The 143,304-nt window shown below is 47.9% G+C and overlaps 2 protein-coding genes and 1 long non-coding RNA gene across 6 annotated transcripts; 2 read left to right on the forward strand and 1 right to left on the reverse strand.

Moving 5' to 3' along the window:
* Window positions 1-2,842: 2,842 nt before the first annotated feature.
* On the forward strand, window positions 2,843-8,525 carry LOC105467795 (LITAF domain containing). Its single transcript, XM_071084107.1, has 5 exons — window positions 2,843-2,969; window positions 3,468-3,563; window positions 6,356-6,436; window positions 7,446-7,590; window positions 8,371-8,525. Exons 1-5 carry the CDS (start codon window positions 2,855-2,857, stop codon window positions 8,477-8,479), a joined length of 546 nt encoding a protein of 181 aa, XP_070940208.1. The 5' UTR covers window positions 2,843-2,854; the 3' UTR covers window positions 8,480-8,525.
* Window positions 8,526-16,674: 8,149 nt separating this feature from the next.
* Window positions 16,675-89,692, reverse strand: LOC105467794 (ubiquitin specific peptidase 7). 4 transcript variants are annotated; one of them, XM_011717508.3, is made up of 31 exons: window positions 88,989-89,692; window positions 54,151-54,255; window positions 46,757-46,955; window positions 44,627-44,765; window positions 43,824-43,912; window positions 42,567-42,675; window positions 40,875-41,005; window positions 40,349-40,403; window positions 39,290-39,370; window positions 39,098-39,188; window positions 34,117-34,199; window positions 31,699-31,808; window positions 29,494-29,650; window positions 28,254-28,398; window positions 27,547-27,677; window positions 26,460-26,594; window positions 25,542-25,643; window positions 25,243-25,348; window positions 24,307-24,399; window positions 24,155-24,222; window positions 23,680-23,780; window positions 22,795-22,948; window positions 22,308-22,375; window positions 21,724-21,832; window positions 21,553-21,630; window positions 20,190-20,290; window positions 18,841-18,940; window positions 18,231-18,350; window positions 17,984-18,055; window positions 17,734-17,824; window positions 16,675-17,287 (listed from the first exon to the last, which is right to left on the reverse strand). In XM_011717508.3, the coding sequence occupies exons 1-31, from the start codon at window positions 89,065-89,067 to the stop codon at window positions 17,181-17,183; spliced, it is 3,309 nt and encodes a 1,102-aa protein (XP_011715810.1). In that variant the 5' UTR covers window positions 89,068-89,692; the 3' UTR covers window positions 16,675-17,180. The 4 variants fall into 4 exon arrangements, with proteins under 4 accessions (XP_011715810.1, XP_011715812.1, XP_011715811.1 ...); XM_011717510.3 differs by lacking the exon at window positions 88,989-89,692 and adding an exon at window positions 74,589-74,609; XM_011717509.3 differs by lacking the exon at window positions 88,989-89,692 and adding an exon at window positions 61,440-61,537.
* On the forward strand, window positions 88,493-93,872 carry LOC139359824 (uncharacterized). The gene is made up of 3 exons (XR_011616298.1): window positions 88,493-88,674; window positions 92,886-92,919; window positions 93,669-93,872. It is a non-coding gene; the product is annotated as an uncharacterized lncRNA (long non-coding RNA).
* The last annotated feature ends 49,432 nt before the right edge of the window (window positions 93,873-143,304 follow it).

Raw genomic sequence — 143,304 nt, forward strand, 5'->3', positions numbered from 1 at the left:
GAGACAGTCTTGCTCTGTCACCCAGGCTGGAGTGGAGTGGTGCAGTCTCGGCTTACTGCAGCCTCTGCCTCCTGGGTTTAAGCAATTCTTCTGCCTCAGCCTCCCAAGTAGCTGAGATTACAGGTGCACACCACCACACCCGGCTAATTTTTGCACTTTTAGTAGAAATGGGGTTTCACCATGGTGATCACGCTGGTCTCGAACTCCTGACCTCAAGTGATCCTCTTGCCTGGGCCTCCCAAAGTGTTGGATTACAAGGCTGAGCCACTGTGCCCAACCCATGGATTTCTTTCATTCTTCAGTCATTCGAGCATTTTCTTTTTTTTTGAGACTGAGTCCTGCTCTGTTGTCCAGGCTGGAGTGCAATCTCAGCTCACTGCAACCTCCTCCCAAGTTCAAGCCATTCTCCTGCCTCCACCTCCCAAGTAGCTAGGATTACAGGTGCGCAGCACCACGCCCAGGTGATTTTTGTATTTTTATAGAGACAGGGTTTCGCCATGTTGGCCAGGCTGGTCTTGAACTCCTGACCTCAGGTGATCCGCCTGGCACAACCTCCCAAAGTGCTGGGATTGCAGGCATGAGCCACCGCCCAGCTCATAACACTCTCAGCAGAAGGTATTATTTTTGCAGGGGAGGAAACTGAGGCTCAGCGAGAAGACACCTGTCCAGAGTCACACAGCTCAGAGAGAGCCCACAGCTGGACCAACTTCATCCTGCTCTGTGCCAGGCCTTACCTGAGGGATGAAGAGGTTTAAAAAAACCAACCCAGTCTTCCAGAAGCCCTGAGCCGTGTGGCTTCCTGGTGGGGCACTGTGTCCTGGGTGCTGAGGGCCTGGAGTCTAATTCAGCTCCCCCGCGGCCGTGCTGTGTGACCTCGGCTGGCTTTGCCACCTTTTCCGGCCAGGCCTGTGGGTGATGGGGTGGGAGAGAGGAGTCCTCGCCCCATGGCAGGGTTTGGGGCACAGAATCTGCAGAGGGAGAAATTGAGGCGGACTCACGGCAGCCCGGTGCTGACCCCTGGTGGCGATGGCCGGGAAGGGCAGAGCCGGAGAGCATCCCTCCATCAGCTCCCTCACCCATTCACCTCAAGGCTTCCCCACTTCAGACATCACGCCTGGGGTTCCCACCTGTGTTAGGGGGACCATCGCTTCAAAATCCCCAGGGAAGGAGGCAGTCCCCAACCCTTCCCAAAATATGTAACCTCAAGTCTCTACAAGAAGCCCAGGCCTGGAGCAGTGGCTCACGCCTGTAATCCCAGCACTTTGGGAGGCCGAGGCGGGTGGATCACATGAGGCCAGGAGTTCGAGGCCAGCCTGGCCAACAAGGTAAAGCCATGTCTCTACAAACACTACAAAAATTAGCTGGGCGTGGTGGTGCATGCATATAGTCGCAGCTACTCAGGTGGCTGAGGCATAAGAATTGCTTGAATCCAGGGAGGTTGAGGCTTCAGTGAGCTGTGATTGTGCCACCATACTCCAGCCTGGGCAACAGAGCAAGACTCTGTCTCAAAAAAAAAAAAAAAAAAGAAGCCCTGGGCTGTGACGTCCAGTCCAGGCATTTCAGGCCCAGTGGGTGGGCCATGATAACTGGCAGATGCATCTCATTCATTTGTTCCTTCATACATACGATCTGGGGACACAGCAGGAAGCCACGCAGGCAAGGTCCTGGCCCCCACGGCTCCACAGGGAGATAATCGTCAAACCTCAGACTCCAGCACATACAGGGAGAGGGGTGGGCGTGTGCTGAGAGGCCAAGGTCAGAGCCAAAGGAGCACCAAGGATAGAGCCGGAAGATGTGTAAGGAGCAAAGAAGATGGGCTCCAGGACAGGGATGCTAAGCTGAGATCTCAAGGCAGCTGGCTGGATGTGGCCAAGGGCGGCAGGGTAGGGTGAAAGGATCCTGGGGACTAGGAAACAGATTCACTCAAGATGCTGGTAAAGGCTGCCTCCACACCAGAGAGCAGGGGGTCTGTAAAGTCCACGGAATGAGGAAGGGGTCGGAGGAGGAGGTGGGTGGAGGCGAAGTTTGCTGGACTCAGACAGGAGCCCATCGACAGGGCGAGGCCGTGTTGCTCAGTCTTTCACTAGCCCATGTCCAGAATTTTGCCAGACATGAGAACAGCCTGAATTATTGATTCACTAGATACCTTTTTAAAAGCTATTCCCTTTTAAGTTTTTTTTTTTTTTTTTTTTGAGACGGAGTCTCACCCTGTAGCTTAGACTGGAGTACAGTGGCACGATCTCGGCTCACTGCAGCCTCCTCCTCCTGGGTTCAAGCAATTCTCCTGCCTCAGCCTCCCGAGTGGTTGGGACTACAGGTGTGTGCCACCACGCCCGGCTAATTTTTGTATTTTTAGTAGAGACGGGGTTTCACCATGTTGGCCAGGCTGGTCTCAAACTCCTGAGTTCAAGTGATCTGCCTGCCTTGGCCTCCCAAAGTGCTGGGAATACAGGCGTGAGCCACCGTGCCCAGCCATGTTCCGAAGAGGACATGAACACGCTACAATTAGATCTTCACATACATCTGGTGAGCTCCCTCAGGATAAATTCCTTCAAACAGAATGGCCGGGCTCTAACAGGACTACATTTCAGTCCGTTGATCAGTTTCCCCACCCAGCTGTCAGAAATTTCCCACCCACCCACAGTGTGGGGCTGTGGAAATGTGGAGCAGGGCCATCTCCAAAGGCGGTTCAAGCTGCACCTGTGGGACGCCCCGGCCTTCCTCCTGCAGGAAGTGAGGACGAGGACACAGTGAAGGCACACATCACAATGGCTGTTCCACTGGAGCCAGGCCCAGCAAGAGGCGGCCGGGTGTGGCCCCAGCTCCTCACACCTCCTGGCAACCGGGCCTCGTCATGAGAATTCCTGGAAATAAGCGCATGAGCACTCAGAGCTCAGAACGTGGTGCTGCCCAGCCACTGTTGCTGGGACAGAGGTCCTCCAGAGCACCCGGATGGAATCATCGCCAGGGTGAGGGCGCCCCTCATGCAGGGGTCAGGGCTGGCAGGGACTGGGAAGAAGTCTACTCTGGAGCCCGCAGGAAGCAGAGAGGAGACGAGGGTCCCTGTGCTGAGCTGGGGGCTGCCCTCAGTCCTCACCACCCTTCCCCAAAATCCTACTGTCCCCACCAATCCGGGGGCCACGGAACCCAGTAGAGACGGTTGAGCAGTGGGGCCTTCAATGTGCTGTACTCTCTCTTAAAAGTGTTATAAGGGGCTGGGCGCGGTGGCTCAAGCCTGTAATCCCAGCACTTTGGGAGGCCGAGACGGGCAGATCACGAGGTCAGGAGATCGAGACCATCCTGGCTAACACGGTGAAACCCCGTCTCTACTAAAAAATACAAAAAACTAGCCGGGCGAGGTCGCGGGTGCCTGTAGTCCCAGCTACTCGGGAGACTGAGGCAGGAGAATGGTGTGAACCCGGGAGGCGGAGCTTGCAATGAGCTGAGATCCAGCCACTGCACTCCAGCCTGGGTAACAGAGCGAGACTCCGTCTCAACAACAACAACAACAACAACAAATACAAGCAAGTCGCCGAATGAGACTAATGACTCCCCCACATCAGGTATGACACTCCTGCCCATGGCCAGAGACAACCCAGGCTGAGTGTGGAGGCAGCAGGAGGCAGAGCCGTCCTGGCCCTGGGGCTGCCTGGCATGGAATTGGGAAAGTTACCAAATCTTTCGGAACTTGTTTTCTTTCTCACCTGGAGAACAGTGTAGACCATGTGCAGTGGTCGAGGGGATTAAGACGACGGTTGGCCGGGCATGTGGCTGACACCTATAATCCCAGCACTTTGGGAGTCTGACGCAGGATGGCTTGAGCCCAGAGTTCCAGTCCAGCATGGGCAACATAGGGAGACCCCATCTGTACAAAACATTTTAAACAATTAGCCACGGGTGGTGGCGCACTCCTGTAGTCCCAGCTACTCAGGAGGCCGAGGTAGGAGGATGGCTTGAGCCTGGGAGGTAGAGGCTGCAGTGATACATGAGAGCACTACTGCACTGCAGCCTAGGCAACAGAGTGAGACGCTGTCCCAAAAAAAAAGAAAAAAAAAGAGGGTTGATGTAGGGCTGGGCAGCAGGGCAGTTGCTCACTGGGCCTGAGATCAGAATGACTCTTCAGCTGGTAGCTGCAGGCCAGGTCCTTAGTTTTTGACCTTCAGTTTCTTGTTTTGTTTTGTTTTTTGAGACAGACTCTCCCTGTCGCCCAGGCTGGAGGTAGTGACGCAATCTCGACTCACAGCGACCTCCGCCTCCTGGGTTCAAGCGATTCTCCTGCTTCATCCTCTGGAGTAGCAGGGATTACAGGCGCCTGCCACCATACCCGGCTAATTTTGGTATTTTTAGTAGAGATGGGGGTTTCACGATATTGGCCAGGCTGGTCTCGAACTCCTGACCTCAAGTGATCTACCCATCTAAGCCTCCCAAAGTGCTGGGATTACAGGCGTGAGCCACCGCACCCGGCCGACCTTCAGTTTCTTCATCTGTAAAATGGGCATGCAGAACAGCCCCAGGTAGGGCTGCTGGGGCACGGGACGGGCATGAAACCACTTTCTGTCCCACAGGGCCCAGACTGTGGTGTGAAGTAGCTGTGGGCAGAGCTGGGGGTGGTTCCTGCTCTTTGAGTGCCCCCGGTCCTGGGAAGGGCAGCAGGAATTGGGTGACCAGACAAAGCCCAGGTCCCTATGCAAAGCACCCATGTGGTTCTCAACGGAAACCCATCGCCCACACAGCGTTAACTGATCAGGCTCCCATCTTCCCCACTCCTGGATCACACACCCTGGATATCCGAGATCCCAGAATTCCTTGTCCAAACGGCCATAAGCCTGCCTCCAGGGTCTGCAGGGACCCTTCTGGAGGCCCCAGGACTGGCCAAGCAGTGGCTACTGGGAAGCGAGGGGATGGAGCTGGGGTGTCCACACACTGAGAGGTTCCTTGTGGTTCGCTGAGACCCAAAAATCCTCCTTTGAAGGAGTAGATGGAACGCAGCCGTGTTTGGAGTCCTCCTGATCACAGGCAAGGGGATAGGGTTTGCAGTGCAGGCTCTGGAGTTAGACACATTTAAGTTCCATCCTTGGCTCTGATGCTTATTTCCTGGGTGACCTCAGGCAAGTTACCTACCCTGTCTGAGCCTAGTCTCCACACCTGCAAAATTCTATAATACCACATACTCACCTCAGTGGTGTTTTGGCAAGAGTAAATGCAGTGGCGGGTGTAGCACCTAGTACAGGATGCAGCACGTAATAAATGCTTAATACATTTTTTAAAAGATCATGAGGCCCTGCACTATCTCCACATCCTGAACTTTCTGGTGCTACCTCCAGGAAGATCTTACATCTTAAGACATGAGGGCACAACTGGAGTCAGAAATATCTGGGTGTGGCTGGGCACGATGGCTCACACTTGTAATCCCAACACTTTGGGAGGCCAAGGTGGGTGGATTACCTGAGGTCTAGAGTTCGAGACCAGCCTGGCCAACATGGTGAAACCCCATCTCTACTAAAAATACAAAAATTAGCCTGGTGTGGTGGCACGTGCCTGTAATCCCAGCTACTCGGGAGGCTGAGGCAGGAGAATCACTTGAACCTGGGACTTGGAGGCTGCAGTGAGCCAAGACTGCACCACTGCACTCTAACCTAGGTGACAGGAAGTCTCCGTCTCAAAAGAAAAGAAAAGAAATGCCGGGGTTCAAATCCCAGTTCTTCTACCTCTAACCATGCAACCATGGACAATTTTATTCATTCTTCTAGGCCTCGGCTTGCTGGCTTTCTTTTTTGTTAGAGACAGGGTCTCATTCTGTCACCCAGCCTGGAGTGCAGCGGTACAATCACGGCTCACTGCAGCCTCAAACTCCTAGGCTCAAGCCATCCTCCCATCTCAGCTTCCCAAGTAGCTGGGAATATAGGCATGCACCACCATGCCCAGCTAATGGCCTGTTTTCTATTCTGTAAAATGGGTACCTGCCTCAGGCTGAGTTTATTTTTGTTTCTTTGTTTTTTGAGATGGAGTCTGGTTGTATCGCCCAGGCTGGAGTGCAGTGGCGCCATCTCAGCTCACTGCAACCTCTGCCTTCCGGGTTCAAGTGATTCTCCTGCCTCAGCCTCCCGAGTAGCTGGCATTACAGGCGTGCGCCACTGTGCCCGGCTAATTTTTGTATTTGTAGTAGAGATGGGGTTTCACCATGTTGGCCAGGCTGGTCTCGAACTCCTGATCTCAGTTGATCTGCCTGCCTTGGCCTCCCAAAGTGTTGGGATTACAGGCGTGAGCCACTGCATCCGGCCTAAGTTTTTAGTTAAGTCCCTGGCATATAGTGAGCCCACCGATCTGAGGGTGCTTTTCTTCCTCTCTCCTAAAGATCCTCATCCTGCTGACCCCCCTCCTCCCTATGGTCCTCCTCCCCGGATATACTTTGAAGGCCCCCAAGTTGTTCCTGTAGGTGAGTGCCCCTGCCGGCCTTCCCTCCTCCCTTTCTGTCTCATGCTCGGAGCTGCCCAGAATGTTCCCTTTCCTGACCACTGGCCAAGACTCTACCCAAACAGCACCTCCTCTGGAAAGCTCTCCTCCCCTGACTCTGTAGCTGTGGGACCCCACAGCTGGCCAGCTGCCTCTGCTCCCATGCTGGCTGTGTTGCCAATGGCCACTGAAGCATCTCTCTCCAGAGGGAAATCACGGGTGGATGGAGCCTGTATACAGTAGGCGCTCAGGACGTTTTTATGGAGTGGACTCCTGTTCTGTACTCTGTAAACACACCAGCCCTGAGGCCACAGGAGGGGAAGGCAGAGCCCCCCAGGTGGGGCCTGAGCTTTGGGATTTTCCAGGGAATTCTCGGACAGTCTCCAGATTCAGAACTGCTGGGTTAGATACATTCCTGGAGGACACAGTGAAGATGACATCACCATTGAAAAGTGCCCTTTAGGCCGGGTGTGGTGGCTCAGGTCTGTAATCCCAGAACTTTGGGAGGCCAAAGCCAGTGGATTGCATGAGGTCAGGAATTCAAGACCAGCCTGGCCAACATGGCGAAACTCCCGTCTATACCCAAAATACAAAAAGTAGCTGGGTGTGATGGTGCGTGCCTATAGTCCCAGCCAATCAGGAGGTTGGGGCAGGAGAATCGCTTGAACCCGGGAAGCGGAGGTTGCAGTGAGCCGAGATCGCACCACTGCACTCCAAGCCTGGATGACAGAGTGAGACTCTGTCTCAAAAAAAAAAAAAAAAAAAGAAAAGGGCCCTTAGAGCCCACTGGAGACCCCACTTCCAGCTATAAACACTTGTTTCCTTAGTTTCCTCCAGACCGGGGTGGGGGAGCCACACCACACCCCCACATATCAGGGTCCAGATCCTAGCTTCTCCCCATCTCAGGTGAGCACCGACAGCCCGTGGGAGGTGAGAAGCCACAGGGGCCTGACCTGGGCGGGTCCCACCTGCTTCCTGCTCCCCACTGCCAGAGCTGTATGCCGGCATGCCTGTGGTGGGGACGTCCATGCCAGTGCAGGTCGTGTGTCCCTACTGTGGAAACCGCATCATCACGGTGACCTCCTTTGTCCCGGGCGCCCTCACCTGGCTGCTGTGTATCACCCTCTTCTTGTTCGGGTGAGTGGCCACCCCTCGGCCGCTGCAGAGGGCTGAGCATTGGCATGGGTGGGTCCGGGCGGGTCCCTGCAGGGGAGGGGGAGCCTTCGGGGAAAACAGCAGGACCAAGCCTCGGGGAGGCCAGTTGGGTGGGCCATTATCTCCTTGAGAGGAGGCAGCAGCCCTGTGACCCAGGGACCTCCCATGAGAACAGCGTCCCGGGAGCAGAGGGGTGAGTGATGCTGGCAAAGCAGCCAGCCCAGGGCACCCAAGACAGCTGCTGCTGTCACCAGCAGCCAAGAACACGTGGGTTCAGGATGGCTCTTACCTCTCAGCTGAGTTAAAACACAGAGAGGGGCCAGGCGTGGTGGCTTACGCCTGTAATCCCAGCACTTTGGGAGGCCAAGGTGGGCGGGGTCACTTGAGGTCAGGAGTTATAGACCAGCCTGACCAATGTGCTGAAACGCTGTCTCTCTATTAAAAATATAAAAATTAGCCGGGCATGGTGGCGCGTGCCTGTAGTCCCAGCTACTCAGGAGGGTGAGGCAGGCAAATCGCTTGAACCCGGGAGGCGGAGGTTACAGTGAGCCAAGATCGCGCCACTGCACTTCAGTCTGGGCTAGAGTGAGACTGTCTCACGCACACACAAATACACACACACACACACACACACACACACACACACACACACACACACACACGCCGAGGCCCCTCCCAGACTCTGTCTGGGCCCCAGGTGCGTCCAGTGTGCAGCCTGAGAGGTGGCTCCACTCACGCCCAGCCTCCGCTCTGGGACTGCAGGTGCGTCCTAGGCTGCTGCTTCCTCCCGTTCTGCATAAGGAGCCTAATGGACGTGAAGCACTCGTGTCCCGTGTGCCAGCGCGAGCTCTTCTACTACCGCCACCTGTGAGCTCCTAAGAAATAAATGCCAGGGGCGCCACCTGGGCACACCCCTATGTCCTTGCCTCCTACTCTTCTGTCAGCCCAGGAGATTGGGCAGCCGCCTCTGCTCCGGGAGCCTGTGTTGAGTGTGTGGGGGCCGCACCGTCCTGTCCACCTCCATTCTCTTTTGACTCCTTAGAGCCACAGTCCCTAGCTCAGCCCCATCTTTCTTTCTGGGCTCCCTCCCATCAGCTCAAGCCTCTGCCTCTTAGGGAAAACTATCTCCCTGTAAGTCCAGCCAGGAGGGGAGACCTGTTCTCCCTGATACCACATCTCATCCACTATGTGCACCTCAACCCACATCAACCCACATCCGGGCTCACTCTGGGCCCTGCCCCTGCCTGGTTGACCAGCAGCTCCGTTGCTAAGTGCAACATCCAATGGGCACTCGCTCCTTCGCTCCTAACTGGGTTCTCTGTAGCCCTTGGCACTCTCCCTCCCTTCCCTCAAAGACCCCATCTCCTGGGCTGCAGCGGCTCTCCAGCCCCTCCTGGTGGGTTTGTCACTCGGCCAGTGCTCCTCAGGGTCTAGCCTTGGCTCCTGCATCCCACCCACAACCTTCTCCCTAAGATGCTTGGGGCCCTGCAGAGCGAACAGGTCTCACACTAACTCCCTCCTCCCTCTTCTCCTGAACCTGGTGGCTGGGACGAGTGGGTGGCGGTGCCCCTCCAGGGCAGCCCTTCAGTCCCATCCTTCTTGCCCTGCAGTGATTTCTTCCCTCCCCTTTATCCTCTCCTTGAAGGAGGCAGCAGCCCCAGGTCTCCCTGTCGAGAGTCTCGCCCGCTCCTGCTCTTCTCCAGCAGCCGGTGGCCAGCACTGAGCCGGTGATTCTTGTGGGTGAGGATCCGGAACTCCGGCTTGGACTATGCCAGACACCTGCCAACAATGTGCCTCTCTCAGTCCAAGTCCACATGCTTCCCCTGGGGCCCCTTGAGGCCATCTGTGAGCTGGCTCCAGCTCCCCTGCCCACCCCAGCCAGATAGGACAGAGTACTGCTCCCTCACCAGCCACCCGACCTCCCCAGGCTGCTCCCAGCAACACCCAGCCCTCCAATCAGCCCCTGCCCTGTCACAGTCTGGTCACCCGCTCTCTGGTGTATCACTTTCCCCAGGCGGTTTGTGAGGTCTTGGCTCACCTCTGTACCCAAGGGCCTGGTGGGGACAGGCGGGTTATAGAAGCTAGGATGGGGCAGGTCTGCCCAGATCAGTCTGGTCTCCCACCAAGAGGTTTAACCCTTAAGACTCCCTTACAGCTGCAGCCTTACAGCATGGCAGAGCTGCTGTGGAAGAAGGTGGACGTTAACAGGCCCCAAATAAGCTGACGAATAGGACCCCTTTCAGGGTCTGCCTGCAAACAACGTCAGGAGGGGGACGATGGGGTAGAGGGAAATCCAGTATCACCACTAAAGGACTTAAATTTTGCAGAACAGGCTGGGCGCGGTGGCCCATGCCTGTAATCCCAGCACTTTGGGAGGCCAAGGTGGAAGGACTGCTTGAGCCCAGGACTTCTAGGCCAGCCCGGGCAACACAGCAAGACCTCGTTTCCACTGAAATGCAGGGCTGGGGGGAATTAGCAGGGCATGGTGATGCGTGCCTGTAGTCCCAGCTACCTGGGGGGCTGAGGTGGGAGGACTGCTTGAGCCTGGAAGGTCGAGGCTGCAGTGAGCCCTAACCATGCCACTGTACCACAACCTGGGTGACAGGGTCTCAAAAAGTTAATAAATTTTGTAAAGTAAAAATACTGTTCTACTTGTCATGTTTTCAAATAAGATGAATTTCACAGGGGAGAAAAGTAAGGGAAGAATTAGGGGGAAGAAGAGGAATAATCGGGAGCTGGGGGCATGTGAAGCTGTCTTCACTGAACTGCAGCTGGGGGAGCTGTAAGGCTCACACTGATGGGGTATCGACCCATTATTGCCCCACCCTACAGATGCGGAAGCTGAGGCTGAGGTGAGTAACTAGATCAGCGCTGGAGATGTAGGTCTGTCCAACTCAGGGTCCAGCATCAGGGAGGAAGGCACAGAGGCGAGGGGTGCATGTGTGTGTGTGGCTGACGGCCTGGAAGAAAGGGTGGGTGAACACATGTGCGTAGGCGAGTGTGTGGCTGAAGGCCTGGAGGAGGGGTGTGTGTGTGTGCCTGAGGGTCTGGAAGGGTATGCGTGTGTGCGTGTCTGTGGCCAAAGGCCTGGAGGGACAGAAGGGAGCATTACCTGTCTTCCATCATATGGTCTTCAGCAGGCAGAGGTTCCTGGAAGCCATAGGGCAGGCAACAGCCATCTTGGTCAAAGCCTGGCGTGATGGAGCTGACAGGTCCTCAGGTCACACCAGCCCCGGGGAAGGGCAAGTTCTGGGACAGGTTTCCCTGGAGTAAAATTCCCCAATGCCTATGCCTCTGCCACCACCCAAAGGCCTGGCTACATCGGGAGAACAACTTCCCAGTCCACACTAGCTGCAGATCCCAGAGCCTCCATTTCCACTTCAGAGACTCAGCAAGATTTTTAGGGTTGGATGGTGAAGTTTTTGACACAAACGAGGCAGCTAGTACCTGGGAACCCCAGTACGTCCCTGAAGACAAAGGAAGTAACCTCTCATTTGTAATAAATGAGGACACAGGGGCACCACGTCAACACAGGGAGACAGAAAAGCCCCTGGTGGACAAGGTGAGTGGTCATCCATCCAGGCTGTATCTCAAGGTGAGGCGCGAGGGTCTCACCTAGGACGAGGGCCCAGCCACCGGGCCTCCACCATGCAGAGAGACTCGCTGGCTCTGCAGAACAGCCGGGCTGTGGCAGGCGACAGTCGGGGGCTGCTCGGTCTTGCTGGCAAGGACCACCTGCAGCCTGAACCCTCCGCCATCTGCAGAGTTCAGCTGGAGCCCCTCGTTCTGATTCCACGCAGCCTGCTGGCTTTGACTCGGGTTCCCAGATGGCTCCAGAGACATGAGCGCCTGCAGTCCAGGGACAGTGTCCGACCATGGCCAGGCTCTGCTCACTCAGTGTGGACTGGCTGGGGGTGCCAGGTCCTCCTCAGTCACAGGAGAGCTTTCATTGGCCTGAGTCAGTCACCATTGTGCCTTCAGAGGTGGCCAGGTCCTTGGCATGGCTGAAAGCTTCTGCTGTGACTCTGCAGATCAGTCCCCAGGCGCTCTGGATGCAGACTGTCCCGTTAGGAAAACGTCACTTGCCAACTCTTAGAAATAGGAGAATTTGCGTCGAAAATCCAGGATTTTCAGCTTGGCGAGGTGGCTCACCCCTGTCATCTCAGCATTTTGGGAGGTCAAGGCGAGATCACTTGAGCCCAGGAGTTTGAGACCAGCCTGGGCAACCTAAGGAGACCTTGTCTCTACAAAAAATTAAAAAATTAGCCAGGCATGGTGGTAACACCTGTGGCCCCAGACACTTGGGAGGCCAAGGCAGGAAGATCGCTTGAGCCCAAGAGGTCAAAGTTGCAATGAGCCACGACTGCACAATTGCACTCCAGCCTTGGCGATGGGGTGAGACCCTATCTCAAAAAAAACAAGACAAAAATACACATTAAAAAAAAAAAGAAGTCAAGGTTTCTCGGGTTCTGTTGTCTGAAGGTGTAGGTGCAGAGGAACTGGGGTCTTGAGAGGCTGCCAAGTGGGGCTGGACTTCATCTGTCCCTTGGCCCAGCCCCCTGGAATACCCCCAGACCCAAGCCTCGGGACGTCTGCAGTCACTGCCTTAAACAACAGGACCTGAGCCGCCGTTCTAAGTCTCTCAGTGTTCCTGTGTCTGAGGCCTTGTCCTAGGGAAGCCTTGGTTCTCCTATGCCAAGACCTTGTTGCAGGGCCAGGCTAGGGCAGGGCTGGGGCTTCCTTCTCCTGCATCCCTTTCCCTGACCGTTGATGTGGTCCTCCATGCCCAGGGCAGGCCTCTTCCCCAGCTTTGGGGCTTGTCAGAGGGCAGCCCACCACTGGCAGACGAGCTTGGCAAGTTGCTGAACTCTCATTTGAAACTGGGGACAGCCCCCAACTTACGCACAGAGGGCTGAGCCAGGGCTACCTGGAAAACAGGGAGGTGAGGCGGGCGGCCAGTGGGGGTCTGAATGCCTGCTCCACACTGGGCAAGGCCCAAGGCCCAAGGCCCCACAGCTCAAGGTTCTGTCCTACTTCGGGCCACCAGATGCCTCACTGCTGACCTCAGGGCTGGCTCACCGTGCACAATGGTTATCACAAAGGGGTTTCTTGCTACTGTCCCTCCTAATTAACCGGAGGCAAGAATCAGAACAGCCCCCACCCCACCTTCTCACAGGAGCCCAATGGGCAGGTGTGGCACTGATGCCAGCTCGTGGGCAGAGCTCGCTGGCGGCTGGTGGCCTTCCTCACAAGGCCACCCATACCACTTCCCTACTGCAGTTCTCAGCTCAGCCAGGGCAGAAAGATGTGCCTGGTGGACCTGGCCTTGAGCCATGTCCTATGGGGTAAAGAGCACGGAGGGGCCATCAAGGCCATGCTGGGAACCTTGAGCAGCTTCTGGACTAACTCTCACCACCAGGGAGGGGCTGGCCTTTACCACCCTTCTCTGCCTCCACACTGCAAAACCAGCTCTGCAGCAATGAGTTTCAAAGGGCTGAGTGGCACTGACTACTGGTGGGGAAGGACAGGCGGTGCCAGTCTTACTACACAAACTGGACTTCATGGGTGGTCTGAATCCGTAACTTTTTCCCTCTCCCAAGCTGCCCACGCGCTGTGCAGGCACCATGCTGTGAACCCCCAGGCCCACCCCCAGATCCAGCCATTGACAGCTGGCAGCCTGTAGGGGGTCAGTGACCCCTTGGAGCTGATGTGGGGAGGGCCCGGGGCCCTCCCTTTGGAACCTGCACAGTTTTGCTCACAGATCATTCATGGTCTCCAGCTCCCAAGCCTCACTCAGTTAAAGGCTGTGGAAAGCAAGTCAGCAGAAGATGCACAGGTACCCATCTCCCCCAACAGCAAAATGCAGGGATAGGGGACTCTGTCCTTAACTGTTCTCACCCAGAAAACCAATGTCCCAAAGGCTTCCTTGAGGGAGTAGGCCATAAAGAACGACCACTCCAATGCCTGTGCTTCACGTAGCACTCAAAAGCCCTCGAGTTAGTCCCTGTAACTCCCAAGGTGGGGGATGTTTTGTCAGAACTGCCTATCCAGCCTGGAAGACATCAGCCACATGTGCAAATTAGAATACCATTAAAATTCAACCCCTCTGCCACTTAAGCCACATTCCAAGTGCTTTATAGCCACAGGTGACCAGCAGCTCCACTAAGACAAAGTTCTGATGAACACAACTGGGTGAGAATAGGGTGGTAGCAAGGCTGGCCGGAAACACTGCCCACTACTCACACAAAAGCCTTAGGGATGTAGTCCAATGGGGTTGGCAAGGTCTGGTTGTCAACTTGACTCCTCTACTCCCCCAGGGGACCTATCTACATACCACTAGGAGGCAGTGACTCAGCTATCTAATCTGAAGCTCTCTTGGCCCAAGAGGCCCTTATATCAAGCCATGAACGCAGGATCATTTCCCTGTAATCCAGGGCTGGTACACCTACAAAGCGGGTTTTTAAAAAACGAAGCCCTGTGGGGAGAGCCTCACCACTCAAGTGTTGTCTGTGGCTGCGTTCATGCCACGTTGGCAAAGCTGAGGGTCCCAACAGAGACCATCACACAAACCTACTCTCTGACCTTTTACAGAAAGTTTACCAACCCTGACCCTAACATAAGCCCAAATGACAAGAGAGATGTCTTACTTACACATATCGCCTTAGTAATTCAAGGAACCTTCAGGTGCTACGGCTTTGAGATGGAGTCTCCCTCACTCTGTCGCCCAGGCTGGAATGCAGTGGTGTGATCTCGGCTCACTGCAACTTCCGCCTCCTGGGTTCAGGTGATTCTCTGGCCTCAGCCTCCCGAGTAGCTGGGACTGCAGATATGTGCCACCATGACCGGCTAATTTTTGTGTTTTTAGTAGAAACGGTTTCACCACACTGGCCAGTGATCCACTTGATCCTGACCTCAAGTGATCCACTCGCCTCAGCCTCCCGAAGTGCTGGGATCACAGGTGTGAGCCACCGCATCCGGCCCAGGTGCTATAGGTTTTATCGCATTTGCTGTAACTGTGAAGGTGGTTTCAGAGTTGAGACTTTAAAACTACTCACAATCTCCATCCCTGGCACCATAAACATTTGCCTCACAACAAATGAACAATGTCATGTATGAAGCCAAATGTCCTTGCTGTCTTGTGAAAGAGAAGCTGGGTTAGGGCCTCCATCAGGAAGCGATGGTGTCTACACGTGGCTTCTCGCCACTATCACGGCACCCATGTTGCAGGGGACTCTGCAGGGCGCCATTGTGTCACCCTTGGGCTTTGCTCACAGCGTGAGCCACTGGGCCTGGCTGCTCTTCTCATTTTGAAACGAGACTGCTTCAGCTCGCTGCTCCTGTGTGCGAGGGCGCGGAAAGGGCCACTGTGACCACAGGCCCCTGCTGTCACACAGTGGTTTTTCAGGTCCTCCGCTGTGAGGACTCAGAACGCTGTCAACAGATGGCATCCACACCCCATAGAGGGAGAAGACACAATAGTCCCAGGGTTATAGTGAGGCCGGGGAAGGGGAGTTCATTTTTCTTTCTTTAAAATTTCAACTTGTCTCCCCAAAACCAGCTTAACAAACTCAAACTCCTGACACTGTTAACAGGGAGTGCGTGGAAAAGGGAACACGGCACACGACGGAAACATTACAACACGTTTTTTGGAAAAAGAGTCATTTAATATCTCAAGGGAGAGTAGGAACTTTGAGTTACCTAAGACTACAGCCAACCCCGAGCCCAGAACAAAAACAAGACACCATAATGTTCGTTCAAAGACAAACTCACAGCGAACGGCTCTCGCACCCCTGCTCTAACTCCTCTTTCTAGGGAAGGAAGGAGGGAGGGAAGGGCCAGGTCCCCGGGGGCCCTCACTCCCTGCTTTCTATCACACAGGTCACAAGGCAGCTCTCAGAGCAGAAGGCACACACACTGCAGTGGAAGTTGAGAAAGGAAGTCACTCCAAGGTACACACTGGCCCAGAGACCAGGAAACCGTGCCACAGAGCTGGAAGGCAAGGCCGATGGGACAGTGTGAGGACCACGTCCACGACAGCGCCTGCCGCCCCAAGGGGCCTCGTGACACGTCAGGTCACATCTCCAGTCACCTCATTTGTACACAGCTCCCTCCTGGAAAACCTTTTATTTCTTAAGAGCAAATGTGACTAGTTAGAGGCAAAAAAAAAAAAAAAAAAAAAAAAAAAAAAGGAAGAAAGAAATGAAAACAAGAGACCCTGCCCCCGCAAAACCGAATTAGAAGGAAACGTACATTTCAGTGAAACCTTGTTACAAATGCCAAGGTTTCCCAGGCCTGTTTCCAGGGAGAGTAGAAATCTTCCTCCACTTCCACGTCACTCACTGAATTATAATTTTTATAGAAAATTTTATTCAACATACAACATTTTCCAGCAAAAAGGCAATATACAGGAAGAGTTGGTGTACACTGCTCCCACAGAAACAACCCAAAAAATACCGGAAAAGGATGAAAAATAAGAGTGATTTGCTGATTCTATTTTACTGCACTCAAAACTAGACACGCAGCTGGCATTAGCTCCAAAAGAAAAGGAAACGGGGCTGCGACTGAAATAAAACTACACACAATGAATATCAACATCAGTGAAATTCACTTGCAGACTCACCCAACAAAAAGGAACCTCCTCCCAGTGGCAAATTGTACATGTTCATTCATTAAATATACAATTTCATTTTTCCTTTTTTTTTCCTTTTTAACTTTTTTACAAAGTCAACAGCGTACTAACCACTAGTGAGCATGCCCTCTTGCTAAAAGGCTTTGTTGTTGTCTGTTCCACTTTAACGAAATTCTATGTGTAATTCTTTCACCTGCTCGTATGAACTGTTGAGATCGTAAGTCTGCCGAGGCAGCAGAGTAAACCTTAATTGAATTGAACAATGTTCTTGATTTAATAAAAAAGACCCCCACGATGTCTGTCCGGACTGTGTTCAGTGCATCCACTTTGCAAAGGGGCTGCAGACAGTAGTGGCTGACGAGGTGAGACGAGTTTATTAAAAAGCCCCCAGGCAGCTGGAGGAGGAGAACCCGAGGAAGGGCCGACAATGCACACAATGAAGGGAAGAGCGCTATTTATTAGGTTGTGAGTTTCTCTGTTTTGCCTTTACAGATGCACAAAAGGTCATTGAAAGTATATCTGAAGGAAATAGGTCGGACGAGCCTAAACACAAGACTTTCTAGCTGCAGGGCTGGTGCACGGGACCCCAGGAAGGCAGCCGAGCCACTCATGCCCACTAGGGACAGCCCAGAGACCTTGAGCCAGGGACCCATGATCCGCTAACCTCTTCTCCCCCATTGCGCTGACAGTTGCCTTGCACTGTGGTTACCATAAAATAACTCTCATTGGCATCCAAGCTTTATAAAAACACCTTCATTTTGCTCAAAAAGGGCAGTCAATAGATACAGAGAAGCCAAACTGAACAGCCTCAATAAAATAAAATTAACACCAGCAGCGAATCCTCTTGCTGAAGACTTCGGCTAGAGGGCACGTGCACCAAAGTTCTAGGCTGTTAAGGGGCCACCCACACACCGTCCTCGCCTTGAACACACCAGCTTGGAAATCAGTTATGGATTTTAATGGCCTTTTCAAGGTAAGTGTAGCGACTCCTCTTTGGGGCTTTGTTGAAGTGGTCGAGCCCTAGCCAAGGCCGAGGATGAGACATATTACCTGGTGGGGACGAAGAAAAGCAAGTGAGGCCACAGAGCAGCCCTGGAACCCCTCAGCGGGGTGGTGGCCAGTGAGGCATGCATCCCCGTGGCTCCCCAAGGGGTAAGTTTGCGGGGAAGCCAGGACCTGAACTGCACGCCCACCTGGAGCTAAGGAGGCCCACACCCTGACTGCACCTCAGAGCCACTGTCCTCACAACCAACCCTCAGTTTCAATCACCCTGAACACACGTCCAAGCTTCTCTCCTTGAAGAACTCACAGGTGACAAAGGATGTAAGGATCTGTTAAGAACTCATAGGTTATGGAATGATATTGCTCCTGGCTCCACAGGTCACCCAGTGGAGAGAGAAGAGCTGGCACTTGCCCCTGGGGCTGCCCCTCCCAGCCCCAGACCACTTGCTTCTTAGCCTGAAACCCACACCAGCCCCCGAGGGGAGAACCCTTACCGGGCTGTGGCTCAAAGTCTTTCAAATTTACTTCATACTCGTCTTCATTTATGTACTGGTGTCGGCCCATCATTACAATTGCAAATTTAAACTAAAAGAAAAAAAATTAAAACTCCTCCATTATTTCTGTATATCAGTAAAACTCACATCTCTGGCCAAAAAAAAAAAAAAAAAAAAAGCCTAGGCCGCTATGCTAGGCAAGGCTTGAGCCTGTGGCCCGTCAAGCCCCCAGGAGGCCCCAGCTGCACACCTTCTCAAACTCCTTCTCCTGGATGTCCAGCAGGCTCTGGATTCGCTTCATCACTTCTCGAAAATGCTCGCCCTGGAATGGCAAAGGACACGTGCTCACACGGTCACTGCCGGCACCCCCGGGCCACGTCACGTGGCAGCCGCCAAAACCGATGCCCAGCCCCAACAGGAGCGCAGATTCAGCAACAGCAGCCACTCAAAGGCTCCAGGTTTTGATGCGAGCCACTTGGCCAACCACAACATCATACCTGGTGTATCCTCAGCAAAAACGGGATTCCGAACGTTCCGAAGACCTCTTTGTGGAAATGCGCCACTGTGACAAGCATCTCATTCTCTTTATCTATGTCCACCTGGTCCAAAGGGATTTCCTGGGGACATGGACGACAGACACAGTTCTGTAAGTGCAAGTGATGCAGTCAAAGTGTCCATATCTCAATTCTCACACTACTCTAGCCTGGAGGGTAGAGCCTGTTTTTGCTAAAAATGCCACACCTGGATCCAGCCAGAATGATGGGCGCTCATGGAAGCCTAAGCCAGAAGATATCCAAGTTTCTTCCTCCTCCCCCAAAAAACTGAATTTTAAGACACCAAATACTGTTATTATTCCAGTCCCTGTCGAAATGTCAACAGCTCTAAATCCAAGTGATCCACAGTTTCTGTCTGGATTGGGTTAGTAACCCAAACTGAGGACTAATCTCTCTGCAAAAACACTGCAGGTCTACCCATGGAATCATATACCTCAATTACTGGTATATAAACACAGTCCAAGCTACTTGCACACTTTGCTGTGATATTTAAACATGCAGCAGATGGGGCTCATGAATACTCTTTGGTGCCAATGGTGTCGGGGACAGATACCTCTATTCGAAACGTCCGACTTGTTGCAGGAGATAAACATTCTAATAGTTCATCTTCTTGATGGACACCGATGATTTTGTAGCTTACAATTTCTAGCAGCCTGAACAGAGAAGAAAAAAAAAGTGGGGCAAAATGAAGTATGTATACTCGCATAAAAATAAAATGGTTTTCTAGAAAGAAATAAAGTTACCATGATATGCTTTTTTTTTTTTTTTTGAGACAGTCTTACTCTGTCGCCCAGCCTGGAATGCAACAGCGTGGTCTCAGCTTACTGCAACCTCCGCCTCCTAGGTTCAAGCGATTCTCCCACCTCAGCCTCCCGAGTAGCTAGGACTATAGGTGTGTGCCACCACACCCAGCTGCTTTTTGTATTTTTAGTAGAGACAGGGTTTCACTATGTTGGGCAGGCTGGTCTCAAACTCCTGACCTCGTGGTCCGCTCACCTCGGCCTCCCAAAGTGCTGGGATTACAAGTGTGAGCCACCTCGCCCAATCTTTTTTTTTTTTTTTTAAGAGGATCTGAAATATCAGAAACAGAGACTGGGGGAAGGCAAGCAGAGGGGGTCCCCTCGAAGCACGAGATTAAAGGGCTTTGCTGGACACAGGGGAAGTGGCCACATTTGGGCAGAGATGTACAGACTGGGCCTCCGAAACTTGTGTAAACCTTTCTCACAAGGAATTCCCATTCAGTTGATTTGAGGCATTTTCCTCACTTACTCTTATTATTAGGTAACAGATTAGCGTCTCACTGTTTAGTAACTGTTTTATTAAAACTAAAGAAAATTTGGGAACCAAATGCCCCCAAAGGCCATTTGTCCTCCAAGCGACTACAGGGCAATGTAGCGAGAATCATTCCCCTCTCTCTGAAATAAACAATCAATTCAGGGGCTTCTTTCTACAGCCCAAATGCTGGCTAGATGGATCAGAAGTGATTCAATCTGTCAAATACAAAATCAACAGTCACCCTTTCCAGCTTCAGTTCGTCATTCCAATGGAATCATACGGTTCCTCTGTTTGGCTTTTCTATGGGAATCACGCCTTTTGACTACAGCTAATGTTATCAGAAGATGCAAGGCGAAGAAGGACAAACATGGCTTAATTGTGAAACATGCATAACCCTCTGCACCACACCGCCTTGATGGTTACCCTTGAGACTTGAAAAACTGGAGCAACACTGGGTCTGTGTTGAGTTTCTGTGCAACTGTCTTTGCAACCTGAGGCACACCCCACTGAGTCTGGGAATGATGCGCATGGATTCTGGCTGGGTGATTTCCACCGACGCAGCTGCAGAGGTCAGCGTTACTGCCACCCCTAACTAACCGTCCACATTTGGGCTCAAGAAATACTTGCCTAAGTTTCCCTGATGCTTTCTCCCCAAGCTCCACGGCCTTTTTACATTCTTCTAACAGGTCCCGGACACACCCATGCTTGTCTGGATATAGTGTTATTTCCTAAGTAATGAAAAGATAAAATAAGTGCTTTCAAGAAAGCAAAAAGTCTGCTACCACAAAGGAAGAGAGGAGAAAGTTGCATCATTGTTCTCAACTGTCCCCAGCTGGCCCCCATGTTCTTGCTCTCATTCCCACCCCAACTCCCTCATCTGTGAATTCACTCGCAGTGAGAACACTGGCCCTAACCTAGAACCAACCAATACTGACAGGAGGTTAACAAAAGTGGCCTTGATGCAAAAAGCCTGTCATTTACAGAACACCTTCTCAGGAAATGATCCTGAAGGGTCACCCAGGGCCTTCCCAATTCTCAGCACAATGACAAAGGAATGCTGGTCCAGATACAAGACCAGAGGCAGACTGTGGGCCTTCAGGGAGCTCAGTTCTACAAAGGTGAGGCTACTCATGTCTCGAATTTCCCTCTATATTTGTGGAGCTAGAAAGGGTGAGAGATCTGGCATCCAAATAGGTACACAGACTTTCTGAAGAACCACCTAATGCCTGTAATGCCAACACTCTGGGAGGCCTAGGCAGAAGGATGCTTAATTAAGCCCAGGAGCTCAAGACCAGTCTGTACAATACAGTGAGACCCTGTCTCTAAAAAAAAAAATATATATATATATACATACACACACACACACGTATGAATGAGCTGGGCGTGGTGACATACACCTGTAATCCTAGCTACTTGGGGGCTGAGGTGGGAGGATCACTTGAGCCCAGGAGGTCTAGGCTGTCGTGGGCTGAGACGGTGCCACTGCACTCCAGCCTGGGCGACAGAGCGAGACCCTGTCTCAAAAAAGAACCACCTAAAATGTGGCTGGGTGTGTCTTCTGTTTGGAGTAAGCATGTGACACTGGAGCTGTCTACACTAGCAGCTTGGGGAGTAAGCGCACAGTGGAGTCAAGGCCCACTCCATTCACAGGCCTGCTGGACTCCCTGAGACCAGGCCGTGGCAGGAATAGCTGGAGAAGGATCCTCCCCCTCAGCCAAGTGGCAATGCATAAGCATCGCAGTGGGACCTGGAAGGGAAGGGCTGGCTTCCGAACAAATGGTTCCTTAGCTTAACGTGTGATGTACCCAAAGGCCTCAGGAGGTCTTGCCAGGAGGCAGGAAAGACTGGCCCAGGTCGCCCCCAGCCCCTTTCATGTGCTGTTGTTTAGAGTGCTTTTCTTTGGTGTCTTAGTTTTCAACGTCTGGGGACAGGTAGAAACAATAAGCAAATTCCAATAAAAATTAAAATTTATAGTATTAAAAAAACTCACCTCTTCCCTAAATTGGCTGTTTAACCATATACATTTAAAACTTCGCCTGTTCTCAAAGTCTGTGATTTTCATCTTAAGCTATTAAGAAAAGAAAGATTCACGTCAGATACCGTCACCAAAAACCCAAGCCTTCTCTTTATTACCCATAGTTACATTAATTTGGACTCATACCTGCTGATAGTAAAGTTTCTTAGGTTGTCTAGGCTTGAAGAATTGTAGAAGATCTCTTAAAGTACCTTCATAATTATGTCTAAGAGGATTACCTGGGCCATCCCTATAACTACACAAGAAAACAGCATATAAATAAATGACTTGTTTATTTGCCTACAAACAAATATCTGTGAGTGAGCATAAAAGCAAACCACTGGCCTTACATCTGGACTTGAAATTTGGACCTAGCATGGGGTTTAACTTAATACTCCTGTTTCCCGAGAACTAAGTCCCACTCGCTGTCACACTTGAATGCTCTCTGCCATAGTGACAAAAGACCCAGCAGCCTGGCAGGACTGACCAGCTGGACACATGAGAGATGCACTGAGGATGTATCTAAAGTCAGTCTGGCTTTGGATGAGGCTGTCAATTATTTTAACATCTCAGAGTAATGTGGTCAAGATGTGAGTGGTGACAATTCTGAAACTAAGCAAGAAATGGCATGTCGGGTGAAATGGCGAGCTAATTATTAGTTCCAAGATGTTTCAATGAACTGTGGAAAGCATGCAGTCAACACCTAGCAAGTGTCCGTGCATATGACTTACCCTTGTGACTTGAAAAACTGGAGCAACATTGGATCTGTGTTGAGCCTCTGTGCAACTGTCTTTGCAACCTGAGACACAGAAAGGAAGGTTCATATTTTGGGGAAAAAAATTGAAACCTGGTCATAAACCTCATGATTAATTAAGTAAAACGTGCTATGAGCAGCCTGAATTTAAATTCCGTAGGAATTTATTAAACAGGAATAAACTATATTATTCCTTAATGTATCACCATGGGAATAGCATATCTGATGAAGATAACTTTGAAAAGTTTTCACTTTTAATGGTGAGGTCTACAGGTTCTTTTCTGATGGCAATTATTCTAGCTCCCATGGCAGTATCAGCCTGAATCCACTTCAGTGGGAGATTTCCTCAGGCATAGCCCCTCCTGAACGAAAACCATGAGATAGCTTCTTCGACAAGCATTTTAAGAAAGAAATTTGTCTTTCTGGAGTGGGATCTGAAGAGGAAAGGAGCATTTATTAAATACCTGAAAATAATTCATTCTATTTGATAACGTAACCACAAATCCAGGATCATTAGGGATTGTTTTATCACAGAAAATGACATCAACGCGGTGGTAGAGATCTCGGAAATATTCCTTTGCGGTGGGTAATTCACTGTTATCATTTTCAGGGTCATCCCTGGTGGGGGGAGAAAGTTTGCAGTCTGAATCAAAGACCATGGCAGGGGGTAGCTGGTAAAAATGGCATCATCTTTTACACAACAGTGACACCAACAGGCTCTCTTGCAAGATAAATTCAGGTTCCCCTTTGTAAGCGAGACAAGTATGCAAGGGGATGCACTGAGCCAGGCACAACGTGGTGGCTTTACATTCTCATCCCACTACAAAACAAAACCCCCTTAGGTAACAGCACCTGCGCCTCCTCTACAGGAGCAGACTTGGACGCAGTGTCTTGCCCACAGACCTGACAGGCGGTGGAGCCCAGTCACTGACCGTGAGTCAGCAAATCAGGGCTTTCATGTGCCATCGAGCCGCTTTCAGACACTGAGTGTCTAAGACCAAAGACTGGTTGGTTTACATGAAGACAAACTGAAATGAATTACCCAAGTAGGTACATTCTAAGGAGTTTTGATTTCATAAATCTTAGGGGAAGGAAGCAATTTTTCCCACCCTGCTAACAGTTGCCACGTGCACTTGAGACATTTTAAGGAATTGAGAAGAGCTTTATGAAATGAAAATGTTCACCACACCTAATTTCAAAACCCAGAGAAAGCCTGTCAACAGAGCTACATTAAAAAAACAAAAACAAAAACGTGGCTCAGGATCTAGGTACAAATGTTTCTTGGTTCTACAACTTAAAAAAATCCTGAAATTAGTAGAAAGTGATACAATCCTTCACAAAGTACATACTTCTGAAATACTATGATGTCACCATCCATTAGTTCATCAAGGGCTTTATCAAGAGACACGTCATAGTCCTGAATTCTCTCTGTTAAATTCGGTTTAACTTCCTACAGTGAAAGATATAAAATTGTTACATTGCAAAGTTTGTCTAATGTTTAATATGGCCAGATAGTCTTCCATGTACTTAAGTATTTTCTGTACACCCAATTCTATTCACGTTTTAAGTTAAAATGTTAACGGAAAAAGCTAAATAAATAAATCCACAAATATGTAAAACTGATTCTAAAAAAATAAAAAATAAAAAATAAATTAAAAAAAAAAAACAAATCACAAATCTAAATATGTCATTCTCAAGATCATCTGAGGCCCTGAGTTAGTTGGTAGACCTAACAGAGTAACAAATTCGGGGTAAAAAGAACAAACAAAATCCTCCACAAACTACTAAGAATATACTAATTATGGAAAAATAAACCATCCAAACCTCATAGAGGATAAGGCTAGTATCTTGAATAAATCCTGCTCTGTCACACATAACTGGGAGCAAGTCACCTAGGAGAAAGAAGATATTGTAAATGTGTAGCTGTAATGTACTGAGCAAACTCTACTCCGAAGGTAAGTGCACAAAGGACTTACGTATTTTACAGGATATTGGTGTGTAGATATGCCCACAGTAATTCAAGCTCCGCGTTTTGGGATCATACATCTTCAAAAATAACATTACATCATCTACAAGGTTAATAAACAAGTTTTGTTAAGATCCAAACACTCAGTACAATGCTTAAAAAACAAAAAAACAAACAAAACAAAAACAAAAACAAAAAAACCAGTAAGCTGAATAGCTCAGTGACAAGTGAAATGACAGCTTAAGGTACCTAAAAGTTACTTCAGATGTGGCTTAGTCACGAAGCTGAGGCTATGACCGCAGAGTTTCCGAACATCAGACCCATGGAAACCCACTACATTTAGACAGTCAAGACGGTATTGAGTGCAGCAAACTTAGAATTCCTAGTTCTGAGACCTGGCACTGACTGGCTGGAAGAGCGTTGCCACGGGAAGATTGCGCATGGTCTTGTGTCTTTGCCAGAAGTGACCACTCACAGCAATAAAAGTGTCATTTTATAACAAGGGTCAGCAAATTCCGATCCACCTGTTTTGTCGATAAAGTTGTACTGGAAGACAGCCAGCCCGTTCATTTACATATTCTTTGTGGCCGCCTTAGTACAGACAGAAAGGCCTGAAACGCCTGAGATATTGCCTATCTGGCTCCTGACAGACGTTTGCAACCCTGCTCTTTAGGATGTGACCAACGCGATTAGCACAGCACAGCAGCTGAGACTGAAGACAGAACAGGACGGCCCCACATGGCTGCTACTGTCTCCGGGCCTCACAGGAAACTTGCAGCCAAGTCAGTCTTATTTGACTTCATCAGGAAGTCAAGTGAGCATTTGTGGAACTGATCAACAGATCTTTCTGCAAGGGAAGAAGGCTTAACCCTGTGTGTTTAGAACAACAATCCAGGAATCCAACGCTACTGCTCTAAGTGCAGGCAGGCGTCTCGTGGGCACTTACGATCTTTATCAAACTTGGGTAAGGTCGCTCCACTAGCAGCCAGCTCGGGATCAACTGTTTCCAGGAATATTGTCCAAGGGTTTTCATTATCACTGAGCTCAATCATCTATTTCCAAAAGAGACGCTGATTTTAGAAGAGTCTAATGGCTTAGGTGACAGAGCGAAAAACTACAGTCAAGTACTGAAGAAAACGTCCAATTCTAGTTAAGTGGACCAAAAGGGAAACAAGCTGCACTAAGTGCAGAGGACTAACACCTCCTGCATGGTTCCAAACCAGATACGCTATTAACAATATTTACTGTTTTATTGCCGTCGGCTTCATTATCTAACATTGCTGGCCGTTTTGTTCCATTACTCCTTGCTTGCATGGGCCACAATCGAATTTGATCTTGTGGAAATCCCTGAAAAAATATTAAGAATAGATTAAGATAAAAACACACTCATATTTTAGTCCTCTGTATTACACACACATATGTATATACATATACATATATACACATATACATACATATATAGTCAAAATGTTAATGTTAAGATTGTGATTGTAGGCCAGGTGCTGTGGTTCACGCCTGTAATCCCAGCACTTTGGGAGGCTGAGACGGGTGGATCACGAGGTCGGGAGCTCAAGACCAGCCTGGCCAAGATGGTGAAATCCCATCTCCACTAAAAATATAAAAATTATCTAGGCGTGGTGGCGGGCGCCTGTAATCCCAGCTACTCGGGAGGCTGAGGCAGGATAATTGCTTGAAACCAAAAGGCGGAGTTGCAGTGAGCCGAGATCGCGCCACTGGGTAACAAGAGTGAAACTCTGTCTCAGAAAAAAAAAAAGAAAGAAAGAAAAAAGACTGCGATTGTAAGAAAAAGAATTCTAATTCTTTCCCGGTTGATTTGGACAACTGTGACTTATCCTTCAGGATCGAATGCCCATTTTACAAAAATAAAGAGGGGATGGGGGTGCAGGGAGTGGAGTGGAGAACGAGGAAAAGCGGTGGAAACATGTCTGCGAAATCCTGTGGGTACCCCAGAGCTGTAGTCAGAGGGTCAGTGGTTTTCTTGCACTTTCTCAGGCAGGAAACATTCCTGGGTCACACCCCTCACTGTCAGACAGTAGCTGGACCCAGCACCCACCCCCAAAGGCAGTTAGTCTTTTCTAGTGACAGGGAAGGAAGGTGGACCTTGGGAACCAGGGTGGGGACATCCATAAGACCGGCACGCACCATGGTCTGAGAGAGGCTCTGAACAAACTCGGCAAGCGAGGAGTTCTTCAACACTTTGAACACAGTGTATTTCACTTTTTCTTCATCGTACATGTCATTTCCTTGGTGGCCACAAAACTGGTCCTCTGCGACTATCTGAAAATTTGTATGAAAACACAGAAAAGACTTGACAACTGACAAAAAATGAGTCCACACTGAACACATTTAAACATTAAAATGCTGAAAACTCATTTTTTGTTCCAAAGAAACTTCTTCAGAAGACCAATGAAGAAAAACAGCATAAAATGACCAAAATGTAAACCTATTTATTTAGAAATAGGAGGCTGTGGGCTGGGCACGGTGGCTCACGCCTGTAATCCCAGCACTCTGGGAGGGTGAGGCACGTGGATCACCTGAGGTCAGGAGTTCCAAGACCAGCCTGACCTACATGGAGAAACCCTGTCTCTACCAAAAATACAAAATTAGCTGGGTGTAGTGGCACATGCCTGTAATCCCAGCTACTCGGGAGGCTGAGGCAGAGGTTGAGGTGAGCAGAGATCATGCCACTGCATTCCAGCCTGGGCAACAAGAGTGAAACTCCGTCTCAAAAAAAAAAAAGAAAAGAAAAAAGAAAAGGAGGCTGTGTTTCACTGCAATAACTTAACTCACCTATAAATTGGACCTAGCTACATAGCCAACTGTGAGATGACCTCCTCCTTTCTCCAACCCCTACAGTACTTTCTGAATCAACACACACCCTGACGTGCACTTGATCGCTACTCTGCCTGGTGACCTGACTTCTGACACCCAAGTCTTTACTCCTGAACCAGCCCTGCCCGCCACCAACAGGGCCAGGTGTTACAAATGCTCAGGCAGCTGCCCAGAGCAGCTCAGGGCACAACAGTCCTGGTTTGTGTATCAGGAACTACTCTGGGACTGAGACCAAGCTCAGGAGAGCACGTGGAGCAGCTTCTCTCTGGGCAGTTGCCCTGCGGTGCGGTGGGTGACCCAATGGTCCCAGAGGGGCGGGGGCTGACCTGCACGTGCGTACAGAGATGGGTGCCCTGCTTCATGGTGACCCAGGAGTCCCAGAACGGTGGGGGCTGACCTGCACTTGCATATAGAGATGGGCTTCCTGTCGTTCCTTCCGCTTCTGAGCCTCGATCCTTTTCTCTTCTTGTAATCGCTCCACCAACTGCTGAGGAATATCATGGTCGGTGACCGCCTGTAAAACTTCACCTGCAGGACAAAGGCATCCTCTTTGACCTCTGCAGATGGACTTTCGCCTCCTTAGAAGCTCCTGATTCTAGGTCATCATTAATAAGATAATCTATTAGGCCAGGCTTGGTGGCTCATTCCTGTAATCCCAGCACTTTGGGAGGCCAAGGCAGGCGGATCACGAGGTCAGGAGATCAAGACCATCCTGGCTAACATGGTGAAACCCCATCTCTACTAAAAAAAAAAATACAAAAAATTAGCCGGGCATGGTGACGGGCCCTGTAGTTCCAGCTACTCAGGAGGATGAGGCAGGAGAATGGCGTGAATCCAGGAGGTGGAGCTTGCAGTGAGCCGAGATTGCGCCACTGCACTCCAGCCTGGGCGACAGAGTGAGACAATAAAATAAAATAATCTATTAACGTGAAATTACTTGGTACCATGAGTCTGCACAAGCCCAACCCTGCTTGTTTCTGGGCTGTTGTAAATATAGTGGAATAAGCATAAAACATGTCTGGACAAAAAAGGATACTGTGAATTCATGGTACAAATGTCAAGTCCACCACAGTAAAGGACAGAGCAAAAGTGAACGCTACTCACTCAGTTTTGATTCCCTGATATAGACTAACATGTAAGCATTAGTGCAGTGTCGAACAGACAGGTCGTCATCGTGACCCCCATAATTGTGCTCAATTGCTTCCTCTTTAGTGCACCTTGACACGACGTCGTCATCAAATTTACACCACTGCAAGGAAAGCAACACACATCAGCAGCGATCAAGCACTGTGACAAGCACCCAACACTAGACGGCAGCGTTGTTCTAAAATGTGTGAACTTCTAGGTATGCCCCAGTTGAAAAAATATACATGTGTATACATATACAGGCACACAACTTGATGGTGTGCTAGGCAGGCAGAGCCTCAGGCATCCACTCATACAATTCACTAGGACCTTTGCCATCCCCATTCAACATTCTGTGGGCATTACTACCGTTCGCCCAATGGCAATTTTTCTAATCTACTCAAATAGCCCGTTTTCCACTTAGGTTCAATCTACTGACATTACCAACTCTTTACAGAATTAAAAAGGCCATACTGAGCACACCAAATGAGAGTTCAAATTTTATCCTTTAGTTATAAAATTAAATGGGTTGTTTTATCCTATCCCATGGCATTTTATGGAATCAAGTTAAGGGCCAGACTGAAGTCAACACGGCATGTCTCTAACAGTTATCTTCCCATCTGCCTTGTGGATGGAGCCGTATTAAATAGTGGCGAGCACTACTGTTACAGGTACTCTTCACTGTTTTCTCATGCTGTGGGGTCCCTCCATCAAATCTCCTTGGCAGGAGCTGGGTGCTGGCCCTGTGGTCTTGGAGGTAGATTCCAAGATCCTCATCTGCCAAATGAGTATGGCGCCCTCTACGCTCCCAGGGGTGGTGGTGAAGACTGCATGAGATCCCCATGAGAGGAAACAAGTGAGGACCAGGGGGCATGCAGAGGGACATGCAACCAGCCGGCCTCTCCGACTGGGCCCATGGCATGGGTAATTATCCCACAAGCATTCAGAAGAAAATGTTAGTGTCTCACATGAGATATAAGGGATTCTGTAGGTTCCAACATTGATTACTAACGAAGAGAAGCACAAATGCTAATTTACTATTTCCCTTCAAATCTCAGCAATTAAATGGATGGGACAACAGCACGTAGTAGCCAGAGAATACACAGATCAATTAGGGGTCCCAGACAAGGTCCCAAGTAGGAACCAAAACAGGCTGAAGCAGAGCGTCTGTGTTAACCTTCTGATGAGCTCGCATTCAGTCCTGGGTCCCAGCACTTACTTTGCCATCCCCTTTAGGGTTTAGATAAACCACATAATGTCCACCATGATTATCTCCACTATGAACCAGGACTGCATGAAGAATATAATTTGCAGGGTCCTTAGGATCTGTTTTTTGCAAAAATTCATCAAGTGGTAACTGCTCTGGGAATTCAAACCTATTAGAAAACATTTTAAAAGAAATTCAGTATTAATTTACACAAAAAAAATCACACTTTAAGTAAGGCCATTTAATGTATTGGCTCATCTTTAATGTGATAAGCATGAACTGCCTTGGGAAGGCCTATGAACTACATAACGTAATGTCTACTTGATGGAAATAATTATTCCTAGTCAACATAATAAATACACACTACGAATAATTTAGGCTGGGGGAATTCCAAATATATCAAGAAATGATTCTGAGGGTCGAGAGGTTAAGACTACTAAGGATATCTGCAAACTGAGAAACATGAAAAATCAAATTCAGAAAGACATGTAAAAATATTTCCCACTCTGAATATCGACTTAGTTTTAATATTCTACAGACATCCTGAATTCGACAAAGTTTTAACTGGCTCTACAAATTTTGATTTACTTGACCAAATTTCACCATCAGGGTTGCAAAATTAAGAGGCAGGAAGGCAAGTTCCACGGGTGGGGGCTGGTCCCAAGCACAGCATTCGCCCCGCCTGTGAAGCAGCCAGCACTCAGTTCACAGCCCCTGCAGCCTTCAGGAATGGTGGCCTCAAGTTGCCAAACCTTCGGATTCCTAAACGATGCCAAAATCTTAGCATCTATGTAAAATCTCACAATTTAAAAAATGTTTGCCACTGGCTCCAATAAAAACAAAAACAAAGTAAGGACCTAAAGAAACATACCAACAGGTGGGAATTGGTCTGAAGGCTGCCAGTTTGTGAGTTCTGGCTGAGATAGCTTCTGACCTATATAAAGACTGAATGGGTGACGAAAGGCTCAGCTGGTGGCAAGTAACATGATTTGATTATACTCTCCGTCAAACCTGAAAGCTGAATGACCAATCTACATTCCATACAAAGCTGGTGCTCAACCTACTCAGGATAAAACTACTGTATCCTCTATCAGACAAGGTAGTGCACACTGTCACTCCTGCACCTGGTATTTTAACAATCTAAAAACTACTTGTGGCTGGGGGTGGTGTTTCATGCCAGTACTCCCAGCACTTTTGGGAGGCTGAGGCCAGCAGATCACTTGAGACCAGCCTGGCGGGCATGGTGAAACCCTCACTCTATTAAAATACAAAAATTAGCCAGGTACTTGGAAGGCTGAGGCACAAGGATCGCTTGAGCCCAGCAGTTCAAGGCTGCAGTGAGCCACGATAGTGCCACTGCACTCCAGCCTGGGCAACACAGCAAGACTCCATCTCAAAAACATAACAAAATAAATAAAAATAGGGCCGGGCGCGGTGGCTGAAGCCTGTAATCCCAGCACTTTGGGAGGCCAAGACGGGCGGATCACGAAGTCAGGAGATCGAGACCATCCTGGCTAACAAGGTGAAACTCCGTCTCTACTAAAAAATACAAAAAACTAGCCAGGCGAGGTGGCAGGCGCCTGTAGTCCCAGCTACTCGGGAGGCTGAGGCAGGAGAATGGCGTGAATCCGGGAGGCGGAGCTTGCAGTGAGCTGAGATCTGGCCACTGCACTCCAGTCTGGGCGACAGAGCGAGACTCTGTCTCAAAAAATAAAAAAAATAAAAATAACTACTTGTAATTGGCATACAAACAACTACTTTAGCATTCCTGAAAACTCTAGCACATTCTAGAAGTTGACGCCAACTGAGAGACAACAAAATATTGGAAAATCCTATTTAAACAAATACACTAAAAGTCCCTGTGAAATAACATTTACAATTGGTCAAAATTAAATTTATTAGAAATCCTGTGAATGCAAGATCTGTGAAGCAGAAACAGCCCCATCCTTGTGGACTTAAATCAGCCACAGCAGACAGCAGAGCTGGGACTGGGCAAAGCATCTTGAGAGGGGAAACAGACTCGGCAGAGGCGGCCTCTGAAACTTGACATAAAATAATTCCTTTAACACTGCTGCTCTTGGGACACAGAGGTAGAAGGGAAATCTAAATAAATCAGACGTGGGACTGAAAATACAAAGACTGAGGAAAGCACTGAGACTAACCCCCTAGGACCAGCGCAATGATGAAATCTTAACTTTACATCCCACTACAGATTACCTATCATTGATCTTGATATTTTGGTCCGTCTGAGGGTCATACATAAATCTCATCAGTTGTAGATGTAACACTGGTGGCAATGTTAGGAATTTCACACCTTTCTCGGCTTCCTGAACATTGAAAAAGAAATGCAAATGTAGTTAGCCTCTACTTACTCCTGGAAGCAATGAAATCAACAGCAGCTCAGCAAGATTGGAACATGTCTGGGGACTCTGGAGACAAAGGCGGGGAAGTTTAGATGTCCATTTAGGGCATCTTTGAAATGTTTTCTTTAGGTCTGTTTATGGGTCTCTTTGTTCGTTAAAATAATGCTGCACCAGCATGACTGTGAGATTCTCTTACCTTGGATTGTATTCTAACTTGATATCCAGCAATGGGGGAAGAAATGGTTAAGGAAATTTAGACAGTCATTTGCTGCTGAATTATACAGTCATTAAACACTGTGCAAATTATGGAGATCCACAGAAAAATCGTTAAATGGAAAAGCAGAAAACTCTGGTTATAATTACGCAAGATTAGGTATGCTTATGAAACGTCCCAACAGAACAAGTAGCAATGAACCCAGTGATGGGTTGGCAGGATTATAAGCTTCCTTTCCTTGGGCTCTTTGATGTTTGCATAAGAACCCATGTATCACAGGGCACGCCCTTTGTGCTTATGGCTCAATCCCACTTCTAAGAAAGTTCTGATCCAGTGTCAGCAAGGCCCTTCCCCAGTTGACTGCCAGCCTCTGTGGGACAGGACACCCCAACTTCTCAACAAGCCTTCTCTGGGGACATCGGACTCTACAGCTCTCGCCCCGCTCTGTCTCTGCTCCATCTTGGCCAGCTCTTTGTTCCTCAGTAAAATCAGGCTTTGCCGATCTCACCCACGGCCAGGTGGTCAGGGTCCCTCAATGCACGTCTGACTCACAGCTCTATTTCCAATGCAGACTTTCCTTCTGGCTGGAAACCCACCTGCCCCGTAGCTAGCAAGAGACCTGGAGGAATTGGGGGCCATAACAAGACACACCCGTATGCCAAGGTTCTTGGATGTACATGAGCTGCTCGTTTAAGACAGGGCTATCTCAGGAAAGACAAACACAGACCTCAGGAACCCACTCCACAGTGGGGAAGGGCCTGTTTTTAATACAGCCTGAAAGATAAAAGGATTCTGTCTCCACCGCTGTCCACTGAGGCTTTGACTCAAATACATATTGCTCAACCAGACCCTAAAACATCCAGAATAGAAAATAATAATTCTTGTGAGTAGACCAGAATATTTCTTAACCACACCAAGCTGCCAAAGTTCTCATTAAAAAATAACTTTCTGGCCAAGCGCAGTGGCTCACACCTGTAATTCCAGCACTTTGGGAGGCTGAGGCAAGTGGATCACAAGGTCAGGGGTTCGAGACCAGCCTGGCCAATATGGTGAAACCCCATCTCTACTAAAACTACAAAAATTAGTTGGGCATAGTGGCGGGTGCCTGTATCCCTGCTGCTCGGGAGGCTGAGGTAGAAGAATTGCTTGAACCCAGGAGGCGGAGGTTGCAGTGAGCGAGATCGCACAACTGCACTCTAGCCTGGGGAACAGAGCGAGGCTCCATCTCAAAAAAAAAAAAAAAAAACCAAAAAACTTTCTGATCTACACCTCAGTTTCTCAGTCCAACTGGACAGACCTAGCAGAAGAGTACATTTGAAGCTGACTACAAAATGGGTACATGGGCATCATGAAGTATACACTGGCAGGCTTTGTAAGCACACACTGGCCTGAAATTTTTAATTATAAATCAGTTGAGTCAATGAGTCAAGGTTATAAGATGACATAACAGACCCTAGATCACTGGATCCACGAGGACACTGCAGATCCAACAGACCAGCCAGACCAGCAGCCAGGAACAGTTCATTTCCCTCCATCCAAGCGGGGGCTGGCCACCTGGTCACGCACCATGCTCACTGCTCTGTCAGATGCCCAGTGTGTTCTCTAGGGGCCATAACCCTAGAGAACACACTCCTCATTCTAAAGTCGGGATCCTCAGAAAACTAAATTCATTAAAAATACATTTAAAAATAAAGCAACACGACCTAAATAAACACAGTCCAACTCACCAAGAAATGCCACTTGTGACCAGGAGAAACTGAAGGAAAACTGGAGCAGTGACACCAGTAAGGTGAGGAATGGGGAAAGGATAAGATTCCTAAAACCCCACGAGACCCTCCATCCTGCTGGATGTGCTTCTACGGGATAAATCAGCTGCACTCCCATGTCCTAATACCCCCTCACCCTCCCCATTCGACTATCCAAGAAACAGAATCCTTGTATACTCTAAATACCAGAAACACATGAAAGGGCACAAGCAATTTCTTATTTAGCAATTAAAAGAACTGAAAATAAAGAAGAAAACTACAATAGGACACTAGCACAAAACACCCAAGTTACCTGTAAGCCATGTTCCCCAGCGTCGTATTTATTGTCCCCATCGAGCTGTTCTACTGCCACATAATCCACAAATGATTCAAATACTTTGGAAAAGAGAGAGAAAAGTCAATTGCTAAAGCTTCATTTATAATATAGCCAACCCAGGTATAAGTTATTTAAATCAGCATATTTAGGAATAGCAGAAAAGGTAAACAACACTAATTAACAACAGTAATTCTCCCCCTGTAGCCAATACTGTAGGTAAATGTGCTGTTAGCACCTTTGCTCATTGGCCAAAGGTCATTAGTATCTTTCTTAAGGACGTTAAAATGACAATATGGAGGTAACAGTTAAGGTTTTACTGTTATTTGAACAAAGCACACACTGTAAAGCTATGATTATGAAGACAGCTTGGAACTGGGCAGTATGGACCACCCCTTGGTCTCAAAAGCAGAGATGCACAAAGGTGAACGGCTGCCTGATGTGGCATAACAACAAGGAAAACCTCCATTTCCTCAGAGGTCAACACGGGATGGAGTGGAAGTTGGTCCTGGCATCTCCTCACCCCCACTTATTCCAGGTGGATTGTAGATAAATGGAAAAGGCAAAATAGTAGAAAGTAATAGAATTTTACAGGACATAAAAAGCAAACAAGGACACACTGTATTTCCCTAAAATTAAGAATGGTAACATTAAGAGTGAAAGGACGAGCCACATGCTGAGGGACAAGCTCTCAATCCAACACAGAATTGTGCAGCCAGAGTGTATGGAGAGCTCTTCCTGCTCCGATCATGAAGGAAACACGCAACTGCACAACACTGAAAACAGCTGCAGTCACGCTCCGAACACATGTGATACAGGACAGGGATCCCTGACGGGACAAATGAGAGTCCCGTGATGGGCCCAGCTCTGCTGAGAGTTTACAGGCTGCAGCCAGCGAAAGGCAAACCCAGAAAGAGCCAAGAAGTGAGAATCAGAGGAGCCCAAGGGAGCCGGAACCTGAGGGGCAGAGTAGCCTAAAGCAGAATGCTGCCCAGAAAGCAAGATCTGGGGATGTGCAGTTTCTTCCGAAGCTGTCAGTGAGAACTGACTAGTGAAATCGAGGAAATTACCTGGGGCAAGGGAAAGAAGCAGCAAGAGGATGAGGACTCGGGGGAACAACCTTCAGAGCTCATGACAGGCTGGGAAGTCTGTGTTCCCATCAGTCACAGCGGAAAAACCTCTGAACACCTGGGAGACTCAGCTAACAACTAAAAGGACGTGGGGACAGGTTATCCCTCAAGTAAAACCTGTTCTCCCACCTAGCAAGGCTTAAAAACAAGACTCAAAGGAAGCAAATGATTAACAAATCACTTATCTGTGCGTAAGAGCAAAGGTTAGTAATATCTAACGCCCAGCAAGATAAAAATCACCATGCCTGCTGTTCAATAAAAAGGTTACCAAGCATGTGGCCCAGTACAGTGGCTCTGTGGCTCGCGCCTGTAATCCCAGCACTTTGGGAAGCCGAGGCGGGTGGATCCCATGAGGTCAGGAGTTCGATACCACCCTGGCCAAAACATGGTGAAACCCCGTCTCTACTAAAGATGCAAAAACTAGCTGGGTGTGGTGGCGGGCACCTGTAATGCCAGCTACTCAGGAGGCTGATAGGAGAACTGCTTGAACCCAGGAGACGGAGGTTGTAATGAGCCGAGACTGCGCCACTGCACTCCAGCCTGGGCGACAGAATGAGACTCCGTCTCAAAAAAAAAAAAAAAAGAAAAAAGAAAAAAAAAAAGATTACCAAGCATGCAAAGAAGCTGAAACCTCCACCCAAGACAAAGAGAACAATCCTTCAATAGAAACAGACGCAGAAATCTCACAGATGACAGAATTAGTAGACAAGAGCATTATCAACTTAAGTCCAAAGGAGAAGAAAGCAAGAGCATGCTAAGAAGAGACACAGGGCTGGGCATGGTCCCAACACTTCGGGAGGCCAAGGCGGGCAGACTGCTTGAGCGCAGGACCTCCGAGACTGGCCTAACACGGCAACACCTTGACTCCAAATAATTATAATTAATTGATAAATACATAGAAAAAAAAAGAACAGATAAAGATTTCCATTTAAAAAAAAATCCAGGCCAGGCGCAGTGGCTCAAGCCTGTAATCCCAGCACTTTGGGAGGCCGAGACGGGCGAATCACAAGGTCAGGAGATTGAGACCATCCTGGCTAACAAGGTGAAACCCCGTCTCTACTAAAAAATACAAAAAACTAGCCACACGAGGTGGTGGGCGCCTGTAGTCCCAGCTACTCGGGAGGCTGAGGCAGAATGGTATAAACCTGGAAGGTGGAGCTTGCAGTGAGCTGAGATCCAGCCACTGCACTCCAGCCGGGGCGACAGAGCACAACTCCGTCTCAAAAAAAAAAAAAAAAAAGAAAGAAAGAAAGAAAAAAATCCAAGTCAAACTTCTAAAAATAAAAAAAAAAAATTTTAAAGTCTGAAAATCGGGCCAGGTGCGGTGGCTCAAGCCTGTAATCCCAGCACTTTGAGAGGCCAAGACGGGCAGATCACGAGATCAGGAGATCGAGACCAACCTGGCTAACAAGATGAAACCCCATCTCTACTAAAAATTACAAAAAACTAGCTGGGCGAGGTGGCAGGCGCCTGTAGTCCCAGCTACTCGGGAAGGTGAGGCAGGAGAATGGCGTAAAACCGGGAGGCGGAGCTTGCAGTGAGCTGAGATCCGGCCACTGCACTCCAGCCTGGGTGACAGAGCAAGACTCTCTCTCAAAAAAAGAGGAGAGAAAAGGGAAGAGAGAAGAGAAGTGAAGCGAAGCGAAGTGAAGTGAAGTGAAGCATGAGGCGCTTGGGGCCGAGAAACAAATGAACAAGAGTGAGGACGCTACCGCCCACTTCTCAGAAACGATGCGAGCAAGAAGATGGTGGAACATCTAACAGACCAAAGGCAGGAACCTGCCAATCTAGAAGTCTACACCGACTTAAAATGTCTTTCACAACTGCAGATGAAATAACATCTTTCCAGGCATGCAAGCTGAAAAAACTCATCTCAGCCAACCTGTACTCAATGATTCCTAATAAGAATCCATATCCAAATTAAAAACAGAGGAGCACTGCAAGCTGTAAATATGCGGGTCAACATAAAGCACTTCCCCTCCTCACTCTTTTTATTTTATTTTACTTTCTTGAGACAGGCACTTGCTCTGTTGCCCAGGATGGAGTACAGTGGCGCAATCATGGCTAGCTGCAGCCTTGAACTCCAGGGCTCAAGCTATCCTCCTGCCTCAGCCTCGAGTAGCTGGGACTACAGGTGCATGCCACCACACCCAGCTAATTTTTGTAGTTTTTGTAGAGATGGAGTCTCACTATGTTGCCTGTCTCATTGTGTTGCTGGCCTCAAACTCCTGGGTTCTAGCAATCCTCCCGCCTCAGCCTCCCAAAGTGCTGAAATTACAGGCATGAGCGACCACACCCATCCTCCCCCTTATTTTAAATATTTCTTTAAAAGAATGACTATAAATCAGTTAAGGGGAAAAAAAGAAGCCAATACTAAAATTGTTAAAGTATTTAAACAAGCATTTTATAAAGGAAGATATCCAAATTGCCAATAAGCATTTGAAAAGGTAAGAACAACCTCACTGATCTTCAAGGAAATACAAACTAAAATGCAGACAGCACCATATATACTCCCACCACAATCTTTCCACGTCCGGCAACTGACAGCTCCAGTGTGGGTATGGAGCAACTGTAACTCTGACACCTTGCTGATGACTGTGAAAATGATAAACCACTTTGGGAATCTTGCTAACTTTATCCATCAAGCTGAACATATGCACACCCTACAGGCCAGTAATTCCTCTTCCTCCAAATGCAAACAGGCATTAAGAATGGTCAATCTGCCTTATGTCCAACCACCTCAAACGGAGACCAACCCAAATATCAATCAGAAGAAGAAAGATTTCAGCCGGGCGCGGTGGCTCAAGCCTGTAATCCCAGCACTTTGGGAGGCCGAGATGGGTGGATCACGAGGTCAGGAGATCGAGACCATCCTGGCTAACACAGTGAAACCCCGTCTCTACTAAAAAATACAAAAAAACTAGCCGGGCGAGGTGGCGGGCGCCTGTAGTCCCAGCTACTCGGGAGGCTGAGGCAGGAGAATGGCCTGAACCCGGGAGGCGGAGCTTGCAGTGAGCTGAGATCCGGCCACTGCACTCCAGCAAGGGGGACAGAGTGAGACGCCGTCTCAAAAAAAAAAAAAAAAAAAAAAGAAAGAAAGAAAGATTTCAAAATTTTTGTGGTATATTCTCAAAATGGAATACTATAAAGCAACACAAATGATTACTATGACTAGTCCCAGTGTGGATGTATCTCATGAATGTGCTCAGCAAAAGAAATCAGACACAGGCTGGACACGGTGGCTCATGTCTAATTCCAGTGCTTTGGGAGCCTAAGGCAGGAAGGCTGCTTGAACCCAGGAGTTGAAGACCAGCCTGAGCAACAAAGCGAGACCCCATCTCTATTTAAAAAAAAAAAAAAAAATAGCTGGGTGTAGTGGCACACACCTGTGTTCCCAGCCACTGGGGAAGCTGAAGCAGGAGGAGTGTGAGGCTGCAGTGAGCTACCATTGCACCATTGCACCCCAGCCTATACAGCACAAGACCCTATCTCAAAAAACAACAACAAAATAAACAAATACATCCTACTACAAAATTCTATTTAAATAGACACCTAAAACATGCAAAGTTAACCGAGGCTGTTAGAAGTCCACATGGTGGTTTCCTGTGAGGAGAGGGAGGCGGTGGCTGGGAAGGGCTGTGGGGGTGCTGGCCAACACTAGAGCTGGGTGGAGGTGACAAGCCTGAGTTCACCCAGTGAGCTGTTTGCTTAAGATCTGAGCCATTCTCTGTGTTTAGACTGTTTAAAAAAACATCACTTGTGTAAATGAAACATTAAACCACAATAGAAATCATCAAAAGCTCATGCCATTAGATACACGCAACACTTACTATTTTTCTTTCCTTTGATACTTAGCTGGATATCATAATAATCTTCTCTTCTATCAGACCGATAGTCTACTTCTTTACACTGGATATAGGACTGCAAATAAGGAAAGTTAAAAGTGACTTAAGTAGTAATAGTCAAAAAATTCATATTCTAAAACCTTTTCAAAAGATCTTTTAGAACTGGTAGCCACATACCACCATTTTGCCGCGGAATAATTTGGGTATAGTGCCCTCTACACAGGTGCCTTTCATCTTATTTTCCACATTATCAAGCAACTGAAAAAGAAAGTTTTGGCTTTAAAAAAAGGTTTTTATGCTTAATATATACATTAATTTTATAACTGACTACAAACATCAATGTTCAAAGAAGTCGTAGACTATAAAAATATGACCTCCGGCATGCAATTATCAAAAACATATACAAAATCTTCTTTCTTGGTTGGATTTTTACAAACATCTCTACATGCAACAGTTGAGGTTAACCTTTTATACAGCCTTTGGAATAAATTAGTAATCTGTAGTGCCTTTAGAAGCATTTTTATATTTTTTTTTACCTCTGTGGAAAAGCATGTAAAATTGTTCACTAAACTTAACTCGTAATGGTCCACACCAAGAGATTAATGAGGTTGAGCCTGTCAACAGGATTGACTGGTTTGTCCATGGATATTTAATGAACTGGATTCAATCCAGCTAGTGCTGCAAAAAAGAAAACACACCTTGCCCAGCCAATCACCTTGAACAGCCATTTCATGTTGTGTGTGTGTGTTTCTGTGTCTTTAATCACAACTGGAAGAATGAGGATTTGCTAGCGACTAGTGACGCCACGGGGAGAGTAATCGCCGCATACTGAGTTCTGCTCAGTGAGAACCTCGCTGCACAGGAGGGGTCTGGACACTGGAGTAAGAATAGAAGTCACCACTCTACAGTGACTCAGGACCAACGGGACAGCCAACAAAGCCAGTCTTTGGTTCCTGGATTAGTAACTCATGTATATATACCAATTTAACAAATTAAAAGCCTACTGCCTGCTAGTATAAAATTCAAGCTTCCTCACTTCACCTTCAAATCCCTATTCAAATAATTCTTACCAGCCTTTAAAACTAGACAGCTGCTGCCTTTTTGTAGCCTCAGTCTGATCCTAAACAAAGATGGGCATTTTCTGAATCAGGTCTGAGGTTTTACTTGGTAATAACTCTGACAATGCTTCAAAAAATATTCATTGTAAGAAATATACAAGTACTGCTTGAAACTTACCACTCGACAAAGCTCCTGAACATCGTGTTGCATGAAGCTATCTAAAGTTTCCCACCTTTCAAAGATAAAACAAACATCTCCATTTAAACGCTCAACTTTCAAATGAGCAAATTAAAAGTAACTTAGATTGAAAAACTAAACTGGATAGTCAGTTATTATTCTCAAATTCCTTTCCTGTGAAGACTATTTTTGGGAGTTATAATTCAGATGGATTTACTGCTAAGGGAAGTGGTGTTTCCAAGAAAATGTAACAAATTTGAAAGCAATACAGGTTCTTGTGTTGAAAGTAAAAACCTTAAGCAGTGAACTCTTTCTCAAGCAAAATTCTAAAACAAAGTATCTATTTCCAAAGAAATGAAACAAAATACAATGATAAAAGCACTGACACCATTAAATGCTCAAGTCTCCCTAAATTAAGTGCCTACAGTATGCTCTACTAACTTTCCTATTCTCTACTCATTTGTCCTTTAAAAAAAAAAAAAAAAAAGAGGAAGCAGAATGGCAAAGGCAGATGTCTAATACATACCCAAATGACTTTGTTAGCTTTTTTGTTCCTACAGGTTTATCACTGTGTTGTAATTCATAGAACACCCTTTGTAATGCTAAAGGGACGCTTTTAGATGAATCGTCCCCCTCGGTTGGCATCATGTATACAGCCTGAAAGAATTAATTCAGATTTAAGAATTTATTCTGAGAAGATGCAGGGAAATTTAAAAAACAGTAAGAATTTAATCTTCATGTTTTAAAAAATCATTTCTAATAACACAATGGCTAAGATTGTTGTTAGGGCTTTTAATGATCCCCAAATCGATGAGAAAGTTTACAAAGTCATGAACATCTTTAGGGATACTGGAAAACACAAAAATGCAAAAATAAATTTTGAAAATCACCACCCATGTGAGACGGAGTTTCGCTCTGTCTCCCAGGCTGGAGTGCAGCGGTGTAATCTCAGCTCACTGCAACCTCCGCCTCCCAGGTTCAAGCAATTCTCCTTCCTCAGCCTCCTGAGTAGCTGGAATAACTGGCATGCACCACCACGCCAGGCTAATTTCTGAATTTTCAGTAGAGACGGGTTTTCGCCATGTTGGCCAGGCTGGTCTCAAACTCCTGACCTCAGGTGATTTGCCCACCTTGGCCTCCCAAAGTGCTGGGATTGCAGGCGAGACCCACCGCACCGGGCCTCACCCATATGTTCTTGATAAAAAGATAATAGAGAAAGAAGCAAACAAAAAACAAAATCACCCCCCAGAGAACTACTTTTATTTCCTACTTATTGGAGCACCATTTCTTAACTTAGCATTACTTGTGAACAAAACATTTGATAAAAAGTTAAATGTGACTAGAATTACCCACACTGAGCTGTCCCTGGGATATATCACGACAAACCTGTCTGGGTGGCTGTGCAAACATGCTTTCAAGGCTGACAAGCCAGCCAGCTCCCTGCCTCCCACAACCAGGTGTGCCGATCTCCTGTGCTGCTTCATAATAATCACATGTAATTCTCAAAGTAGAACTGACTGACTCAGCTATACTAGATTTAATGTATGTCTATTCTTTTTATTGAAATTTTCAATAAAAGTAAGTTGCATTGACTTTTCAACTCAGTTTTGATATAAAAGTTTGCAAATGTTGCTGTTAATGGATTTTATGATTGTTTTTCTAAATACCTTCACAAGGTGATTTCTAACACAATGTTAAGTCTGTAAACTTAGGTCATGGTTAGGCATGGTGGCTCACGCCTATAATCTGAGCCCCTTGAGAAGCTGAGGCAGGTGGATAGCTTGGGGTCAGGAGTTCGAGACCAGCCTGGACAACATGGTGAAACCCCACCTCTACTAAAATATAAAAATTAGCCGGCTGTGGTGGCGGGTGCCTGTAATCCCAGCTACTCAGGAGGCTGAGGCCAGAGAATCACTTGAACCCGGGAGGCAGAGGCTGCAGTGAGCCAAGGTCACACCATTGCACTCCAGTCTAGGTGACAGAGCGAGACTCCGTCTCAAAGGAAAAGGTTGGCGGTGGTAACTCTGAAACACTGAAGCAGTTTACAAAGTAGGTGTCCCAACACTGGGGAATGAAAATGCAGCATGAACTAGCAGCCATCTAAGGAGACAGGGCCAGGGGAGGGAGACTGGGATGTTTGTTGAGAAGACTTTGCTCTGATATACCTGAGAGGAAAGGGTGGGCAGAAGGCTGCAGGAGAGGAACACTATCCATTTACCTTTCGTAGCTGATTCGTGAAAAATAACGTCTGTAGCAGGCTGTTCATGTAACAAGTCGCTCCCTGATTCTTTAAGCCGACATAGCCTGTGTGCTTCTTTGAATCCCACCTGAAAGATCAGTTCAAGGTTGAGGGGATCTTGCAGAGATACCCCACTGCTCCTGCAGTATGTGTGGAGCAATCTGACTCAAGGTCAGCCTTAAGGAAACCGAAGCCAGGAGCACTTATCACACAGCATCCTTCGATGGTCACCGATACCCTTCTGCTTGCTCCACTGTGTGAACTGGTGCAAATGCAACCCCCACATTCACACAGCCCTCGAAGCACCTGCCTGCTGACAGTGGCACTCCTGTCACTGTTCAAGCCCAGCACCAACAGACACTTAACGGAGACCTGCATGCTCATACCCAACATGCCTCACAGTAGAGTCTGGTTACATAATTACACTTATCACACGCGAGGTCAGCACAACATGAAAAAAGCTGAAACTTATCTTTTCTGTAGACCCACACACAAGAAGAAACAGGAGTGTGTATTTGCCAAGTTTTGCCTCAGACTTCTAAACTCCCAGAGCTTTTTTTATTTTGTGATTTTGGTGGTTGTTTGGGGGAAGATAAGATTCTCGGAATTAACTATGTCTTGTACCTTTCCACCCCCACCCCAAGTAGTAAAAGGAAGCCACAGAGAACGGTGCCAGAAAGTAGAGCAATCCTCCCACCTCCACGCCCATCTCCCTCTGTACACAAAGGCATGACATGAACACACGACAGTCACCAAGCAGGACCAGTGCTGGAGGAGACACCTACTGCGCAGTACCATTCACCCACCCTGCCACTCCAGGGGTTAGTTCCCAGCCTTGGAAACGCTCAAGTACACCTAACGGCCTGGTCATGCCTCTTTACTCCTCGCTCACCATGTTAGTTGTTGGTGATGCTCGCCTCTTCCCTCAATCCCCTCCTCCTCACACTCGGAGAGGACTTCCTCCCTGCCCTCATCAAAGTAACAACAGAGCACCTCTGCTCTGGGTATTTATGTACTGGTTATTATACAATTATGTTCCAAGGGTCTAACATGTAGAACTACTCAATCAATCCATTAAAAGAGTGGCAAGCGGGCATGACTCTGTGTGCCACAGAGCAAGCGCAAAGAGGACACTTACTGATTAAATATGTGCATCTCTGTTACATGCATGCCAAAGCTTCTTTCACTGCAGCACAAAAGACATTTTTAACAGCACCCAATTAAAGAAAAACTTACGCAACTCCATGGGGAGCATCCGCCTGTACAAAGACTTCAAAGGTAACTTTGTCATCATCTATAAATCCTTTCTCAGGATCGGTCACTTCCTATAAAACATAAATAAGAATATCCTGCTTGAATAAGAACGCACACTTTATTCCCAAGAGACAAATTACATTAGTACCCTGTATTTAATACAGATTAAAATACTTTTTAAAACATACATCCCAACTTTGTTGCTAATTTTAGACTGTTTCAATTTGCTTTTAACAGTGGTCTCACAACACACACAGCAAATGCTTGGCACCTCAGAGGCATCCGAGAGGTACCCAGGGGCTCAGAGCCACAGCATGGACAGGAGAAATCTGTGCTCCTCTAAGCAGGCGAGGGGAGGGGCTGGAGAAGGCAATGATAAGTGACTTAGCGGAGTAAGAAGGAACATTCCTAGATTGTTCCACCGGCTACCACCTCTGTAAAAAGGAGCCAAAATGAACTGAATGAAGTTACTGGAGTCACGTGGAACCACTCAGTACTATGCCTGAATCATGAAAGGACCTCAAACAGCATTATGTCTTTTAAAGGAAATTTAGCCAACTGGGAACTCCCTTTGAATGACTGACTACAAGGTGAGATGTGAATCCAGAAAGCTGCTAAAAACCTAGAATAGGAAACTGGAGAAAACATGTTTTCAAAGACACCTGTCCAATTCAGAAAGCAAAAATCTAGCTCTAAAATGAATAAGGGACTTGAAAAATCAAAAAGGTAAGGGAACAACAAGCAGTAATGCACCGATTATTTAGACTAAATACACCGTTACTTACACTCCAGGCCATAAAATTGGAAAATCCCCAATCATTTTCTTTATGGAAGAACAAATGACTAATACGACGACTGAACGACTTTTCATCATCTCTGTAATTTATTATCTTCAGCACTGCTTGAGCATGGCAAGACCACGACCTGTTCAAAAGAATAATCTGAGCCTTAGTTGACATATTCACCAGATGTTACACATTTTTAAAGACAGTAAACATAGCACACCAAAATTCCCACTTATGTTTTTGTTGCTCTCTCCTTTCCGGTTGGGGTTAAAGGTAGGACGGAGGCATTTTTACCTTTAATAGAAAAAAGGGTGTTTGGGGCTCCCCCAGTGTATTCTGTAGGGATTTCACTCATGGTTTCATTTTTTAATTCCTCAGAAGTTGGAAATTTTAATTGTATCTATACAATTTTGAACTTTCAATACCAGTTGTGGATTCTGTACAAGACTACAACTTTTTGATCAGATAATAGTTATTAGGAAAGAACCAAAAAGAACAGATGGGTGGATGTAAACCTCTGCTTCTACTGCTGATATAAGGGTCACCTCTCAGTGTCGCTCCTGCCCCTGCAGCCCTTCAGTGCTATGCCTCTCAGGCTCTCCTAGGATGCCCTCCAGCACACACTGGGGAAAAACCAGCCCCAAAACCAGCACCAGGGAGCTCTGTGGCCTTAGTTTGCTGTCCTGCCCTGGCATCGAGGAATTCACTGTCGAGGCACAAATTACAACCAAAAGAGAACTACTGTATACAGTCAACTGTGGGGGGAACCACAAAAGGGTCTCTAAATCCAGGTTCAAAAACCATACATACAGCCCCTTAAGCCACAGAAAGTTAAGGTTTTCGATTAAAGTGGGGCCTTATAAATCAACGCTACAACTGAACCCTGAAACGGTTTGACTCTTCAGGACAAGGGTAGGACAGTGCTGTTCCCGCAGCACTTCCTGCTTGCTCGGGACGCTGACACTGGGTATGGACCATTCACTGTTTTTCCAAAGTGCTCTTCAGGCTAAAGTTGTCCATCAGACTGAAACAAACCTAGCCCAAATACTCATCAGATCACATCATAATGTGAACAGAAGAGGAAAACTTTTTAAACCATCCAAAAGCCCTGGCTGCATCATAAAACTACCTTGGCACTTCTTACTTAAACATTAAAGAAAATGAAAGTACAGCCGGGCAAAGTGGCTCACGCCTGTAATCCCAGCACTTTGGGAGGCCAAGGAAGGCAGATCACCTGAGGTCAGGAGTTCAAGACCAGCCTGGTCAATATGGTGAAATCCCGTCTCTACTAAAAATATAAAATTAGCGGGTGTGGTGGCACACGCCTGTAGTCCCAGGTACTAGGAAAGCCAAGGCAGGAGAATCGCTTGAACCTGGGAGACGGGGGTTGCAGTGAGCCAAGATCATTTTATTCCCTGGGGGAACTGACAGATCAGCTAGAGCCAGTTCACTCCGGGGAACACGTTACTGAGGGTTCCAAAGGGTCTCAGGGAGACTAGGATAGGTGCAGTCCAAGTCAGCAGCCTCCCCTGGCTCCGATGCAGACAGTGGTCCGCACTCCCAGAATCAACTGGGTTTTTGATAAAAGGTGAATTAATTTTCTAATTCATATAAATAGAAGGACCATCAAGATTTCTCAGTGTTTGGACATTTCATAATATACATGAATGTTTAAATGTTCCTCAAGTCAGAGGGCCATGTTGCATAAATCCTTCACAAAGTATGTTTTACTTGTACTTTCTGAACAACCCGTACAAATTAGTTATCACACAATGGAAGGGATGTCTGGCTCTGACAGCTGCCATTTTCTGCTCAGGCAGAGTAAGAATTAAGCCTGGTGGCTCTATGGTCAGCTAATCCTGGTAGGCCCTGATTCCATGGGCTGGCAGATTCCAACAAACTATTTTTAGTTTTTTTACTTACAAGACAAAAATACACTTTTCTAGCTTGGGTATTATACATACACCAGTGGGTTTTAAAGAGAAAGACGTATTTAATCTAATTTAAAATCAAAAGACTATGTAGAGGCAGCAAATAAGATAGAATTGCACTAGGTTGATCGAATTTGGCTTCCAGTAATGTAATACAACTATGTGGGGGTTTGTAGTTGCATCATTTAAACTGTCTTACGTGGAATCAGATTCAGCATTGCACTGGAGAAAGAATCCTACGCTTTTTTGGTGTGGTCTGTCTGGATAAAAGCGTGGCATCACCATAATCTTCCATGGCAGATTTCGCACAAAACACGGAGGGCTAAGGACCGACTCACTCAGTCTGCTGAAGCGCTCCACAGTGAACTGAAAGGTTGCCTCAGAGCGCCAACTGGTGTCTGCAAAAAAAACACATCATCAGCCACAGAGCCTGTGCACTGACCAAAAGCACTAGCATTAATCAACATGGAGTAAACTGTTCTATACATCTTGATTTAACTGCTAAAATCTAACAGTTCGAAAAAATTGCTTCAGATTTATTAAAAGCCTAAGACTGAGATGACATACAGTTTCTGAATGGATTAATTCTTCCTTATGAAGTCCAAAACTCACAGAGTGCTAACCATACACTTGCCATCCCTGTCAGACTGAGTTCCACATGAGAACAAAGTCTACTTTACTAAAGCTGAATTCCCAAGGACCCCGGGCACCCCGTGAGTGGAGAGACTTTGGAGAGAAGGAACAACATGGCTCACATCTGTTCAAGGACAGGACTTCTGGGGGAAAAGACCACAACATGGGACTTGGGCTGACTTTAGAGAGCACAGAACACACAGGCAGGACTTGAGAGCCAGGAAAACAGCCATCCCCCTGGAAGCTCAGCACTGCTCAGAGGCAAGACAATGGCTACAACAGTAGCCTAATAATAAAGTTAACTTCATTAGTTCACAATTTTTGTAAAACTACTAGCCTGGACACCCTAGGGGGAGTTTTTTTTTGTTTTTGTTTTTTAAGAAACTGGTATCTTTTCCCACATAAGCAGTATAAATTGTTCAATGATAATAAGACCAAAGGCTGATTTAAGAAATTTAAGTTTCTGCCAACACAGCGCCTCTTAGCAGAGGTCCAACTGAAGGTCTCCATTTAAAATTCAATCTTTCACTGATGACAGTGACTATTCATTTGCATGTGGCCATCGGTCAAACACCTTTGACAAACCCTGCAGCATCTCACTGCTTCTCAAACGACGCCTGTGAAGGCACGGTCCTCCTGCACCCACACCAATGTGTTATTGACCAATACTTTTATAAAGCATAATGAAATTGCCACAGCAAGGTCAACATGCTACACAAGCTTCTAAACGCTTCCTTTCAGTTTCTGTACCTATCTCATTATAGCCTGCACACAGCTCATGGACTGGCAGGAGATCCAGGGCCACACTGAGGGCCACGCTCTGTATTCAGTGCCTGGAAGGCTGTTCCCGGCTTAGAATCAGGTGCTATTTTGACATCCCTGACCACCAGGCTCCTAAGGCACAAAACGAGACTTGTAGGCTTGGGTAAAGAGCGCGTAAAAACATCCTCCCATCCTTCATCTTCAGGCCCCTGAAGGCAGTAACCACGGCATCCAACAACCCTTCAGATTCCAAAGTTCACTAACAACTGAGTTCTCAGCATCAGCCACTTCTCGGGGAACAGAATTTGCTTGAAGTTTATGACTGAGTTTGGTCTTAAGAAAACATGTCCATCAGTCCTCCTGGGAGGGTAGAATTGAAATATCAAAAGCATGTGTGATGGTAAGCACTTCTACCTTCTTTGAGACACTCTTCATGCCAAACTTTTTTATTCCACATAACTCTGCTGAGTTGTTTACAGCACAGGCACTGTGGAAGGAAGAGCAGCTGAAAGAAGTGCATCTTGTCCAAGAGAATTATTTATATAAGCCTCTTTAAGTGGTATTACCCTAATCCCTTTGAGGGACAGAAGTCTACTAAAAGGCAAGAAACTTGTTTAAAATAATAATGTCTAGAATGGCATGGTGGAACAAGTTTTGCCATGTGTTTTTAGGATCATGCAATTCACAGTTGATCAGGAGTTAAGTTCTGCAAGGTAGACAAGAGACAAATGTCAATTCCTACATTTTAAGTGAGGAAATGGAAGTCTGCCAAGGCTGTTTTACAAGTGACAATAGAGGATTTTAATATCCAAGATTTGTCAAGACACTACGCACAGTGACCCTGACTCTGGCTTTTAAAATACCACTCCTGGAAGTTACCATAACACTCACAAAACGCAGGTCTCAACAAAATGAGACCACGAGCTTGCCCGCTTTACGAAGCCCATGTATACAGAACTGCACAGAAGCAACCAAATGGAAAATCACTGCAGGACCTAAAAAGCTGAAAGAAACAAGGTTATGCCTCTCTTCTAACTCATCTATTTTATATAATTCAGCTGTTTATAGGGTTTGATTTTATGTATCCCAAATCAATACATATTATAAATGCTTTTTGAACTTTTGCCCTATACATTAAATTTCCCGAGATATTCCTTAAATATTAAAAAGCCCCAAACAATGGTGAGACTCAGAATTAAAGTTTGCACTTGGTCCACCTGCTGCCCAGCCCCACATAGGCCACCATGCATCCGTCTCTGTGCCCCTGAGTGTAGCACTGTCCTGACACACAGTGGATAGTTCACAGTGCACTGTACACTCTATTTCAGCCTCACACTCAAGGCACATTTCTTAAAACAGACTTATGAAATCTGCTAAGCACGAAGTTTAGATGACACTTCAGGTGTATTAAAATTTCACCTCACTTCCTGAAAACTCTTCATACTAATAGAATAATGTAAAACTTTTACTAAAAAACAAAAGGTCTGGCTGGGCACGGTGGCTCATGCCTGTAATACCAGCACTTTGGGAGGCCAAGGCGGGCAGATCACGAAGTCAGGAGATCAAGACCATCCTGGTTAACACGCTCTTGTTAACTGTCTCTACTAAAAATACAAAAAAGAAAAAAAATTAGCCGGGCTTGGCGGAGGGCGCCCCAGCTGCTCGGGTGGCTGTGGCAGGAGAGTGGTGTGAACCTGGGAGGTGGAGCTTGCACTGAGTCGAGATTGCACCACTGCACTCCAGCCTGGGCAACAGAGCGAGACTCCGTTTCAAAAAAAAAAAAAAGGTCAGCAGGGCGCAGTGGCTCACGCCTGTAATCCCAGCACTTTGGGAGGCCGAGGCAGGAGGATCACCTGAGGTCAGGAGTTTGAGACCAGCCTGCCCCAACATGGCAAAACCCCATCTCTACTAAAAACACAAAAATGAGCCAAGTGTGGTGTTGTGTGCCTGTAATCACAGGTACTTGGGAGGCTGAGGCAGGAGAATCGCTTGAACCTGGGAGGTGGAGGCTGCAGTGAGCTGAGATCATGCCATTGCACTCCAGCCTGGGCAACAAGAGCAAAAAACTCTGTCTCCAAAAAAAGTCCAATAAAAAGGAGAAGTGGACTTGGAAACCAGCTTTCACAGATATGGCCAGCCAGATTGTCCTCCTACGAGGAATTACATGAGACTGAGTAATGGAGATCTTTGCCCAAGAAAACACTTAACAGTATACAGGATCTTATGTACTATTTTTTGCAACTTCCAAGTATACTAGGGATTAGGAAGGACACCCACATTCCCTGCAAAATTAGCGCTTCATGCACAAAGACTCCAATCTGCCTGGATGCCACTAACATTAGCAGAGTACCATTTCATTACTGCTTATTTTTATTGTAAATGACAGCGCAACAAGCTTCTGCAAACTGCTGTCACCACAAATCCTCAACCAGACTCCTTGATAACTCACTACCTTCCAATCTGGTCCCTGGAGACTCTTGTAGCAGCGGCAGCGGCAATTACCTACAGCACAAAGTTCCCACTGTGCACTTTGTTATATCAATTTTATCCTCCCAGGGCAAAGGCCAATGGACCAGTCTAGGCTTCAGTTGCAAAAAGAAAGGCAGGCCGGGCGCGGTGGCTCACGTCTGCAATCCCAACACTTTGGGAGGTCGAGGTGGGTGGATCACGAGGTCAGGAGTTCGGGACTAGCTGCCTGGCCAACACAGTAAAACCTCATCTCTACTAAAAATACAAAAAATTAGCCAGGCGTGGTGGCAGGCGCCTGTAGCCCCAGCTGCCTGGGAGGTTGAGGCAGGAGAATTGCTTAAACCCAGGAGGCAGAGGATACGATGAGCCGAGATCGTGCCACTGCACTCCAGCCTGGGCAACAAGTGCAACTCCGTCAAAAAGAAAAGAAAAGAAAGGAAAGGAAGGAAAGGAAGGGAAGGAAGGGAAGGAAGGGAAGGAAGGAAGGAAGGAAGGAAGGAAGGAAGGAAGGAAGGAAGGAAGGAAGGAAGGAAGGAAGGAAGGAAGGAAGGAAGGAAGGGAGGAAGGGAAGGAAGGAAGGAAGGAAGGAAGGAAGGAAGGAAGGAAGGAAGGAAGGAAGGAAGGAAGGAAGGAAGGAAGGAAGGAGAAAAGAAAGAAAAGAGGAAAAAAAGTAAGTTAAAGAAAAACACAACACTTCAGATTTTTGAATCAGAAAGGTTGGTAAAAAATTTCCCAAAATGTGCTGTTGCAGTGATTTTAGCTACCTTCTTCATTCTAATACAAGTTCTTGCAAGTCCTCGTCAATCCCCACAAATTAGTCTCACGGAGAACAACATTCTAAATCTAGATCCATCTAGATCTTCAGAGGCCATATTTGCTCTAAAACTTCCTTGGTGGCTCACACTTGTAGTCCCAGTACTTTGGGAGGCCAAGGCAGGTGGATCACCCGAGGTCAGGAGTTCAAGAACAGCTGGCCAACATGGTGAAACTCCATCTCTACTAAAAATACAAAAAGTAGCCAGGCGTGGTGGCATGTGCCTGTAATCCCAGCTACTCAGGAGGCTGAGGCAGGAGAATCGTAAAAACCCAGGAGGTAGAGGTCACAGTGAGCTGAGATCTCACCTCTCACCACTGCACTCTAGCCTGGGCGACACAGCAAGAACCTATCTCAAAATAAAAAAAATAAAACTTCCTTGGGCCAAGTGCAATGGGTCATGCCCATAATCCCAACACACTGGGAGGCCAAGAAAGGAGAACTGCTTGAGCCCAGAAGTGCTAGACCAGCCTGGGCAACATAGAGAGATCCAGTCACTACAAACAATTAGTCACACATGGCGGTATACACTTGTAGTCCCAGCTACTCAGGAGACTGCGGAAGCAGTAAGCAGTCATCATACCACTGCACTGCAGCCTGGGTGACAGAGCAAGACTGTATCTCAAATAAAATAAAATAAAATAACTTCCTTGGACATCTCACAAAAAACAGTGAATGAGGAACTAAAAGTATAGAATGAGTAGATATAGTAAAAAATAATTCTGATACTTGCCCATAATTCTATGTTAACAGGATTTTTAAGTAAGTTCTCTTTCTCAACTATACAGGTCTCCCATCGCTATGTCATTAGCTACTTAGCTTCTTACACAAGAAATGTCCCTTACTAAGAAGTCTTCTGTGCAAATCAATCAAGTCTCTGATAGTTTGGCTACAGACAAAACTTCGAAAGAGATGCTTCCCAGATTGTGTGTCCTAGTCTGAAATGGACACTCAACACTCAAGTAAACAGGACACTCAAAAAAAGGGGAGCTCTGAAGTCCAGAGTCTTGGGGCATCATTAACAAAAACTTTTGGAGAAGCAATTTATGTTGCTTCTGATACGACAACCCTGAGACATACAATAGTAAATAAAGCTTGTTTAGCCAAGCACATCTATAACTTCCTAGAATCCTGTGCATTTTTCACAACACACTTATCCCCTGAAGAAGAGGGTTGCACAATTCATACTGCAGCTGGAAAATGCTGCCCTCAGCTACAAGTTCTTCTCCTACAGTCAGGACCACCTCCCTCCCGTGCACTTTGCCATCAGAAAGATATTACATGCCGGGTCTTTCAACGGCAACCATAGTTCCAAACCAAGGAAAGATGCTACTGAAGATTACTCAACCTTCTTGGATTATACGCTTTTTCCATCAAGGAGGTCACAAGAAGGGCATTTCCACTTTTAGGTCCTACGGTGTGGCACCACTGTCTACTAATTTAGTGAAATGTACCTCAAAAGGAAGGGGATTTTTACCCATACTTATGTCCTCATAAGTCATTCTCCCCAGGAGACATTTGTCAATGTCTAGAGACATGTCATGACTGCAAGTGGGGGGCAGCGGCCATGGGCATCCTGGAATGTACAGGACAGCCTCCCACAACCAGGAATTATTATCCAAGATGCCATGAGAAGCTGAGAAGCTCCACCCTGTATCTATGTCTCCTCCCAAGACCTCCCCCCTAAAAAAAACAAAACACAGTAGGGAAATGTTGGCACAGATTGTTCTGTGGGAACTAGACTGGGAATGCTCCAACAGGGCGGGGCCTGTCACTGCTCCACAAGTGGCTAGAATGGATCCCAAAAGCACACCTGGCGCCTTAGACCTGGCCACACCTTCCCAAATGCACTCACTAAACCACTTTCGGCATCTCTAATGTCTGAAGTAAAACCTCCAAAGCCCAACAACCAGCGAGACCACACCCACACCATTGCCCTTGTCTACGGTGGAAAGCGCACTCCACAGGTAACAAAGCAGCGGGTTTAGACCACGCCTCTTTACCTTCCTCAGATATTGCCTCAGCCAGCTGCCAGGGGTAAACCGCACTGTGAGAGAACTCTCAACTACGGCTGCAGTTTCTCATGGAGGCTGAACTTTTGGCAGGAGGTCTGAACAGCAGTCCTTCTGGTGGTGCAGCCCGTGACTGATGGTTTCTTTCAACTGCCCCGTTACTCCCCTGGGAAGGACACAACCCTCATGAGGATTGATGGACATGCTTTTTGACAGAACATGGTTTCATATTACACTCAAGACTCCAGGGGCTGCATACTGCAATTATGGCTGCTCCCTACTCACAAGTGTGACCTTGCAAATGTTGAGGTCACTAATCTGATAAATTTAAAGAAGGAATGGTCTTGGAAGAAAAAAACTGATCTCCTACACAAAAAAAGTCCATGCACACACATGAGTGTGCTTTCTCACAGAGAAGCTACAGACCAAAACTCAGTGAGGGAGAATGAAGGCCAAAGCTTGAATCCGATTTCATCCCTAACAGGAGTGGGGAGGGATTCTCAGCTATCATCAACTGATATACACCCTGCAATGAGAATGCAATGGAAAGCCAAGTTCCAATGTCTGCACGTATCTTGCTGCAAACAAACAGGAAGGAGAGTAAGACATGCTTGTTGTTCCCAATACTAGCAGTGGCTGGAGACCTGCAGGCGTGAGTAAATACCCACCTATTATATTTAAACCTAAATTACACCTCCTCACCTAGGCTAGGGAGACTCTACTTACCTGGAAATGGTGTAGGCCATCTTGAAACTCAAAACCCAAACAGGATTTTCCTCAGTTACAGCCTCCTGAAAACTAGCTATGCTCAAGCTCACAAGTACCCAAGGAAAAAACATGGATCTGAATCTGTTTTCTGACAGGTTTCCGCCCGCTGCGAGGAGGCGAACGATAGGCACTTACCATCCTCCATGTCCTCCTCCGTGTTGTTGTGTCCATCACTCAGGGCCACATTCCCGTTGATCACAGGGTTCTGAGTAATTCTTGGTGGGTCATCTGTATCTCCAGCTTTAAAGAAGAAAAACAAATTCCATGGGTTTCACATTCATGGCTTTAATGGAATAAGCAAAATATAAACTTATACTTTTGATATTGCCTAATCATTAATAAATTCCAATTGTGGCTGGGCACGGTGGCTCACGCCTGTAATCCCAGCACTTTGGGAAGCCGAGGCAGGCGGATCACGATGTCAGGAGATCGAGACCATCCTGGCTAACACGGTGAAACTCCGTCTCTACTAAAAATACAAAAAAAAATTATCCGGGCATGGTGGCGAGCTCATGTAGTTCCAGCTACTCAGGAGGCTGAGGCAGGAGAATGGCATGAACCCGGGAAGTGGAGCTTGCAGTGAGCCGAGATCGCGCCACTACACTCCAGCCTGGGTAACAGAACGAGACTCCGTCTCAAAAAAAAAAAAAAAAAAAAAAATTCAATTGTAGCACAGTAAAGGTTCATTCTAATCCAAAAAATATTTATACTAATGTTTACTAAATACAAACTTCTGTTATTTCAAAACACTAAAAGGAATTTGAAAACATGCTATACCACACTATAATTTGCTTTCTTTGCAATGATATTCTGCACAAAACTTTTTATGTAAAATCTCTTACGTAGGCCAGGCATGGTGGCTCATGCCTGTAATCCTAGCATTTTGGGAGGCCAAGGCGGATGGATCATCTGAAGCCAGGAGTTCGAGACCAGGCTGGCCAACATGGTGAAACCCCATCTCTACTAGAAATGCAAAAATTAGCTGGGTGTGGTGGTGCATACCTGTAATCCCAGCTACTCAGCAGGCTGAGGAATGAAAATCACTTGAACCCAGGAGGCAGAGGCTGCGATGAACCAAGATCGTGCCATTGCACTCCAGCCTGGCCAACAGAGTGAGACTCAGTCTCAAAAAAAAAAAAAAAAAAAAAAAAAAAATTCCTTAGGTAGTTCTTACTTTACAATAGCTAATCAGCATAAAGAACCTTTATCTAATTGTTGTGGAAAGTCATTATTTTACTACAGGTTTCCTAGTAATTACAAACAATTCTACAGGCAATTTTGTTGTGAAGATTACTGAACATATGCAAATGGTATATATTAAAACAAATTATTTTAAAGTTTTTCATCATGAACACATGCCAGTATCTTTTTTTTTTTTTTTTTTTTTTGAGACAGTCTCACTCTGTTCCCCAGGCTGGAGTGCAGTGGCACAATCTCAGCTCACTGCTACCTCTGCCTTTCGGGTTCAAACTATTCTCCTGTCTCAACCTTCTGAGTAGCTGGGATTACAAGCACGTGCCACCACGCCCAGATAATTTTGTATTTTTAGTAGTGATGTGGTTTCACCATGTTGGTCAACTGGTCTCGAACTCCTGGCCTCAAGTGATCCACCCGCCTTGGCCTCCCAAAGTGCTGGGATCACCCACCCAATGCCAGTGTCTTAAAACATCAAATCATCATCCTCAAGGTGTCAGTGGACGATTACTGTATAATTATGTAAAGAGCCTGGATTATGTAAAGTATTTAGGAAAGCATAAAACTGATCACTCTAAATGCGTGCTAAATGCTTGGGCTGAAAAACACATATAACTCAAGTTCGGATTCAAAACATTTTAAGTTACAACTGGCAAATAAGGTGTAAATTACAACAACATTCCAAACACTTTTCATTAATTTTAAAGCATAGATTTCTCACACTGACACAGATGGTTATTCTACAAGCAGAATAATCACAGCAGGACTTTTAGGTTTTACCTAGCTTCACACGTCCCATTTAAATCAATTTGTTCTTCCACATATTAGAACAGCTCACTGCAACTAATGCTGGCCCCACGGTTGCCTACACACTCGGCTTTCCCTGGTGCATCAGACACCAACAGAAATTAGGAATCTCAACTGCAGACAGGAGATGAGCTTTTTAACAGTCAGGTAGTTGTGTGTGTGGGTGGCCTTCACAATTTCAGAGCTTTTCTGCCATTCGAACCAGCATGCAATCTGATTCAGCACCATGGACAGCGTCACACTCACTTCCCCCTTTAGGAACTCTCCAAAACCCTAATGCTTAAGATTACATCAAAAACCTCTCCAAGCATTCCTGAATAAAATGGTACTCCCCACCACTCAAGCATCTCAAAACATTCAAAATACCAAGAAACAGGTATTAGCACCCAGACATTTAAGATTAAGACATTAAAGATCAATTTCAATCTTGACAGTCTTTTAATAGATACACTTAATTAATGATGGCTTAAAAGTTATTTCCGGTCCAACCAGTGGCTCATTGCCTATAATCCTAGCACTTTGGGAGGCCAAAGTGAGAGAACTGCTTGAGTCCAGGAGTTTGAGAGCAACCAGGGAAACACAGTGAGACCTCATCTCAATTTATTATTTTTTTAAAGCTTATTTCTGAAAACATATACACATACTTCTAAACTAGTCCCTAGACCATCATGCCTTGACAGAAATACTGTGGAAGAGGGTTAAGGAAAGGAACTCAGATGTACACTCAAGAGAAAGGATGAAGAGAAGGAAAAATGTCTTTTTCCTGATTCTTAACTAGCTCAAATGCTCTAAATCAAACATACATGCTCAATTTAAAAAAAGAAAAATCAGGTACTCTGAAATGTCTTTCACCCACATTCATTTTCCTAGAACTATATCAAATCTTTAAAAAGTTTTATAAGATGTATAAATTGTAAACCAAGGACAGTGACTGGCCCTATAAAGTGGAGGGGGCAAGAAGGGAATGGGGCTGGGGATGGACAAAGCAGGCTAGTGCCTTATCTGTGATATTTAAAGTTGGAATTTTTTTTTTTTTTTTTTTTTTTTTGAGACGGAGTCTCGCTCTGTCGCCCAGGCTGGAGTGCAGTGGCGCAATCTCGGCTCACTGCAAGCTCCGCCTCCCGGGTTCACGCCATTCTCCTGCCTCAGCCTCCCGAGTAGCTGGGACTACAGGCGCCCGCCCCTGCGCCCGGCTAATTTTTTCTATTTTTAGTAGAGACGGGGTTTCACCATGGTCTCGATCTCCTGACCTTGTGATCCGCCCACCTCGGCCTCCCAAAGTGCTGGGATTACAAGTGTGAGCCACCACGCCCGGCCTAAAGTTGGAAATTTTTAAAGAGGTAACATGTATATTTAAACTTAAAAATATATTTATATATTAATTGAATAGGGAAAAAAACTTATGAAGGCCTATTAAATAAATTATGGCAAATTCCAATGGAATTTTTTTTTTTTTTTTTTTAAGATGCAGTTTCGCCCTTGTTGCCCAGGCTGGAGTGCAGTGGCACGATCTCGGCTCACTGCAAACTAGGCCTCAGGGGTTCCAGCAGTTCTCCTGCTTCAGTCTCCCAAGTGGTTGGGATTACAGGTGTGCACCACCACGCTTGGCTAATTTTGTATTTTTACTAGAGACAGGGTTTCATTGTTGGTCAGGCTGGTCTCGAACTCCTGACCTCAAGTGATCCACCCGCCATGGCCTCTCAAAGTGCTGGGATTACACTCAAGAGCCACTGCGCCAACCTCCCAATGGAATGTTAAAAAAAAAAATGTAGCCAAGCATGGTGGCTCCCAGCACTTGTGGGAGGCCAGAATGGGACGATCGCAGGAGTCAGGGAGTCCAAGACCATCGTGGGCAATATAGTGAGATTCCCATGTCTATTAAAAACAAAAAAATTCAGGTACCAAGCGATACGTATCACACACAACCTCTGTTATAAAAGGAGAGAGCTGTGTTGAAATAGAAACATGTAATTTCATATTTCCCTTTACAAAATTCAAAAGATGTATACAGAAACAGCAGGAGGATACGTAAGAACCTACTAGAGATTAGGGTTACACAGAAGCAACCTAGAGTTTCTTCACTGTATATGCACACACTCACACTATGTGTAAGTGCTACAATTTTTCCCCCCCTTAAAGAGACAAGATTTCACAGTGTTGCCCAGGCTGGTCTTGAACTGGACTCAAGCAATCCACCCCTCTCACCCTTCTCAGCCTCCCAAAATGCTGGGATTACAGGCATGTACCACCCTGCCTGGACTATTTTTTTTTTTTTTTTTTTTTTTTTGAGATGGAGTCTTCCTCTGTCTCCCACGCTGGAATGCAGTGGGGTGATCTCAGTTCACTGCAGCCTCCACCTCCTGGGTTCAAGTGATCCTCCTGCCTCAGCCTCCAAAGTAGCTAGGATTACAGCTGTGTGCCACCACACCCAGCTACTTTTTGTATTTTTAGTAGAGACAGGGTTTCACCATGTTGGCCAGGCTGGTCTCAAACTCATGACCTCAAGTGATCTGCCAGCCGTGGCCTCCCAAAGTACCGAGATTACAGGGATGAGACACCACACCTGGTCTATAAATCTTAAAAGTAATTTGCTAGAGGTACACCTAGTACTTTTATTTATTTATTTATTTTTATTTTTATTTTTTTGAGACGGAGTCTCGCTGTGTCGCCCAGGCTGGAGTGCAGTGGCGCGATCTCGGCTCACTGCAAGCTCCGCCTCCCGGGTTCACGCCATTCTCCCGCCTCAGCCTCCGAGTAGCTGGGACTACAGGCGCCCGCCACCACGCCCGGCTAGTTTTTTGTATTTTTAGTAGAGGCGGGGTTTCACCATGTTAGCCAGGATGGTCTCGATCTCCTGACCTCGTGATCCACCCGCCTCGGCCTCCCAAAGTGCTGGGATTACAGGCTTGAGCCACCGCGCCCGGCCACCTAGTACTTTTAACTTCCTTGGTTCAAACTTATCATGGTTTTAATGCATGGATGCAAAAATGAGGGCTCATTTTCTGTACATAAAACTTCATGTCTAAAATCAGGATCATATGTAAGTGTAAGCAGTCTAAAGGATGGAAAATAAGTGAACTCTACAACTGCTCTGTAATTCTGAGGTACAGGTTATGGTTTCATGAGGTCTAGTGAAATCAGACTGAGACACAAGTGAATTCAGATTAGAGCTCAAAGAAGGGCTTGTCTGGGCGACTTCAGAGAGACTGCATTGTCTCTAAAAGTTACAGCAATAGTAAAAACCAAGATCAATTCAAGAGCGCATAATATCTTACAGGTTGGGGTGGGGGAAATGTGTAAGCTCTACCCCCCATTTTTCAGCAGTGGGATTAACTGTAGTGTGATGTCTAAAGAAAGCCTATTATTTTCTGACATTGTTCTAGTGTGAAGTAAAGGCTACTCTGCAGTTGGCCTTGAAAAAGCAAAGTAGAGCTCTGCGGTTGCAACAGACTCTGAGCAAGACCCCATCTTTTACATCCAAATTAACACATCTGAGTTGGTTTGGCCAGTCTGCCCTTTTCCACCTGACAGGTGCAGAGAAAGCGGTCAAGGCCAGTGGCTGTGAAATGGCAAAGGGCCACTGGTTGGCCACTGAGTACATGAGGCATGGGTCTGGCCACCAACGGCCCTATGGGTGTCCAAGCAGCCGCCAAGGTGATTCCAGCCCAGCTCCCAGGGGCAGGAGATCCCATTTTTAAAAGCTCCTCATAAATGAGTTAGTTCTGCAAGAGGATTAAAATGTTAATTAAGACATGGTAAATCCCTGGTCCAGAAGTAAAAGATGAAAGCACAGGATAGCCACACACAAAAAAAATCTGTACCAGGCTTCTAGAAATAGCCTAAACAATGAGGCTGCCTTCTTTTGTTGTTCAAGACAGACGTTCGAGATTGGCGTGCACATATATTTACTGCCATGTAAGAGTGACGTAATACCAAGTTTTATATTCCACCTTTTTGGAAGTTTTTAAGACATGGGGACTGATTTGGCCTAACACTTGAGCTAAGGTTTTTTTTTTTTTTTTTTTTTTTTGAGACAGAGTCTCGTTCTATCACCCAGGCTGGAGTGGAACAGCGTGATCTCGGCTCACTGCAACCTTCTGGGTTCAAGCCTCCTGGGTTCAAGTGATTCTCCCACCTCAGCCTCCTGAGTAGCTGGGATTACAGGCACCTGCCATCATGCCCGGCTAACATTTTTCCGTATTTTTGTAGAGATGGGGTTTCACTATGTTGGCCAGGCTAGTGTTGAACTCCTGACCTCAGGTGATCTGCCCACCTCGGCCTCCCAAAGTGCTGGGATTACAAGCATCAGCCACGACGTACTATTTTTGACACAAAATTATCTCAAATAAGACTGGGGACATGTTTGGCAAACACGAGTGACAATGTGCAATGTCAAACAGACAGGCCCTGGATGAAAAACGTCTGTAGGAAATAAAGCCATTACCATCCCATAATATGCACACCCCACCCAGAAATAGAAGACAGTCTCCATTATTCGTGACCGCTAGGCCTTTTAACACAATATGTATAAGAAAAGGCAGAAAATAAGTTTTAGAAACACCAAGTAGGCTCCCTGGCTAGTTGCAGGGCCTATATTCCCACCTGCTCTACTGGGCACTTACGCCTATACCCTGCTTTCCTCCCCCTGAATTCCATTTGTGATGTCATAACACAGAACTGCTACCCTCCAGAGAACACCTCCCAACCGCTATAGAAGTTAGGTAGACCACTTCAGCACCCGAATCTCACTCCTGAGATAACAGATCAGAATAAGCAAGATTCCAATTGGCTGGCTTTTATATTTTCTGTCACTTCACAAAGATTTATCAATCCTCCCCCAAAAAGCTGGCAGGGGGCAGGGGTTGGGAACACAATAAAACCCTGGTGTGTTGAAACTGAGTCCATGTCCTGCCACCAGGTGGTGCCTTGTCCATGAAGATCCAGCACAGCCTCTGAGCCACAGGTGTCTCCACTCAGCCCCCCAGATCCTTCCACTAGTGACAGCCTAGTGATCAAAACTACAGCTCTGTTATTACAGCAGACACGCACGGGCCAATGCCTGGTCTCTGGGTGGCTCGCATGGCGCCCTACAGCCCATCTCACCCCACCCCCATCAGTTCACCATGAACTCCCTCTGGCTTCTGCATGATCCTCTCTTCACCTCTCATCTCCTCTCCCCACACTGAACTCATTTAAATGTATGACTTAAAACAGAGGTAAATGAGAAAGCAGAGATCTTTATATAATGTTTACTAATATAACCTTAAAGATACACATAAATTTAAAGATATAAAGTTTACTGATACATATAGTTTGTTGATTTATAGCCCCAAATACACTTCAGAAGTCTGGTTAGACATGTCAGTATAGTTTATCTCCATCCATCACCAGCATAAGGAGTCCAACCTGAAAACCTGACTCACCTTCGAGCCCAAGCCTGTGGTTCCCAGCCATCTCTGCATGGCTCTGCAGTGGCGTCTGCTGGGGGATGGGGGAGTTCTCTCACCCACATCAGAGTGACTGCATAGAATCTCTAGGAGCTCTACCTCAGCATTCTTTTTTATTTTTTAAAGCATCCCACAAAAGCCTTGTCTTCAGGACCAGAAACATATTCAAGCAACCTCAATTTAGATAAGGCAGTCCAGCAAGAGAAAGAGGATATTAATGGAAAAACTGGTGAAATCCTGAAAGAATGGGTTTGGTTAACAGTAACACACCAATGTCAGTTCCTTGGCTGTGACAAACTCACACTAGTGATATAAACTGTCAGTGGGGGGCACACAGGAGCTCTGTCGTAACTTTGCAACTTTTCTGTACATCCAGAATTACTCCAAAATTAAAAGCTAATTTTTAAAAGGCAAAGTAGAACGCCCTCTCAGCCTAAGAAGCAGGAGGAATCTCAGGCACTTAGGACCCTGAGGCAGGAAGATCCCTTTAGCCTGGGCAACAGAGTGAGACCCTGTCTTTTTAAAAAAGGATTAACCGGAAACAATGTGTATCAACTAGTTTGTTTATAAGATACGCAATTTGGGCCAGGCATGGTGGCTCACGCCTGTAATCCCAGCACTTTCGGAGGCTGAGGCCGGCGGACCACCTGAGGCCAGAAGTTTGAGACCAGCCTGGCCAACATGGCAAAACCCCATCTCTACTAAAAATACAAAACTTAGCCAGACGTGGTGGCTCATGCCTGTAATCCCAGCTACTACTCGGGAGGCTGAGGCAGGAGAATCACTTGAACCCGGGAGGCAGAGGTTGCAGTGAACCAAGATTGCGCCATTGCACTCCAACCTGGGCGACAGAGTAAGACTCTGTCTCAAAAAAAAAAAAAAAAAAAATCAGTTGGGTGTAGTGGTGCACACCTGTAATCCCAACCACTTGGGAGGTTGAGGTGGGAGGTAAAGGCTGCAGTGAGCCTTTACCTATTAAGACCTATTACCTATTTAAGACCCTGTCTCTTAAATAGGCTATTAAAAAAACAGAAAGCGAAAAATGTTAGCATTATGTACCTACACAGAGCATGGCTTAAATTCTCAAGCAATTCAAGGCAGACAAAAAAGCAGTTTGGGAGCTGAAACACAAAACACTTTCCACACAGATGCCAGGAGACAACTGGACAGGAGAATTGCTCAGGAGACCTGCCGCCAGTCTGGGGAGCTTGCATCTATGTGGGGGCAGGAAGGGGAGAGAAAATACTGACCACATGAGAAGGAACTACCATCTGCTTAAGTATTTCATCAATCAGTAACTCCAATGAGCCCCTATTATGTGCCAGGCCTTGTACAATTCTCAGGTAACGTCACCGGCCCCAGGGTAAGGTAGGGCAGAATATCCTATGTCACCAGACCAGGGTCACAGCTGGACTAGCACAGGCACTGCCACAAGAGGACCTAGGCAAGAAGAATGGAAAAGTCCTAAGCAAACAGGCATGACACTCCAAGGCGGCTGAAGTTCTTTGACTACATATGCTTTTAAATATGGATATTCCCAAAATAACCTGGACTGCTACTACACCATACTATACTGACTTGATTAAACTTTTCTTGATTAAACTTTGAGATAACTGTGGATTCACATACAGTCTTAAGAAATAATATAGTCGGCCGGGCACAGTGGCACATGTCTGTAATCCCAGCACTTTGGGAGGCCGAGGTGGGCAGATCACGAGGTCAGGAGATCAAAACCATCCTGGCTAACATGGTGAAACCCTGTCTCTACTAAAAATACAAAAAATTAGCCGGGCGTGGTGGCGGACGCCTGTAGTTCCAGCTACTCGGGAGGCTGAGACAGGAGAATGGCATGAACCCAGGAGGCACAGCCTGCAGAAAGTGGAGATCGCACCACTGCACTGAGCCTGGGCAACAGAGCGAGACTCTGTCTCAAAAAAAAAAAAAAAAAACAATACAGTCAGTCTTCCACATCTGTGGATTCAACAAACTGCATATCAAAAATACTCGGGGGGCCGGGTGCGGTGACTCACGCCTGTAATCCCAGCATTTTGGGAGGCCGAGGTGGGTGGATCATGAGGTCAAGAGATCAAGACCGGCCGGGCTCGGTGGCTCAAGCCTGTAATCCCAGCACTTTGGGAGGCCGAGGCAGGCGGATCACGAGGTCAGGAGATCGAGACCAATCTGGCTAACACGGTGAAACCCCGTCTCTACTAAAAATACAAAAACTTAGCCAGGCGTGGTGGTGGTGGTCACCTGTAGTCCCAGCTACTTGGGAGGCTGAGGCAGGAGAATGGCGTAAACCCAGGAAGCGGAGTTTGCAGTGAGCCAAGATCCTGCCACTGCACTCCAGCCTGGGCGACAGAGCAAGACTCCGTCTCAAAAAAAAAAAAAAGAGAGAGACCAAGACCATCCTGGCTAACACAGTGAAACCCCATCTCTACTAAAAATACAAAAAATTAGCTGGGCGTGGTGGTGGGCGCCTGTAGTCCCAGCTACTTGGGAGGCTGAGGCAGAAGAATGGCCAAAACCCGGGAGGTGGAGCTTGCAGTGAGCTGAGATCAAGCCACTGCACTCCAGCCTGGGCGACAGAACAAGACTCCGTCTCAAAAAAAAAAAAAAAAAAAAAAATTGGGGGGAGAGAGTCTGTACTAAACATGTACAGATTTTTTTTTCCTTGTCATTATTCCCAAAACAACAGTCTACCAACTATTTACATAGCATTTACACTGTATTAGATATTATAAGCAACCTAGAGATAATTTAAACTATACAGGAAGATGTGTGATTATATGCAAATACCACACTGTTTTGTATGAGGAAGATTTGAGCATCTGTGGATTTTGATACCTGAGAGGGTACTGGAACCAGTTCCCCCATTAACACCATGGGACAGAGAGAGATCATATACCCTTTTCCTAGTTTCCCCTTACAGCATCACTTTGCAAAACTACCCTGCAGTATCAACAGCCAGGGTCCTGATGTAACCCACCAACCCAATGAAGATTTCTCCACATTTACACGTATTTAGTTCTCTGCAATTTTATTTTGTGTGTAGATTTTTGTGTCCGCCACCCCCACAGTTAAGATCCTGAACAGTTCCAACACCACAAGGATCCCTCCAGTGGCCCTGTTATGACCACCCACCCCGGCGTGCATGCTCCCCCATCATCCCTGGCAACCCTCATATGTTCTGCATCTCTGGGATCTTGTCACTTCACCAATGCTATATAAATGGACACAGTGTGGAATAACTTGCTCCTTTTTACTGTTATGTAGGATATCATGGCAGGGATGGACGCCCATTTGACCATTCACTTGCTGACATCTGGGTCCTTTCCAGATAGAGGAAATTTACAAATAAAGCTGCTATGAAAATATTTGACTGGTCCTGGTTTCATGTTTATTTCTACTTTTGAGTTCTGAAAGAAGAAAACACAAGCAAGCAAATGTTAGCTAGCAACAATGCAGACACGAATAAGGAGAAAGCAAATGGCCTTCCCTGAGTGCTAACATGAAGGAAACCATGAATGTTTCGCCTCCAAGCATTCTCAATATAATGTTCATATGTACATATTATGTACACTGTGCATGCACTTTTTCTCATGAAGGAAAACACACATATACTATTCATATTACGTGGGTAAGTATAATAACTCCAAACATTGTCATGATTTATCAACCACTCCCCTAATGAAAACTGTTTCCGGCCAGGCGTGGTGGCTCATGTCTGTAATCCCAGCACTTTGGGAGGCCGAGGCGGGCGGATCACGAGGTCAGGAGATCGAGACCATCCTGGCTAATATGGTGAAACCCCGACTCTACTAAAAATATAAAAAATTAGGTGGGCGTGGTGACAGCCACCTGTAGTCCCAGCTACTCGGGAGGCTGAGGCAGGAGAATAGCGTGAACCCAGGAGGCGGAGCTTACAGTGAGCTGAGATTGCGCCACTGCACTCCAGCCTGGGTGACAGAGCGAGACTCCATCTTTAAAAAAAAAAAAAAAAAAAGACTTTCCAGGCTGGGTCCAGTGGCTCACACCTGTAATCAATCCCAGCAGCACTTTGGGAGACCAAGCCAGGCAGATCACATAAGGTCAGGAGTTCAAGACCAGCCTGGCCAGCATGGTGAAACCCCATCTCTACTAAAAACACATAACAGCCAGGCATTGTGACGCATGCCTGTAATCCCAGCTACTTGGGAGGTTGAGGCATGAGAATCACTTGAATCAGGGAGGCAGAGGTTGCAGTGAGCTGAGATCACGCCAATGCACTCCAGCCTGGGTGACAGCAAGACTGTCTCCAAAAAAAGGACTGTTTTCATCCAGGTTTTTTCTTTATTTTATTTTTGCTACTCCAAATGATGCTCTCACAAACTGCCTGTGCTGTGGCTCCCATCCTGCTGCCTATCTACGCATCCTATAGCCAGGTCACCTGTCTACGCATCCTATAACCAGGTCATATACACATCTGGTCTCTGCAAGTGGCTAACCATGCTTTGTCCAATGACAAATGTCAACACATTTATCCAAGAACCAGAACACCGCCAAATGCTCTGGCCAGCTCCAGCGCAGGATCAGCCTCCAGCACAGTGTTGAGGAGAACTCTTCAGCTTCTGGAACACAGCAAGAGGCAAAAGGTGTACTAGGAACGTCCAAGAAGCTGAACGCCACCATCAGGGCTGCTGATCAGACTGAAGGGCAGGGGTTACCTTGGGACCAGGCAACCCAGGGCAGGAGGTGGGGCAGTTAGAACAATGACCCCCTGCATCAGGAAGGGAGAGGTGAGAGCCTGTGAGCTCCCAAGGCATCCACAGAAACAGGGACGATGGTGGCTGCCAAAAAATACGGAGTTACCACACTCCCTAAGAAGCTCCTGACAGCCATCTTCTGGACATTCCGGGGAGTGGGAAAGATCAGAGGCTGTGGAGTGAGCTCAATCCCCTCTGCGAGGCCTCTCCTAGGTGAAGCTCGAGCTGGCTTCAGGTAGGGTCCTGGAGTATTTAGCCGGATATGGTGGCGCACACCTGTAATCCAAGCTACTCGGGAGGCTGAGGCAGGAGAATTGCTTATATCTATGTATCTATACACTGTATATATTCCAGGTAATCAAGTGGGGGTGAAGGTCATAATAGGATACAATAAAGTCAGGAATAGCAGGAAAGAATTCTCTCTCCTCCCACCCCAGGACCCTTCTTCTCGTCCAGCACTCAGGGACTCGAGGTTCACCACCCCTTCTAGTCACTGGTTGGAAAGTGGTAGGTGCTGGCCAGGCCACACTGCCCTTGTTTGCCAACAAGCTGCTGCCCCACTCACAAAGACCACCCTGCCCATGGGGCCATGAGGACCCCCCCAAATACTTCCCAGCCCTCATGCCCTCTGTGCCTGACTGAGCACCTGAAACCTCTTGGAAGGAGCCAATTCCAGAGCATGATCCTAAGTGGGAAAATTCAACTATGCTCAAAAATAATGCTGAAAGCGCCTTTCTAAGCTGTTGCCATTAGCTAGGATTTCACGCATCGCCTTAAGTGTGGACATACCCTACATATCCTTCAGCCCGCAGTTAACAACTCTTAACAAAAACGACACTTGATTCTGTAGCCTAATAATGTGCTACTTTTCCAGGCAGGAAGGGCCTGAGGGGTAAAGGCACGTATCTCCGGCTGCAGAGCCCACCCACTTCTCGCAGGTCAACCAACATGTTCAGTAACTTGTATTGGCCTCCTGGGGCTCACTAATAAGTGGGAGGCAAGTCCCTTGGTGATCACTGCAATAGAGGGCAAACGGCACACAGTGACAGCCACAGGGCTGGTTCATGTCCCTTAGTCATGAAGGAGGAGACAACTGGATGGCAAGCACAGAGTGGAAGGAGCCTGCCAGCCAGAGATGGAGAAGTACCTTTCAGGTAGAGCAAACCGCAACAGGAACAGGAACAGGGCAGTGGGAAGGGGATGGGTGGCAAGTGGAAGGTGGGCAGGGCCAAGGCTGTGGAGGGCCTTGAAGGCCATGATAAGGATTCTTAACTTTACTCTAAAATGTTCCCTCCCAGCAGGTGTTCCACCCAATGAACAGGAAGCCATCTGTGTCCTTCGGAGGTACTGGGACACGCGGGGTGACTAGGATGCCCAGTGGAGAGCTCTGTCGGACCGGAGACAGCCCCAGCATGGGAATCTTGGCGCCAGCCCTTGCCAAATATCACAGCAGTAGGGTTTGTCCCACCCTTATCACATGCTAGGGGTCTCCCTACAAGCTCCTCTGCTGTTCTGCAAGACTGTGAGGATCTGAACACCCACACCTCAACCCAGCCTGTCAAAACAGATCCCTGTATACTCTAAAACAGGGCCCTCCTAAATAACTCTGAATCCCTCTGGTCTTATTAACAATTTTTGGCTTATGGCTTATTTATTTTTGAGACAGAGTCTCGCTCTGTTGGGCAGGCTGGAGTGCAGTGGTGCCACCATGGCTCACTGCAGCCTCGACCTCCCAGGCTCAAGCAATCCTCCCACCTCAACCTCCCGAGTAGCTGGGACTACAGGTGCACATGACTACACTCAGCTAGTTTCTGTATTTTTTGTAGAGACTGGGTCTCACTATGTTGTCCAGGCTGGTCTTTAACTCCCGGCCTCAAGCAATCTCCCAGCTCGGCCTCCAAAGTGTTGGGGTTACAGACATGAGACACCACGTCCAGCCACTTTGTGATTTTATACACTCCAGTTATTTGGTGTGCATAAAACTATGCACCCTCATTAGGCTGGCTGGAAAGCCACCTCCAGGGGACAGTCCTATCCTACTAAGCTAGGTTGCCTTCAGTCCTGTGCCTTTTCAGCCACTGTGGGCCCTGAGGTCAGCTACCCACCTAGCTTTAAGGCAGTGGAGCCTGAGTGTTCAAAGTGGACCTACTATATTAACATCTGACGGTTTGCTCTATATGCTGAAATAATCCTGATGTAAATTAGCTATATGAAAACCAAGCCCCAAAGAAGGCCACATATAATATGTGATCCTTAAATAAAACTATTTGTTTGGAGCTTTCAGTTTAGCTTCATTATGTAAAATCATCTGTTCCCTAGAGATCATCCTAACTACCAAAAATGCCTGTCCAAACACTGATGATTGGTTTCAATGCTGTGTTGCGCACCGAGAGGGGTTTAAAATACAGCACAAGTAAAGAGCTTATAATTATGCCTGTTCTGCTTCTATACATGTATGGTTTGTTCCACAAAAGAAACAGGATTATCTGCTCAACTGTGCAGCACAATGCAAGTGCTGTTGGAAGGCAGTCGCAGCTCGCGTGGCCAGAACCAAGCTGCACAGACGCGGTAGGGCAAGCGATGCCACCACCTGGATGGGGATCTGTGACACACAAGAGCCAAAGGATTAACACCGAGAATGCAGGGTCCCAATGCCATGAGAAACACAAAGGACTAACCAACAGGCTCCACTTCCCTCGTCACCATGGGATACCACTCTTCCTCTGCTAGATTAATGGTGAAAAGCAATGGAGATGCTCACTGGTAATGAAGGTCTAGCATATGGGTAGTGTCAAATGGCTGGCAGGAACACACTTTTCTAGAGTCAAATTGTCCTTCCCAAAGGCAGTATGTATCAAACCAAAATGCTGATTGTCCTTTCACTCATTTTGAAATGTTACCACAAAAACCCATTCCCCAAGAAAATGAGCACTCATGCCCAGGGATAAACACAAACAGTGCTTCCTGCAGAGGCACAACTTTAAATTAAATATAAGTTTAAGTTTTTACAGGAAAACATTTTGGTTTTTAAAATTTCAATTCTCTATTACATTTATTTTATTGCTTATTCTACAATAATTCGGTTTTAAAAACTATAAGGTGCAGGGGAGGCAGTATCCAGGAGTTCAAGACCAGCCTGGGCAAACATAGGGAGACCCCCGTCTCTAAAATTAAAAAACAATCAAAAAAGAATGAATTGGGACCATATCCATAATACATCAAGTATATAATGGTAGTTCCCTCTAAGGAACAGAATCTCTCCTTCTTGCCTTTTTGCTTGCATGTTTGAATGTTTCCGGGGATACGTATTACTCTTAAAACAAAAGCAAAAATACACACGGCAACAGAGGTGCAAAAAACAGCACAGCCAAAATACTGGCTAAGGCTTGACACCCCTTTGGCAGCTGAGAGAGGGGGTGCAACAGCTGCCACCTGGAGTCAGGAGGGGGCCAGACTCCTGGAACAAAGGAATTGCCTGGGCTATTTGTGGCCCGGAAGGTCCGTTTACACCTTGGCAACTAACTAGTAGCTTCCTCTCTTAAATGTCTGTTTTTCCCCAAAAATTATTTGAAAAGACAAGCCAGTTTGGAGACTGGGGATGAGGTCACAGGTAGAAAAGAGATTTTTATACAAACTCTTGGTTGTACTAATTTAAGTCCTTTAAAACTAGTCAAACATAACCAACTTCAAACAGGCTCCTTTATTTGAATAAAACCACAAACGGGAACAACCTAGTAAAGAAAGAAAACTATTTTTTTTTCTTTTGTACCATGTCACAGGCTGCCAGTCTACTCTAGGCCACCAGAGACACAGACCACCATTCAGGTTTTTATCTCCTTTAGAAGGGACCATTGCAGACTTTTATGGAACACCTGCAATTCAAGGGCTGTCATATCTTTTGAAAACCCAGTCAAAGGGATTTTGAAAAGTTCCTGGCGGCTGGACATGGTGGCTGGACACGGTGGCTCACGCCTATAATCCCAGCACTTGGGATGTTGTGGGGGGCACATGAATGGCGTTAGGAGTTCTGAGATCAGCCTGGCCAATATGGTGAAACCTCATCTCTACTAAAAATACAAAAATTAGCCAGGTGGGCCGGGCACAGTGGCTCACACCTATAATCCCAACACTTTGGGAGGCCGAGGCAGGTGGATCACCCGAGGTCAGGAGTTCAAGACCAGCCTGACCAAGAAGATGAAACCCCATCTCTACTAAAAATACAGAAATTAGCTGGGTGTGGTGGTGGGCGCCTGTAATCCCAGCTACTCGGGAGGCTGAGATAGGAGAATTGCTTGAACCTGGGAGGCGGAGGTTGCAGTGAGCCGAGATTCTGCCATTGCACTCCAGCCTGGGCAACAAGAGCGAAATTCCGTCTTAAAATAGCCAGGTGTGGTGGTGCACGCCTGTAATCCCAGCTACTTAGGAGGCTGAGGCACAAGAATCATTTGTACCTGGGAGCCAAGACCACGCCACTGTACTCCAGCTTGGGCAACACAGCAAGACACTGTCTCAAACAAACAAACAAACAAACAAACAAACAAACAAACATGTTCCCGGGAAGACTAGTTGTCCAGAGAGTAGCAAAGCAAATCTTGTTTTATTTGTTCATGGGGTAGTAGGGATTTGGGGAACAGTTCAACCTATAAACCAACAGACACCTTGAACATTTTTGTGCACTACTGATGTACTGTGAATGCTAGCTGTTCGTAAGAGGTAAAATCATTGAGACTGGGGACATACCATGCCCACAGACTGGGAGACAGCACAGTAAAGATGTTCTCTCCAAATTAATCTATACATTTAAACAGTCCAATTAAAAAGCAGGATTTAATAGCTATGGACAAGCTGATTTTAATATTTATATGGAACAATAAAAGATTGAGTAGGTAAAACAATTCTGAGTAACCCAGATTCGCCAGGTGTGGTGGCTCATAAACTATAATCCCAGCACTTTGGGAAGCCAAGGCAAGAAGACTGCTTGAGGCCAGGAGTCAGAAACCAACCTGGGCAACATAGCGAGACCCTATTTCCAAAAATTAAAATTAAAACTAAAAAACAACAGCACAGATTGAGGAATCACATTACCCATATGAAGCTTCCATAATCAAGATAGCACTGCTGGCAAAGGAAGAGACAGAGGAGAATGGAAGAAATAGATCCCATTTGATTTTTGACAAAGGTACAAAAGCAATTCAAAGGAAAAAGTCTCTAACAAAAGTCATGGAACCATGGAACAACCGGACTCTATAGCCCCTCCCCCACAAGACACTCAACCTAAACCTCACACCTTAAATAAAAAGTAGCTCACAATGAAATAGAAAACTGTAAGACTGTAAGAAAATACAGGAAAACATCTATCATGATGGGTGGGGCAAATATTTGGACATTTGCTCCAGAAAGAAGCTGTTAAGAGAATACACACAAGCTACAGACCAGGAGAAAATATTTGCAAATCGTGTATCTTACGAAGACTCGAATCTCAAATATATAAAGAGTTCACGAACCTCAACAGCTGGACACAACCCAACTAAAAAGTTAGACCACCTGAACTGACAGTATGAAGAGCACACAGGCATGGCAAATGCACACCTCCAGCAGTCTGGTCACTGGCCTGTACCCCAGCCCTACAGGCCAGCAGATGAGGAGGCGGCCTCCACAAAGCCACTCACACTCCACCACTCAACCATCTGCCAGCACACAGAAGGCTCCACCCACAGAGCAAACAGCAGCAGGGTTTCCCACAACGCCGACGTCTGGGCATATAAACTCAATTTCTTAATATAACTGTATAACAAAATGTGGCAACATTTAGCAGACCTGTATAACGATGAATCCGTATTTTCCAAATGGCCAATGAATGCAACCGGAAAAAATCCACTGAAAGTGCATGACAGACCAATGAACTTAATGTAACAGGGGTAATTAACCTCCATTAATCTACCACTTGTTTTGCTGTAGTATCAAATAGCCACAAAGGCTACCAAAGCATTCCTCCTGTTTTTTTCAGTATATCTCTGTAAGATTGGGTTTTCTTCCTATCTTAATTAAAATTACACTGCGCCTGACTGAACGCAGAAGCAGGTAAGCAGTCTTCTATTAAGACAGACAGTAAAGAAATCTACAAAAACGTAAAGCAATGCCATTCCTCTCAACAGACTTTTGGAAAATAATTATTTTTTCTACAACATCACCATGTGCTGGTTTATTGTTTTTCCACAGCGCTGCCCCCCTCAACCACCCCACCACACACACACAGGGTCTCACTCTATCACCCGGGCTGAAGTACAGTGGCGCCATCTCGGCTCACTGCAACCTCCACCTCCCAGGTTCAAGTGACTATCCCACATTGGTCTCCTGATTAGCTGGACTACAAGCATGCACCACCACACCCAGCTAATTTTTGTATTTTTAGTAGAGACTGGGTTTCACCATGTTGCCCAGGCTGGTCTCGAACTCCTGGCCTCAAGTGATCCACCCACCTCGGCCTCCCAAAATACGGGGATTACAGGTGTGCGTCTATTGTTTTTCAATCAATAAATATTTAAGGTTGGCTTTAATTTCTATATGGTAAATAACAGTAGCTATAACCCACCCACCAAAAGCTCTTTAACAGGTGAAGTCTTTTAGGACTTTGACAGGATCCTGTCACCAAAAGCTTGGCTATTCCAGAGGTGGGGCTGCCTGGTGGGTTTGTGCCAAGCTGCCTCAGCTAGGTGGCCATGCCATGCCCTTCCCTGCACAGCTCCCACTTTTGAGACCCTCAGTGTGCAATTTAGAAGGTAGGAGTAAAGTAGGTGCCACATGCCCTTACGCCTAGGGGTTTCTCTGCCTCCCAGGTCTTTAGGCTCCATGACTGCCCTGGAGGCTTGGACATGGTGAGAGGCACTCTGGAGTGCAGCACAGCCTCGCTCCCCACTCCCACCACCACCTCTCGAAGACTGCATGGCCTGCAGACGTCGGTCAGCTCTGGCACCAGACCCAGATGCTAATCGAGCTCCCACTGCTGTGTCCAGTAAAATCCCACTAATAAATCCCTGCATCCCTTTCCCACAGTTCTGCTCCCCTGATGGAACCCTCAACTGACCTTGATTCCTCCCTCCCACCAGCCCAGGCTGGAGTACGAGTGGCACCATCTCAGCTCACTGCAGCTTCAACTTCCTGGGCTCAAACAATCCTCCCACCTCAGCCTCCGGAGTAGCTGGAACTACAAGCACGTGCCATCATGCCTGACTAATTTTTGGTATTTTTTGTAGAGACGAGTTTTCACCATGTTGCCCAGGCTGGTCTCAAATCCCCAGGCTCAAGCTATCCACCAACCTCAGCTCCCCAAAGTGCTGGGATTACAGGTATGAGCTGCCACACCTGGACCTCAGTTGACTCGGTAAGTGAAGCATATTCCTAACTACAAAAAAAGTTCAAATCCCTTTAAAAATACTGACTAAAGCCTATTACAGATGACACAATCCTAAGAACTTGCACATCTCTTTGCCAAATCATGGTGAAGTTCCACACGATGGAATATTATTCGGCAAGAAAAGGGAACGACCACTGGCTACAATGTGGATGAACCTTGAGGATATTAAGCTAAGTAAAAGCAGCCAAAAACAAGGCTGGACAAAACAGCGAAATCCCGTCTCTACAAAAAAATTAGCCGGGCATGGTTGCGTGTGCCTGTGGTTCCAGCTACTCGGGAGGCTGATATGGGAGAGGATGCCCTGGGCCCAGGAGTTTAAGGCTGCAGTGAGCTATGATCAAACCACGGCACTCCAGCCTGGGTGACAAGATCTTGTCTCCAAAGGGAGGGGAAGCTTACAGTCTATGAAATGTCTAGAACAGGCAAATCCATAGATTAGTGGTGACTGCTAATGGGTACAAGGTTTCCTTTTGTGGTTATAAAAATGTGCTCGAATTGATTGCTGATAGTCACACAATTGTGAATACTAAAAACCACTGAACCCACTTTAAATGGGTGAATTGTGGTATATGAATTATCTCTCAATGAAGTTATTTTAAAAATCATGATTGTTAGCGAATTTTATCAAAAAGCATAGATGCAAATCTAATCCTTCACAATTGTTACCAAATCAGGTAAAATTAAAGTTAACTGGCATTTAACATCGTGGCACATTCCACTCGGATTGAAACTAAAACATAAAAATGCAATGCAACTGATTATTGGGTACTATGTAGGGAGAAACACTACTGTTCAAGGCATTGAAAATGCCCGGGGCACAGTCCCTGAACTTTACAACCTCAAAGTCTAGTGAAGAAAAGCAAAGTAACACAACACAATGTGGCAATTCCAATACAATGGACATGCCCAGGAAAGCCGGTGCTTCTATTTTCATCCACCCAGAAGCCTTGCCACTGCCATCCTTACCTCCAATTCCCTGAGCTCAAGTCCTAACCCTACTTTAAGGCCCACCACAACACCACCTCTTCACCGTGCCTTCCTGCTCTTGGGGTGCAATCTCGCTCTTCAATTTCCAGGCCCCCACCTGGCTCACCTCTGGGCATTCATCATCTTCTGCCCTCATTATTTGCTCATATGACCTATCTGAATCATGCTGGCTTTCCTTAGGCAGACACCTTATCACTTCATCTCTGCTTCCCCTCCAAGCCCCTAGGGCCTGAAGCAGCGATTACCAGCAAGGATGTCCTAAGCTGAGCTTGGGGAAGTTCCTTCTAAGAAGTTATTACATGAAAATGGTTGGCTTTCCATATTCTAAACCATCCTGGTCAAGGAGGTCTAAGGGTTGCTATCCCCTAGAATAGCAAAGGAAAATCCCCACTCACAGGCTCTGTCTAAACAGCAGTGCTGTCCCACCAAACACAGAAGCCAGGAGCTACATGTGGCGACCGAGCACTTGAAACATGGCTGTTGTGACAGAGGAACTGGTATTATTATCTTATTCAATTTAATTTTATTTAAATAGCCACATGTACTTATTGAGCACATGAAATATGGCCATGGAGACCAAAAAATCAAATATTTATGTATTTAATTTAATCAACCACATGTGCCTAGTGGCTGCCACAGTGGACAGCAAAGGTCTAGAAATAATTTTATCACTCAGAGCCTTGGTTTCTAGGCTTGTAGAGTAGGGGCCACAACAGACACTTTCTGCTCTAAAAAAAAAAATATGGGACCCAGTGCTCCCTGGTAAACACTCAAGATTAAAACAGTATTTTAAGAAAAATAAGCCGGGCGCGGTGGCTCACGCCTGTAATCCCAGCACTTTGGGAGGCCGAGACGGGCGGATCACGAGGTCAGGAGATCGAGACCATCCTGGTTAACACGGTGAAACCCCGTCTCTACTAAAAAAATACAAAAAACTAGCCGGGCGAGGTGGCGGGCGCCTGTAGTCCCAGCTACTCGGGAGGCTGAGGCGGGAGAATGGCGTAAACCCAGGAGGCGGAGCTTGCAGTGAGCTGAGATCCGGCCACTGCACTCCAGCCTGGGCGACAGAGCGAGACTCCGTCTCAAAAAAAAAAAAAAAAAAGAAAAAAAAAGAAAAAAAGAAAAATAAAAGCCCTTTTAACAAGTATAGGACTTAATGTCATCAAAACAATTAGATTTTAAATAACAGCTTCTGATTTCCAAATGAAATACTGATCATTAACAGTAAATGCAGATGTGTGGTGCTAACGTGTTCTTCCTCTCTCCAGATCCCTTACCCATAGGCAATTAACCCCAACTTGAGAACACCGAAGACTTTGATCACTCGGGCTGGGACAGAGCTTTCAGCGGCACATTTCCCACAGGACTGGGCACTGACAGAGACAACAGTCTCAGTTACCACCCCAGCCCTGCCTGCCATGAACATGGCACTGCTAAGTGTCCAAGATTCAGAAGCTATGTGCCCGGGTGCCCTGCATTCTGAAGCTCAACCAGTCACCTGGAGGGCCACGTCCTACTGGCGAGGGACCCAAGGGTCACTTGGCTTACATGCATGTCTTCCCCAGGCACTGACCAGCACATGACAGTGGTCTGAGCGGGCACTTAGTGTCATTTGTTTCTGTGCACACCGTCACTCCTGAGGCCAGAACTTGGATCTCCTGTCTTACTTTTCCCAAGAGAACCACATGTACAATTAGTGACCAGTAAGCATTCAAGCTAATATTTGTGCACAGACTAAAAAAACTGATCTGATGCAACGTCCAAAGAATTCACAGCTCTCGTGCATTGTGTGAGCAGCAGGCACGTGCAGAAACCTAAGATCAAAAAGCCACGTTTCTTTCCGCTTTCTTCAATCAGTGACTTAACAGGCAAGACTTAAAGTCAAACCAAGTAAGGATTTCTGTATTTAAAACTGTAGTCTTGCCACTGTTTTTTTTACTGCTACAGTCACTTTACAAACTAGTTTCCAAAGTTGCCTATGAAGATGTACATAATATATATACGTGTGTGTGTGTATATATATATACATATTTAATCTTTAAAATCTACTGTCAGGGAAAAAGGCCCACATGGAAAATATTCAAAATACGCCACAGAAACAATAAATACCACACAGCTAACTACAAGTTAATGAAACAAGGAGACTGGCCTCTTAAGTCACCTAATTTCTTTCAACCTCTGCTCAGTAAAGGAATCCTGAGCCTCTAGTAGCCCTGACCCAGTTTTCCTCCCACCTTGTGAAAGCTGCCGTCTTAAAGAAACTAGGTGATTTAGGCAACAGGAAGGACACCACCCCAGCTGGCCAGGGCTTCAAGAGAACACAGCCTGGGGAGCAGGGGGCTCACCCACCTGGGTCTGAGCCAGCCAGGTTCATGTGATGAGCTCTGCAGGCTTGGAGAGAGCGCCTGGATATCCTATTTGCTCATCTGTAAATGCAGAGGGTTTGTGGGCATGAGGATGACTGAGGACCTGAACCCATGAGGCTATACTTAAGTCTAAAATGCTGTAGTATCTAATTCTGCACATCTAGAGACCTGGGTATGCTGAGATGCTGTGCACCTGCACCCTGAGCCCTGGGAGACAAGACTCAGGCCTTTTCACATTTAAATCTCTCCATACACTCAGACACACATACAGCCCAAGATGGTTTGCTTTAGGAATGATTCATTCAGCTCAGGATCTCATTAAAACTTGTTACTGAACACCTGATTCACAAAGGAAGAAATCTACCAACGTGCATTATTTTGCTTCATCTCTTTTTATGCCACCAAATGCCACCTGCAGTGGATCAGTGGCCCTGGCCTATTCAGGCAGTGGGTTACTTTCTATATTCAAAGCATGTGGTGAACCACACCACAACCTTCAGACTGGGAAGCCCAACTGCAGTTCATGACTTCTGGGTGATGAGGTAGGAAAATGAATGAAAGCAGTAGAGTGTTTAAATCAAAAATTAGACCCCCATCTATACAAAAAAGAAAAAAAACCTGGCCGTGGGTGGAGTGCCTGCAGTCCCAGTCACTAGGGAGGCTGAGGTGGGAGGACTGCCTGAGCCCCAGGAGTTTGAGGCTACAGTTAACGGTGATCGCGCTACTGCACTCCAGCCTGGGCAAGAAGGAGACCCTGTCTCCAAAAAAATAGTAATGATTAAAATTTAATTATTAAAAATCAGTAACCGCTACTTTATGACCAACAGTGCGTACTGGTTAAGGTGAAGCCAGACCACGGGTTCCAATCCCAGCTCTGCCACTTGCTCTGGGTGAACCAGGTAACTTGACACACCTTGTTCTTTCACAGCTCTGAAGGTCGAAGTCTGAAATGGGTCTCACTGGGCTAAAACCAAGGTGCTGGCCAGGGCTCAATCCTTCTGGAGGCTCTGGGGAAAATGTTTCCCTGCTGCTTCCAGGTCCTAGAGCCGCCCCATTCCTGGGCTCTCCCTTGCCCCTGTCTTCTCAGGTCCCCTCACTCTGGCGCTGATGACTGTGAGTACACCAGGCCCACCTGCGGCACGCCGGCCCATCTCCTCACTAGGGATCCTGAATTCAATCACGTCTGCAAAATCCCATCTGCAGGTTTCAGCAATTAGGACATGGGCACCTTTGGGGGACGGGGGCATCATTCTGCCAACCACAAACCCTAAACCTCCAGTCAGAGTCTGGCAGTTCCCAAACTCACCCTGCTATTCCTGAACCCCTCCTGCCTATGACCACACTCGCCTCCTTTTTTTTGGTTTTGTTTTAAGCTGGAGTCTCACTCTTGTCACCCAGGCTAGAGGGCAGTGGCAACAATCTTGGCTCACTGCAACCTCCATTTCCTGGGTTCAAGCGATTCTCCTGCCTCAGCCCCCCAAGTAGCTGGGATTACAGGCGTGTGCCACCATGCCAGGTATTTTTTGTATTTTTAGTAGAGACGAGGTTTCACCATGTTGGTCAGGCTGGTCTTGAACCCTTGACCTGGTAATCTGCCTGCCTCGGCCTCCCAAAGTGCTGGGATTACAGGCGTGAGCCACTACACCTGGCCTCACCTCCTCTTTTCACACTCAGCTGTGTCGCCTTCTTTGTGAGGCCTCACCCGAGGCTCCCCCTCCCCGCAGTAAGCCAGTCCTGTCTCTCCTATACCACCACAGCTGCTTTGCCAAAGCCCTCCCCTGCACACGTGTTCAGGGTACCTTCACTTTCTGAGGCAGTCCCATCGGGGACAGAGCTGGGACCATAACCCAGCAGCCAGCCCAGTTCCTGCCAGTCAGGAGACGTATGATGAACGAAAGCCTACACCAGCCTCTGTGGACACCACAGGACACCAAGGACACCCCTTCTGCCACTAAGTGAAGTCTGAGCTACGATCCAAGGGGAAACCAAGACAGTAAGAAACGGGGCTTGGGGAGAAGACAGGTGCCCCATGCAGTGCCACTCAAAGCAGAGGCTTTGAACAGGTGCCCCTGGGAACCTAAGGGAAATGGAGACTGAGTCTTAGATGGCTTTTTAAGAAATCTGACTCTGCTGCAACATCCAAACATGTGTTCAGTGGGCTCGCTCATCTCTCTAAACAGAGCATGAGGCAGCTTGGGTGTTCTCAAACTCATCACATGTGGCGTGACTGCATTCAGGTCACAGGCAATCGGACCACATTATAGCCTGTGAGATTTTAGGATTACCCTGTTAACCATAACTCAAAGTCAAATCCAGAATCTATTTTTTGCAATGGAAGACAATTTAGCTATAAGTTTATAGGATACATTCTTGAAGTTTTCTACAGAGATGAAGACTTGCCAAAAACTTTACTAAACATGAAAGTATGTATTCACTTGAAGTTTTCATAGTTTAACAACAGTAATTGTGGGCCGTGTGGGGTGGCTCACGTCCGTAACCCCAGCACTTTGGGAGGCCGAGGCGGGTGGATCACGACGTCAGGAGATCGAGACCATCCTGGCTAACACGGTGAAACCCCGTCTCTACTAAAAATACAAAAAAAACTAGCCGGGCATGGTGGCTGGCGCCTGTAGTTCCAGCTACTGGGGAGGCTGAGGCAGGAGAAAGGCATGAACCCAGGAGGCGGAGGTTGCAGTGAGCTGAGATCGTGCCACTGTACTCCAGCCTGACAAACAGAGCGAGACTCCGTCTCAAAAAATAAAAAAATAAAAAAACAGTAACAGCAATTGCTGTTTCACACATTTTGCTCAGCTACCACAGGGTGAATGACAGTGATATGGGGACCAGTCACTCTACTTATCACCTATACCCACTTTCTATGAATCTGCAGTTTCTGCAATTCTTTTATTTCTTCCCATGTATGCTTGTTCTAACAATAACTGCTGAAATGTAGTTTTACATTTGTTGTATTTAACAAACTGGAGTTTCTCTTTCTGTATGGCTGTTTTTCCACTTCTTAAATAATCTGTTTGCCTTTCATTTCTACATGATGGACAGTATTGGGGCCAGTCAGTGTCTCGCCCCAGGCTAGAGTGCAGTGATGCAATCATAGCTCACTGTGGCCTTGACCTCCAAGGCTCAAGTGATCCTCCCACCTCGGCCTCCCGAAGTGCTGGGATTCCAGGCATGAGCCACCACGCCCAGGTTCACAAGCATGTTTTAAAATAGCAATTGCATGGCCAGGCGCAGTGGCTCACACCTATAATCCCAGCACTTTGGGAGGCCAAAGCAGGCAGATCACGAGGTCAGGCCTGGCCAACATGGGGAAACCCTGTCTCTTACTAAAATACAAAAAATTAGCTGGGCATGGTGGCAGCGCCTGTAGTCCCAGCTACTCGGGAGGCTGAGGCAGGGGAATCGCTTGAACCTGGGAGGAGGCGGTTGCAGTGAGCCGAGATCGTGCCACCGCACTCCGGCCTGGCAACAGAGCCAGATTCCTTCTCAAAAAAAAAAAAAAAAGCCGGGTGCGGTGGCTCACGCCTGTAATCCCAGTACTTTTGGAGGCCAAAGTGGGCAGATCATGAGGTCGGCAGACTGAGACCATCCTGGCTACCACAGTGAAACCCTCCCTCTTCAGTAGAGAGATTTATTTTCACTAGAGAGATTATTCGTATTTATTTTCAGTAAATACAAAAAAGTTAGCTGGGCGTGGCGTGGCGCGCCTGTAGTCCCAGCTGCTCGGGAGGCTGAGGCAGGAGAATGGTGTGAACCCGGGAGGCGGAGCTTGCAGTGAGGAGAGACTGTACCACTGCACTCCAGCCTGGGCACCAGAGTGAGACTCCGCCTCAAAAACAAAAAACAAAAAAATACATATATAGAGCAATTGCACAGGATCAATTAAGAGTCATGAAATATAATTTATTCCCCAAAGTCTTATTGATGAAATGTACTTGCAACTTGAGGTCAATGGCTTACAGCTTTTTTAAGGGGCTGCGGAGTAGAAAGGTTTGCTCAGCCTACACATTCACAGCAATGCCACACAGTGTCCCTTGGAAACACTCCCCTCAACTTCTTCTGAAGTACTGTGAATGGGGTGGCAAGAGAGACAGCCAGAAGTTAGATTACCACCCAGACACCTGCGGCCACACCCTGGGATGGGACGATGTTCCACAATACAGGTCACCCTATCAAACTCACACAGCACACTTTCCCAACCAGATGCCAGTTTAACAACTTATTGCAAGAGCTGGAGGTTAGTACATAACACAAGACACTGCCCTCCCAGTATCGGGATGTCAGGAAACCTTCGTTACTGGCATGCAATCAAAACAGAGGGGCCTGATTTTTTAATCTTCTATGGTAGGCAGGAAAATCACATGACTTGTTCTGGTTTCACAAGGGAGTCTCCTTCTAAATAGCTTTTAGATTCTCAACGACCCAAAGAGAATGAACACCTTGAGAATGGCCCACAACGCTTGTTCCCAGGTTTCAAACATTCATGAAGTTAAAGCTCCTGGCAGGTAACATGGGCTCCTTCCAAGGAAACATGGGCATCTCTGCGACTATGAACAGCTGTGACCTCACAATAGTGTCTCCACCCCTTAAGGGGTACGCTAAGAACTGAATTCGGGTCAGGTGCGGCGGCTCGCGCCTCTAATCCCAGCACTTTGGGAGGCCGAGGCGGGCTTATTGCCTGAGCTCAGGAGGTCAAGACTATCTGGGCAACATGGTGAAACCCCATCTCTACTAAAATACAAAAATCAGCCGGACGTGGTAGCGTGTGCCTGTAGTCCCAGCTACTTGGGAGGGTGAGGCAGGAGAATGGCTTAAACCCTGAGGTCAGAGGTTACAGTGAGTCGAGACGTGCCACTGCACTCCAGCCTGGGCAACAAAGTGAGACTTCATTTAAAAAAAAAACAAAAAAAAAAAGATTTTGCTTTACACAGCCACAGGCATAGGATAGTAAGGGCCCAGCCCCCGGCAGGCAGTGCCCCATTACCCACCAGGACTCCCAGCACAGCCTCAGACATGCCCAGCCCTTCTGGGCAGCACAACACAGACAAGTCGACGCTACTTCTCAGGGTGCCTTCTCCCAGACGCCCCTCTTCCCATCCCATGTTGGGTTCTTGCCAGCCTCTGTCTCAGGGGCGTCATCACTGAATTCTGGAAGCATCCCTGCTCTGGCTCAGGTTGGTGTATTTCCCCATACAAGAAATGTACTAATTACTGTTTCCAACTTCCAAATAAAAAGTTAAAATTACCAACCCTCAGAAGTAGATCTGCTTCTCTTCAAAAATTTCAACACATCTGACTTCTCATTAGCCGAGGCATGTGTTAACTTACTAGAAAAATGGCATAACTGACTTTCTTGCCTACGCATGACACTTAAAACCCTGCTTCCTCCAACTTTCTTAAGTCCAAATTACTTCAGAACAAGCAATTTCTAAAGCAGGTGACATTTAACATCTAACTCTGTCATGGTACATGGCAAGAAATATGTTGTTACAACTCTTGTTCTCCAGGGTAAAATTTCTTTGCCTTGGAAATCAAGCAGGATATCCACGCTATTTGTTACTCATGCAAAAAACCATAAACAGGCGGGGTGAGGTGGCTCACACCTATAATCCCAGTGCTTTGAGAGGTTTAGGTAGGAGGATCGCTTGAGGCCAGGAAGTCCAGATCAGTTCGAACACTGTAAGACCCCATCTCTACAAAACTTAAAATAAAAAAAAAACAATTAGCCAGATGTGGTCACCCCAACCCTGTGGTCCCAGCTACTTGGAAGGCTGAGGTGGGAGGATCACCTGAGTCCGGAAGTTTAAGGCTGCAGTGAGCTATGATCATCCACTATACTACAGCCAGAACAACCCTGTCGCTTAAAGAAAAAAAAAAAAAATTTAAAAACACAAAAACGGTAACAAAAATAGACTTTACAAAATACCCAAAAGAAATTTTTCAGTTATTTATGAAAGTCTAGCAATGTCTTTGTCTGGAAAACGAGCTTTTACTTCCAAAAGGATCAAAAACACACCATTACGTTAACGTTAAAAGCAATAAAACTGAATGATCACCTATCAAAGCAATACCGTTTTATGGCTTCAGCGTCTCTTTCTGAGAGCCACTTGCTAGCCAGCCATCTCCTGCACTACTGTTTATTCTCAGAGTACACTGAAAAACTGTTTCCTGAATGAGCATCTCCCACAAATAAATTTAACAAAATAGGAAACTAAGCCGGGCGCGGTGGCTCAAGCCTGTAATCCCAGCACTTTGGGAGGCCGAGATGGGCGGATCACGAGGTCAGGAGATCGAGACCATCCTGGCTAACACGGTGAAACCCCGTCTCTACTAAGAAATACAAAAAATAGCCGGGCGAGGTGGCAGGCGCCTGTAGTCCCAGCTACTCGGGAGGCTGAGGCCGGAGAATGGCGTGAACCCGGGAGGCGGAGCTTGCAGTGAGCCGAGATCTGGCCACTGCACTCCAGCCTGGGCTACAGAGAGAGACTCCGTCTCAAAAAAAAAAAACAAAACAAACAAAAAAAAAAAAACAAAAAACAAAATAGGAAACTAAGACGGTCACCTTCAGAGCAAACAAGCCAACAGTGTGGAAGAAGCACCCGAACGCCCATCCCACCAGCACAGTAGCAGGTGAGGCAAAAAGTGTACAGGTCTTATGCAAGCCAAGGGGCAGAGGCGACCTTTAGGCTTAGGGGAAAGGTGGCCCCTGGGTGGGATTTTGAACCTCTTTCCTAGGGTATCTGTCCTGTTTGTGCCCACACAAGTGCATGTGTGCTGGGAGTCAGTAGCACCAAGGGGGCTGGGGCCATCCTGAGACCCTGGCTGTGCGACTTCCTGCAGGGAAGGCCGGACACCGAGTCCTTTTCAGCAGGGCAGTGACAGACAGAAGTCCTGTGGGCAGCAGCTTTCATAGCGTGTGGGGTCGGGCAGGCTGGAAGCACGCCCAAGAGGGAGGCTACCGCCACAGTTCCAGCAAGAGGCAGCAAGGGCCTGCTTTCAGGGGATGTCTGAAAAAGCCAAACGGGCCTGGCAACAGGATGTGGGATAGAGATGGCAGAGTTCAAGGCCGACTCCCAACCTCTGGACACTCAGGGACCTGGTTTCCTGCCACCAACTAGTGCTCCACTTCCCCACACTCGTAGGGAGTTCTAGCACTCACGCAAGAATCATCAGAAGGCCACCAGGCTGACTAAACTTAAGCATCAGTGGCAAATGGCACCAAATCCACTCGACTTTTACCATACAGTGAATCGTTCTCAAAATATTACACCTTTAATATTAAAACCCCTATTCAGGCACATCAAGCCCAAGATTTCAGGAATAGCATTGCTTAGGCAGAGGCCGGATGGCTTCTTCCTAATCCACATCGGCTATGGTTACTGCGGGCCCTTTCTGCATAGCACCCATCTTCGACGGCCCCACCTGTGGTGTGTGCCCCACTTTAGTTCTAACCTAAGTGTCACCTCTTCTTGGCTGCCAAAGCCCTACCATCAAGGCAACACCATGCGCTGAACATCTCCTATGCTCCAAATTCCATGCCAGGCACTTTACATGAGCCTGGCGATTCCAGTCTCACAACAACCTTGATGGGCATGAGTGACCCCCTTTAAGGGATAGAGAAACTGAGGAACCAAGAGCTTAAGCAATGCGCATTAGGTACCACAGCAATCAAATGGCAAAACCCAGATTCAAACCCAGGCATGGCTCTAAATCTAGACTGCCTTAGCCACCACAGTCTGTCCTACCATGAATTTTAACTTAATGACCTCTTTCTCCTTTTCCAAAACACTAATTCAAAAAAAAAAAAAAGGATACCTTCTTCCTACATTTGCTGGTATCGATCATTTGATTATAGAGAAAAAATTATAATGAGGATATCAGCAGCCTGAAAGAATCAGGAGAGCTGGAGCCTGGGGAATCGCTTTGAATCATTAAAACCTGACATGCTCACATCAGAGTGAGATGCTAGGTTTGGCCTAATTTCTTCTCTACTGGGTTCTCTGAGCTGATGTTCATCTTGTAACTTTGCAAAGAATTATCTTAGCAACATAAGTCAACGTAAGGAAAATCGACACCCTTGAAATATTTGATTTTTGTCTTGTTATAGTGCTATTTGAAAGAATCTTCTGTTAGTTATAATAAATTAGAACAGCACAAGTTTATCTGGCTGGGTGTGATCAAGAGAAGTCACTTTCTACTCCCAAACATGCTTCAGCAGAAAAGTAACTGCACAAGTTTGGAAGAGACCCACCACCACCCCTGTAACAAAAAACACAGAAGCCTATGATCAATTCTTTTCAGAAGCTGCAGCTGACCCATTAATTTGCTCCTAATAGCAGCAGTCTAAGTGTCATACAAAAGTCTAACATCTATCCCATTCTTCTCAGAGCCAACACTGAAAGAGAGACTGCTCACTCGGGCAGAAGAACCACACCACTGAAAAAACAGTTTGTATGCAGAAACAAGGCCTCCGGATAATTTCCTGTTGATTCAACAGCGTCTACAGGGACCATTCGGACCATTCGATGACCATCGTCATCGAGTATTCAGAGGGCAGAGACCTATGCAAGTCACTCCTTCAGCCCCTAGACCTCCATGGCCATCAAAGTTAGCAAATAATAATACACTGCCAAGCAACCTTATTCCCAGCCAGACCTAATCATACCACCACCTCCCCAGCTCTATCTGCCTTCCAACTAGAAACGTGCAACTGGCTGCTTCAGACCTCACAGGCAGTGTGTGGCTGCAACCCCAGCAAACTGCATCAGGCCCCTCATCTCTTCCCTCTCCGCACTTTACCCTTCATCACTTTCCTAACTGCTCAGGGCATTTTAAAAATAACTATTCCAGAGTACTGCTGTTTTCCAGTGAATATCCAAGGGCTGTGGCAGAGTTCACTCAAAAGCAAACGCGACCCCAAGAATGTGAGGCCGGAGAGCAAACTCACACTGACCTATATTGATAGAGAAAAACCAACCAACCGAACCAGTCTCCCAGGCTCCTTCGAAACCACCCTGCCCAGGAGGCACAGGCAGGATGCTCCAGGTTTTTTTTTTTTTTTTTTTTTTTTGAGACGGAGTCTCGCTCTGTCGCCCAGGCTGGAGTGCAGTGGCACGATCTCGGCTCACTGCAAGCTCCGCCTCCTGGGTTTACGCCATTCTCCTGCCTCAGCCTCCTGAGTAGCTGGGACTACAGGCGCCCGCCACCGCGCCCGGCTAATTTTTTGTATTTTTAGTAGAGACGGGGTTTCACCGTGGTCTCGATCTCCTGACCTTGTGATCCGCCCGCCTCGGCCTCCCAAAGTGCTGGGATTACAGGCGTGAGCCACCGCGCCCGGCCAGGATGCCCCAGGTTTACAAAGCCTTCCCTTCCTCAAGCTGTTCAGACCCTGACAGTTTCCAGCTGCTGGTTCTTTAGGCACCGGGGCAGACACTAAACAGGTGCAAGTCTCTAGCTCTGACCGGGACCCCACTCACAGCCTGGTCCATGAAGTCAACCAGAGTCCGCTAAATTCCACCCTTGTGGCTTTTTAACATAAGTGTTCTCTCACTCTTTCGGGTCCTAAGTCACATTCCAATCAATCGTTAAGGCTGCATTTCGGGATTGGGAAGGCTGAAATAGATGGCGTAAGACACAAGTAGCTTTTTCAACCACACACCAGTGGGTACTCACAGGGCACTATTATTTGTCCACAGCCTCATGTGCTCCCGACAAGACAAGGGACCTTCTCGATAATGAAATTGAAACAGACGCCCAGTCAGAAGAAAGGAGTTTCTTAAGTTTAAGCAATCAGCATTAGTAACTAAAACCACTGCCACCCAATTTGAGATTCTGGTAAATTTACAGATTAACTGTTCTTGGGGTTACCTTTCCAATACAAACTGTAATATGAAAATAAAGCTTCATTTTATAAGAAAAGAAAGTAGCCTTGAAAACATGCATGGAGACTGCTGAATTTCTAAAACTTCAACACCCTCTAGCCTTCTAAAGGTAAAGACCAGCCAGGCGCGGTGGCTCACGCCTGTAATTTCAGCAGTTTGGGAGGACGAGGAGGGCAGATCGCCTCAGGTCAGGAGTTCGAGACCAGCCTGACCAACATGGAGAAGCCCCGTCTCTAACAAAAATACAAAAGTAGCCAGGCGTGGTGGCACATGCCTGTAATCCCAGCTACTTGGGAGGCTTAGGCAGGAAAATCGCTTGAACCCGGGAGACGGAGGTTGCAGTGAGCTGAGTGCACTACTGCACTCCAGCCTGACAGCAAGAGCAAAACTCTGTCTCACAAGAAAAAAAAAAAAAAGCAAAGACCTTGAAATTTGTGGACCTGGTCATTTTCCCAAAGATACAGGTCTGTAACACACAGGCTCTACAGTAATGTCTCTGTTTATTAATTCTCACTGGTGTCCAAAGACACCTGGAAAGCAGCAGGACAATGTCATGGGAAATCCATATGCTCGTGTTATTGGATATTCGTCTTCATCGGGTACCATTTGAAAAGGAAACTGAAAAGTAACCTTTTTTTATGTTTTAGATGGGCTGCAAAATACAGCACAAAAGGAATACACAAAATTCTCTCAGCAATGTACATCTTTTCAGTTATTTGGTTTAATCACACATACCAGGCGCTCTGCAAAGTTGCTGCTTTGCTGGGGCCAAGTGAAACAGATAACCCAGTGCTTGGCGTGGACTACGCTCTTCTGTCCCCCATTACTGCCACTGATAAATACCACTGGGGAATGCCTAGTGCAGAATCCCAGCCACTTTGCCATTTGCAACCTGGCCAGCCATTTTTTCAGTGACCATCCAATTACTGGCAGTAAGTTATACAGAGGGGAACACCAGTCACGCTTAAGTGTTCCCACCAACCGGTGTGCAGCGCCCCACACTTGGAGCCACCGCACAGGACTAAACACTGCTTTTCCTGAGCTCCCCTGGACCTTCATTCATTGACGCAACCCAAGATCCCTTGCTAAAAGTAAAACTAGAATAAAGCATTCCACGCCCTTTTCATTCAGGTGGCCTCCATTTGACTCCTGACAGCCTGAACCCGTCACGTAGGTACGAAAACTTTTTAAAGACCATTCGGACTTTGCTTTGTTTCAGTGGAATGGGCCAGGAGAAAAAGTGCCTTCCAATGACCAACTCCGTAAATCCAACACCCTTCTCTTTACAGTGTTCTTTACATCCAACCTTTATAACCAAGACTCTATACCTCAAACTACAGTGCCCTGGAAAATTACTGCCACATCGGCAGAAAACCGAGTTACCTTTCGAGTCAGGTTTGATTCTGATGCAGGCAGCCATGTGCGGCGGGGCTTTCGCACGGCTGCAAGCGCACACCTGGCCGGATGCTGGCTGCACCACACACTGCCAGGTACCAAACTCCCAGAAAAACAGGTGGATTCGGAAACCAACAGCGCCCGGATCAGAACTCTGGGCCAGCCCAAAGCCTGACAACATCTGCGTTCCTTGCAGGTGTTTTAGAATGTAAGCCCGACGCTAAGCAGTGCTGTTAGAAAGTGATTTGGAGGAGCGCTTCCGAGCCACGGCGCGCCCTCCGGGGGAGCGCACCGGAGCAGGTGCGGGCGAGACCCGCGCCCGGGGAGATCAGGAGTTCCCCAGCCAGACCAGATCCAACCGGACGCCCCAGAACCGGGACGGTCCCCGGAGCCCGCCTCCCAACCTGGGTGAGAAAACACCTCCGTCCCTCCGCGGCCGGCGCGTTCGAATTTTACAACTCTGGGCGCTTTGTGCCGGGGAGGCCCGGCGGACGTGTGGTCGGGACAATGCACGGGGCCGAGGCCCCGGCGGCCGCCCCTCACCCGCGGACCCGGCATGACTTTGCAGCCTCGCCGGGCCGGGGCCGGGAGGCCAGGCCGAGGCCCGGCGGCCGCCCGGGGCCTGGTTAAAGATGGCGAGCCCCTCGCGTGGCTCCCGCGGCTCCCCCGGCCACAATGAAAGGCGCCCCCCGGCCCCGCCGCGGCCGGCCCGCGGGTCTCACCTTCCATCTCCATGTCCTCGGGCTCGCTCAACTGCTGCTCGCCCGCTTTCTGCTGCTGCTGCTGCTGCTGGTGGTTCATGTCGGCCGCGGCCTGGGCCTCGCCTGCGGCCGGGGGCCGGGGCTGCGAGCCCGGCTGGCGGGCGGCGGCGAGCCGGGGCGGCGGCGGCGGCGGCGGCGGGGCGGCCTCCTCCTCCTCCTCCCGCGCGTCGTCGGCGGCGGCGGCCCCGGGGCGGCCCGCGGCGGGCGGCGGCGGCGGCGGCGGCAGGGAGACGCGCACGTACTTGCTCGCGATTCGCCCAATCTCGGCGCCGAGGCGGGCGGGCGGCCGGCGGGCCGGGCCGGGCGGCCTTGTCGCTCGCTGCGGCCGCCGCCGCCGCCGCCGCGGGGCCCGCCTCCCGCCGCCGGGGCCCGGGCCGGGGCTGCGGGGCTGCGGGCCGGCCGGGGGCGGAGGGCGGCCGGGCGGGGGCCGCGGAGTCAGCCCCGCCTCGGGCCGGGCGCGGCGGGCGGGAGGCCTGGCCGGCCGCGGCGGGCCTGCGGGCCCTGGGGCCGGCGGGAGCGGCGGCGCGGGCGGGCGACGGGCCGGCCGCGTTCCGAGAGCCGCGGCCTCCGCCTCCTCGGCGTCGTCGTCGGGGCTCCGGCAGCGGACGCGGCGCCCGGCAGCTCGGCTCGGCTCGCTCTCAAAATGGCGGCGGCGTGAAATGTCACATCCGCATGGGGGGCCGCGGAGCGAGCGAGCGAGCGAGGAGAGCTAGCGGGCGGGCGCCGAGCCGGAGGGCGGAGCGGGAGCGGAGGGCGGAGCACGGGAGGCGGAGCAGGGAGCGGCCCGCCTGCCGCCGCCGCCGCCGAGGCCCGCCCGCCCCGCAGCGCCGCGTCCCGGCGCCGCCTGCCCCTCAGTCCCGAGGCGGACCCTCGGCGCTCGCTGCCCCCGGGCCGGGGGGGCCGAGGCGGGACGCCTGGTGACTTAGCCCTGCGGGGGTGGTCCGGAATCCTCCCCATCGTGGGGAACTGGACAGCCCGAAAGACCCAGGAGCGGCAACGAGGAGGGGCCCAGAAGCCACCCGGCGGCCGTGGTTCAGGTCCCAGCCGGGCGCGCCGGGGCGAGCGCCGGAGGTTGCCCAGGGACTGCTCGGGATAGGGCCCGGAAGGGAGCCTGGGGTCAGCGCCTAGAAGTTCCTGTTGTTGCCGTTATTTACCCTCGCCCGCTGACCTGCACTTTTTCACCCAGTATCTACCGTGGAAGAATTTATTTTCTCACTGTCAGCCTAATCTGGCAAAGTTTGGCTCCTCAAGAGCAACCCCAGGCGGGACGCAGCTTCTCACACCTGTGATCCCAGCAGTTTGGGAGGCCGAGGCGGGAGGGTCACTCTTGAGGCCAGGAGTAAGAAACCACCCTCTCTACAAAGTTTTTGGTTTTTGTTTTTATATTTTTGAAATGTATTTTTAATTAGCCGGGTGTGGTGCCTCGCGCCTGTAGTCCCAGCTACTTGGGAGGCTGAGGCTGGAGGTTCACTTGGGAGGTTGACTGAGGCTGCAGTGATCCAAGATAGTGCCACTGCACTCCAGCCTGGGCAACAGAATGAGACCTTGTCTCAACTAATAATGATAACAAAATAATAATATAAAAATAAAACAAGCCCACTACCCCTCACATTTGGCATTATTTCCTTCCTATCAACCCAGTCTGGGATTATTCACCCGGGGTCTCCCTATTTCAGGAGACATTCAGTGAATGTATCTCCTGTCCTGTCTCATCCAGTCATTGACAGACTGATGATTAGGGTCTCAACTCTTCCAGTTAATCAAGGCAGTGTGGGTCAATAAAAATGGAGCAAACCGATGTACATTTCTACACATCTCAGGGGAGAATAGAATTTCGCCCTAACAAGGCCAGAAGATTGTGGTACCTGTCTTCCTCTCCATCTCCCTATACCCGCTTTCTCTGCGTTTTTCTCCAGTTTATGTACTGTTCATCTCCCCGCCCCCCAAAAGAATGTTCTGCTCACTGTTGTATCACAAATGCCTGGGATACACAGCAAGTGCTTAATAAAAATTAGTTGGGCCAGGCGCAGTGGCTCACGCCAGTAATCTCAGCACGTTGGGAGGCCGAGGTGGGCGGATCACCTGAAGTCAGGAATCCGAGACCAGCCTGGCCAACATGGTGAAACCTCATGTCTACTAAAAATACACACAAAAAAATTAGCTGGGCATGGTGGCGTACGCTTGTAATCCCAGCTACTCAGGAGGCTGAGGCAGGAGAACTGCTTGAACCCAGGAGGTGGAGGCTACAGTGAGTTAATCATACCCTTGCACTCCAGCCTGGGCAATAGAGCGAGATTCCATCTAAAATAAATAAATACATAAATAAATATTGGTTGAATGGGCCAGGCACGGTGGCTTACGCCTCTTATGCCAGCACTTTGGGAAGTTGAGGCAGGAGGATCGCTTGAACCCAGGAGTTGGAGAGCAGCCTGGGCAACATAGGGAAACCTAATCTGAATCAGCCAATCAATTAATCAATCATTCAATCAAATGGTTGAATGAACATATGATTCAAGTGTGACTGGATCCCCCCCTCACCAGCATTTCATACACTTGAAGATTTCCCACCAGTGAATTTCCTGCCAGACCACAGAGGTGAGCAGGGGAGAGCCCAGTCACTTCAAAGGAATCCCTTGGGTCACCCCCAGAATCTGAAGAAGAGGTATTGTTATTCACACAGATTCTCACAAATGCTAATCAACACTGCTCAGATGCAAAAGAATCCTCTCTAGTATTCTGGAAGCTTGGAGGAGGGAAGAAAGTGCCTTTCTGGCAGAGGAAGAGGTGGCAGAAAGTTATGTGTGTGGCTGTCAGTTCACATTGGCCAACCTTATCCCCATCACTGAGTTCAAAACCAATCCTGCCAGGCCTGGTGGCTCACGCCTGTAATCCCAGCACTTTAGAAGGCTGAGGAGGGCAGATCATGAGGTCAGGAGTTCAAGACCAGCCTGACCAACATGCTGAAACCCTGTCTGTACTGAAAATACAAAAATTAGCCAGGTGTGGTGGCGCGCACCTGTAATCCCAGCTACTCAGGAGGCTGAGGCACAAGAATCGCTTGAACTTGGGAGGTGGAGGTTGCAGTGAGCCGAGATTGCACCACTGCACTCCAGCCTGGGCGACAGAATGAGACTCTATCTCAAAAAAAAAAAAAAAAATCTGTGTGGCTGGGGCGTGGTGGCTCATGCCTGTAATCCTAGTGTCTTGGGAGGCCAAGGTGGGTGGATCCCTTGAGGTCAGGAGCCCGAAACCAGCCTAGACAACATGGTGAAACCCCGTCTCCACTAAAAAAAAAAAAAAAAAAGTGGATTCCGCCAACAACCTCAGTAAGGTTGTTCTTCCCCAGAGCTTCCAGATGAGAGCCCAGCCCTTGGCTTTAGCCTTGTGAAAACCTAAAGGAACCCAATCCAGCCCACTATGACTTCTGATCTATGGAAATATAAAATCAAAAAGGGGTATTGTTTTACACTGCTAAATTTTAGGAAATTTATTACACAGCAATAGAAAATGAATACATGGCTGGGCGCGGTGGCTCACGCCCATAATCCCAGCACTTTGGGAGGCCCAGGCGGGCGGATCACGAGATCAGGAGATGGAGACCATCCTGGCTAACACGGCGAAAGCCCGTGTCTACTAAAAATACAAAAAAATTAGCCGGGTGTGGTGGCGGGCGCCTGTAGTCCCAGCTACTCAGGAGGCTGAGGTGGGAGAATGGCATGAACCCTGGGGGTGGATCTTGCGATGAGCCGAGATGGTGTCACCGCACTCCAGCCTGGGCAACAGAGCGAGACTCCGTCTCAAAAAATATATAAATAAATAAAATGAATGCACATAAACAGTATCTGTCTCTCCTTCCAGAAGCACCTTGAGAAAGAAACTGACTTGTCTACAGGTCTATCCTCAGCACAGCACTGGGTTTATAGTAGTTGCTCAGTGAAGATTTGCTGAATGAGGCCGGGCGCAGTGGCTCATGCCTGTAATCCCAGCACTTTGGGAGGCCAAGGGGGTGTGGATCACTTGAGGTCAGGACTCTGAGACCAGCCTGGCCAACATAGTGAAACCCTGTCTCCACTAAAATGCAAAAATTAGCCAGGTGTGGTGGCACGGGCCTGTAGTCCCAGCTACTCTGGGTGCTGAGGCTGGAGACTCACTTGAACCTGGGAGGTGGAGGTTGCAGTGAGCCGAGATCGTACCACTGCACTGTAGCCTTGCAGCCTTGGCAGCAGTGGGAGACTGCGTATCAAAAAAAAAAAAAGGGGGGGGCATTGTTTTACACTGCTAAATTTAAGGAAATTTATTACACAGCTATAGGATATAAATACACATAAACAGTATCGCTGGGCGTAGTGGCTCACACCTGTAATCTCAGCACTTTGGGAGGTCAGGAGATCAACATCATCCTGGCTAACGTGATTAAACCCCGTCTCTACTAAAAATGCAAAAAATCAGCTGGGCGTGGTGGTGGGCGCCTGTAGTCCCAGTTACTCGCCAGGCTGAGGCAGGAGAATCGCTTGAACCTGGGAGGTGGAGGTTGCAGTGAGCCGAGATCACGCATTGCACTCCAGCCTGGGCGACAGAGAGAGACTCTGTCTCCAAAACAAAAACATAAACAAAACAAAAAGAAATTGTCTTGTCTAACAGTTCTATCCTCGGTACAGCACCAAGCTTATAGTACATGCTCAGTGAAGATTTGCCGATTTGCCGAATGAATGCTTTCACCCCTGCAACTGTTTACTGCCTGCTAGGAGCTCAGAGCCTCTGGGATAAAGGCTGGGAGTGACAGTGCCTGCTTGCTTAGAAGGCCTCTCATCTGGAGTCAATAAAACAACACTTCTTTGCTTCTTCCTGGCTGGTCCACATCTTTCACCGAGGAGTGGATGGTGGAGGGAGAGTTCATTTCCAGGGCACCACAGCTACGAGAAAACCAAGACCAGTGCCCTTGGAGGCCCACTAAAAAGGCCCCGGCTTGATTATTCTAGCAGGCTTGGCTGGCCTGTTTCCTTCTACCCCTGGTAGAATTGTGCCTGCATTGGCTATAAAGTCCATTTGCACACAGAAGGGGTGTGTGTGGAAGGACTCGGCAGAAGTGAATCGCTGAGTAATGCCTGCTTCCTCGGAGGGTGAATGCCAAGATGCCTCCAGAGGACACGGAAGGCTCTGAAGGGGAAGATGACTGAAGGCACCATTTTTGACCAATGCCAATTAAAAAAAAAAAAAAAAAATTCATGACCCATACCGTGGTTCAGAAACTGGGGACTAAGGAGAAGATGAAAAACCGGGGAGACAGGAACCACCAGAGAAACTGACTTGTCATTAGCTAGAGCCAGTGAAGGGCAGGGAGGGGCCACCCTATCATTACTTGGAGCAAAACATATTTTGCTGCTCCCAGGGCCATGCCATGACTTGGCAAAACCAGAGGGTTGGTTTTTCTTCTCGAGAACCAAAATATTTATCTACCTGGAAGCTATATTGGTCAGGGTCTAAAATTATTTAATAGAAGTGTCAGAGAAGAAATGGGATTTACACCTTTCCCCCTCTCCACACCTTCATCTGCCCCCACCCCCCACCCTGCCGGGATAATAAATTCCTAAATAATCCATACCTAGAAAGATGACCTAATCCCATACCACAAGGTTACTGATGAGGATTTGGCTTTAGAGAAGATAAGGGACTTAGCCAAGGTCAAGCAGTTTGGGAGGGTAAGGGGCTTTAGGATTCAGAAACCAGATAGAACCCAGCTCCATACAGGGTTCTAAACTTGAATTTGGGAAGCTTACTTAACCTTTTCTTTTTTTTTTTTTTGAGATGGAGTCCAGCCCCAGCTGGAGTACAATGGCGCGATCTCGGCTAACTGCAACCTCCGCCTCCTGGGTTCAAGCGATTCTCTTGCCTCAACCTCCTGAGTAGCTGGGATTACAGGTGCACGCCACCACGCCTGGCTAATTTTTGCCTTTTTGGTAGAAACGGGATTTCACCATGTTGGTCAGGCTGATCTCGAACTCCTGACCTCAGGTGATCCACCCACATCGGCCTCCCAAAGTGTTAGGATTACAGGTGTGAGCCATCGTGCCGGCCCAACCTTTTCTAATTCTGGATTCTTATCAGGGAAATGGAAAAACAGTCTCTCCCTGAAACCATAAAATATCAAATACTTCAAAATCCACAGGTTGACCAGTGCAGTGGCTCACGCCTATAATCCTAGCACTTTGGGAGGCCGAGGTGGGCAGATTGCTTGAGCTCAGGAGTTTGACAACAGCCTGGGTAACATGGTGAAAACCTGTCTCTACCAAAAAATACAAGAAAATTAGCCGAGTGTGGCTGGGCACAGTGACTCACGCCTGTAATCCCAGCACTTTGGGAGGCCAAGGCAGGTGGATCACCTGAGGTCAGGAGGTCGAGACCAGCCTGGCCAACACGGTGAAACCCCGTCTCTACTAAAAATACAAAAATTAGCTGGGCATGCTGGCGGGCGCCTGTAATTCCAGCTACTTGGGAGGCTGAGGCAGGAGAATCATTTGAACCCGGGAGGCGGAGGTTGCAGTGAGCCGAAATGGTGCTACTGCACTCCAGCCTGGGCAACAAGAGTGAAACTCCTTAGGAAAAAAAAAAAACAGAAAAAAGAAAATTAGCCGGGTGTGGTGGCTTGCGCCTGTGGTCCCAGCTACTCAGGAGGCTGAGATGGAAGGATTGCTTGAGCCAGGAGTGCAAGTTGCAGTAAGCTAATATCGCACTACTGCACTCCAGTCAGGGTAACAGAGTGAGACCCCGTCTCAAAAAAAATAGCCAGGCATGGTGGTGCACGCCTGTAGTCCCAGCTACCTGGGTGGCTGAGGCAAGAGAACTGCTTGAACCTGCGAGGTGGAGGCTGCAGTGAGCTGAGACTGCGCCACTGCATTTCAGCCTGGGCGACAAAGAGAGACTTCGCCTCAAAAAAAAAAAAAAAAAAAGAAAGAAAAAGAATAAAGAAAAAAACATATCACAAGTTGTGAGATCATTGATCTAAGAACAGAAGGAGGCTGGGCGTAGTGGATCACGCCTGTAATCCCAGCACTTTGGGAGACCGAGGCGGGTGGATCACCTGAGGTCAGGAATTGGAGACTAGCCTGGCCAATGTAGTGAAACCCCGCCTCTGCTAAAAATACAAAAGTATTAGCCAGGCATGGTGGCCAACACCTGTAATCTCAGCTACTCAGGAGGCTGAGGCAAGAGAATTGCTTGTACCTGGGAGGTAGAGGTTGCAGTGAGCCAAGGTCGCGCCACTGCACTCTAGCCTGGGCAACAGAGTGAGACCTCTTCTCAAAAAAAAAAAAAAAACAGAGTGAGACCCCAGCCTCCAACTCCTGACCCCCACAATCCACTGTCCTTTCACTCAAATCTGTTTATGGGATGAGTGCCCATTATGAGATAAGGACCCTGCTGCCTCAGGCTAAATGAATAGCAAAAGTGACTGTGGCTAAATAAAAGGAAGTCATGTGACCAGCATTCTTCTGGGATAGGTTTTGGAAGAGAGACAGCCAAATGTGAATGCAAGCGTTCTGCCAAAATGACTGCTCCTAGCTGGCCAGGTGCGTGTATAGTGGTTGGAGTCGTGTTTTTTTTTTTTTTTCTGAGACGGAGTTTCACTCCTGTTGTCCAGGCTGGAGTGCAGTGGCACCATTTCAGCTCACCGCAACCTCCACTTCCCAGGGTTCAAGCGATTCTCCTGCCTCAGCATCCCAAGTAGCTGGGATTACAGGCATGCGCCACCACGCCCGGCTAATTTTGTATTTTTAGTAGAGACAGGGTTTATCCATGTTGGTCAGGCTGGTCTGGAACTCCCGACCTCAGGTGATCCACCCGCCTCGGCCTCCCAAAGTGCTGGGATTACAGGCATAAACCACCGTGCCCAGCCAACATTTTTAAGAAGACAGCTCGACAAAGATGCCTTGGTAGAGTGAGTGGATTGGCTTACATTTAGACGGAAGTTGCAGTGAGAGTCAGTGAGAACATGGACAACCAGCATCAGTGTCATCTTTTTCTTTTCTTATTTTCTATTTTTAGGAAAATTAGTCAAATTGTTCCTAACAAGATCTTTCTTTTTTTTCTTCTTTGAGACAGAGTCTGCCTCTGTGGCCCAGGCTGGAGTGCAGTGGCGCGATCTCGGCTCACTGCAAGCTCTGCCTCCCAGGTTCACACCATTCTCCTGCCTCAGCCTCCTGAGTAGCTGGGTCTACAGGCGTCCGCCACCACGCCCGGCTAATTTTTCTATTTTTAGTATTTTTCACCGTGTTAGCCAGGATGATCTCGTTCTCCTGACCTCTAACAAGATCTTTCTATGTTGCTGTTGCCCAGGCTGGTCTTGAACTCCTGTCCTGAAGTGATCTTCCCACCTCAGCCTCCCAAAATGCTGGGATTATAGGCTGTGATTATACCATTCCTGGCTAGAAAATGGCATTTTAAATGGAAACTATAAAGCTAAAATTTAAAACTACATTTTTTTTTTTTAGAGATAGAGTCTTGCTATGTCACCCAGGCTGCAGTGCAGTGGCCAAATCTCGGCTCACTGCAACCTCCGTCTCCTGGTTTCAAGCGATTCTCCTGTCTCAGCTTCCCAAGTAGTTAGAACTATAGGTGTGCGCCACCACACCCAGCTAATTTTTGTATTTTTTAAGTAAGGATGGGGTTTCATTATATGTTAGCCAGGCTGGTCTCAAACTCATGACCTTAGGTGATCCTCCCACCTTGGCCTCCCAAAGTGCTGGGATTACAGGTCTAAGCCACCATGCCTGGCCTTAAAACTACATTTTTTTTTTTTTTTTTTTTTTTTGAGGCAGAGTCTCACTCTGTCACCCAGGCTGGAGAGTGGTAGTGCGATCCTGGCTCATGCAACCTCTGCCTCCTGAGTTCAAGCGATTCTCCTGCCTCCCCGAGTAGCTGGGACTACGGGTGCATGCCACCACACCCGGCTAATTTTTTGTATTTTTAGTAGAGACAGGGTTTCACTGAGTTAGCCAGGATGACCTCAGTCTCCTGACCTCCTGATCCACTGGCCTTGGCCTCCCAAAGTGCTGGGATTATAGGCATGAGCCACTGTGCCCTGCCTAAAACTATATTTTTTTAAAAGGGATGGTGCTCAATTTAGCCCAGGAACTACCCCGAACCAACGTTGCTTTTGGCACCAAAGGCTTCACCTATTTACCTGGCCATAGGATGAGGCAGGTGTCTGCCCAGAGGGGCACCATTAGCTTGCACGAGGGCACTGTAAAAGCTGGTGCCAGCCCTGCCTATGAGAGGTGCTACTATTACTCCCATTTTACAGAAAAGGACACTAAGGCAGCAAGAGGCTAATGGCCCCAAAACTGGTCCAGTAAGAAGCAACACCAAGATGTCAACTCTGAACACAACCCCAGTATTCATCAACAAGTGAGTGGGTAAATAACAGTGATCTATCAGCACAATGGAATATTATTCAGCCATAAATAAGAATGAAGCACTGATTCATGCTACAACATGGATGAACCTCAAAAATACCATGCTGAGTGAAAGAAAGTAGATACAAAAGGAGAAATATTATACAATTCATTGATATGAAACACCTGTGATAAGCAAATCCATAGAGACAGAAAACAGACTAGCAGTTGCCTGCAGTTCATGGGAGGTGGGCAATGGGGAGTGACTGCGGATGGGTATAGGATTTGGGGGGAGAAATCAAAATGTCTTTTTTTTTTTTTTTTTTTTTTTGAGATGGAGTCTCGCTCTGTCACCCAGGCTGGAGTGCAGTGACCGGATCTCGGCTCACTGCAAGCTGCGCCTCCCGGGTTCACGCCATTCTCCTGCCTCAGCCTCCGGAGTAGCTGGGACTACAGGCGCCCGCCAACTCGCCCGGCTAGTTTTTTTTTGTATTTTTTTAGTAGAGACGGGGTTTCACCGTGTTAGCCAGGATGGTCTCGATCTCCTGAGCTCGTGATCCGCCCGTCTTGGCCTCCCAAAGTGCTAGGATTACAGGCGTGAGCCACCGCGCCCGGCCAAAATGTCTTAAAATTGACTGTGGTGATGGCTGTACAACTCTCTGAACATAGTAAAAACCATTGCATTGTACATTTAATACAGATAAATTATGCAGTAGGTGAATTATATTTCAATAAAACTGTTATTGGCCAGGCACGGTGGTGGCTTACGCCTGTAATACATCCCAACACTTTGGGAGGCTGAGGCGGCTAGATACCTGAGGTCAGGAGTTCAAGACCAGCTTGGCCAATGGGGTGAAACCCTCTTGCTACTAAGAATACAAAAATTAGCCGGGCATGGTGGCAGGAGCTTGTAGTCCCAGCTACTCAGGAAGCTGAGGCAGAAGAATTGCTTGAACCCGGGAGGTGGATGTTGCAGTGAGCCAAAATTGTGCCAGTGTACTCCAGTCTGGGCAACAGCGTGAGACTCTGTCTCAAAAACAACAACAACAAAAAACGGTTATTTTTATTTTTTATTTTTAAGAGGTTTCAACTCCGCACTGGAGTGAAATGAGTCCTATCATGTCTTCACCCAGGCTTATCAATTTTTTAAAACCCACATCCCAAAGAAAACCCTAAATTAATATTCTGCCACTGAATATGTACAAATAGCCATTGTTTTCCCTGGTCCACTCTATGCCAGCCACTTTTCTTACATTAACTCCACTTTTCTTTTTTCTTTCTTTCTTTTTTTTTTTTTTTTTTTTTTGAGAGAGTCTCACTTTGTTGCCCAGGTTGGAGTGCAGTGGCGAGATCTCAGATCTCAGCTCACTGCAACCTCCGCCACCCAGGGTCAAACGAAATTCTCTGCCTCAGCCTCCTGAGTAGCTGGTATTACAGGCACCTGCCACCACGCCCGGCTAATTTTTGTATTTTTAGTAGAGATGGGGTTTCACCATCTTGACCAGGCTGGTCTTGAATTCCTGAGCTGGTGATCCACCCGCCTAAGCCTCCCATAGTGCTGGTATTACAGGCGTGAGCCACTGCACCCAACTCCACTTTTCACAACAGTTCTCTTCCTGAAGACTTGGCAACATTTAAAGCTAATCATTCACAGTGAATCTTAACAATGGGGAGCGGCTATTTCTGTTTCCTCGATCAGGTGGGACCGCCAGAGTGATGCATATAGACAAGGGGTGCTGCAGGCCATGTGGTCATGTGTACATTTTTTTTTTTTTTTAAGACAGGGTCTCATTCTGTCACCCAGGCTGCAGTGCAGTGATGCGATCTCAGCTCACTGCAGTCTCAACCTGTAAGCCTCAAGCAATTCTCCCACTTCAGTCTCCCAAGTAGCTGGGACTACAGGTACATGCCCCCACACGGGGCTAATTTTGTAATTTTTTGTAGAGACCGGGTTTCACCATGTTGCCCATGGCTGCTCTTGAACTCCTGAGCTCAAGCAATCCTCTCGCCTCGGCCTCCCGAAGTGCTGGGATTACAGGCATGAGGACCCATGCCCAGTCCTGCTCATCTTGAAGTTAGGAGGTACTTGATAAACTAATGATAAGATGTAAGAAATTTGCAGTATTTCACATTAAAGCAAGAACGTGAGATTTTACTCTCATTTTAATTTCGATTGCATCAATTCAAACCTGCCCTGAAAATGACAACCCTACATGGTCTTTTCTTTTGTGGAAGAATTGAGCAACTTGTACAGTCACACAGCAAATAGGTGACAAAATCAGGATTCTTTTTTACCAGGATCATGATTACTATTTTAACAGAGACGGGGTCTCACTATGTTGCCCAGGCTGGTCTCAAACTCCTGGGCTCATGCAGTCCACCAACCTTGGCCTCCCAAAGTGTTGGGATTACAAGTGTGAGCCACCACACCCAGCCGAAACCAGGATTTTAGATTACGTCTGTCTGGCTCCAAAGCTCGGGCTCCTGCCCTGGGTTCCTCCCTCCAGCTATCCTGGACATCCTCTGTGATTTTAAATTAGATAACATTGAGACTCGCTCTTTACAAATAAGCATCGTATTTCTTTTTCAAAGTATTTGGAAACCAGGCGTGGTGACTCATGCCTGTAATCGGAGCACTTTGGGAGGTCAAAGTGGGTGGATCACATGAGGCCAGGAGTTCGAGACCAGGCTGGCCAACATTGTGAACCCTTCTCTACTAAAAATACAAAAAAATTCGCCGGGCATGATGACACACACCTGTAATCCCAGCTACTAGGGAGACTGAGGCACTAGAATTGCTTGAACCAGGGAGGCAGAGGTTGCAGTGAGCCAAGATCCCACCATTGTCTCAAAAAAAAAAAAAGGCATTAAAGCTGGATGTGGTGGTATAATCCCAGCACTTTGGGAGACCGAGACTATGGGCAGCTCACTTGAGCCCAGGAGTTCAAGACCAGCCTGGACAACATGGTGAGACCCCTGTCTCTACAAAAAAATACCAAAAAATTAGCCAGGTGTGGTGTTGGGGTCCTGTGGTCCCAGCTACTCAGGAGGTTGAGATGAAAGGATTGCTGGAGCCTGGAAGGTTGAGGCTGCAGTGAGCTGTGATCATGCCACTGACCTCCAGCCTAGGTTAGACCAGGAGTTTGAGACCATCCTGGCCACCATGGTGAAACCCTGTCTCTACTAAAAATAAAAAAATTAGTTGGGCGTGGTGGTGGATGCCTGTAATCCCAGCTGCTCGGGAGGCTGAAGCAGAAGAATGGCTTGAACCCGGGAGGCGGAAGTTGCAGCGAGCCCAGATCACGTCATTGCACTCGAGCCTGGGCGACAGAGTGAGATAAATGTACACTTTAAAAAAAAAAATCTGCGTCACTGAGCCCAACATTAACTTTTAAAAAATGAAAGGTAGTTCTGGCCGGGCGCAGTGGCACACGCCTGTAATCCCAGCACTCTGGGAGGCTGAGGCAGGTGGATCACAAGGTCAGGAGATCGAGACCATCCTGGCTAACACTGTGAAACCCCGTCTCTACTAAAAATACAAAAAACTAGCCAGGCGTGGTGGCGGGCGCCTGTAGTCCCAGCTACTCGGGAGGCTGAGGCAGGAGAATGGCATGAACCCGGGAGGCGGAGCTTGCAGTGAGCTGAGATTGCACCACTGCACCCCAGCCTGGGTGATGACAGAGCAAGACTCTGTCTCAAAAAAAAAAAAAAGGCCGGGCGCGGTGGCTCAAGCCTGTAATCCCAGCACTTTGGGAGGCCGAGGCGGGCGGATCACGAGGTCAGGAGATTGAGACCATCCTGGCTAACACGGTGAAACCCCGTCTCTACTAAAAAAATACAAAAAAAAACTAGCCGGGCGAGGTGGCGGGCGCCTGTAGTCCCAGCTATTCGGGAGGCTGAGGCAGGAGAATGGCGTAAACCCGGGAGGCGGAGCTTGCAGTGAGCTGAGATCCGCTGCACTCCAGCCCGGGCTACGAGACTCCGTCTCAAAAAAAAAAAAAAAAAAAAAATAGGACCCAGGAATTCCACTCCTAGGTATGTACCCAAGAGAACTGAAAACAGGGACTCACACAAATACATGCACACATACATACATAGCAGTGTTATTCAGTCACCAAAAGATGGAAACAACCCAAATGTCCATCAACGAATGAATGGATGAGTAAAATGTGGTCTAACAGCTCAGCACCATGCTCAGCTACCTGTAATCCCAGCTACTCCAGAGACTGAGGTGGATTGCTCAAGGCCAGGGGTTTAAGACCCGCCTGGGCAGCAAAGCACAGACACAACCTCTAAAAGTAATAATAAATAAAATATACCTTCCATATAATAAAATACTATTCAGCCATAAAATGAAATAAACTAGATTCATACTACAACTTGGATGAATCTTGAAAACATTATGCTAAGAGAAGGAGCCAGACACAAAAGGTCACATATGTTTCTACTTATAAGAAATATTCAGGTTATGCAAATTATAAACAGAAAGTAGATTAGCTTTTGCTAGGAGCCAAAAAGCCGGGGGGGGGGGAAGGGAGTGACTGCTAATGGGTACGGTGTTTGTTTGTTTTTGAGACAGTCTCAGTTTGTTGCCCAGGTTCAAGTGCAGTATCAGGATCTCGGCTCACTGCAACCTCTCTGTCCTGGGTTCAAGTGATTCTCCCACCTCAGCATCCCTAGTAGCTGGGACTACAGGTGCAGGCCACCATGTTCAGCCAATTTGTGTGTGTGTGTGTGTGTGTGTGTGTGTTTTTGAGACGGAGTCTCGCTGTGTCTCCCAGGCTGGAGTGCAGTGGCGCGATCTAGGCTCACTGCAAGCTCCGCCTCCCCGGGTTCACGCCGTTCTCCTGCCTCAGCCTCCGAGTACTGGGACTACAGGCGCCCGCCACCACGCCCGGCTAGTTTTTTTTTTTTTTTTTTGTATTTTTAGTAGAGATGGGATTTCACCATGCTGGCCAGGCTGATCTTGAATTCCTGACCTCAAGTGATCCACCTGCCTCGGCGTCCCAAAGTGCTGGGATTACAGGCACAAACCACCACGCCCAGCCCCGGTATGGCGTTTCTTTTTCACATGATGAAAGTGTTCTGAGGGTGGGTGTCGTGGCTTATGCCTGTGATCCCAGCACAGTGGGAGGCTGAGGCGCGAAGATCACTTGAGCCTGGGAGTTCGAGACCAGCTTGGGCAACATGGTGAAATCCCCATCTCTACTAAAAATACAATTAGCTCAGTGTGGTGGTACACGCCTGTAATCCCAGCTACTCAGGAGGCTCAGGTGGGAGCATCACCTGAGCCCAGGAGGTCGAGGCTACAGCGAGCCTAAGTTGTGCCACTTCATTCCAGCCTGGGCAACTGGAGTGAAACCCTGTCTCAGACAAAAAAAAAAAAAAAAAAAGAAAAAGAAAATATTCTGGGATTAGATGGTGGTGGTGGTTGCACACTTTTGTAACTACACTGAAAACTACTGAATTGTACCTTGAGTATTGAAAATGTTCAGTGTGGGCCGGGTGCAATGGCTCACATCTATAATGCCAGCTGATCTTTGCTGGGGAGATGTAATGATCTTGCTAAATAATCAATTCAGCAGCACTCAATGAGGTGATCTGTTCTAGTTTGGAAGAGATTACAAAGGTGATTTAAGGGATTTAAGGGTAATTGTGATCCTACTTGATTTTGGCATTTGTTCCAATCTCAAAACCTCTGTTCTATGCAGGAGTCCTTTAGCCATTACTCTTGCTGCGTTAGATAGCATCTCACCCTTTGCTCTCCGCCCTGCCTCTAACCAGTGTTCCAAATTCATCCTTCCACTTGTTGCTCAAAAGACCAACTCCTAGACAGATACTGTGGCTTACGCCTGTAATCCCAGTACTGTGGGATGCCAAGATGAGGGGGAGTCTGCTTGAACCCAAGAGTTCGAGACCTGCCTAGGCAACACAGTGAAACCTCATCTCTACAAAAAATAAACAAAATTAGCTGGGCATGGTGGTGCGCGCCTATTGTCCTAGCTACTCGGGAGGCTAAGGTGGGAAGATTGCTTGAGACCACAGGAGGCTGAGGCTGCATGAGCCAAGATGGCTCCAGCCTGGGAGACGGAGTGAGATCCTATCTCAAAAATCAAAAGAACACACAAACAAATAAAAGACAAACTCCATTTTTATCAATCCAATCCATTTCCAAGGAACGCCAGGAAAGGCAAGAAGAGAAAACACAAGCTCAACTGCAACAGAAGAGGCGAAACATGGATTTGGAAATGCCATGCTTGCGTGCCTAAAACCCTCCAGAGGAAACAAGCTATCAAAAGCACTGTACGTTTTCTCTAAGGTGACCAACGGCATTATCTATGTCCATGAAGTTTTCTTATGGGCTAGCAATAAAGTTGGAAAATATAATTTTAAAAAACATACCTTGTTTTGGGCTGTGGTCACTGCAGCTGAACTCAGCCAGTAGCCACAGGGACTGGTGGCTGGTACACGGGTCTTCCTGGGAAAGGTGCCTCAGGGCCTTGGGGAGCGGCCGAGATTTGCGCCTCTGGCTAGGCTTGAAGCTTGGCTCACGCCTCGATTTCCGAATTGGTCTTACTGGTGGCATGGGGAATCTCCGGAAAGGAAGCTCTCTGGGGCCTTCCTGAGCTTTCTGAGCCCATTCAGAGGAAAATAGAAAATAAGAGTAAGAGAAAATGATGTGATCCCTGCCTTCTCCACCTCCAGCCTCTTATAATTGGACTCCCACCTCCCCACCCTTCCCCACCCAGCTCACTGAAGGCTGGATCTGGACTCCTTACCTCATTTGCATAGCTTAAAGGTTTACTTAAGGCGGTCCCAGAACAAAAGAACAGGCTAAAGTAATTTTGAAGCCTCCACCTTTGTTTTTATTTTCTTTCCTTTTTCTTCTAATTTTCTTTTTTTTTTTTTTGAGGCAGGATCTCAGTCTGTCACCCAGGCTCGAGTGCATTGGTGCGATCTCAGCTCACTGAAACCTCTGCCTTCAGGGTTAAAATGATTCTCCTGTCTCAGCCTCCCAAGTAGCAGGGATTATAGACACGTGCCACCACACCTGGCTAATTTTTTTGTATTTTTAGTAGAGACAGGGTTTCACCAGGTTGGCCAGGCTGGTCTCAAACTCCTGACCTCAAGTGAGCCGCCCACCTCAGCTTCCCAAAGTGCTGGGATTACAGGCATGAGCCACCATGCCCAGTCCCAGATATTTCTTTCTTTTTTTTTTTTTTTAATTTTACTTTAAGTTCTAGGGTACATGTGCACAATGTACAGGTTTGTTACATACGTATACATGTGCCATGTTGGTGTGCTGTACCCATTAACTCGTCATTTACATTAGGTATATCTTCTAATGCTATCCCTGCCCACTCCCCCCACACCCTGGCAGGCCCCAGTGTGTGATGTTCCCCACCCTGTGTCCATGTGTTCTCATTGTTCAGCTCCCACCTATGAGTGAGAATATGTGGTGTTTGGTTTTCTGTCCTTGCGATAGTTTGCTCAGAATGATGGTTTCCAGCTTTATCCATTTCCCTATAAAGGACATGGACTCATCCGTTTTTATGGCTGCATAGTATTCCATGGTGTATATGTGCCACATTTTCTTAATCCAGTCTATCACTGATCGACATTTGGGTTGGTTCCAAGTCTTTGCTATTGTGAATAGTGCCACAGTAAACATATGTGTGCATGTGTCTTTATAGCAGCATGATTTATAATCCTTTGGGTATATGCCCAGTCATGGGATGGCTGGGTCAAATGGTATTTCTAGTTCTAGATCCTTGAGGAATTGCCACACTGTCTTCCATAATGGTTGAACTAGTTTACAGTCCCACCAACAGTGTAAAAGCGTTCTTATTTCTTCACATCCTCTCCAGCCATCTGTTGTTTCCTGACTTTTTAATGATCGCCATTCTAACTGGTGTGAGATGGTATCTCATTGTGGTTTTGATTTGTATTTCTCTGATGGCCAGTGATGATTAGCATTTCTTCATGTGTCTATTGGCTGCATATATGTCTTGGTTTGAGAAGTGTCTGTTCATATCCTTTGCCCACTTTTTGATGGGGTTGTTTGATTTTTTCTTGTAAATTTGTTTAAGTTATTTGTAGATTCTGGGTATTAGCCCTTTGCCAGATGGGTAGATTGTAAAAATTTTCTCCCATTCTGTAGGTTCCTGTTCACTCTGATGGTGGTTTCTTTTGCTGTGCAGAAGCTCTTTAGTTTAATTAGATCCCATTTGTCAATTTTGGCTTTTGTTGCCATTGCTTTTGGTGTTTTAGTCATGAAATCCTTGCCCATGCGTATGGACTGAATGGTATTGCCTAGGTTTTCTTCTAGGGTTTTTATGGTTTTAGGTCTAACATTTAAGTCTTTAATCCATCTTGAATTGATTTTTGTATAAGGTGTAAGGAAGGGATCCAGTTTCAGCTTTCTACATATGGCTAGCCAGTTTTCCCAGCACCATGTATTAAATAGGGAATCCTTTCCCTATTTCTTGTTTTTGTCAGGTTGTAGATGTGCAGTGTTATTTCTGAGGGCTCTGTTCTGTTCCATTGGTCTGTAACTCTGTTTTGGTACCAGTACCATGCTGTCTTGGTTACTGTAGCCTTGTAGTATAGTTTGAAGTCAGGTAGCATGATGCCTCCAGCTTTGTTCTTTTGGCTTGGAATTGTCTTGGTAATGTGCAACCCCAGAAATTTCTATGAGATACTGCTACTCTTTCTTTCTTTCTTTCTTTCTTTCTTTCTTTCTTTCTTTCTTTCTTTCTTTCTTTCTTTCCTTTCTTTCTTTCTTTCTTTTCTTTCTTTCTTTCTTTCTTTCTTTCTTTCTTTCTTTCTTTCTTTCTTTCTTTCTTTCTTTCTTTCTCTTCTTTCTCTTCTTTCTCTTCTTTCCTTCTTTCCTCCTTCCATTTCTTCCTTCGTTTTCTTTTCATTTGTTTCTTTATTGTTTTTCTCTGTCTCCTAGGCTGAGTGCAGTGGTGCAATCATAGTTCACTGCAGCCTCAACCTCCTGGGCTCAAGTGATCCTCTCACCTCAGCCTCCTGAGTAGCTGGGACTATAGGTGTGTGCCACTACGCTTGGGTGATTTTTTTGTTTTTAAGTTTTTTGTAGAGATGGCATGGCCATGTTGCCCAGACTGGCCTTGAACTCCTGGCCTCAAGAGATCTTCCTGCCTTGGCCTTCCAAAGTGCTGGGATTACAACTGTGAACCACCAGGACCACTGCCTGCACCTTTTTCTAAGTGTACTACAAAAATGTCTCATGTAAAGACTTTCATTCTCTCCTTCACTTGGGAGGTTGGGGTGGGAAGATCACTTGAGCCCAGGAGGTCTAAGTTGCAGTGAGCTGTGATCACGCCACCACACTGCAGGCTGGGTGACAGAGTGAGACTTGTCTCAATAAAAAATATAAAAACAGGCTGGGCACGGTGGCTCATGCCTCTAATCCCAGCACTTTGGGAGGCTGAGGTGGGTGGATCACGAGGTCGGGAGATTGAGGCCATCCTGGCTAACACGGTGAAACCCTGTCTCTATGAAAAATACAAAAAATTAGCCAAGCGTGGTGGTGGGCGCCTGTAGTCCCAGCTGCTGGGGAGGCTGAGGCAGGAGAATGGTGTGAACCCAGGAGGCGCAGTTTGCAGAGAGCCAAGATCGCGCCACTGCACTCCAGCCTGGGCGACAGAGCAAGACTCTGTCTCAAAAATAAATAAATAAATAAAATAAAATAAAAAATAAAAACAGGCCAGGTGCAGTTGCTCATACCTGTAATCCCAGCACTTTGGGAGGCCGAGGCGGGAGAATCACTTGCGGTCAGGAGTTCAAGACCAGCCTGGCCAACATGGTGAAACCCCCCTCTCTCCTAAAAATATGAAAATTAGTTGGGCATGGTGACGCATGCTTGTAATCCTAGCTACTCAGGGAGAATCACTTGAACCCAGGAGGCAGAGGTTGCAGTAAGCCAATACTGCACCACTGCACTCCAGCCTGGGCCACAAGAACGAGACTCTGTCTCAAAACAATAAGTAAGTAAATAAATAAATAAATAAACAAACAGGACCTGGTATGGTGGCTCAAGCCTATAATCCCAGCAGATTGGGAAGCTGAGATGGGAGAATCACTTGAGCCCAGGAGTTTGAGAATAGCTTGGGCAACATAGCAAGACCACCTCTCTACTAAAATTAAATAAAAAATAAAAATAAAGCCAGGCATGGTGTCTCATGCCTGCAATCTTAGCACTTTTGGCTGAGAGACAGGAGTATTGCTTGAGCCCAGACGTTCAAGACCAGCCTGGACAACATAGTGAAACCCCATCTCTACAAAAAAAAAAAAGAAAAAAATTAGCTGGGGATGGTGGTACATGCCTGTAGTTTCAGCTACTTGGGAGGTTAAGGTGCGAGGATCGCTTGAACCCAGGAGGTTGAGGCTGCAATGGGCCATGATCACACCACTGCACTCCAACCTGGGTGACAGAGCAAGAAACTGTCTCAAACATAAAATAAGACTGGGAGTGGTGACTCAACGCCTGTAATCCCAGCACTTTGGGAGGCTGAGGCGGGTGGATCACCTGAGGTCAGGAGTTTGAGACCAGCCTGGCCAACATTTTGAAGCCCCGTCTCTACTAAAACTACAAAAATTAGCCAGGCATGGTGGCGGGCGCCTGTAATCCCAGCTACCCAGGAGCCAGAGGCAGAAGCATCACTTGAACCCAGGAGACAAAGGTTGCAGTGAGCCGAGATCGTGCCATTGCACTCCAGCCTGGGCAACAGAGCGAGACTCCGTCTCAAAAAAAAAAAAAAATTAAATTAAATTAAAATTAAGTAAAAATAAAAAACACTGTCACTCTCCAATAATATTATTATTATTATTACTATTTGGAGACGGAGTCTCAGTCTGTCACCCAGGCTGGAGTACAGTGGCACAATCTCAGCTCACTGCAACCTCTGCCTCCTGGGTTCAAGTGATTATCCTGCCTCAGCCTCCCAAGTAGCTGGGACTACAGGTGCATGCCACTACTATGCCTGGCTAATTTTTGTATTTTTAGTAGAGATGGGGTTTCGCCATATTGGCCAGGCTGGTCTCCAACTCCTGACCTCAGGTAATCCACCAGCCTCGGTGTTTCAAAGTGCTGGAATTACAGGCGTGAGCCACCACCCCCCTGCCCCCGCCAACCCGGCCTCTAGTTTTGTTTTTGGAATATAAAAGAATAAGTTCTAGAGATCTGCTGGATACCATTGTGTCTATGGTTAACACACAATACAATGTTGTACACTGGAAATCTTGTGAAGAGGGCAGATCTCATATTAATTAAGTGTTCTTGCCACAAAAACCATACAAAACAAAAGAAAGCAAGGGGACTCAGCAAATATTTTGGGAATGATGGATGTGTCTATTACCTTCATTATAGTGATGGTATCATGGGTATATGCATATGTCCAAGCTTTTTAAAATGCACAAAGTTGGCAGGGCATGGTGGCTCATACCTATAATCCCAACACTTTGGGAGACAGAGGTGGGCAGATCATGAGATTAAGAGATCAAGACCATCCTGGCCAAGATGGTGAAACCCTGTCTCTACTAAAAATACAAAATACAAAAATTAGCCGGGCATGGTGGCACACGCCTGTAATCCAGCTACTCGGGAGGCTGAGGCAGGAGAATCGCTTGAGCCCAGGAGGTGGAGGTTGCAGTGAGCCAAGATCGTGCCACTACACTCCAGCCTGGCCACAGAGTGAGACTCCATTTCAAAACAAACAAACAAACAAACAAAAAGGCACAAAGTCCACGCTTGCATCTGCAGGAGACTGGTTCTACTGATTCCACAATTCAAGGATGCTCAAGTCCATTATCAAATGGCAGAGTAGGCCAAGTGTGGCTCATGCCTATAATCCCAGCACTTTGAGAAACTGAGGCAGGAGGATCCCTTAGCCCAGGAGGTCAAGTCTGCACCGAGCCATGATGGCGTCACTACACTCCAACCTGCAAGAAAGAGCGAGACCCTGTCTCCAAAAAACAAAAACCCACACACACACACACAAAAGTATACCTCAATAAAGCTACAGAAAAGAATAAGAGATGAAAAAATAAATAAAATAATGCTTTTCACATTTTTTTTTTCGAGACAAAGTTTCGCTCTTGTTGGCCAGGCTGGAGTACAATGGTGCAACCTTAGCTCACCGCAACCTCCGCCTCCCAGGTTCAAGTGACTCTCCTGCCTCAGCATCCCGAGTAGCTGTGATTTCAGGCATGTGCCACCACGCCTGGCTAATTTTGTATTTTTTTAGAGATGGGGTTTCTCCATATTGGTCTGGTCTTGAACTCCCGACCTCAGGTGATCCGCCCATCTCAGCCTTCCAAAGTGCTGGAATTACAGGTGTGAACCAGCGTGCCTGGCCTTCACGTTATATTAAAGGGAATTTTTAGGCTGGGCGTGGTGGCTTATACCTGAAATCCCAGCACTTTGGGGGGCCAAGGCAGGCAGATCACCTGAGATCAGGAGTTCGAGACAAGCCCGGCCAACATGGTGAAACTCCATCTCAACTAAAAATACAAAAATTAGCCAGGCATGGTGGTGCACACCTGTAATCCCAGCAACTCGGGAGGCTGAGACAGGAGAATCGGTTGAACTTGGGAGGTAGAGGTTGCAGTGAGCTGCACTCCAGCCTGGGCAGCAGAATGAGACTTCATTTCAAAATAAATAAATAATAAATGAATAAATTTTAAAATATCTACCCATTGAACCAACTACCATGTGCTTCATGTCACTTTTAGCTTTTTATAGCAGCCTCTATAAACGTGCATGACATCTGGTAGGGGGTCAAAAGGTGTGAACAGCAGGAAGAAAGGAAGGAAGGAGGAAAGGGGATGAGGACAATATGGATATAATTTAGCAGTAAAAGAAAAGACTGAAATCTTTCCATTCATGCATTAAATCTCTCAACAGGCATTTACTGAGGACGTAGTATGTGCCTAGCATTGTACTAGGCACTGGGAACACAGGTGTGAACAAAACAAGTATAGCAACCATCTCAGCAGCTATGAGAGCTGCCAGAAGTGATATGGTTTGGCCAGGCGCAGTGGCTCACACTTGTAATCCCAGCAATTTGGGAGGCCAAAGCCGGTGGATCACTTGAGGTCAGATGTTCGAGACCAGCCTGGCCAACATGGTGAAACCCTGTCTCTACTAAAAATACAAAAATTAGCTGGGCGTGGTGGTGCATGCCTGTAATCCCAGCTACTTGGGAGACTGAGGCAGGCAAATCGCTTGAACCTGGGAGGCGGAGGTTGCAATAAACCAAGGTCGTGCCATTGCACTCCAGCCTGGGTGACAGGGCGAGACTGTCTCAAAAAAAAAAAAAAAAAAAAAAAAAAAAAAAAAAAAGTGGCATGATTTTAAAGGGTTCATTCAAGTCTGTTATACTCATTTCTCCCTAAATCAAATTAGTTTCAGCTGTGTCCGTGATGCCACCGGCAGGGGATAATTCATCTTTGAGTGTATCTTTCACCATACGTTCTGGTGGGAAAGAGAGACAAGAAATGAACACACCAGTGAGCAGCAGGAGGCAGAGGGAGGAGAGAGTAGTGGAGGGCACTCTTCCCAGGACGGGGCCTAAGGCAACCTTGTAGGAGGTGACCGGGACCAAGAGTCAGACAGCCGTGGGCTTCGCTGACAGCCAGCGCTGCTGCTTCTCAGGCTGAGGCCCCCCTCTGCGTCTGTCTCAGTGTTTGAATTCAGAACAATGGAGGTACTGATGGTCCCCCCTGGAGTTACTCTGAAGATGGAATGAGGCAATGAAATGAAACAGAGGCCCCCAAGTGTGCGCCGTTATTATCCTGAGTGTGTGTGCTGGCAGCAAGCCCTGTTTCTAGGACGTCTGCCTTGATACTGATGCTGTGCCTGGGACGGAGGAGTGGGTCCATTCACCTCCATACAGAATGCTCAAAATAATAGGCCGGGCAAGGTGGCTCACGCCTGTAATCCCAGCACTTTGGGAGGCTGAGGCGGGCGGATCACTTGAGGTCGGGAGTTCGGGACCAGCCTGGGCAACATGGTGAAACCTCATCTCTACTAAAAATACAAAATTAGCCGGGCATGGTGGCAGGCGCCTGTAATCCCAGCTTTTTTGGAGGCTGAGGCGGGAGAATCGCTTGAACCTGGTGGGGCAGAGGTTGCAGTGAACTGAGATTGCACCACTGCACTCCAGCCTGGGCGACAGAGTGAGACTCTGTCTCAAATAATAATAATAATAATAATGATAATAATAATAAAATAAAATATTTAATCATTTTATTAAAATGATAAAATATTATTTTAATATTTTAATAGGGTGGTGTCCATGCAGGGAGGCGTGTGGGGAGGGTGTGGCAGGAGGGGTCTCGTCAGGAACGGTTGACTGCTGGGACTTCTCATTGCTGCTTATGGGATGCCAAGCCTGGGGCCAGGGAGAGGCGGTCGATCCTTCCTGGGGGTGGTGAATGAGACTGCATCATTCCCTGGCTCTCTGGGTTCTTTGTTCTTCTTCTTCTTCCTTCTTTTATTGTTTTTTTTTTGTTGAGACAGAGTCTTGCAGAGTCACCCAGGCTGGAGGGCTGGAGTGCAGTGGTGTGATCTCGGCTCACTGCAACCTCCAACTTCTGGGTTCAAGTGATTCTGCCTCAGCCTCCCAAATAGCTGGGATTACAGGAACCCACCACCACACCCGGCTAATTTTTTGTATTTTCAGTAGAGACGGGGTTTCACCATGTTGGCCAGGCTGGTCTTGAATTCCTGACCTCGAGTGATCTGCTGGCTTTGGCTGCGATTACAGGTGTGAGCCACCACACCCGGCCTGGCTTCTAACCCTCAAGGGTCCCCATTACTCTTGGGACAAGGGTGAAGCTTTCCAGGGGGTGGTCTGGCCTCTGCACTTCTCTTCATCCTCGGCTGCTTCCACCTCTCCCAACCCCTCCTCACCAGCCACATGGGCCGCAGGGCCTTTGCAAAAGTGGCTCCCTCTGCCCAGAAAATTCTTTGCTTCCTACTTCCCTTCATGCACTCCCCGACTAGTTCAACCCCTCATCAGCATCTCCCTCGGGTACCTTCCTCCTCAGTACTTGTTCCTGTTGTCAATACACGTTTATTTGGGCAAGTGTTTCATAATCAACTCTTGTCATCTGCAGAACCCTCAGTATATCATACAGGGCCTGCCACTTAATAGGGATGCAATTTGTTTTTTTGGTTTTTTTTTTATGTTTTTGAGACAGGGTCTTGCTCTGTTGCCCAGGCTGGAGAGCAGTGGTGCAACCACAGCTCACTGCAGCCTTGACCTCCCGGGCTCAAGCAGTCCTCCCACCTGAGCCTGCCAACTAGCTGGGACTACAGGCATGCACCAGCATGCCCGACTAAGTTTTGTATTTTTTGGTAGAGACAGGGTTTTGCCATGTTGGTCAAGCTGGTCTCAAACTCCTGGACCCACACAATCTGTCTGCCTTGGTTGCCCAAAGTGCTGGGATTACAGGCTTGAGCCACCGTACCCAGTCAAGGTTTGTTCAATGAAAGAACAAAAGGATAAATGCACAAAGGTCTCTGCATTCATGCCAGTGTTAAGCACACTGGGATAAAGTCCAGGCTTAGCCATTCCCAGTGCCCAGCCTGGGTGAGGCATGTGGTCTCTTTGAACTTCACCGTTTGTCGTTTGTAACATGGAGTGATCACAGTAGCTCCTGCTTTATTGGATTTATTTATTATTTTTTTTTTTTTTGAGAGAGAGTTTTGCTCTCGTCATCCAAGCTGGAGTACAATGGCGTGATCTCAGCTTACTGCAACTTCTGCCTCCTGGGGTTCAGGCAATTCTCCTGCCTCAGCCTCCCAAATAGCTGGAATTACAGGCGTGAACCACCATACCCAGCTAACTTTTGTGTTTTTAGTAGAGAAGGGGTTTCACCATGTTGGCCAGGCTGGTCTTGAACTCTTGACCTCTAGTGATCCGCACCCCCCTTGGCCTCCCAAAGTGCTGGGATTACAGGTGTGAGCTACCACGCTCGGCTGCCTATTGAATTTTAAAAATTGTGTTAAAATATATATAACAAAAAATTTACCATTTTCACCATTTTCTTTTCTTTGTTTTTTAGAGACTGGGTCTCGCTCTGTCACCCATGCTGGACTGCAGTGGTGGGATCACGGCTTACTGCAACCTTGAACTCCTGGACTCAAGCAGTCCTTCTCCCTCAGCCTCCTGGGTAGCTGGGACCACAGGCCCATGCCCAGCTTCATTTTCACCATTTTTAGGTGTGCAATTCGGTGACATTATGGGCCTAAAGTTTTCAGCCCAGGCTCAGGGATGGGAGAAACACTTGGAAAATGGTGCTAATTTTTATTTTATTTTGTTTTGTTTTGTTTTGTTTTGTTTTGTTTTGTTTTATTTTATTTTATTTTATTTTATTTTATTTTATTTTATTTTATTTTATTTTATTTCGAGACAGAGTATCGCTCTGTCTCCCAGGCTGGAGTGCAGTGGCAGGATCTCAGCTCACTGCAAGCTCCGCCTCCCGGGTTCATGCCATTCTCCTGCATCAGCCTCCTGAGTAGCTGGGACTACAGGCGCCCGCCACTGTACTGGCTACTTTTTTTATATTTTTAGTAGAGACGGGGTTTCACTGTGTTAGCCAGGATGGTCTTGATGACCCCACCTCCTGATCCACCAGCCTCGGTCTCACAAAGTGCTGGGATTATAGGCGTGAGCCACTGCGTTGGGCCGAAAACTATGCTAATTATTATTAGTAGTGTGACAATGATGCCAATAAACACTTATTTCACACTTGCCCACGCAAGCAATGAGTGCTCTGGGCCCCTGGACAATTGTAAATTCATTCAGTCCTCATCCCAACTCAATGAGGTACAGGTTATGTGATCCCCATTTTATAGATGAAGTAACTAGGATATCAGAGGGGTTCAGTAACTTGCCTAATATCACACAGCAGAGTTGGGGATTCAGCCTGGCTCCAGAGTCCACATTCTTGTTTTTTTTCTTGGAGACAGGCTCGCTCTGTTGTCCAGGCTGGAGCGAAGTGGTGAAATCATAGCTCACTGCAGCCTTGACCCTCCTGGGCTCAAGTGATGCTCCTGCCTCAGTCTCCTGAGAAGCTGGGGCTACAGGCGTGCACGGCCATGCCTGCCTAATTTTCATTTTATTTTTTTGTTGAGACGGGGTCTCACATTGTTGCCCAGACAAAGTCCTGGGCTCAAGCCAGAGTCCCCCCGTTTTTTTTTTTTTTGGGAGACAAGGTCTCACTATGTTGCCGCAGGCTGGTCTTGAACTCCTGGGCTCAAGCAACCCTCCTACCTTGGCCTCCCAAAGTGCTGAGATTACAAGTGTGTGCCACAGCACCCAGCCCAAAGTCCACACTCTTAACCTCCATGCAGTGCCAACCTCAGGCAAAAGAAGAGCAATTGGTGTTTTCCCAGAAGCAGGACAGGGTTAGAAATTAAAGTTTCCCAAGGAATAACTGGGGGTTGGGGGCCGGGGGTGGTTTACTCAACCGAGGTACTACCTGTAGCTGATGCAAACCTGCTGCTCGCAGTGAAACAGGGCGGATACCCAGAAGGCATCCTCCTGGCCCCTCAGCCCCTTCTCTTTACTATATGGCTTCTTCTAGCCTGGCTGTCCCTTGTTGGGCAGGAAGCAGGTCATGAGCTTCCGAGTGGCTTTTTCCCCAGGAGTTGTGGCCAGCTGTGACCTGTGACCAGCTCTGCTGCCCTCATAGAAACCACAAAACCCTCTTTTTTTTTTTTTTTTTTTTTTTGAGACGGAGTCTCGCTCTGTCACCCAGGCTGGAGTGCAGTGGTGCCACTTGGCTCACTGCAAGCTCCGCCTCCTGGGTTCATGCCATTCTCCTGCCTTAGCCTCCCGAGTAGCTGGGACTATAGGTGCCCGCCACCATGGCCGGCTAATTTTTGTATTTTTAGTAGAGACGGAGTTTCACTATGTTGGTCAGGCTGGTCTCGAACTCCTGACCTCTTGATTTGCCCGCCTCGACCTCCCAAAGTGCTGGGATTACAGGCGTGAGCCACCGCGCCCAGCCACAAAACACTCTTTCAGTCCTGACATGGGCAGGATGGGAGCTGATTCAGGCCCAGCGCTCAGCTTCCTCTCAGCCTGTCTGTGGTCAGAGGGAAAAGAACCACCGGACAGGGGAAAGGAAGAAGCTCCATCCCTGTGGCTGCCATGCCAATATGCTCAGGACATCCCAAGCATAGACCTGGTGGGCACAGTGGCTCACACCTGTAATCCCAGCACTTTGGGAGGCTGAGATGGAAGGATCGCTTGAGCTCAGGAGTTCCAGACCAGGCCGGATGCAGTGGCTCATACCTGTAATCCCAGCATTTTGGGAAGTCAAGGCAGGCGGATCACCTGAGGTCAGGAGTTTGAGACCAGCCTAACGTGGTGAAACTCCCATCTCTACTAAAAAAATACAAAAATTTGCTGGGCGTGGAGATGCATGCCTGTAATCCCAACTACTTAGGAGGCTGAGGCAGGAGAATCGCTTGAATCCAGGAGGCGGAGGTTGCAACGAGCCGAGATCACGCCATTGCACTCCAGCTTGGGTGATAAGAGCAAAACTCTGTCTCAAAAAAAAAAAAAAAAAAAAGGAGTTCCAGAGCAGCCTAGGCAACATAGTGAGCCCTTGTCTCTACTAAAATTAAAAAAAAAAAAAAAATTATCTGGGTGTGGTAGCACACTGATAGCCCCAGCTACTTGTGGTGCTGAGATGGGAGGATCACTTGAGCCTGGGAGGTTGAGACTGCAGTGAGCCGTGAATGCACCACTGTGCACTCCAGTCTGGGGAACAGAGCAAGACCCTATCTCAAAAACAAACAAAAACCAAACATAGACAGTCATTTCCCTTTTCCTGCCGAGATTCTTTACAAAGAGAGAATCATTTTTATATTTAGTAAGAATACGAATCCAAGAATCCCTGGGGAGTTTTTAAAATGCAGATTCCTCAGTCCTCCTACCTCTACGGTATTCACCAGCTCCCCTCCCAGCCTCATAAGGGTGGCTCTTACGGGCTGGGCACAGTGGCTCCTTCCTGTAATCCCACCATTTTGGGAGGCCAAGGCAGGCAGATCGCTTGAGCTCACAAAAAAACTACAAAAATTAACTGGGCATGGTGGCACGCGCTTGTAGTCCCGGCTACCTGGGGAGCTGAGGAACGAGGATCACTGGAGCCCAGGAGGTGGAGGCTGCTCTGAGCCAAGATCACAACACTGCACTCCAGCCTGGATGACAGAGTGAGATCCACTCTCAAAAAAAAATAAAGATGAAAAATAAAGGTGATTCTTGGACTACCCTTTGAGAAACCCTAGGAATACAATATGGTATTGTATTGTATTGTATTTTTTATTATTATTTTTTTTTTCACGGAGTCTCGTTCTGTTGCCCAGGCAGGAGCGCAGTGGTGTGATCTCACTGCAACCTCCGCCTCTGGGATTCAAGCGATTCTCCTGCCTCAGCCTCCCAAGTAGCTGGGACTACAGGCACACACCACCACACCTGGCTAATTTTTGTATTTTTAGTAGAGACAGGGTTTCACTATGTTGGCCAGGCTGGTCTCAAATTCCTGACCTCAAGTGATCCACCCGCCTCGGCCTCCCAGATTTCTGGGATTACAGGCGTGAGTCACCACGCCCAGCCTGTATGGTATTTTATTAATTTATTTTTTCGAAAGACAGGGTCTCCCTACATTGCCCAGACTGGACTTGAACTCCTGGGTTCCAGCCATGTCCAGCTTTTAGAATGGTATTTTAATTTTACATAGGAATGGCTAAACTGGGCGTGAATGTCTTTTCTCTCTTCACACACCTTTGTAACAGCCGATAGACTCACCTGGGTCTGGAAAATGTCTGAGCTCTTAATTTCTAATCACTCCTATTGAGATCATAGTAAAAGCAAGAGCAAACATTTATTTAGGGCCCACTAGGCAAATTTGCATGACATTTGCATCCGCAGTTGCATTTTTACCCTCACAACACTCCCAGGAGACAGTATTATAATAATCATCTCCATTTCTCAGAAGAAACAGCCAGTCCCAGCTGGTAAGTGGGAGAGCTGGGATCTGAACTCAAGGCTGAGTGTTTAACCCCCAGGCCGTGCTGCCTTCATCGACTAGACACCCTAAGCATGTGGCATGTGGCAGGTTCCCATGAGCACAAAGAACAGAAAGTCCAACCAGGCATGGTGGCGCGTGCCTGTAGTTCCAGCTACAGAAGGCTTAGGTAGGAGGATTGCTGAGCCCAGGAGGCTGAGGCTGCAATGAGCCATGATCGCACCACTGCACGCCAGCCTGGGTGACAGAGCAAGACCCTGTCTCAAAAATAAAAAATAAAAAAAAAAAGAGAGAAAAGAAAAACGAAAAAGAAATAAAGAACAAGAAGCTCTGGCCGGGCGCGGTGGCTCAAGCCTGTAATCCCAGCACTTTGGGAGGCGGAGACGGGCGGATCACGAGGTCAGGAGTTCGAGACCATCCTGGCTAACCCGGTGAAACCCCGTCTCTACTAAAAAATACAAAAAAACTAGCCGGGCGAGGTGGCGGGCGCCTGTAGTCTCAGCTACACGGGAGGCTGAGGCAGGAGAATGGCGTAAACCCGGGAGGCAGAGCTTGCAGTGAGCCAAGATCCGGCCACTGCACTCTAGCCTGGGCAACAGAGCAAGACTCCATCTCAAAAAAAAAAAAAAAAAGAAGCTCAGGCACTCCCAGGGAGGTGTTTCTCCCAGCAGAGAGTGGAGGGTGGGACCTCTGGCCTGTCCTCCAGGATCAACAGAGATCTTAAATGGAAGCCCTTTCAACTCCGAAGACATTTGTGTGTGTGTGTGTGTGTGTGTGTGTGTGTGTGTGTGTGTGTGTGTGTTTGAGATGAAGTCTTGCTCTGTCGCCCAGGCTGGAGTGCAGTGGTGTGATCTCGGCTCACTGCAAGCTCCGCCTCCTGGGTCCAAGCAATTCTCCTGCCTCAGCCTCCTGAGTAGCTGGGACTATAGGCACGTGCCACCACGCCCAGCTAATTTTTTGTGTTTTTAGTAGAGACAGGGTTTCACCATGTTGGCCAGACTGGTCTCAATCTCCTGACCTAGTGATCCACCTGCTTCGGCCTCCCAAAGTGCCAGGATTACAGGCATGCGCCACCGTGCCCAGCCTCCAAAGACATTATTGACGGTGGCTGCAAAGGGGAATTGGGTGCAGATTTCATGTCTGGGGCTGGGATGATCAGAGAGCACAGCACTAGGCTTGGCCAGGCTCGGTGGTTCACACCTGTAATCCCAGCACTGTGGGAAGCTGAGACAGCTGGATCCTTGAGGCCAGGAGTTCCATACCAGCCTGGGCAAAACAGTGAGACCCTGTCTCTACAAAAATAAAAAAAAAATTAGTAGCTACTTGGGAGGCTAAAGCAGGAGGATGCTTGAGTCCAGGAGTTCCACATTGCAGTCAGCTGTGATTCTGCCACTGCACTCCAGCCTGGGCAACAGAACAAGACCCTGTCTCAAAAAACAAAACAAGGCCGGGTGCAGTGGCTCATGCCTGTAATCCCAACACTTTGGGAGGCTGAGGTGGGCCAATCACCTGAGGTCAGGAGTTCAAGACTAGCCCGGCCAACATGGTGAAACCCCGTCTCTACTAAAAATACAAAAATTAGCCAGGCGTGGTGGCACACACCTGTAATCCCAGCTACTCGGGAGGCTGAGACAGGATAATTGCTTGAACCCGGGAGGTGGAGGTTGCAGTGAGCCAAGATCTCACGACTGCACTCCATCCTGGGTGACAAGAGCAAAACTCCATCTCAAAAAAACCAAACCAAAACAACAACAATAAAAAAAAAATCGGCCGGGCACGGTGGCTCACGCCTGTAATCCCAGCACTTTGGGAGGCCGAGACGGGCGGATCACGAGGTCAGGAGATCGAGACCATCCTGGCTAACACGGTGAAACCCCGTCTCTACTAAAAAGAAGTACAAAAAACTAGCCGGGCAAGGTGGCGGGCGCCTGTAGTCCCAGCTACTCGGGAGGCTGAGGCGGGATAATGGCGTAAACCAGGGAGGCGGAGCTTGCAGTGAGCGGAGATCCGGCCACTGCACTCCAGCCTGGGTGACAGAGCGAGACTCCGTCACAAAAAAAAAAAAAAAAAAAAAAATCATCCCCCTCCCCAAAAAAAAACAATAGGCTTATTTTAAGCAGGGCACCACTTACACTATAAACATTGCTTCTTATTTTATTACTATAAACACTGATGATTATCCCCCTATCCCTATGCAAATCAACACAGTGGGAAGATAAAGCAGATAGCAGGTTTGGTACCTGGTGGTCCCTGTCTCTTCTGCAGAGGTCAGGGATGCCTCTGGGAGACCATGCTTATTTTTGTCTCTTCCAGTTTGTGACAACCGCATGTACTCTGTGTCCCAGGGTAGCCCCACCTTGCAGCAGCCAGCAGAGCCAGATTCTATGTAAGATGTCAAATGAGACCTGATGTGTGGCTGCTCCAGTTACTCATTTCCTCAGAGGGTTGCTGTGATGGGCAGAATTGTGGTTCCCCAAACATGTCCACACCCTAATCCCCAGAACCTGTGCATATGTTAACTCACATGTCAAGCATGTGAAATTAAGATTGCTAATCAGCTAGTTTTAATTTTTATTTATTTGTGTAATTTTTTTTTTGAGATGGAATCTCGCTCTGTCGCCCAGGCTGGAGTGCAGTGGCATGATCTCGGATCACTGCAACCTCCACCTCCTTGGTTTAAGCAATTCTCTACCTCAGCCTCCCGAGTAGCTGGGATTACAAGCGCCCACCACCATGCCCAGCTAATTTTTGTATTTTTAGTAGAGACAGGGTTTCACTATCTTGGCCAGGCTGGTCTTGAACCCCTGACCTCGTGATCCACCTACCTTGGCCTCCCAAACTGCTAGGATTACAGGTGTGAGCCACTGCGCCCAGCAAATTTTTATTTTCTTTTTAAAGACAAGGTCTTGTTCTGTCACCCAGGCTACAGTGCAGTGGCACAATCTTGGCTCACTGCAACCTCCGCCTCCTGGATCCAAGCAATTCTCCTGCCTCAGCCTCCAGGATAGCTGGGATTACAGGCGCCCACCAGCACGCCCAGCTAATTTTTGTCTTTTTAGTAGAGATGGGGTTTCACCATTTTGCCCTGGCTGGTTTCAAACTTCCTGCCTCAAGTGATCTTCCTGCCTTGGCCTCCCAAAGTGCTGGGATTACAGGTGTGAGCCACTGTGCCTGACCCAAGCTGACTTTATTTTGTATTTTTATATATATATATATATATATATATATATATATTTTTTTTTTTTTTTTTTTTTTTGAGACGGAGTCTCGCTGTGTCACCCAGGCTGGAGTGCAGTGGCGCGATCTCGGCTCACTGCAAGCTCCGCCTCCCGGGTTTACGCCATTCTCCTGCCTCAGCCTCCGAGTAGCTGGGACTACAGGCGCCCGCCACCACGCCCGGCTAGTTTTTTGTATTTTTAGTAGAGACGGGGTTTCACCATGTTAGCCAGGATGGTCTCGATCTCCTGACTTCGTGATCCACCCGCCTCAGCCTCCCAAAGTGCTGGGATTACAGGCTTGAGCCACCGCGCCTGGCCTATATATATATTTTTTGAGATGAAGTCTGGCTCTGTTGCCCAGGCTGGAATGCAGTGGTGGGATCTCGGCTCACTGCAACCTCCACCTCCCGGGTTCAAGAGATTCATCAGCCTCAACCTCCCGAGTAGCTGGGATTACAGGTGAGTACCACCATGCCCAGCTAATTTTTGTCTTTTTTTTTTTTTTTTGAGACGGAGTCTAGCTCTGTCGCCCAGGCTGGAGTGCAGTGGCCGGATCTCAGCTCACTGCAAGCTCTGCCTCCTGGGTTCATGCCATTCACCTGCCTCAGCCTCCCAAGTAGCTGGGACTACAGGCGCCCGCCACGTCGCCCGGCTAGTTTTTTGTATTTTTTAAGTAGAGACGGGGTTTCACTGTGTTAGCCAGGATGGTCTCGATCTCCTGACCTCGTGATCCGCCCGTCTTGGCCTCCCAAAGTGCTGGGATTACAGGCTTGAGCCACCACACCTGGCCTAATTTTTGTCTTTTTAGTAGAGACAGGGTTACACCATGTTGACCAGGCTGGTCTCAAACTCCTGACCTTAAGAGATCTGCCCACCTCGGCCTCCCAAAGTGTTGGGATTACAGGCGTCAGCCACCACACTCGCCTTGGCCAGAGTTTCTTTTTTCTTTTTCTTTTTTTTTTTTTTTTTTAAGATGGAGTTTTGCACTTGTTGTCCAGGCTGGAGTGCAATGGCGCGATCTCGGCTCAACGCAACCTCTGCCTCCTGGGTTCAAGCAATTCTCCTGCCTCAGCCTTCCAAGTAGCTGTGATTACAGGTATGTGCCACCACACCAGCTAGTTTTGTATTTTTAGTAGAGACAGAGTTTTTTCCATGTTGGTTAGGCTGGTCTCGAACTCCTGACCTCAAGTGATCTGCCTGCCTTGGCCTCCCAAAGTGTTGAGATTACAGGCGTGAGCCACCGCACCTGGCCGGCCTTCCTTCTTTCCTTCCTTCCTTCCCTCCCTCCCTCCTTTCTTTCTTTCTTTCTTTCTGACAGGATCTCACCCTCTTGCTCAGACTGGAGTACAGTGGCGTGATCTCTGCTCACTGCAATTTCCACCTCCCAAGCTCAAGTGATCCTTCTGCCTCAGCCTCCCAAGTAATTGGGATCACAGGCATGTGCCACCACGCCCGGCTAACTTTTGTATTTTTAGTAGAGATGGAGTTTCAATATGTTGCCCAGGCTGGTCTCGAACTCCTGAGCTCGGGTGATCCACCCACCTCGGCTTCCCAAAGTGCTGGGATTACAGACGTGAGCCACTGTGCCCGACCCCTGGCCAGTGTTTCTGATGGCTTCCATTTCTGAGCCCTCCTGAGGACTTTAGGTTTTGCAAGATGCCCAGTATCCTTATAGCAAACCCTCCCTTTTGCTTAAGATAGCTGCATTCCTGGCTCAGCAGACGCCTAACAACAGAGGAAGCATTTGGTTACAGCCATCATTCTCCTGTGTTGGCAGGGAGAGACGTGCCGAACACCCCGGAGAGGTGAGACTGGGATTATACCCAGTTTTCCAAGGAAGGGTTGGTGGTGGTGATGCTGGGTGTCCCTGGAGGTAGTGATGAAAAATGACATTTGACTCTTTGTGGTTGATGGATAAGAATATACCAACCTCCACCCCCCTGAACGGTAGCTATTCTAGGAAGCAGCGCTGGCATCAGTGAGAGTAGCTTCCACAAGGAGACGGCTCCGTGGGTATATTAAAAGAAATCCTTTTGATGAACCCTAAAAGCGTCCTGCTAGACAGTTTGACTGCAGGTCTTTTCCATTTTTCTGGGTCACAATGCCCAGGACATTGAGTCCATATCAGTTTCACGGTGAATGTGGTGATTTCTCTCTGCTCTGTAAAACACTGGGAGTAGGATTATTTTATATCAGATCCATGATTTGTTTGTTTGTTTGTTTGTTTGAGACAGGGCCTCACTCCGTCGCCCAAGTTGGAGTGCAGCGGCACTATCTCGGTTCACTGCAACCTCCCTTTCCCAGGTTCAAGCGATTCCCCTGCCTCAGCCTCCTGAGTAGCTGGAATTACAGGCGCCCACCACCCCACCCAGCTAATTTTTGTATTTTTTAGTAGAGACAGGGTTTTGCCATGTTGGTCAGTCAGCCTCCCAAAGTGCTGGGATTACAGGTGTGAGCCACCCAGCCCGACCAGATCCATGATTTCATAATATGAATTGATCTGTGCAAATACAGCATAACCTTGTGTAAATCTAAATGTCACCTCTCTAGGTCACCATACCCTCAGTGATAACACGATGTGCTTGGAAGAGGTGGCTGCAGTCCTTTGGTTTAAGGGACTGTGTAGTTGAACAATATACATTTCCTTCCTTCCTTCCTTCCTTCCTTCCTTCCTTCCTTCCTTCCTTCCTCCCTCCCTCCCTCCCTCCCTCCCTCCCTCCCTCCCTCCCTCCCTCTCTCTCTCTCTCTCTCTCTCTCTCTCTCTCTCTCCCCCTCTTTCTTTTCTTTCTTCTTTGAGACACAGTCTTGCTCAGTCAACCAGGCTGGACTGCAGTGGCGCGATCTGGGTTCACTGCAACCTTCGCCTCCTGGGTTCAAGCAATTCTTGTGCCTCAGCCTCCCGAGTGGCTGGGACTACAGGCACACACCACCGCGCCTGGTTGATTATTTTGTGTTTTTAGTAGAGATGGGGGTTTCACTATGTTGGCCAGGCTGGCCTCGAACTCCTGACCTCAAGTGATCCGCCTGCCTCGGCCTCCCAAAGTGCTGGGATTACAGGCATGAGTCACCGCGCCCAGCCACAATGTGCATTTTCATCTCCTTTTCTCTACTTTCCTCTGAGAGAACTTCAGGTGGTCCTGCCTCTTCTCATCTCTCCGTATGCTTAAGACTGGTCAGACTGGCTCCTCCCTCTGGCCACTGGATTGACTCAATAGACAGTGACTGAGGCTGGACCAATCAGATTTTTCTTTAGGATTGGCCAGGCATAGTGACTCAAGCCTGTAATCCCAGCACTTTGAGAGGCCAAGGCGAGCGGGTCGCTTGAGGTCACGAGTTTGAGACCAGCCATGGTCCACATGGTGAAACCTTGTCTCTGCTAAAAATACAAAAATGAGCCAAGTGTGGTGGTGCACTCCGGTAGTCCCAGCTACTCTGAAGGCTGAGGCACAGGAATCGCTTGAACCCGGGAGGCGGAGGTTGCAGTGAGGCAAGATCACGCCATTGCACTCCAGCCTGGGCAACAGAGCGAGACTCCATGTCAAAACAAAACAAAACAACAAAAAACAACAAAAATTGCTAGGGTCCCTTCCGGGATTTAGGAAGGGACAATTTAGGATCCCAAAGCTCAAGCTTCGTGAGTCTCCCATGAAGGCACCTCTGTTTGCACCCCAGAATCAGTCACTTAATTTGTTTTCAGCTATTACTTTCTTCTGGACATTACATCAGATTAAGTTAAAGCATTGTGTCCTGACTGCATTAGCCTCTGCCTATAAGTCTCCTGATAGCTAGCAAATGGTTAAGAATATTTATACTATTTCTCTGTTAACTGTATCAAAAAAAAATTAATCTCACCGGTACTCTCTGTTCTCTCCTTTGGTAACCAATTTAGCAGCTCCGTGCACTCAATTCAGCTCCTACTAACAACACAGAAAAACTTAATAATAGGTGTGAGGCACTGTGCTAAGTGCTTTAAAGACATTTTCTTATTTAATCTTGTTGAGAACCCCGAGAGGCAGCGTAAGGGACACTGTGGATTGCGACTCTACATCCAGTCTGCATTTTCTTAAGACCAAATGCCTGCATGTAGTCCATGTGACTGAGGGGGTCCAGCCCCCCCGCCCAGCTCCAGGAATGGGTTCTGATTGGTCTGAACATGGTTATCCCATTTCCCTGCCTGTGATTGGTTCAAGTATACAGGTCTAAGCCAATGAGCTTCAGGCATCCCACGCTGTGAATGGGTTCTCAGTCAATGGGTGGGTATGAGACTTATATTGGACCAATTACATTGAAAGGAAGGAATTTTATTTCACGATGGGGGAGGACTCACTGGATATGAACAACAAGGCATGTGGCCTGAATTACCACCAGAAGCCATCTAGCAAACACTAAAAAAAAATAAATAAATAAATAACAAAAAACCCCCACAACTTTGAGGCCGGGCTGAGGGTTTATGAACCCAGGAGTTTCAGGCTGTAGTGAGTTACCATAGTGCCACTATGCTCCAGCCTGGGCGACATAGCCAGACCGTGTTTCTAAACAAAAGCGGAAACAAAAACGAAAACAAAATGAACCTTAACCTGAAGATGAACCTTAGATATAGAGATGGAAAGTTTCTGGGTCCTTGGTGACCAGGTTCGGCTTCTTGATCAGCCATTTCTTTTTTCTTTTCTTTCTTTCTTTTTTTTTTTTTAGACAGAGCCTACGTCTGTCACCGAGGCTGGAGTGCAGTGGCACCATCTTGGTTCACTGCAGCCTCCACCTCCCAGGTTCAAGCGATTCTCCTGTCTCAGCCTCTCGAGTAGGCTTATAGTAGGGATTATAGGCGCCTGCCACCACACCCAGCCTAATTTTTGTATCTTTATTACAGATGGGGTTTCACTGTGTTGGCCAGGTTGGTCTCGAACTCGGGACCTCATGATCTGCCCACCTCGGCCTCCCAAAGTGCTGGGATTACAAGTGTGAGCCACCGCGCCCAGCCTCCCTCTTTTTTTTTTTTTTTTTTTTTTTTTTAAGATGGAGTTTGGCTCTTGTCCCCTAGGTTGGAGTGCAGTAGCAGGATCTCAGCTCACTGCAACCTCCGCCTCCCGGGTTCAAACGATTCTCCTACCACAGCCTCCCGAGTAGGTGGACTACAGGCATGAGCCACCTCACCCGGCACTGGATACTGGATCAGCCATTTTTGAAGGCCAGCCTACTTCTGGGATTTTTGCTATGTGGGATAATATATTCTCTTATGGTTCACACCAATTTCTGTTCCTTACAGCCAAAAACATCTGGTGGATATATGTAGATATTACTCTCATTTCACATTTGAAAAAACTGAACTCAAAGAAGTTATGTAATATAAATGAATCACTCAGCTAGTAAATGGCGCAGCTGGATCTGCCTGGCTTCCAGGCTAATGCCCTTAGTCACACCAGTGTGAGGATTAGCTTGGAGCATCCATGTCCCATTACCCCCATTTCTGCAAGACAACTCATAACAACAACAAGAATAATGGGAGCTAATAATTGTTGAATATTTATCATGTATCAGTCACTGTTGTTTTTCTTGTTTTTGGTTTTTTGTTCGTTTGTTTTTGAGACGGAGTTTTGCTCTTGTCACCCAGACTGAAGTACAATGGTGCGATCTCAGCTCACTGCAACCTCCGCCTCCCAGGTTCAAGCAATTCTCCTGCCTCAGTCTCCTGAATAGCTGGGATTGCAGGCATGTGCCACCATGCCTAGCTAATTTTTTGTGTTTTTGGTAGAGACAGGGTTTCACCATGTTGGCCAGGATGGTCTCAAACTCCTGACCTCAAGTGATCCGTCTGCCTCGGCTGTGATGGGATTACAGGCGTGAATCACCTCACCTAGCCATTCAGGCACTGTTTTAAGTGATTAACCTGCATTCATTCTTTAAAATAGTTTTTTTTTTTTTTTTTTGAGACAGAGTCTTGCAGCCTTGACTTCTTGGGCTCAAGTAATCCCCCAGTCTCAGCCTCCCGAATAGCTGGGACTACAGGAGTGTACCACCATGGCTTTTTTCTTTTTCTTTTCCTTTTTTTTTTTTTTTTTTTTTGAGATGGAATCTTGCTCTGTTACCCAGGCTGGAGTGCAATGGCATGATCTCAGCTCAATGCAACCTCCACCTCCTGGGTTTAAGCGATTCTCCTGCCTCAGCCTCCTGAGTAGCTGGGATTACAGGCACCTGCCACCACGCCAGGTTAATTTTTGTATTTTTAGTAGAGATGGGGTTTTACCGTGTGGCCAGGCTGGTCTCGAACTCCTGACCTCAGGTGATTCGCCCACTTCAGCCTCCCAAAGTGCTGGGATTACAGGCCTGAGCCACTGTGCCCGGCCTCGTGCATATCATTAACTTAGGAGCAGAAAATCTTTCCAAGTGTACAAAAAGAATGCTAACCACATGCCACATGCTCATTGTTTGTCTAAGTGCTTAACATGTACTCCTTGCAGCAACCCCCAAGGTAAGTTATATTCTCATCCTCCCTCTTTATAGATGAAAAAACCTGAGGCACAGAGAGATTAAGGAATTTGTCTAAAGTCATACAGCAGTATTAAACAGAGCAGAGATTTCAACCTAGAAAGTCTGACTAATCACTCACAGTGGTGAACTCCAGCATTAAACTTACTAGGGGAAGAAAGGAAGCAGCTTTTTTGTTTTGGAGATGGAGTCTCACTCTGTCCCCCAGGCTGGAGTGCATGGGCGAGACCTCAGCTCACTGCAACCTCTGCCTCTTGGTTCAAGTGATTCTCCTGCCTCAGCCTCTCGAGTGGCTGGGACTACAGGCGGGAGCCACCAAGCCCGGCTAAATTTTTTTTTTGTTTTTATTTTTATTTTTTGTATTTTGAGTAGAGATGGGGTTTTGACATGTTGGCCAGTCTGGTGTCAAACTCCTGACCTCAGGTAATCCTCCCGCCTTGGCCTCCCAAAGTGCTGGGATTACAGGGATGAGCCACCAAGCCTGGTCGGAAGGAGCTTTCAAAATGTTAGTTAGCCGGGCGCGGTGGCTCAAGCCTGTAATCCCAGCACTTTGGGAGGCCAAGACGGGTGCATCACAAGGTCAGGAGATCGAGACCATCCTGGCTAACACGGTGAAACCCCGTCTCTACTAAAAAATACAAAAAACTAACCAGGTGAGGTGGCGGGCGCCTGTAGTCCCAGCTACTTGGGAGGCTGAGGCAGGAGAATGGCGTAAACCCAGGAGGCGGAGCTTGCAGTGAGCTGAGATCCGGCCACTGCACTCCAGCCTGGGCGACAGAGCAAGACTCCGTCTCAAAAAAAAAAAATAGTTAAAGCACCCCAGTCCCCAACTGGGCCGAGTGAATAGTTTTTAAGTTGAGATAATATTATTTTGCACATACTGGGTTAAATAAAATATTTTGCTAAAATTATTTCCACCTGTTTCTTCTTGCTTTTTTTTTTTTAGAAACAGAGTCTCGCTCTGTCATCCAGGCTGGAGTGCAGTGGTACGATCATGGCTCACTGCAGCCTCGACCTCCCAGGCTCAAATGATCCTTCCACCTCAGCTTCCTAAGTACCTGAGACCACAGGCAAGTGTCACCATATCTGGCTAATTTTATTTAACAACAATTTTTGGTAGAGAGAGGTCTTTCTACATTGTGTCGAACTCCTGGGCTCAAGTGATCCACCTGATTCAGCCTCCCAAGTGCTGGAATTATAGGTGTGAGCCACTGCACCCCGCCCCTTTACAAATCTTTTTATTTTTTTGAGACAGAGTCTCGCTCTATCGCCCAGGCTGGAGTGCAGTGGCACGATCTCGGCTCACTGCAACCTCTGCCTCCTGGGTTCAAGTAATTCTCCTGCCTCAGCCTCCCAAGTAGCTGGGACTACAGGTGCCTGCCACCACACCCAGCTAATTTTTTGTATTTTTAGTAGAGATGGGGTTTCACCATGCTGGCCAGGCTGGCCTCAACGTCCTGATCTTGTGATCTGCCCGCCTCGGCCTCCTAAAGTGCTGGGATTACAGGCATGAGCCACTGTGCCCAGCCTCCCTTTACCAATCTTAGACACCTCTTGGAATACTCCATGGAATTATGACAACCCGCTGAGACTCCAAGCACCACTGCCAAATCCATCTCCCAAAGCACCACTTAGCTCCTTTCCAAAAACCTGCCAGCACTGTCTTCTGTGTGAGTGAGTCCAAATTCCCTAGACTGTCATGCAAGCCCTTCTGATTAGCATCACCTCTCTTAGCACATACAGGATGTGGCTGTGGCATCCCAGGGACCTGGATTCAAGTCCTGCCTCCCCCTCTTGGTAGGTGTGTGACCCTGGGCAAGTCACTTCACTGTTCCGGCTTCCATTACCTCATCTGTGGAATGGGGATGATAATATCCACCTTGTAGGGACAATGATGTCTTCAGCACAGAGCTGAGTGTGTAATGAGCACTTACCACTGTGAATCTATATTATTTTTACATTGTGTTTCCTTCCTTCCTTCCTTCCCTGAGTCTGCAGTGCAATGGCCTGAATATAGCTCGCAGCAGCCTTCACCTCCCAGGCCTCAGTGATTCTCCTGCCTCAGCCTCCCAAGGAGCTAGGACCACAGGTGTATGCCACCACTCCCGGCTAATCTTTTTCCTTTTTATTTGTTTTTTTTTTTGAGACGTCGTCTCAGTCTGTCGCCCAGGCTGGAGTGCAGTGATGCGATCTTGGCTCACTGCAAGCTCCACCTCCTGGGTTCACGCCATTCTCCTGCCTCAGCCTCCCGAGTAGCTGGGACTACAGGCACCCACTACCGCGCCCGGCTACCTTTTTGTATTTTTAGTAGAGATGGGGTTTCACTGTGGTCTCAATCTCCTGACCTCGTGATCTGCCCGCCTCGGCCTCCCAAAGTGCTGGGATTACAGATGTGAGCCACCGCGCCCGGCTGACTCCCAGCTAATCTTTAAATTTTTTATAGAGACAGGGTTTTGCCATGTTACCTAGGCTGGTCTTGAACTCCTGGACTCAAGTGATCCTCCCACTGCAGCCTCCTGAACTGCTGGGATTACAGGTATGAGCCACCACACCCAGCTTACTTTGTGCTAATTTTTTTTTTTTTTTTTTGAGACGGAGTCTCACTTTGTCACCCAGGGTGGAGTGCAGTGGCTCAATCTTGGCTCACCACAACCTCTGCCTTCCAGGTTCAAGCGATTCTCTTGCCTCGGCCTCCCGAGTAGCTGGTATTACAGGTGCCGGCCACCACGCCCCACTAATTTTTGTATTTTTAGTAGAGATGAGGTTTCACCATGTTGGCCAGTCTGGTCTCGAAGTCCTGATCTCAGGTGATCCTCCCAAAGTGCTAGGATTACAGGCATGACCTGCCTCGCCCAGCCTTTTTTTTTTTTTTTTTTTTTTTTAAAGAGATAGGGTCTTGCTCTGTGTCCCAGGCTGGAGTGCAGTGTTGCAATCATAGCAATCATAGCTCACTGCAGCCTGTAACTCCTGGGCTCAAGCAACGTTCTTGTCTCAGCCTCCGGAGTAGCTGGAACTACAGGTGTGAGCTACTGCACCCAGCCTTATAATTACTTTGGTTCTATTTACCCTCCCAGCTGGCTAGGCTGGTCTGGTGACCATAGTGTAAGGAGTGCCTCATTCTTGCCAATAATAGCAACAAGGATGAGAATAATCAAACAACCCACATCTACTGAGGTCTATTCTGTGCCAGGTACTGTTGGGGCCACACTGTAACTTCCATGGGCCCTTCCTTCATGAAAAAATATTGTCGTTCAGGACTGTATTGGTACAAAGAGAAATATAAGGGAAATTGGATTATATTCACTTTTCACTTCTTATTTATTTATTTTTTAGATAGAGTCTTAGTCCATTCCCCAAGCTGGAGTGCAGTGGCATGATCTCAGCTCACTGCAACCTCCACCTCCTGGGCTCAAGCAATCCTCTTACCTTAGCCTCCCAAGCAGCTGAGACCACAGGCACAAGCCACCACATCTGGCTAATTTTTGCATTTTTTTTTTTTTGTAGAGCCAGGGTTTCACCATGTTGTCCAGGCTGGTCTCGAGCTCCTGAGCTAAAGTGATCCACCCAGCTTGGCCTCTCAAAGTGCTGGGAATATAGGCGTGAGCCACTGCACCCAGCCTATTTTTTTTTTTTACTTCAAATATTAAAAGAAGGCCGGGCACGGTGAGATAAAATAATGACAAGCTGACAATGCCCAGCTTGTCATTATTTTATTTTAATTAATTAATTATTTTTCATTTTTATTTTTTATTTTTGAGACAGGATCTCACTCGTTGCCCAGGCCAGAGTGCAGTGGCGCAATCTCAGCTCACTGCAACCTCTGCCCCTTGGGCTCAAGCGATCCTCCCACCTCAGCCTACCAAGTAGCTGGGACTACAGGCATGTGCCACCACGCCCGGCTAATTTTTGTATTTTTAGTGGGGACAGGGTTTTGTTATGTTGGCTAGGTTGGTCTTGAACTCCTGATCATCCACCTGCCTCAGCCTCCCATAGTGCTGAGATAACAGGCATGAAACACTGCACCTGGTCTATTTATTTATTTTGAGACAGAGTTTCCCTCTGTCACCGGGGCTGGAGTGCAGTGGTGCCATCTCTGGTCACTGCAACCTCCACCTCCTGTGCTCACGCAATTCTTGTGGCTCAGCCTCCCGAGTAGCTGGAATTACAGGCATATGCCACCACGCCCAACTAATTTTTGTATTTTTAGTAGAGACGGAGTTTTGCCGTGTTGGCTAGGTTGCTCTTGAACTCCTGGGGCTCAAGCGATATTCCTGCCTCAGCCTCCCAAAGTGCTGGGATTACAGGCATGGGCCACTGTACCCGGCTATGATTTTATATTCGTATAATGCATTATCAAGCCTGACTCAAGTTGGCAAATATGTCAATTTCCCAAAGAAACTCACATAGCAGGAGCCATCAAATAAGTAGTCAGTATTATAAGGCTGACAATTCTCAGACCTAGTAATTTTTTTTTTTTTTTTTTTTTGAGTCAGAGTCTCACTCTGTTGCTCAGGCTAGAGTGCAGTGGCGTGATCTTGGCTCACTGCAGCCTCCATCTCCCGGGTTCAAGCGATTCTCCTGCCTCAGCCTCCCAAGTAGCTGGGATTACAGGTGCATGTTACCACACCAGCTAATTTTTGTATTTTTAGTAGAGACAGGGTTTCACCATGTTGCCCAGGCTGGTCTTGAACTCCTGGCCTTAACTGATCTTCCTGCCTTGGCCTCCCAAAGTTCTGGGATTACAGTTGTGAGCCACTGCATCCAGCTAAGGCCTATTTTCATCTGCACAAACTGAGATTTTGTAGCAAGAAGCGGGGAAAGTGGCTGCTGGGGGAACCACACTGAACTTCTCAAAGGCAGGGACCCTGTTTTGTGTGTCTCCTTTTGCCTTCTTGGGGCTTGTAACTCAAGCAATGCTTGTGAATGAAAAAAGCCAAAGAGGCCAGGCACAGTGGCTCAAGCCTGTAATCCCAGCACTTTGGGAGGCCGAGGCGGGTGGATCACCTGAGGTTGGGAGTTTGAGACTGGCCTGGCCAACGTGGCGAAACCCCAGCTCTACTAAAATATAAAAATTAGCCGGGCGTGGTTGCTCATGCCTGTAGACTCAGTTACTTGGGAGGCTGAGGCAGGAGAATGGCTTAAACCCAGGAGGCGGAGGTTGCAGTTGCAGTGAGCTGAGATTGCGCCACTGCACTCCAGCCTGGGAGACAGAGTGAGACTGTCTCAAAAAAAAAAAAAAAAAAAAAAAAAGCAAAAGAGAATTTATTTAAGAGTTTGATTCAGGTGCAGTGGCTCACGCCTGTAATCCCAACACTTTGGGAGGCTGAGGCAGGAGGATCTCTTGAGCCCAGAATTTCGAGACCAACCTAGAAAACATACTGTGACCTTGTCTCTACAAAACATAAAAATTAGCCAGGTGTGGTGGTGTGTGCATGTGGTCCCAGTTACTTGGAAAAATGAAGTGGGAGGATCACTTGAACCTGGGAGATCGAGGCTACAGTGAGCTATGATTGCACCAATGCCCTCCAGCCTCGGCAACAGACTGAAACCCTATCTCAAAAAAACAAAAACAAAAAGAGTTTAAGGAACATTTTTCCTGAAACATGGTTCATGATCAATTTAATCTCTAAAAATGTTTTAGGAGGAAATGTAGTAAGTTCAATAAAATGCCTTTCTACCTGTGGCAGGTAGGCAGAATAACGACCCGAAAGGTGTCCATGTCCTAATCCCTAGGACCTGTGAATGTGTTATGTTACAATGAGAAATTAAGTTTGCAGATAGAATTAAGGTTGCTAATCAGTTGATCTGAGATGGGGAGAATACAATGGCTTATCCAGGTGGGCCCAATGTAATCAGAAGGGTACTTACAAGAGGAGGCAGAAGGCTTAAAGAAGAAAAAAGGGCCAGGTGCAGTGGCTCATGCCTATAATCCCAACACTTTGGGAGGATGAGGCAGGTGGATCACGAGGTCAGGAGTCTGAGACCAGCCTGGCCAATATGGTGAAACCCCGTCACTACTCAAAACACAAAAAATTAGCCGGGCATAGTGGTGCGTGCCATAGTCCTAGCTACTCAGGAGGCTGAGGCAGGAGAATCGCTTGAATCCGGGAGACGGAGGTTGCAGTGAGCTGAGATCGCGCCACTGCACTCTGGCCTGGGTGATAGAGCAAGACTCTGTCTAGAAAAAAAAAAAGAAACTGTAAAAGGCAAGATAAAGGATTTTCCGGCCAGGCGTGGTGGCTCACCCCTGTAATTTCATCACTGTGGGAGGCCAAGGTGGGAGGATTGCTTGAGCCCAGGATGTTGAGGCTTCAGTGAGCTTTGATTGTGCTACTGCATGCCAGCCTGGGCAACAGAGCTAGACCCAGTCTTAAAACAACAACAACAACAACAAAAAACTCTTTTCTAGAGCCTCCAGAAAGGAAATACAGCCTTTCTATGCCCTGATGTCAGCCCAATGAGACCCGTTTTGAACTTCTGACCTCCCGAACTGTAAGATGATAAATGTGTGTTATTTTAAGCCAGCAAGTTGGTGGTAGTCTGTTACAGCAGCCCTAGGTCGCTGGTACCTCATCTCTGGTGTCTGGTCCCTAGCAATGGGCCCCTGGGAACCACACCTCTGGTGCTGGCTGCCTGGATCATCCTCTCCCACACTGAATCAGAGCTGCCTGCAACTCACCCATGCATGATGCCAGATGTGGTGCTGTGTGGGCTCCAGACCCAAGATTTAAGAGGACTGGGGCAGATCCATTTTTGTACTTTTGGGAGTCCCAAAATGCAGTGTATGAAACTCAGCACCCTGTTGGGGAGACCACGTGTGGAGGCAGTGCCCGGCAGCAGCATGGGAGTGAGAGGAGGTAGCCTTCCCAGCATCCGGTGGAGCCTCCAGAGGACTCCAGCCTGTCAGGCTGTGGCAGCGTGAGAGACCTTCAGTGAGATCAGAAATGGAATGGTTCGGCTGAGCCCAGTGCGCCCACAGAACCAGAGACATAATGACATGGTTGTTTCAAACCAATCCATATTGGAGCTGAATTTATTTTGCAACCATTGTAACCAAGCCACTGTCCTATTTTAGTGGCCATGAGTTGAGGGCTACCATGGTGGGTGCTGGGGAACTATTATCTCACTCAAGTCACTCATTGTCCTGAATATCACCCCCACTTTTTCATTTCTTTTCTTTTTTTTAGAGACAGGATCTGGCTCTGTTGCTCAGGCTGGAGTGCAGTGGTGCAATTATAGCTCACTTCAGCCTCGGACCTCTTGGGCTCAAGCAATTCTCCCCCTCAGCCTCCTAAGTGGCTGGGACGACAGGCACGCACCACTATACCTGGCTAATTTTAAAATATTTTGTAGAGACAAGGGCACGGGGTGGGTGGGGGGTGTCTCACTATGTTGCCCAGGCTGGTCTTGAACTCTTGGCCTCAAGCAATCCTCCTGCCTTGGCCTCCCAAAGCCCTCAGCTTACAGGTGTGAGCCTGTGCCATCAAGACAAAGAAACGGAGGCTCTGAGAGGGGAGATCCTAAGCCCGCTGGTGGATGGAGCAGCTGGGTTTGAGCCCAGGTCCGCATCTGGATCGCCAAGCCCTGTGCACGTCCCACTGCCACCTCCCCACCAAATTCATGATATCATTTCTCAGAGACCTTGGCTGGTTCCAGGCGCGCCTTTGGCTCCCTTGCCCACCGCTGTGCTGGCTGAAACGAACTCATAGCTATGCTCCTTCCCTTTTCCCCCATCGGAGAAGCAGGATTACTTACAGTAAATGAAAACCAAGACTTGTACAGGAAGCACGGTCCGATCCATTACAGGGTTATTCCAGCCTGTAATGTACCTGTGCCCTCTCAGACACAGCCAGACTGTCTGAAGAGGGGCCGAGAGGGTTTCAACGGGCCAGTGGGGTCAATGCAGAACTGAAGGGGAGCAAAGCCTCCCCCCAGCCCCCGCAGTGTTCTCATTCCCACGGGACTCCTGGGGACTGCCATCCCACCCACGCACTCCAGAACGTGCGGCTGGCTCAGAGGTGGGGGTGTCCACCGCTGTCCTGGGTTCCTGAGTCTGCTGTTCCTTCCCTAGGGGCGCAGGGAGGGCCTTCCAGCGCCAAATCGCCCATAGCTCAGGGCCCTGACCCCGGCTGGGTGACATTCAGCCCCTGCTTGCGGTCCTTGCACCCTCTAGTGGCCACGGGGGAGAAGGACGTAGCTCAGCGGAGATGCGGGAGCTGGGTCCGGGTGGGCACTGCGCCCCACCGGGCAAACAGGAGAGAGAACCCAGAAGAATACATGACTCCCTCACACGTCTCTTCTCTGAAGCATGCTGGCGCGGAATAAGCACAGGGGTCCGTGATTTATCAATTACATGTGTCCAGCCTTATTAGCTCTAAAAGGAATCTTGTTTTCTCTCTTGCTCTTTTTTTTTTTTTCAAGACAGGGTCTCACTTTGTTGCCCAGGCTGGAGTACAGTGGTGCGATCATAGCTCACTGCAACCTCTAACTCCAGAGCTAGATCCTCCCACCCCAGCCTCCCGAGTAGCTGGGACTACAGGAGCACCAACACACCAGGCTAATTTATTTATTATTTTTTTAAGATATGGGATCTTGGCCGGGCACAACGGCTCACGCCTGTAATCCCAGCACTTTGGGAGGCCAAGGCGGGCGGATCAGGAGGCCAAGAGATGGAGACATCCTGACCAACATGGTGAAACCCCATCTCTACTAAAAATACAAAAAATTAGCCGGGCATGGTGGAAGGCGACTGTAATCCCAGCTACTTGGGAGGCTAAGGCAGGAGAATCACTTGAACCCAGGAGGCAGAGGTTGCAGTGAGCCGAGATCGTGCCATTGCACTGCAGCCTGGGCAAAAAGAGCGAAACTCTGTCTCAGGAAAAAAAAAAGAAAAAGATATGGGATCTTGCTATGTTGCCCAGGCTGGTCTTCAAGTCCTGGGCTCAAGTTATCCTTCCACTTTGGCTTCCTAAAGTGCTAGGGTTACAAGTGTGAACCACTGCGCCTGGCTGATACTCAGCTTTTTTTTTTTTTTTTTTTTTTTTGAGACAGAGTCTTGCTTTGTCACCCACGCTGGAGTGCAGTGGCATGATCACAGTTCACTGCAGCCTTGAACTCCTGGACTCAAGCCATCCTTCCACCTTAGCCTCCTGAGTAGCTGGGACTACAGGTGCACACTACCATGCCAGGTTGATGGAAGAGCTGGTTCAAGCTTTTTTTTTTTTTTTTTTTTTTTTTCACTTTTTCTAGAGACGGGGTCTCACTGAAGTGTTGCCCAAGCTGTATTCAGCTATTTTTGATCCATAAAAAGTCAATTTCAAATGATTCCACCTAAATTTCAACAATTCACATGCTTACTTATTCACATCCCCAAAGGGACACGCAGAGATTTCTTCCTGAAATACAATGACCCAGAGCAAGCAAGTTAAAATAAATAAAAAATAGTCACCTCAAACCACTTAAAAGGAAGACAGGACAATTGCACCAGGAGCCAAAAAAAGAGACAGTCATTGAATGTTTTTACTTTTATTTTTTTGAGATGAAATCTTGTTCTGTCACCTAGGCTGGAGGGCAGTGGCGTGATCTCAGCTCACTGCAACCTCCACCTCCTGGGTTCAAATGGTTCTCCTGCCTCAGCCTCCCGAGTAGCTGGGCTTATAGGCATGCACCACCACATCTGGCTAATTTGTGTCTTTTTAGTGGAGACGGGGTTTCATCATGTTGGCCAGGCTGGTCTTGAACTCCTGACCTCAAATGATCCACCTGCCTTGGCCTCCCAGAGTGCTGGGATTGTAGCTGTGAGCCACCGTGCCCGGCCAGTCAATGCATTTGATAGTCATTGTACTTGAGTTTAGTTGTTTCCAGGAATTCAAGGTGAAAATGGAAACATGAGAGTGTAGCCTCTCTGCTGTCAGATAAAAGGAACTAAGTTGAGAAGGGGATCCAGATGTTATCCTCAAACCAAATCTGGTAAAACAGTGTCCAGGTCAGCACTTAAAGTCTTGGCGAGTCATCATCTCCTGAACTTCAGTTCTGACAAAATGACATTTTTCTTTAGGCTGGAGGAGTTAACTGTGAGTGGCTTTCAGTTCCAGCAGAGGCATCACCACAGCAGAAGGCAATTATTGGATCAAAGGGACAGTTTAAAATGCACCTTTCGAAGCCGCTAATTTGATGCAGAGGTGACAACCAAATCCTGATCCCATGATTGTGCCATGCAGCGCTAGCTCAGAAGGGAAACTAAATACTACCTGCTTTGTTTCACTTCAAAAAAACTCATCATGTTTGTGTCACACTTTGTTTTATTTTATTATGTTTATTTTTTGGAGACGGAGTCTCACTCTGTTGCCCAGGCTAGAGTGTAGTGGCGCGATCTCAGCTCACTGCAACCTCTACCTCCCGGGTTCAAGCGATTCTCCTGCCTCAGCCTCCAGAGTAACTGGGATTATAGGCACCCGCCGCCAAACCCAGCTAATTTTTGTATTTTTAGTAGAGACGGGGTTCCACCAGGTCTCGAACTCCTGACCTCAGGTGATTTACCCGCCTTGGCCTCCCAAAGTGCTGAGTTTACAGGCGTGAGCCACTGTGCCTGACCAAACAATTTAAATTTTCATATAAACATCTATTTTATTCTCACAGCATTAAAATATAAACAAACAAAACCCCAGAAAGCTTCAGGGAGATAGGAATTTATTTCATGCAGGGTTTCTCTAGATCAGCAAACAACATGCTTTGGGGGCCTTACTTTGAAAGAAATCCAGATTCAGAATTCACAAGCTTGTTTTTCCCAGCCACTCTGGTCCATAATTACTCACAGGTAAGGGCCGCCTTCTTTAAGTCAGGAGTCCTCAAACAGGGGTGAGGGGCAAAGGAGGAGTGACTTTTCCCTCTCCCAGTGGACATTTTTAGTTGTCACAAATCGGGGGAGGGTGGCAGGGTGCTCCTGGCATCTAGCTGGCTGAGGGTAGGGATGCTGCTAAATGTCCTACAGTGCACAGAAAGTGGGCGCAGTGGCTCATGCCTGTTACCCCAGCACTTTGGGAAGCCAACGCAGTACGATCACCTGAGGTCAGGAGTTCAAGACCAGCCTGGCCAACATGATGAAACCTCATCTCTAAAAATACAAAAATTAGCCGGGTACCAATTAGCTGGGAGTGGTGGCGGGTGCCTGTAATCCCAGCTACTGGGGAGGCTGAGGCAGGAGAATCTCTTGAACCCAGGAGGTGGAGATTGCAGTGAACCGAGATCGCACCACTGCACTCCCACCTGGGCGACAGAGTGAAACTGTCTCATAAAAACGAAACTGTCTCAAAAAAAAAAAGCCCAACAACCAAGAATGCTCTATCTGGTTTAGAATGTCAACAGTAGCAAGGCTGCGAACCTCTGGTTGAGGCAAATCAACTGTCTTACACTGAAAATTGAGGGCAGTTCTTCAGCTCCAATCTCAGTTGAGATCAAGGTCACTGGCTTTGTTTTTGAGATGAAGTTTTGCTCTTGTTGCCCAGGCTGGAGTGTAATGGCGTGATCTCGGCTCATCACAAACTCTGCCTCCCGGGTTCAAGTGATTCTCCTGCCTCAGCTTCTCAAGTAGCTGGGGTTACAAGCATGCACCACTATGCCAGCTAAGTTTTGTATTTTTAGTAGAGATGGGGTTTCTCCATGTTGGGCAGGCTGGTCTTGAACTCCCGACCTCAGGTGATCTGCCCGCCTTGGCCTCCGGAAGTGCTGGGATTACAGACTTGAGCCACGGTGCCCAGCCCCCTTTTTTTTTCTTCTTCTTTTTTCTTTTTTGAGACAGAGTCTCACTTTGTCACCCAGGCTGGAGTGCAGTGGCGAGATCTCAGCTCACTGTAACCTCCACCTCCCGGGTTCAAGCCATTCTCCTACCTCAGCCTGCCGAGTAGTTAGGATTACAGGCACGCACCACCAAGCCCAGCTAATTTTTGTATTTTTAGTAGAGACAGGGTTTCACTGTTTTGGCCAGGCTGGTTTTGAACTCCTGACCTTGTGATCTGCGTGCCTCGGCCTCCCAAAGTGCTGGGATTACACGTGTAAGCCACCGCACCCAGTCGCTGACTTTTTCAAAGAGAAAGAGAAACTTGGCTTGGTGATAAAAGGTGAGGTGACCTGGGCATAGCCGGGTTTGACCAGGGCTCTGCATAAGGAGTAACTCGAGCTGTGGAGGTTGCAAGCCTGTTGCGGGAAGAGAGAAATGAACTGTTAAGAGTTACTGCTCGTGCATCGTTTGTTTGATCAGCATCACTGCGCTTAAGGGAACTTCTTCCCGCCCCCCGCCGTCAGTGGTTCCCTTATGTCTGTCAATCAGTTGGCTCCACCCTACTCCATCACTGAGCCAATCAGAGTCCGGGTTGCATAATGAGCTTCGCTTCCAGCACGAGGTGAGAAAAAGGTCTCTTCCCATCAGCGTGAATCTGGGGCTGTAGGGCTGGTTTTCCCTGTCGCGTGGAAAGGGCCTGTTTAAGAATTAAGCCAGCACACAGGAAAACCGTAGAGGGGGGACATAGAGAGAGAGGTGGGAAAGGGAGATGCAAAACGAAACAAGGGAAGAGAGGCCACAGGAGAGGAAAGGCAACCAGCCGCCTCAACGTGGGTGCTGGATCCAGCACGACCTGAAATCTCCCTTGGACTTTCCAATTACTTGAATCAATTGCTTCCCCTTCTAGGTTAAGCCCATTTCAGATAGGTTTCCCTTACTTACTTACCTTATTTATTTTGAGATGGAGTCTTGCTCTTGTCGCCCAGCCTGGAGTACATTGGCACGATCTCGGCTCACTGCAACTTCCACCTCCCGGGTTCAAGCGATTCTCCTGCCTCAACCTCCCTAGTAGCTGGGATTACAGGCACACCCCACCAAGCCCAGCTAATTTTTGTATTTTTAGTAGAGACGGGGTTTCACCATGTTAGCCAGGCTGGTGTTGATCTCCTGACCCCAAGTGAGCTGCTCGCCTTTGCCCCCCAAAGTGCTGGGATTACAGGTGTGAGCCACCGCGCCTGGCCGGTTTCCCTTCCCTTTAAGCAAAAGTTTCTCAGCAAATACAGAAGCGAGTGAGTGCTGAGTATTTCGGGGTGCTTCCTAATGTTGATGAAGAAGTTTCCTACCATCGGCTGCCATTCATCACCTGCAAACCCGGGGTGACATTCTGCTGCACACAGTCACCTTGGATTTACCGTGGTGTGTGGGAATGTAGCAAGAGCGGCAGGGTCCCTGGGTTAGTGGGAAGGCAGCAGGTGCAGGAGCCACCAGCAACGGAAGCAGACAACAGTGAAGTTGGCTGCAGCCTGTTAAACTTTCAATTGCATTTTAAAATGTTTTATTTATGGGCCGGACATGGTGGCTTACGCCTGTAAACCCAGCACTTTGGGAGGCCGAGGCAGGCGGATCACCTGAGGTCGGGAGTTCGAGACCAGCCAGACCAACATGGAGAAACCCCGTCTCTACTAAAAATACAAAAATTAGCTGGGCGTGGTGGCGCATGCCTGTAATCCCAGCTACCCAGGAGGCTGAGGCACGAGAATTGCTTGAACCCGGAAAGCGGAAGTTGCAGTGAGCAGAGATTGTGCCATTGTACTCTAGCCTGGGCAACAAGAGCGAAAATTTGTCTCTAAATAAATAAATAAATAAATAATTTATTTATTTATTTTTGGAGAGACAAGAGTCTCGTTGTGTTGCCCAGGCTGGTCTCGAACTCCTGGCCTCAAGAGATCTTCCCACCTCAGCTTCCCAAAGTGCTGGCATCACAGGCATGAGCCACACTGCCTTCTAGGCCTTCAATTTCAGGTGGGAGTCCTGAGATGGCGACTGGAGCTCCCGGATTTGGATGTTGAAGGGGAAACGTTACTCCAAACGAGGAGAGCCCTGGGGACCCTTTGCGTTTCCCAGGCTGCAGAATTAATACAGGCTCACCCAGCAGTGTCCGGGGAGCTGTTCTTCCCACTGGCGTCCCCTCTCCTCTCCCTGCCAGCACAGGGCCGGCTGGGGGCGACCGTGCCTGCGGAGGACGCGAGCTCCATCTGCCGCCTGCAGGGGTGGGTGGGAAGCAGGCTGGACCACTTTGGGACTCAGCTCCCGGGAGGAGGTGGCGGCAGCAGCTGCCTGCCTGCCCCCATGCCAAGTCCGGCTCCTGTTTCTCACCTGGTGGGAGTCGTAGTGAGCAAAACAGCGAAGAGAGATACTCTGAGTTCCTTTTCTTGCAAATGGGACGGCAAGACATGGGAATAAATCACCCAGGCCTCATGCTGGAGCGGAGCGAACGCGGGCTGTTCTGCTTTGGATTCTGCAACCCTCCTCCCCCGACTTCTAGAATCTTCTGGTACTCGCATTAAGAGGTATGACGAAATCACATCCATCTGGACAGTAGGAATAAGGAATCTGGGGTCACCAGAACATGACCTGGGATATAGGAGGATCTCAAACCTGACCGCATGGTGGTATTAGGTGGGGAACTTTAAAAAAAAAAGTGCTGATGGCTGGTCCCACGGTCCAGAAAGCCTGGTTCAATGGGTCTGGGGGGTGTGGCCCATTGACTTTTTTTTTTGTTTTTTGAGACATGGTCTCACTCTGTTGCCCAGACTGAAGTGCAATGGCATGATCATGGCTCACTGCAGCCTCGAACTCCTGGGCTCAAGCAATCCTCTTGCCTCAGTCTCCTGAGTAGCTAAGACTACAGGTGCATGCCGCCATACCTAGCTCATTTTTTTTTTTTTTAAAGAGACTGGAGTCTCACTATATTGCCCAGGCTGCTCTCAAACTCCTGGCCTCAAGCAATCATCCCAACTCAGCCTTCCAAAGCACTGGGATCCCAGGCATGAGCCACTGTGAACAACCTGGACACTAAAAAAAACAAAAAACCTTCTCAGGTGTTCCTAATGTGCAGCCAGGACTGAGAACCAGTGATTTAATGCAGAGGACAAAACGCAACCCAAACTCCTACTAAGCAGAGAAAAACCATGAGCCTGTAGGCATCCTATGAGCCTGGGTTTGACTCGTGACCTCACCAGTTGAGTCCTGACTTCACTTGAGCCTCACAGAGTCCAGCCTATGATCCTGGACATGTTTCTGAACCTCCCTGAGCTTTATTTACCTATAACACAGGG

The sequence above is a fragment of the Macaca nemestrina genome, chromosome 18 (genome assembly GCF_043159975.1).
Source record: "Macaca nemestrina isolate mMacNem1 chromosome 18, mMacNem.hap1, whole genome shotgun sequence".
Taxonomy (NCBI): domain Eukaryota; kingdom Metazoa; phylum Chordata; class Mammalia; order Primates; family Cercopithecidae; genus Macaca; species Macaca nemestrina.

Coding starts and splice junctions, on each gene's coding strand:
- LOC105467794 (XM_011717508.3), bottom strand. CDS start 89,067: ATGAACCACCAGCAGCAGCAGCAGCAGCAGAAAGCGGGCGAGCAGCAG. Junction 41,006..42,566: donor TCACGAATCAGCTACGAAAG/GTAAATGGATAG, acceptor TAATTCTTTCAG/GCTGTATACATGATGCCAAC. Junction 18,941..20,189: donor AAAGCATCAGGGAAACTTAG/GCAAGTATTTCT, acceptor TTCTCTGTTCAG/GCTGCTAGAAATTGTAAGCT.
- LOC105467795 (XM_071084107.1), top strand. CDS start 2,855: ATGAGAATTCCTGGAAATAAGCGCATGAGCACTCAGAGCTCAGAACGT. Junction 2,970..3,467: donor CGGATGGAATCATCGCCAGG/GTGAGGGCGCCC, acceptor ACTGCACTCCAG/CCTGGGTAACAGAGCGAGAC. Junction 7,591..8,370: donor ATCACCCTCTTCTTGTTCGG/GTGAGTGGCCAC, acceptor CTGGGACTGCAG/GTGCGTCCTAGGCTGCTGCT.